At 44.1% G+C, this 143470-nt stretch overlaps 4 protein-coding genes across 8 annotated transcripts in view; all 4 read left to right on the top strand.

Moving 5' to 3' along the window:
* Positions 1 to 40215: 40215 nt before the first annotated feature.
* Positions 40216 to 49755, top strand: LOC134404564 (radial spoke head protein 6 homolog A-like). Its single transcript, XM_063135300.1, has 6 exons — positions 40216 to 40874; positions 42284 to 42518; positions 42889 to 43647; positions 44069 to 44207; positions 47660 to 47777; positions 49440 to 49755. Exons 1-6 carry the CDS (start codon positions 40216 to 40218, stop codon positions 49669 to 49671), a joined length of 2142 nt encoding a protein of 713 aa, XP_062991370.1. The 3' UTR covers positions 49672 to 49755.
* Positions 49756 to 52158: 2403 nt separating this feature from the next.
* On the top strand, positions 52159 to 112274 carry CENPE (centromere protein E). The gene is made up of 42 exons (XM_063136436.1): positions 52159 to 52214; positions 54367 to 54461; positions 56582 to 56671; positions 57791 to 57909; positions 58434 to 58556; positions 59038 to 59119; positions 59809 to 59876; positions 60528 to 60599; positions 61517 to 61568; positions 63007 to 63094; positions 63606 to 63735; positions 65408 to 65527; positions 68353 to 68499; positions 68848 to 68983; positions 69947 to 70044; positions 71075 to 71131; positions 71217 to 71372; positions 73839 to 73913; positions 74095 to 74232; positions 75104 to 75238; positions 75797 to 75974; positions 76851 to 77002; positions 78508 to 78816; positions 80587 to 80644; positions 81383 to 81642; positions 81773 to 81931; positions 85155 to 85457; positions 87057 to 87371; positions 87580 to 87717; positions 88211 to 88363; positions 89635 to 89844; positions 91919 to 91993; positions 93724 to 93936; positions 95269 to 95478; positions 98027 to 98233; positions 101298 to 101519; positions 102764 to 102967; positions 103347 to 103459; positions 104774 to 104871; positions 106582 to 106741; positions 108992 to 109254; positions 112027 to 112274. Exons 1-42 carry the CDS (start codon positions 52159 to 52161, stop codon positions 112122 to 112124), a joined length of 6135 nt encoding a protein of 2044 aa, XP_062992506.1. The 3' UTR covers positions 112125 to 112274.
* Positions 112275 to 115043: 2769 nt separating this feature from the next.
* On the top strand, positions 115044 to 129014 carry BDH2 (3-hydroxybutyrate dehydrogenase 2). Of its 5 annotated transcripts, XM_063136394.1 has the most exons (11): positions 115046 to 115064; positions 115651 to 115713; positions 116449 to 116528; positions 117739 to 117817; positions 118768 to 118864; positions 120643 to 120751; positions 121930 to 121990; positions 122772 to 122885; positions 125505 to 125563; positions 126424 to 126516; positions 128441 to 129014. In XM_063136394.1, the coding sequence occupies exons 3-11, from the start codon at positions 116454 to 116456 to the stop codon at positions 128492 to 128494; spliced, it is 741 nt and encodes a 246-aa protein (XP_062992464.1). In that variant the 5' UTR covers positions 115046 to 115064; positions 115651 to 115713; positions 116449 to 116453; the 3' UTR covers positions 128495 to 129014. The 5 variants fall into 5 exon arrangements, with proteins under 5 accessions (XP_062992462.1, XP_062992464.1, XP_062992466.1 ...); XM_063136392.1 differs by lacking the exon at positions 115651 to 115713 and having other exon boundaries at positions 115044 to 115064; XM_063136396.1 differs by lacking the exons at positions 115046 to 115064; positions 115651 to 115713 and adding an exon at positions 115076 to 115202.
* A 13575-nt stretch (positions 129015 to 142589) lies between these two features.
* LOC134404926 (sodium/hydrogen exchanger 9B2-like) overlaps positions 142590 to 143470 on the top strand; it is an 18056-nt gene continuing 17175 nt past the window's right edge. The window contains exon 1 of the mRNA XM_063135931.1: positions 142590 to 142748. Within this exon, the coding sequence (XP_062992001.1) occupies positions 142665 to 142748 (84 nt within the window). The 5' untranslated portion in view covers positions 142590 to 142664. The remainder of the gene's footprint in view (positions 142749 to 143470) is intronic.

The raw sequence follows: 143470 nt of genomic DNA, 5'->3' as shown, positions 1-143470 counted from the left end.
TGTGCCGTGATTAACACTTCTTGCTGCACATACATAAGCCAGAACTATGGAATAGAAATTTATTAGATAATGCATTTTAGCTAGTTCCCATGGAAAAAATACACACACACTGAGGTTGTTTACTCAGCAATACAAAACGCCTGCCATAGCTATTCTCTGGGCCTTTCCTCTCGGGGTTCAGCCCGCATAGGTGCTCTGTTTTGCTGCCAAAAATAAAGCTGTTGCTAGTGTCTCACTGGTCTCTTTGTCATTTTCTTGGAAAGCCACAACAATATGTATTATTGTGAAGCTGGTAACAAGTGTGAACTAGAAAGAGGGACATACTAAACCAAAGGACACTGAATGGCCGTTGAAATGCATTGGTTTATTCCGAATGGCCATAGGAAATTATTGGAGTTGTTTAGGGATCATCTACAAATCAAAATCCCTAAAGGAGTTAAACATTTCGTTTTCATAGAAAACCACGCAGAATCAAAATGCAAACTAACAGTGGTTTTACGGAACAACTACTATGACCCCCAACACTGTGATTCTAGGGATCACCCCCAAATTCAAGAAGAAATCAGAATGCAATAAAAAGAGGGTAATAGTTTTATACACTGCTTTATAAGCACCAGTTCTAAAACACCCAAATATGAGAAAGGAATTTTGTCGCAACATGCCAAACATTATTTAAATGTTTCTATATGCCCCGCCACAGCGCCCACACCTTACAACAGGCTGGTTTCAAAATGGCCATAGGAAAACATTGGGCTGTCAGGCAGCCCCAGAAAAAAGGGGAGCCCCAAAATTCTCGTGGAGGTTTGTAATAAGGCCCTAAGCATCCTAAGAGTTTTTGCTGGAGGCGTGCACCATTGGAATGGTCCGCACTTTGCGCATGGCCCATTAGGTTCCTTCAGAATGACCACAGGAAGCACTGGGCTGTGGAACCTAATGTGGCCATGCACAAAGTGGGGACAATTCCAATGGAGAACGCCTCCAGCAAAAACTCTTAGGATGCTTACAGTCTTATTACCAACCTCCATTAGAATTTTGGGGCTCCCCCTTTTTTTCTGGGTCTGCCTGACTGCCCAGTGCTTTCCTATGGCCATTCTGAAGAAACCTTATGTACGGGACGTACTAAACCGAAGGACACCGAATGGCCATTGAAATGCATTGTGTCATTCCGAATGGCCATAGGAAATCATTGAAGGAGTTTAGGGATCATCTACAAATTAAAATACCTAAAGGAGTTAAACATTTAGTTTTCATAGAAAACCACACAGAATCAAAATACAAACCAACAAAGTGGTTTTGGGGAACAATTCCTATGACCCCCAACACAGTGGTTTCTAGGGATCATCTCCAAACGTAAAAAGAAAACAGAATACAATAAAGAGAAGGTGACTGCCGTTTCATACAATGCTTCATAGGCACCAGTTTTAAAAGACCAAAATAAGTGGAGGGGGGTTGCCAAAAACTGTCACAGATTATTTCCATGTTTACAAATGCCCCCCCCCCACCGTCACCCTCTCCTCACAATTGGCTTACATTTCAAAGTGGTCATAGGAATACATGGGAATGATACCACAAGCCCCTTAAGAATCAGATGAAGCTGAAAATGCTTACGGAGGTTGAAATTAGAAACCCAAGCATCCTAAGACTCTGTGCTTGATACATGTTGCATTGGACTTGCCCAGAACTTGCGCATAGCCATAATACGGGGTGTCATTCAGAATGGCCATAGGAAAGTATTAGGCTGTCACAAGCAGGCACGCAGAAAAGAGGGGGAGCCCCAAAACGCTCATGGAGATTTGAACTAACCCCCCCCCCAAAAAAACCTAAGAGTTTCTACTGGAGACATGCTCCACCGGAAAGACCCCCACATTGCACATGGGCCCATAAGGTTCCATCAGAATGGCCATAGGAAAGCATGGCGCTTTCTGGCAGCCCCAGAAAATCAGGGGGAGCCCCGAAATTCTCATAGATGTTTGTAATGAGACCCTAAGCATCCTAAGAGTTTTTGCTGCAGACGTGCTCCATTGGAATGGCCTCAAAGCTGCACACGGGCACATGAGGTTTCTTCAGAATGGCCATAGGAAAACAATGGGCCTATCTAGAAGCCCCAGAAAATCAGGGGGAGCCCCAAAATTCTCATAGAGGCTTGTAATGAGACCCTAAGCATCCTAAGAGTTTTTGCTGCAGGCGTGCTCCATTGGAATGGCCTCAAAGCTGCACACGACCACATGAGGTTTCTTCAGAATGGCCATAGGAAAACAATGGGCCTATCTGGAAGCCCCAGAAAATCAGGGGGAGCCCCGAAATTCTCATAGATGTTTGTAATGAGTCCCTACGCATCCTAAGAGTTTTTGCTGCAGAAGTGCTCCATTGGAATGGCCTCTACACTGCGCACGGGCAAATGAGGTTTCTTCGGAATGGCCATAGGAAAACAATGGGCCTATCTAGAAGCCCCAGAAAATCAGGGGGAGCCCCAAAATTCTCATAGATGTTTGTAATGAGAAACTGAGCATCCTAACAGTTTTTGCTGCAGGCGTGCTCCATTGCAATGGCCCCTAAGCTGCGCACGGCCACATGAGGTTTACTCAGAATGGCCATAGGAAAGCATGGTGCTATCTGGCAGGCCCAGAAAATCAGGGGGAGCCCCGAAATTCTCATAGATTTTTGTAATGAGACACTGAGCATCCTAAGAGTTTTTGCTGCATGCGTGCTCCATTGGAATGGCCCCTAAGCTGCGCACGGGCACATGAGTTTTCCTAAGAATGGCCATAAGAAAACAATGGGCTTCTCTGGCAGCCCCAGAAACTCAGGGGGAGCCCCAAAATTCACATAGAGGCTTGTAATAATACACTAAGCATGCTAAGAGTTTTTGCTGCAGTCACGCTCCATTGGAATGGCCCCTAAGCTGCGCACGGCCACATGAGGTTTCTTCAGAATGGTCATAGGAAAACAATGGGCCTATCTGGAAGCCCCAGAAAATCAGGGGGAGCCCCGAAATTCTCATAGATGTTTGTAATGAGTCCCTACGCATCCTAAGAGTTTTTGCTGCAGAAGTGCTCCATTGGAATGGCCTCTACACTGCGCACGGGCAAATGAGGTTTCTTCGGAATGGCCATAGGAAAACAATGGGCCTATCTAGAAGCCCCAGAAAATCAGGGGGAGCCCCAAAATTCTCATAGATGTTTGTAATGAGAAACTGAGCATCCTAACAGTTTTTGCTGCAGGCGTGTTCCATTGCAATGGCCCCTAAGCTGCGCACGGCCACATGAGGTTTACTCAGAATGGCCATAGGAAAGCATGGTGCTATCTGGCAGGCCCAGAAAATCAGGGGGAGCCCCGAAATTCTCATAGATTTTTGTAATGAGACACTGAGCATCCTAAGACTTTCCTCAATTGCTCATTAAAAACATTCTTGATGCAAGCTTAGAAACTCTCTTCTGGTGTGAAGTCATGCGGTTTCTTATTCGGAATTTGCTTGCCGTGACACTCCACATTTAGGAAATTAAAGTCTCATTTTCTTCAAACACTTCTTCAGGAAAAGCTAAACATGCCAACATTCACAGATAATGTATGCATGAGAAATAAAGATGTATCCAAACGGCATGCATTTTTAAAAGAAAATTAAATGAATGATTATTAATTTATTAAACTATTCTTTCTGCCGGATTCTTTTGCAAGCAAACCGTAAACTTTTTTCTCGAGAAAGAATTTGGTGTTGTTTGTCTCCTTTTCTAAGGCTATCCGTTTTTAGGATTAAAGTGAGGAAGGCAGACGAGTGACTTAACTTGGTGTACAAACTCCAACACTACTCCTGTTCAGAATTGCCAAAGTAGGATGAAAATAATAGTAACTGTGCTGCTTTTTTGTTTTTGTTCACATAACTACTACTGTAGAGGACAAATGTGTCTCTGCCCCAAGAATCTAAGCACAAATTTGCCAGTGTGTGAGCCTACCCATATTTTCCAATCTACCTCAGAGCTCCTGTTGTATGTCAGACCACCAAGGGAGGCCAGGCTGGTGAGACCACAAAAACAGGGACTTTTCTGTAGCAGCACCCCAATCCCCGGCTATGGAACTCCCTCCCAAGGGGGTCAAGTTGGCTCCATCCCTATTGGATCTTAGAAAGGCAGTGAAACCCACACTACATATGTATTGCTAAGGTACCCATAGTGCAACTGACACAAACAAAGACCACACCTCAGAGGAAATGGGGAGGGAAGAGTCACTAGCTTCTTTCTGGTCCAAAATATGCCAGTCTACCCAAGGGCAAAATTCACTGAAATGGGGCATGTGGATGTATGATTCATACTCCCACTGTTGCACTACTGAAGGGAAAAGTCAACAGTATCTTCTATGGTGAGTTGACCTTACATCTGATGATCACGAATCTTGCCATGTGTCATGTCTAGCCCTGCTCCCCTTGGGTTGGGAGGAGGTGTTTCAGGTGATCAATCAGAATCAGACTCTAAGGTAGAGGAGATGGCACCAGAAACATGCCAGATTATACCAGTGGGGGAGACAGCTCTCACGGGCTCTTCAACAGCTGGGTATGAACCTCCTCAAGGGTAAACAACACACAGTCAATGGGAAGCCAGTATTCTTCTGAAGGGGAGGGCACAGAGAGGTTAGCTGATCCTAGAGTATGCTGCAGACTGGGTGGAGTTAAAATGGGTGGAATTAAAGGAAGGTGAGAGAAAGTCAGCCCGGGTGGCATCTCGTCAGAAGCTGCCTCGCACCCAGTCTCTCTGAAGTTAACAAGTTTTGGGAAAGGGCTTTCCATTCTTCTTGAAAGGACAATTGTCTCACTTAGTTTGCATAGTTTTGCCCAGAGAAAAGTTCCTAGAGTTTAGACTCTCTTCAAGTGGGAAGAGATGTTTATTGCTTGAATAAAGCTTTGTGGATTACTTAGCAGACCTCGTTATTGTCTCTCAGGAAGGCGGGAAGCTTTGAGAAACATGACACCGTGATAGAGATCTGTGACTTCCATCTTCAGACATTGAAGCCACACTGAGCCACCTAAAAGGTGGCTTTATGAAGTACATCAGGGGTGCAGAACCTCAGATGCAAAGACCAAATCCAGCCCTCTTGGGATCCCAGTTTGGCCCTCTGGGGTCACCAACTATTGTGATTCTAAGCTCTCCTGCTGAGAGTGAGATGATAGAGGTCTGCTGTGCAATCCACAAACTAAAAAATACCTCTTCACATCTGAAAGGAGTGTGAATGCTAAGAGCTACCCTCAACGCTTAATTAACTTAACAAAGCAAGGCAGTTGCCTATCAACTAAATGGACAGTTTCACACCATGCCAAATAGGCTTTTACCAAACCCCTCCTTCAAGGAGGATCTTCAAGTTGTAACTTCTGGCATGTGACTAACCTAGCAGGCTGCCTCCCACCTCCTCTTAACTCTGCCCACTTGACCCTGCAGCAGACTCTGAAATCTGTAAGTTATGCTCCCTCCCACTCTGACAAAGACTGAGTTCCCAGGGGCAGGGAGGATGATCTCTGAGCTTGGACCTCCTGTCTGATGAGCTCTTGGGAAGATTCCTGGAGAGTCTTAGAGAATTTCCTCCCCCGCTTCCTGTCTTAACTAGTCTACTTCTTTTTCAGGCGCCATGTCCGATTTGGGATACACACCAGGGAAGCCAATACTGATCCTGACACCAACCCCCTTCCTCTAACCACAAATAGTTTGATTACATCTTGGCACATGTTCAGGGTTTCCTCCACTGCCACTTTAAAAGGTCAAAATGCCTCTCCTGCAGCTTAGCTGCTGACAGAGCTCAAAAATAAAATTGCTGTATTTTTAACCCAACCCACTTGCTGTCAGCCCCACTGGAATATAACCCCAAGTGTTTCTTTGAAATAGCCCTTGGGCTGAAAGAAGTTTGATATTCCTGAGATAAGGATAGAACACTTCTTTCTGATAGCCTAGAAAAAGGGGGAACATACAAACCAGATGGAGGTGGTACACAGTCACATAGCATCATGGGTTTTTTGTGATTTTGACTGCATAGATAATAGAGATATTTCTGGATTAAAATTCAGTGGGTTTATTAAATACAGTACAATTTTCAGTGAGTCTTCTGTCCTTTTTGAAGGTGATTGTGGATTACCAGAACCCCAGTTTTTTCTTCAAGTTCTGTTTTAAGCAGGTTTTGGTAGTAACTTTACTCTTTATTTCCCTGTCTCAGGCCAGGTATAGTTGAATTCTGCTCATCCGAACTCATCTACCTGGGATCCAGTCCATGGCTAGGAAAACATATTATCGCTTAACTCAAACTAGTGCAGATAAATTAGAGGATAACAAATCGTTGTGCCTACTGCAAAGTATTATAGAAATTATTTAAAATTATGTAATGCTTGTAGCTCTACTTTTTTCCCTCCCTGGAGCACTGTTGATGGCTTGTTTTTACTTTTTATTTCCCTTTTGCACATTCACATGTCTAATTTAATGCTAAATGTGTCTCCTTTAATCATCCTTGGATTTGTCATTAGTGTTTCAGGGCAGTAAAACTCTGACGGTAAGAATGACGAAGTAGACAATTAATCTGCCCTGAGAAATACACACACATGCAAAGGTAACCGGAGAAGACTTGGAAGCTACAATTGTAGAAACCAGCTGCCACTTTGACCTTGAAACATGTACGAAGTGAATCGATGCTCTTTGATGTTGCACTGTTTTGTGGTGGTGAAGAGGCACCAGCATTCAGGGTGATCCTTCTTATAGAAAAATGTATTGTTGTGATCTTACTACTTTCTCAAGCACTGCAAAGTGCCAGAGGGATACTGAATGCTGTAACTTTTGGTTTCCCATGGATGGGAGAGCACTGTGGAGTACAGGGAGGGGTCATAGTTCGTGAGGGGTTGTAGCTCAGTGGGATAGAGCACCTGCTTTGCATGCAGAAGGTCGCAGGTTCAATTCCCAGCATTTCCAGGTTGACCTAGGGAAGAATCCCTCCTGAAACCCTGGAGAGCCGCTGCCAGTCGGTGTCAACATTACTGGTGCTAGATGGACCAATGGGCTGACTCAGTATAAGGCAGCTTATCATGTTTCAATGCAGCCTTTGAAATAATTGATTAATTTGCATACACAAAAGGAGAGCATAAGTTGAGCTGAACAGCAGGTACTCCTACAGAGCAGATCTATTCACCCACATCAAATCCCAGGAGGACTGAACTCCATTGTGCCTTCAGATTCAATCAATCTCTCTGCTCTTTCCTTTTGCCACTATTTCTCTTCTCCAGAGTACAAACGCATACATACCTTACATCTGTTTGACCACTGTGGGAAACAAGATGCTTGGACTAGAGAGTATTTGGTCTGGTCCAGCAAGGCTCTTCTTATGTTCTTACTTTATGTTCATAGCAGGCCTTCGTGGGATCACCACCTCCAAGATCTCATCATCATCTCCAACACATACAAAGAGATTGCCAAATATCTCCCAACCATTAGCTCCAATTGAGGAAGCATCAGCCAACCTTTATGGACTATTCACCAGCAATCTTCCTATTCAGGTGATGGTATGTTTGCCACTCAAAGGTTTCTTTCACTGTTGATGGAGATTGATATAGAAAACAGCTATCACAGAGTTTGCCAAAGATGGGAACAACCATGCAATTGTATTACAATTGTAATCATGTCAAAAGAAATGGCTGCCATTGCCAAAAGCACCAGAGGAGAAAGCTTTGGCATCTGCCACTGAACAAGCCAAAAATTATTATTATTATTATTATTATTATTATTATTATTATTATTATTATTAATTACATTTATATACCGCCCCATAGCTCTCTGGGCAGTTTACGAAAGTTAAAAACAGTGAACATTAAAAAGAAATATACAAAATTTATATAAAATTTATTTAAAAACATGAAATACTGTTCCTATTGGGATTGAGGGCACTGCTTTATCTTTAAGCTTCTCTTTGCCTCACAGGGGTTTAAGTGTTGCTACTATTCTGTAATGTATTTATTTCTTGTCTTCATTTTACTCCTGATAGTCGTTGATGCCCCTCTAAAATTCCTGCACATCTTTCTCCCTGTCCCAATTTAATTCGGGTGCCTTGTTGTTTCTTGGGTTGCCCAGTCTTCTAAATTGCCATTCTGCTGTAGTATCAGCCATACTACTCTATGAGTGTCATCACACAGGGGGAAATCATATTTGCTTACCGTTGCTTCTCTGCCCGCGCATTTGTCCCTCATTACTTCCTCTTTTGAAAGAGGAAGTAAACAACGTACACATGGCCCATTCAGTGGGCCATTTTGATTGCGCTGCTTCTCCTGCACACAGCAGGAGATAGCGGAAAGTTCTGTCTCGAAAAATGAGTCAGGCTGTGTTATTGTCACTGCTAATGGTAAACTCCACCTCTGAAAAATTGCTGTAGAATTTCCCCTACACCTGGAGAAATGCTCCCCACCGTGTAGTGAAAGAGTTCCCCCATTTTCTCTGGCCACAAATAGGGTGGAATCAATGGAGGCCTTTTTCATGGGATCATAGGATGCTGCCTTATACTGAGTCAGGCGACTGGTCCATCTAGCTCAGTATTGTCAATACTGACTAGCAGCAGCTTGCCAGGGTTTCAGGCGGGATTCCTTTCCTCACCCCACCTGGGGAAGCTGGGGATCAAACCTGGGACCTTCTGCATGCAAAGCAGGTGCTCTATCACACTGAGCTATGGCCCCTCGCCCTCCCCATGGCGGATGTCAAATGGAGGGGATGGTGGGGGCATGCTAAAAGCCTCCTCTCCTGGACTGCCACCATCTTGATCTGAATTTGGGCCATGTGCACTCACAGGAGAACAGAGAAAGCTTTGAAGAACATTAAGCTTAGCCCTAAGTGTATCTCTTTTGTACCAGAATCTAGTTAGTAGACCTCACATTCTAGTAAAAAGAAATTGAGTAGATCCTGCAAGGATGAAGGCTGCCTGCTCCTCCTCTTTTGCTTGCTCTGTACTCTTCCATACCCTTCCTCTGCTCCCATTTCGGTGTGATACTGTTTTAATCTCATAACCCCTGAGCATTGGGCATCTCCCTTCTTCCACTATTTTTGTTCTGCATCAGAACTGCATCTCTGGCTCAGTTCTCACTTGCCTACTTCATTCATTATAAATCCATACTTTAATCCCTTTCATCTGCTTCCTTCCATCCCCTGCTAAACAATCTTAATGCTCTCAATTTATTTAGTATTTTTAATTCTCTATTTTTGCTACTTTTAATTCTCTACTTTGTTTTCCTCTGATTGTTTGGTTTTCCTGATAGTTTTGCTCATTGTTATTGATTACATTTCTGTCATTTGTTCATCATTCCTTTCTCCCTTCTTACGACTACTTCAACTGTTTTCCTGTACTGTTCAACACTTTTGCCCCTTCTCTTATGAATTAACATTTTTAACAGAACTGAAACCAGGAAAGGCAGCAGGAGTTGGTGAATCAACTTTAATCTCTTCCCCCCCCCCACATCCTATCCCCAGGAGTAGCAGAGCTCTGCACTTCTTCCTGCCTCTTTGAAATTTTCTTCAAAAGGCACAATCTGATCTACTGTCAACGTTTTTCAAATGATTTAAAAATAAAACAGCACTCTGTTTTGAAAAACTCATCATGGTGAACACTCCAATCTTTATTATTTTCCTATTGTTTGCTGAACTCCACTTCACTGTTAATGATCCCAAGAGATAAGACAGCCTTGTCTCTGCTTCCTAAAATGTTTATTGCCAGACTGCCTGTTGATCAAGGAGACAAATTTTACAGTGGCAGACAGTGCTATCTCCAGGCTTTTGAGAGCCCTTGGCCAAGATGTCCTCAGTGGGATCCCTAACTGAGTCTACTTTCTCAGATGATAGTCACCAGCAATGGAGGTTGGTGGCTCCAATGTCAGTAGGGCTGTGAATCCACTTTGGGTTTCAGTTAAAACTGTTCAGAACTCTAAAGGATCTATCCAAGGTGTTGAATCCATTTGGGGGATAAGGTTTAACACCTTGCCCAGCTCCTTTGGAGTTCTGACTGAAACCCAGAATGAATTCACAGCTCCAGTGACATTGGAGCCACCAGCCTCTACTGGTCATCAGCTGCTAGTGCTCCTCATCCTGTTTCTCATCATTGTTACCACTTGCTCACTTGGGAGGCAAAGAACCAGTGTGCGAGTAGACAGTGGCAACTCCTGCTCCTCCTTCTCACGACCACCCTTGCCTGGGCCAAAGTCAGAGGCAGGTGCACAAACAGATTGCAATGGTGAAGAGGAGCAAATCCAAGGAACTCTTGTCCACAGATCCCTGCTGGGATGTGAGCCCTCGGCAACTGCCCAACCATGCCTACCCTTCATGTTGGCCCTGATGGCAGCAGTGGCATAGAGGAACCAGTTTTCGCATGGGTGCAGCACTGGCACATTTTGATGAACAGGGATGCTCACATCATCTGCCATCACCCTCCCTCAGAATTCACTGTTGCTTCTGAGCATATCTGTGATCCTCACACTACCCGGGTTGGGGGGGGGGGGTGGATTTTCTCAGCAATAATAGTTATGAACTATCCACGTTGCAATGCAAAATGTTTTGGAGTGGCTTGGTTTTGAATAGACAATAAAGACTCAATAACTTTATAAAAGACATCCTCCTGTGTCCTGCATTGGCTGCAACACACCCTGAGTGAAGGAGCTAAGTAAGAAGCAAGGTCATGAACCTGGCAAAGGTTGAAGCACAGGCAAGCAGTCTGATATGTGGGTCCAGGTTAAGAAAGGAGTGGTCAAGATAACAGGAAGAGGTCAAAACAAAGTTAGACAGTCAGATACATTACTCAGTCCAGAAGCACAGTCAAGGAGTCCAAGGATCAGTAGCATGAACCATCAATCACAGGGCAAGGTCCATGAGGCAAGGTAGAAGACAGGAGCTGGAAGAATGGTGTTGTTTCTAGCACTGGCTAGGCAGACACCAAAGCCTGCTAAGCCCCACCCAGAGCTCAGCTGCAGTACATTAGAGCTCCCTGGTCAGAGCCCTACTCTTGAGGAGTTGCTTTTTCTGCAGGAGACCTTTCTTGCAGTCAAGAAATTCTTCTTACAGGAGCACTGCTGATTAGCCTCTTAAGGTGCTGATTTTCTCTGGGACTGGGGAAGGTCATCAGCCTCATGTCTATTCTGGACACATGATCCTCTTCCCTGAGGGGCCAGGCTCCCCCAATTCTCCTGATATAAATTAGGGTGACCATATGAAAAGGAGGACAGGGCTCCTGTATCTTTAACAGTTGCATAGAAAAGGGAATGTCATCAGGTGTCCTTTGTATGCATTGAGCACCTGGTGAAATTCCCTCTTCATCACAACAGTTAAAACTGCAGGAGCCCTGCCCTCTTTTGTATCTGGACACATTAGCTATACTCCTGCATCTTTAACTGTTGTGATGAAAAGAGGATTTCACCAGATGCTCAATGCATACAAATGACACCTTCTAATTCCCTTTTCTATTCAATGTTAAAGATACAGGATCCCTGTCCTCCTTTTCATATGGTCACCCTATATAAATGTTTCAATGGTGTCATCCATCTCTGGGAGCTCTAGTTCCTCAGAGTAACAGTCCTCCAACAGGGGCAATGACATCCTGGTAGAGATCAAAACTACCAGTATTGGCTTGTTGATATGGATAAACAAGCCAATACTTTTTTATCTCTCCTTTTTTCCTCTTCTTGGGGTTTTGGCTATGGGATATGTCATAATGAGTGCCCTTCTAAATTTACCAGTACACCACTGAGTGGCAGCTCCACAGGACATCCCACAAGGAGGAATCAACCATTCACAAAAGAGCATGTTAAAATAGAAATCTACATATATACTATTAGGGGTAAAAAAAAAAAAAATAGACGGACCTAACTCAGTATATAATTTCCAAAAAGCAAGTTTCTGGTCTTCAAATCTGCCTGGAAGTCCATCCAACAGGACTCTAAACCCTGTTCTCCCATGACATTATCAGAATAATTTATGTACTAATTCTTGGGATCTGTTGCAAGCCCAAATACCTTGAAGCAAGTTCATTATTTTGCCCATGCTTTAATTAGATTTGGGGTTCCAACAGTATTATTCTTAGTTTGTTTATAGTGATGTATTTCTAATAGCATCTCTTCTGGGTATTTTCTGGTGCTCCCCTTCCAGCTATAGGCAAAAGGAAGTTATCATCAGAGCAAATGGCAAAATGGCTCCACTGTTGCCAATCTTTAAAGAACAGAATTTCCTGACACTGCCAGAATGCTCGCAGATGATGCAACGAGAAGCACTGCTGAGCAACTCAATACTCAGATGGAGAAGACAAATGTACCCCTTTTAATCTTTCCAAATTAAAAAAAGAAAAATCTGCACAAATGTCCTACTGGTATTTAGCTCAGAGGGAGAAAATGAAAACAGCTTCATAGTAAATAGAATCTCAAAATGAAGAGCCTGAGAAATTTAACTAAGGTAATGAAGCTCCCTGCTGTTGCTTTTAATTGGGATTGATTAATTGTTGCCCAGATAATGAAATAAGAGAATGGAGCTGCTAACAGGCCATTACATGTGCATGCATGTACTGTGCTGTGGGTGAGAAAACAGAAAAGAAAAACTAAAGAAGACATGAAGCTGGGAGTTTTGGTGGGAGCACATTAACTGAGTTTCATGCTCAAAGGCTTCATCGTGGGCTCCCATGAATACCCTGCATCACTTAATAACAACCTATTAAGCAACCTAATTTTGCTTTGCCCTTGCCCTCGGTTGTTCAATAAAAAGGAGGTTGGATCCCAGATAACATAAAAGATGTGAGAACAAGGCACCCAGGGCAGCTTGAATATCTGAGTTCCTTACACTTTAAGTAGGTGTCATATGGAAAGGAGGGCAGGGCTCCTGTATCTTTAGCAGGTGTATAGAAAAGGAAATTTCAGCAGGTATCATTTGTAGGCAAGTAGCACCTGGTGAAATCCCCTCTTCATCACATCAGTTAAAGCTGCAGGAGCTCTGCCCTCTTTTGTATCTGGTCACTCTAGTGTAGCTCATGACCTAAGATTGTTGTACAAGCAGTATTGAGATAATAATCTGGTTCACATGACACAACAGCCCACCATGGGTTAATTCACTTGCTGTGTGGGCTGTTGTATTGTGCCATGCCAGGCCTCAGCTTGTCATGGGTTGTCATCCCATATGAACCCATGGCTTGTTTTAGGGTTATTTGACAGTTGTCTAAGCTCCAAACAACCCCTGCTGCCTGGGTTCACATGACACAATAACCTACAGCAAGCTGAGCACCATGCAAAAATGGCATCCATGGGTACCTGCCGCATCACTACAACCCCCACAATGGGTAAATTAACCCCTGTGGGCTCTCATGTCATGGAAAAGGCCTTCACAAAACTTTCACAATTCATAAAAACCATACAAAACACGTTAAAACAATAAAAATCCAATTTAAAAAACTAAGGTAATAAACACATAATCAAAGTAAAAGCAGCAAAAGGAATCCAGAATATTATTCAAAGAACATTTTTCTTTGAACTTGACATTTCCCCAAAAATTGAGTTCTTAATGGTTAATGCTTCCTTTAATCTCTACATTTGTTTGTCTTTGTTGTGATCTTCTGCTAGTGAGAAAAAGATGCAATCTGGTTGTTTGCATAGTGTTATGATTGCTTTATACAACCTATCCTGTAACAAAATAAAAATGTAATTATTTTTAAAATAGGTTCCTGATAAATGCAGGCTTCTGCCTCCACATTATTCATTCATTTGCAACAATTCTACACACGGCCTTCAGGAAAGAGATGTGCCTTTTGTGTGGTTGAAGTGAAAAAAACAAGTTGCTCAGGCTTTCATCACTCCCAAGTTGAAAATATTCAGAAAGTCCATATACCAGTACTCGTTTGTACTAGGGTGCTGATTCAGTTATTTGTCCAGCAAGGCAGCCAGAAATTGAAATTACAGTTCATTAATTTCTCTCACCAATAGTTAACTGCAATATGTAGTGTACAGAAGTTTGCTTTAAGAAATAAAAGAGGACTTTCCAACTCTGTTACTAGTTAAGAAATCAATGCATTGATTCAAAGAAAGGATAGATAAGAGAGTGCCACATATGAAACTTTCTATTTTCTTTGTAGCCATTCCTACTGCCAAAGAGGCAGGTCATTTTTTAAATTGGGAAGTAGCTAGTTTCTTCAGCAGTGGAACTACTGCAGTGAAAGGAGAAAGCAAAGATCCAAGCGGATACAGTGTATGTAGTTATACATGTGTATAAACCCTCTCAGCCCTAAACTGGAAAATAAAGGTTGACTGTGAGTTGATCAACTCATTAGGTCTTTTTTTTTTTAATTCTAAACTGCTTTACAAGCCAACTGTAGTTGTAAAACTGGATATAAATATAATCAATTAAAGCGGGTCATATCCTACATATGCACTAATGCTTTTTGCTTTTAAACCAATTCTATATGTTAGGGCGCAATCTGATGCATGTTTAGACAGAAAAAAGTCCTACAGCTACCAGGATGCCTCAATCCAGATGTTCCTGCAGAGGCCCCTAGTTGACTGGTATGCACAGAGGAACCTTAAATATTTGGGCTAGCAGCCTGTGTGATCCACCCACACCTACCCACATTTCTCTGGGCTGCATATAACTCAGTAAAGATGCAGTAAAGTCCAGACAGGAACTTTGAGCTTCCCATTTTTAAAACTTACCATGAACTGAGTAGCGTATGTGGGACATACTTGATAATCTGATGGGCACTCTAAACTACCACTCCACATGGATTAGGTTTGGGGCTGAAACTAAAGTGCATCCTCCCATTAGGGGTTGGGATATTGATACAGCGTGCTATGCCTGCAATTTCCTCTCTTTTCTCTAATCTGCACAGCCAACGCAGTGAGACTTCCCTTGAGTGTTAATCAGCTGGTCTCACTAGCAGATGGCCCAACAGCTGCTGGCGTATTCAGAACCCCTTGCATGTGTTGCCAAAAAAAAAAAAAAAAGTTCAGTCTGAAAGCAGAAGCCATCGAGGAAGGGAAGGAGCTGATAATGGAGAGAAAGAGAGATCTGGAGAAAAATTAGTATTGATAGATAGTCTCCATTCTGAAGCGGGTGGACAGTGCAAAGCAAATGACTCAGAAAGATCTTTGTTGCAAATTGGTGCCTCTATTGTTTCTGGCAGAGCTTCCTCAATGTACATGCCATCACATGTATTTAAGGGGGCTTGCCCCCTTTTGTAAGAGATTAGCCTAACAAATGTTTACATGAGATAAAGTACTTTGCAAAACAGCTAATAGCTAACTGTAATCAATTGGGGTATTTTATTATTATTATTATTATTATTATTATTATTATTATTATTATTATTATTATTCCTCAGCTGTGACCACACTGATTAAAAATCTGAACTGCCACCGTCCTTTTGCAATGTGTATTGGGGCTCATATGTTACTCTGGGAGCCTTTTTTTCTTTTTCTGAAGAGCAGAGTAAAATGCTGAATAATAATAGTAGTAGCACCTTCTCTGGAGACTGTATACACAACTATGCATATTAGGGATGTGCTCCGCTCTGATTAGGAGCGTAGAAGCAGTAGCGGATTGGCCTGCTCTGCCTTACCCAGAGGCGGAGTAGGAGCGGACCGCGGACCCCCTAGAAGCAAGGCGAAGAGAAGCGACCATTTTTCGGAGCTCCGAGTTCAGGCGGAGCGCTCCGGTCGCCATCTTGAAAACATTTCGCCATAGGATTGCATTGCGGCAAATAATCGCGCATAACTACGTTGTTTTTGAAGCTATCGCTCTGGAAATTCTTGTGCTCAGAGAGTCGTGGATGGGGGTCATTTTGAGACCACTCTCACCTCTCTGCGTTGTCCGTGTCGCGTGCTATATTTTTTTTAAAATCGGGTCAACCGCGCGGCTCAAACTGCGTTTCGGCTTTTCGCCCATAGGATTGCATTGAGGGAAAGAATCGGGGATAACTGGGGGGGGTTTAAGCTATCGTTCTGAAAATTCTTGTGCACAGAGAGTCGTGGATGGGGGTCATTTTGAGACTACTCTCAACTTTCTGCGTGCTGTGGTTCACGTGCAATATTTTGTTAAAAATCGGGGTTTGGGGGTTTTTTTATTTATTTTTTTGTTTTTTTTGGAAGCGATGACAGGCACATTCAACTCCCAATCCTGATGAGAATTGATCTCCTCAGAAAGCATCCTCCTCCAATCCCAGCGTTGGAGGGGGGACTAAGGCAGACCCACCCTGAGAACTTTCTGTTTTGTGTCTCTTTGTGGGTTGGCGTTCGTGGAGGGAACACTTAGTTAGTTAGTGCTCCTGCTTTGGACTTTGGAGATAGATTAGGATAGGTTTAGTTTGGCGCGTGTGTGTGTTTGTTTGCTTCTTTCTGACTTGTAGCTTAGTTTGCCCTGTGTTTTCCCCTTACTTTGATTTAATATAAACTTTATTTTTGAATTTTGGAGTGTGTGTTTGGGTTGGTTGGGTTGGTTCCCCCCCCCCTTCCCTGTATTAAAGCCTGACTGTTCTGCTTTTGTGAAAGCTTTCTTTTGAAAGCATACACACACTTTTTGTCCCATTTCCCTACATTTATATTCTTAAACATATTTTATTATATTCTTTCACATAGTCTATTAGTATATATTCTCATACATATTATATTAGTAGTATTCATATTTTGTTCTTCTTATAGTAGTGGTTGGTTCTTTTCCCCCCTCCCCTCTCTTAAATCCTGATTGTGTTTCCTTCTATCTTCTATATACCAAATATACCAAAAAAATTAGATTCTCTTTTTCTTCTCTGTGTAACTTGGACGGAGTGGGCTGCTTTTGTCAAGTTCAACAGGCAGCCACAGATTGAGCATTTTGGGGAAAGCATACGCACACCATTTCCCTATTCTTAAACATATTATTATTATATTCTTTTACATAGTCTTAGTAGTCTATTAGTATACATTCTCATACATATTATTATTAGTATTCATATTTTGTTCTTCTTATAGTAGTGGTTGTCCCATTTCTTGTCCCATTTCCCTACATTTATTAGTAATATTCTTAAACATATTATTATATTCTTGTAGATATTCTTAGTAGTATATATATATATATATTAGTATATTCTCATACATATTAGTAGTAGTATATTTTATTGTTCTTGTCCCATTTCCCTACATTTAAACATATTATATTCTTCTTATACATATTCTTAGTAGTACCTTATACATAGTATTAGTAGTATTAATATTTTGTTAGTCATCATGAAAAGAGGAAGCAGGCGTGCTGAAAGCAGCAAGGCTCAGGCTGCCAGCAGTAAGCAGGCTTCCTCTCCTCCTGTGAAACTCAAACGGGCAACTCCTTGGCTGACTGCTCCAAAACAGAAGCAGGACAAGCAGCAGGCAGAGCCACTCTCTTCTGCAACTTGTGCCCGGCGTTCTCTTTTTGAGGGTGGGAATGGGAAAAGTGCCCGTTTGCAAGAGGCACGTGGCAGCAGTGCCATTAGAGGAGGAGGAGTATCCCCAACTCCTTCATTCTCCTTTCAGCCCACGAGCCCGCTGATGGACCTAGACGAGGTCCTCAGCACAGTGGAGGGGGGGGAGGAGGAGGAGGCGGTGGGCCTCCAGGATGTGGGGGCTGAGGAGGAGCAGCAGCAGGCCGAGGCTCTCTCCCCAGTCTCATCCCACACCCCTGTTTCTGTGGCAACACCAGAGAGCTCAGGCGGGCAATTGGTGGTGTCACCACGGAAACGAAAGACAAGCATTGTGTGGGACCACTTTGAGTTGGGAGCGGATCCCCGCTTTGCTGTCTGTCGCCACTGCAAACTCAGCCTAAGCAGGGGTTCATCGACAGGGCATTATGGAACCAGCAGCATGAAGATGCATCTTAAGAGGCAGCACCAGTCGGTCTTGCTGGGGAAAGAGGCGGGCAAGGCGACTGGTTCCAGGGGAAAGCCGAAGGCAGCTGCTGCTGCTGCTGCTGCTGCTGCTGGCACTTCCAGTCTCAGCTCTCCATCTCCCATCCCCACAAGGGTTAGGCAGGCAACCCTGCCGGAAATGGGGTGGGGGAAGTATGGAACCACAAGATGGCGTTTTCCAACGCCCTCGCAGATCACCACGTCAATCGGTGAGATGGTGGCGTTGGACGACCAGCCATTCAGCCTCGTCGACAACGCAGGCTTCAAGAGGCTGATGGCGCTTGTGGTGCCATACTATAAGCTGCCGTGTCGCACCACCCTGAGCAGGCGGGTGGTGCCTTCCCTGTACCGTTCCTGCAGGGAGTTAGTGCTGGGTCGTCTGTGCCAGGCAGAGGCACGGATGGTGCACTTCACCTCGGACATTTGGTCCAGCGAGGGCGGAGTGCACGCTTACCTGTCCCTGACGGCACACTGGTGGGCAGCCGTGGGGCAGGAAGGATCCAGCACTACAGGGACTGGCAAGGAGGGCTACTGCTGGGCCCTCCTCCACACGCAAGTGATGGACCAGTCCCACACGGCAGCGGAGATTACGGAGGCCATGAACCGCATGGTGGATGGGTGGCTAGCTGGGCAGAAGGTCACCCGCGGTTACATGGTCACGGACGGGGGAGCCAACATGGTGAAGGCGGTGCGCGACGGCGGATTCGAGGGCGTCCGCTGCATCGCGCACGTCTTGAACCTGGTGGTGAGGGATGGCCTTGGGATGGGCAGCAGCAAGCCCAACCTCGGTCCCCTGTCCGGGATCCGTAACCTCCTGGAGAGCTGCAGAAAGGTGGCAGGCCATTTCCACCACAGCGTCAAGGGCAGTCGCTTGCTGCGGGAGAAGCAGGAGGAGTTGAATCTCCCGCAGCACAGGCTAGTGCAGGATGTGGTGACATGCTGGAACTCCACCTACCTGATGCTGGAGCAGATGGTGGAGCAACAGCGTGCCATCCACGACTTGTTCAGGGTCAGGGACATGGGCGTCCACCACATGGGCAAGCAGCAGTGGGACGCCATGTCCCAGCTGGTGGCGGTCCTCAAGCCGTTCCTGAACGCCACCGAGACCCTGAGCAAAAGCTCTGCCCTCCTCAGCCAGGTGATCCCTGTATGCAGGCATCTCCAGAAACAGATGGGCGACTTTCTGGAGTACAGGGATCCCGTCACCGGCAGGCGCTTCGAGCCCGAGGTCCGCGAAGCGGTGACTAGGCTGAGGGATGGCGTGACGCGGAGGCTGGAGCCCATCCAAACCGACAGGGTCCACATGTTGGCAGCCATGTGCGACCCTCGTGTGAAGGATGGGCTTTGTGGGCCAAATAGCAGGCAGCACTGGGTGGAAACGCTGGTGGGCGAAGTGCGGGCGGCATGGGCCAAGAGGGTGGGGCAGAGTGAGGCAGAGGAGCAGGCCACCCCTCCCCGCAGCAGCACCAGCAGCACCAGCAGCAGCCTCACGTGCATCCCTCCCAGCAGCAGCACAGGCGAGGGGCATTGGGAAGAGGCTCTGCACACCGTGTTTGGGCAGAGACCCTCCCCAGCCACCAGCCAGGATGACGCTGCAACCACCGTGCAGCGTTACCTGTCAGAGCCCATCGAGGACTCCTCCATGGACCCCCTGGCCTACTGGTCATCCCGTTTTCAGATTTGGCCGGACCTGGCGCGGGTGGCCATGGATCGACTCAGCTGCCCACCCACCAGTGTTCCAAGCGAGAGGGTGTTCTCTATGGCGGGCGACATAGTGACCCCTCACCGCTCTCGCTTGGAGCCGGACTTGGTGGAGCAGCTGGTCTTTCTGAAGGGCAATCTCCCCCTGCTGGGATACCCCACCCTCAAGCCCTCGTGGGAGTGACAGGCAGGCTCCCTTTAATTCCACCCCTCCTTGGGTTGGCAGGCACACTACAGTTCAGGCAGGCTGGTTTTTTCTTTTTATTATTATTTTTATTATATTTTTCTTATTCTTATTCTTATTCTTATTCTTATTATTATTATTTAGTGGCTGTGTTACAGTTCACAACATCAACTCTGAATCATTACATTCGTCTCTGTAGGCACTAGGCAGAGTTTGTCACCGTGCGTGTGTGTGACTGACTGTGAGGGCAAAGCACCGCACTTGAGTTCATTTCATTTCTGTGGCGTCCGGTACAGCTTAGTCAACTCATCCGGATAGTTTTCCACCCAGTTCCAAAAGACTTCATGATTGACTGCACGTGTTTAGGTGAGGTGCAAGCAGGGGGCAAGGCAATGCCTGGCACCACCACCACTAGCCAGGCTGCCTCTCTCCAGCAGTCCACGGGTCGCCCTTTGGAGTGCCCTGGGAGTGGAAGACGTACTCCCTGATCCAGAAGTATGGTTTTTTGAGAAGCAAACAGGCGAGTCCTCGCCTTTGAGAAGCAACCTTTCACTTGAACTCATGGAAGTCATTGACTTCAGCACAGCCACTACATAGAGGCTGTGGTCCTCCAGGATCTGAGTGACTCCATCAGTGTGCTGATTTTGAGAAGCAACCTTTCACTGAAACTCATTCACTTCCCCTATGTGCGGGAGGTACTCCAGCAGTCCACCGATCGCCCGTAGCACAGCCACTAGCAAAGTCACTACAGTGGATGCTCTCTTCTCTCTCTCTCCTCAGTCTCATCCTCTTCCTCTTCCCCTTCTGCTGTAACCCGTCTTTGAGAAGCAAGCTTTCACTTAAACTCATCATTCACTTCCCCAACTGAGGGAGGTAAAGTCCAGCAGTCCACGGGTCGCCCTTTGGAGTGCCCTGGGAGTGGAAGACGTACTCCCTGATCCAGAAGTATGGTTTTGAGAAGTAAGCTGTCACTTGAACTCATGAGCCTCTGTGCAAAAGCTGTCCTTGTGTGTGTGGTTGTGAGTGTTACTGCAGCTGCCTGTCTCGCTGCGAAAATGAAACAGGCAAGTCCTCGCCTTTGAGAAGCAACCTTTCACTTAAACTCATGGAAGTCATTGACTTCAGCACAGCCACTACGTACAGGCTGTGGTCCTCTGGGTGACCCGATCAGTGTGCTGATTTTGAGAAGCAACCTTTCACTGAAACTCATTCACTTCCCCAATTGCGGCTGGTACTCCAACAGTCCACCGAACGCCCATAGCACAGCCACTTCGTGCATAGGGACAGTTTAAGTTTCCTGAGAAGTGAGCTCTCACTTCGACTCATGACAGCCATTGACTTCACCACAGCCACTTCGTGTAGGATGCTGTGTTCCTCCAGGATGTGGGTGAGGAGCCCCTACGGTGGAGGCACAGCTGGCCGTGCCTCTCTCCCCAACCACTGACTGCATAGGGACAGTTTAAGTTTCCTCCTGAGAAGTGAGCTTTCACTTCGACTCATGACAGCCATTGACTTCACCACAGCCACTTCTTGGTGGATGCTTTGTTCCACCAGGATGTGGGTGAGGAGGATTAGTTGCAGCAGCTGGTCCAGCTTCTCTCCCCGGTCTCGTCCCACCCCTCTTCCGCTGAAACCCTGTCTTTGAGAAGCAAGCTGTCACTTCAACTCATGGACTTCCCCTATGTGTGGGAGGTACTCCAGCAGTCGACCGATCGCCCATAGCACAGCCACTGACTGCATAGGGACAGTTTACGTTTCCTCCTGAGAAGTGAGCACTCACTTCGACTCATGACAGCCATTGACTTCACCACAGCCACTTCTTGGTGGATGCTTTGTTCCACCAGGATGTGGGTGAGGATTAGTAGCAGAAGCTGGTCCAGCTTCTCTCCCCGGTCTCATCCCACCCCTCTTCCGCTGAAACCCTGTCTTTGAGAAGCAAGCTGTCACTTCAACTCATGGACTTCCCCTATGTGTGGGAGGTACTCCAGCAGTCGACCGATCGCCCATAGCACAGCCACTGACTGCATAGGGACAGTTTAAGTTTACTCCTGAGAAGTGAGCTTTCACTTCGACTCATGACAGCCATTGACTTCACCACAGCCACTTTGTGTGGGATGCTGTGGTCCTCCAGGATGTGGGGATAAGTAGCAGTCGCTGGTCGAGCTTCTCTCCCCAGTCTCATATGGAGCAATTTTGAGCTCTCACTTCAAGTTCAGACACTTGAGCACAGCCCCTACGGTGGAGGCACAGCTGGCCGTGCCTCTCTCCCCAACCACTGACTGCATAGGGACAGTTTAAGTTTCCTCCTGAGAAGTGAGCACTCACTTCAACTCATGACAGCCATTGACTTCACCACAGCCACTACTGCGGATGCTGTGGTCCTCCAGGATGTGGGTGAGGATTAGTCGCAGAAGCTGGTCCAGCTCCTCTCCCTGGTCTCGTCCCACCCCTCTTCCGCTGTAACCCTGTCTTTGAGAAGCAAGCTGTCACTTCAACTCATGGACTTCCCCTATGTGCGGGTGGTACTCCAGGTGTCCACCGATCGCCCATAGCACAGCCACTTAGTGTGTACGGACAGTTTAATTTTCCTGAGAAGTGAGCACTCACTTCAACTCATGACAGCCATTGACTTCACCACAGCCACTACTGCGGATGCTGTGGTCCTCCAGGATGTGGGTGAGGATTAGTCGCAGAAGCTGGTCCAGCTCCTCTCCCTGGTCTCGTCCCACCCCTCTTCCGCTGTAACGCCCTCTTTGAGAAGCAAGCTGTCACTGAAACTCATGAAAGCCATAGACTTCCAAAGCAACCTTTCACTTCAACTCATTGACTTCCCCTTTGAGAAAAAGCTAAGCTCCAGTAATGCACCGTTTTTCCGTGGGACAGCTCTCTTACGAGAAGCTGCACTGCATATGCAGCAGTGCCATGGCTTTGAGAAGCCGAGACCCATCCCAGCCACTGGGAACCGGAGGAAAACTCCAGCAGTCCACGGGTCGCCCTTTAGATAGCTCGGGGATCAAATGGAGTCCTTGATCTGTGTGCTGATTTTGAGAAGCAACCTTTCACTGAAACTCATTCACTTCCCCTATGTGCGGGAGGTACTCCAGTAGTCCACCGATCGCCCATAGCACAGCCACTTAGTGTGTACGGACAGTTTAATTTTTCTGAGAAGTGAGCACTCACTTCAACTCATGACAGCCATTGACTTCACCACAGCCACTTTGTGTGGGATGCTGTGGTCCTCCAGGATGTGGGTGAGGATTAGTAGCAGAAGCTGGTCCAGCTTCTCTCCCCGGTCTCGTCCCACCCCTCTTCCGCTGTAACCCTGTCTTTGAGAAGCAAGCTGTCACTTCAACTCATGGACTTCCCCTATGTGTGGGAGGTACTCCAACAGTCCACCGATCGCCCATAGCACAGCCACTGACTGCATAGGGACAGTTTAAGTTTCCTCCTGAGAAGTGAGCTTTCACTTCGATTCATGACAGCCATTGACTTCACCACAGCCACTTCTCGGTGGATGCTTTGTTCCACCAGGATGTGGGTGAGGAGGATTAGTTGCAGCAGCTGGTCGAGCGTCTCTCCCCAGTCTCGCAATTAAAGTTATCTGAGAAGTGAGCTCTCGCTTCGACTCCAAGTTCAGACACTTGAGCACAGCCCCTACGGTCGAGGCGCAGCTGGCCGTGCCTCTCTCCCCAACCACTGTCTGCATAGGGACAGTTTACGTTTCCTCCTGAAAAGTGAGCACTCACTTCAACTCATGACAGCCATTGACTTCACCACAGCCACTTTGTGTGGGATGCTGTGGTCCTCCAGGATGTGGGGATTAGTAGTAGTCACTGGTCGAGCTTCTCTCCCCGGTCTCGTCCCACCCCTCTTCCGCTGTAACCCTGTCTTTGAGAAGCAAGCTGTCACTTCAACTCATGGACTTCCCCTATGTGCGGGTGGTACTCCAGTAGTCGACCGATCGCCCATAGCACAGCCACTTAGTGCATAGGGACAGTTTAAGTTTCCTCCTGAGAAGTGAGCACTCACTTCAACTCATGACAGCCATTGACTTCACCACAGCCACTTTGTGTGGGATGCTGTGGTCCTCCAGGATGTGGGTGAGGATTAGTAGCAGAAGCTGGTCCAGCTTCTCTCCCCGGTCTCGTCCCACCCCTCTTCCGCTGTAACCCTGTCTTTGAGAAGCAAGCTGTCACTGAAACTCATGGACTTCCCCTCAGAGAAAAAGCTAAGCTCCAGCAGTCCACCGATCTCCCGTAGCACAGCCACTACGTTTCCTGAGAAGTGAGCTCTCACTTCAACTCGTCTTGTAGTGCGCCCGCCGAGTTGAGCACAGCCACTACAGTGGAGGCGCCTGCCCGCCTGCCTGGGAGCCGTCCTTGTGAGGTAGCTGGATCTGCTGGGACTGACTCCCCCACAGATCTATGGCTTACTTGTGCAAGGTACCAGCTTTTCTGGGCCCGCCAACCCATGCCTGCCTGCCTGTCTGCCCGCCTCCCCCGGGGTGCTGCTGTGGTGGGGCATCTGCCAGGACTGACTCCTCGCCTGCTCTGCCCGCCTGGTGCCTGGGAGATGGGCTTTGCGGTTCGTGCCCAGCACCCTCCGGCACGCTTGCTCCCAGTCGTCCTCCTCTGTGCCCCTCAAGGCGTAACTGCTGGCTTAGAAAGAAACAACCAGCCATCTTTGCCTCACTTGCTCCTTGCGCCCGCTTACGGGTTGGTTTGCTATGCGTTAGTGCTCAAGCCATCCTTGCGGCACTACAATGCATGCTGCCTGCCTGCCTGCCTTCCCTCCCTTCTCCCCTTCCCGCCTTGCAGGGATGGTGGATGTGTCTTGCTTTGACTCAGGGGAGAAGTCCTTCCTGCGCTCACTTAGACTTTATCAAGTTCAATAATCCCTTTTTCAAATGTGCCAGAAGATTTAGGGTTATCTCGTGGCATGTTGGGATTGCCTTGGAACTGGCCCCATTGAGCTGTCTGCAATTGCAACTTTAAATCCCTGACATACTGGAGTGTCCGAATTTCAAAAGTTCCCCTAATATCAGGGGATGATGGGATTGCCTTGAAACTTGGTGTCCATGGGGACACATGGGTAAGCTGTCATGGGACCAAAGGATAGGTTTCTAACGTGCAAATTGACGTAGTTGTAGAATGGGACTTGATTTGGGGTGAGTTAAAAAGTTTAAGCCTTGCCAAAAATCAGGGGATGATGGGATTTGCTTGCAACTTGGCGTGCATGTGGACACATGGATAAGCTCTCATGGTGCCGAGTTTGAGGTTTCTAACATGCAAATTGACGGAGCTATCCCAAGGGGTGTGAATGGGGTGCCCGATTTTCATAAATTCCCCAAAAATCAGGGGATGATGGGATTGCCTTGAAACTTGGCGTGCATGTGGACACATGGATAAGCTATCATGGTGCTGAGTTTGAGGTTTCTAACGTGCAAATTGATGGAGCTATCTAAAGGGGTGTGAATTAGGGTTATGGGTGGTGCGTTAGAGGGTAGAGCCGCGCCAAAATCAGGGGATGATGGGATTTGCTTGCAACTTGGCGTGCATGTGGACACATGGATAAGCTGCCCTGGTGCCGAGTTTGAGGTTTCTAACATGCAAATTGACGGAGCTATCCCAAGGGGTGTGAATGGGGTGCCCGATTTTCAAAAATTCGCCAAAAATCAGGGGATGATGGGATTGCCTTGAAACTTGGCGTGTGTGTGTATACGCCCATGAGGTGTCATGGTGCCAAACGTGAGGTTTCTAACTTCAACGGAAAAAAAGTTGTTTACTTTTTTAGCTTTCAATGCAACCCTATGGGGGGGAAAAAACGGAGCTCCGGATCCGGATCCGGAGCTCCGAGCGGAGTGGAGCGGAAGTGGGCGGAGCGGGGGCGGAGCGGAGCGACCCGCTCCGGAAAATGGCGGATCTGCAAGTGAAGCGGAGCGGGGGGTCCGTGCACACCCCTAATGCATATCATGCGTCTATCCGTGGCTTGCACCTATACAGGCCCTGGTCCATCTTCAGCTATCATTTATTTATTTATTTATTGTCTCACGCTTCCACCAAAAAAAAAAAAAGGCACTCAGGGAAGCCAACAATAAAATACAGGTTAAAAAACAAAATCTTAATTAAAACTTAATATGAAAACAATTATATTAAATATACAATAAAAAAGCACCAACCAATTAAAACTGTGCCCAGAGCCTGGCACAGGGACTTGATTTACTTGTGACCAAGAGAAAAATGTGATGCCAGTCAACCCACCACCATACTGGCAGCAAGCAAAACTACGCTGTCCACAGCAAATGGCTGTTGCTGTGGCAACAGGAGAATTGCTGGCTAAGCCCTGGAGCCCGAGTTCTAAAAGAGCAGCAGTTGCCTGTTTCCTAGGGTTGTAAGACCAACACGGTCTTCCCCAATACCCTGGTGTGCTCTGTAAGAATGTGAGGGGTTTGTAGGGAGGAGAAGGGAGGAAGTTTGAGAAGGGAGCTGGCATATCCCCCTGACACAGTGATGGACAACTTGTGGCCCTCCAAATGTTTTGGCCTAAAATTGCCATCAATCCTAGCCAGCAAAGCCAATATTGAGGGATGATGGGAGTTGTGGGCCAAAACATGTTGACCACCCCTACCCTGACAAGTTGAACAAATTATTTTCAAGGCCTAATTGCATGTGGCAGCCGAGGTCAGATCTTCCATCTTTTTTAGCAAATCACAGCTGTGAAGGAGTTCATGTCAGATTAGGGCCATGGCACTGGGGGAGAAGTATTCAATATTTTTCCCCAACACCACTTTCCCATGAAAACATATGCATACAGCAATCATGGAAAGTAGATTGGGCTAAGAAACAGTGTCTGGCTCAGTGCAGATTTGAATCCAATTTAGTCTCCCCAGTCCTGGCTCCAATCTGTTATCCTGTTTCATCCTCGCTTGAGGCAAGCAGATCCAAGCTGAAGTAAGTTCAATTCTGTCAAGTAAATCAGGTTGAAGTCAGTCTATGACAAGGCAGACTGGGGTAGGTCAAGTTAAGGTTGTCAGACTCATTCAAGTAAGACAGGTCAAAGTCATTCAACTTGAGGTATAGCAAAATATGACATATGAGGGGAAGGTAATTTATTTAACCTGGGTATGATCACAGCAGTTTCCAATAAGCAGCAATCAGGCCCGAGCACACTTTGCTAGCCAGCTACAGAAATATGTTGTCTCAGCAAAGGAGCGAAGTCATTTAAGGCCTTAAGAAGGCTGATGAGACTTCACTTTTAGGTGGCTCCAGCTCCCTTGAAGAGCCATTTACAATACCTAAAGCAGGGTTGGGCGACACACAGCCCTGAATTTAGTAGTTGTGGGGAAATCACTGTTTTTAGTTCTACAAAATGCTCCATAGATGCTGCTGAATTTAACTCTTTTAGCACTCCATAGCTGCTACCAACTGGAGAAGGCTGGTATATGTATGGCATCATTTTTGGTTACTTCAGGTAGGGTGACCATATGAAAAGGAGGACAGGGCTCCTGTATCTTTAACAGTTGTATTGAAAAGGAAATTTCAGCAGGTGTCATTTGTATATATGGGAACCTGGTGAAATTTCCTCTTCATCACAACAGTTAAAACTGCAGGAGCTATACTACAGGTATACTGTGACCAGATTTAAAAGAGGGCAGGGCACCTGCAGCTTTAACTGTTGTGACAAAGAGGAAATTTCCCCAGATTCTCCATATATACAAATGATACTTATTGAAATTCCCTTTTCTATTCAGCTGTTAAAGATACAGGAGCCCTGGGACCGATCTACACCAAGCAGGATATAACACTTTTAAAACCGTATGAAAATGGTATACGTAATGTGTCCTGGGCCTGAACAGTTGTCATAACCCTTATAAACCGTTATAAGCAGTAGTGTAGATCCTGCCCTGTCCTTTTCATATGGTCACCCTACTTTAGGGAACTCTTTTGATAGTCATCAATGATTGCTAATGTGTCACATTTTAGTGCATTACTACAATCTCAGATGGGATGTAAATAATATGTTTCAAGTTGTAATATAAAAAAGCAATGAAGACTGATCTCTTCCGGCAGGCCTACCCAGTCAAATTTTAAGATGTCTGGCTATTATTTAATAATGTATTAGTTTTTCTATGTTTAAATCAGTTTTATTTGTTTTATAATATTTTGTATTCTATGTTGTTCCCTGCCTCGATTCAGGGGGAGAGGCAGGTAATAAATAAATATAGTAGTAGTAGTAGTAGTAGTAGTAGTAAGAACATAAGTATTAGGGATTCTAGCTGATATCTTTATCTTTTGAAAGTGTCAATGAATGTAATTGACGTCTATGAAGTTGCTGTGATAAAGGATGTTGGAGAAATCTACAACAGAACCAACTGAATTTGGATTTTTATGAATCTGAACCATGGGTTCCATGGACCTGTGGAACTTTTAAAAAAAAACTTTGGGATTTTTTTTTTTTTTAAGTTCTTAATAAAAGAATACATCCCGCCGTCATCATCCCCAAAGTGTGCATTTTTCCCCATGGGCCAGAGCATGAAAATGCACATTTTGGGGAAACTTGCACTTTTTTGCACATGCAGACTTGCGCAAATTTGGAAACAGAAAAAAAAATCAATTCCGTCATTGGGCAACAAAACAATATACAACAAAAGGCACCTGGCAAACTGCAAGACACAGACTTTACACGATTGTACATCCCTAGTTGTGATTAACCTCATCCAAATGTGACTTCTGTTAATGAACATCTACATTACCATGATGAGAGACAATGCAACCCCTGATCCTTTGATCACTGCATGAACTTAAATTTCAGGAAAGGCAGAAACACAGCATCAAATAGTAAAGTACGTTGTCTTAGCTTTTTTCTAGTAATTATTATACACTGCAGAAAGGAACCAACTGTTTCCGGAGTGAATGACAGCCTAAACTGATTTTTGGTATCAATTCTCCAGCTCTACAGTTGCATTTATTATGACAGCCCAATTAATTTCTAATTTCTCGCTGAAGTTCTTCTTGGAACGTTGGATTGTGAATTAGCCACCTTGAATGCTACAATTACTAAGCAATGTTGAGAATGGTACAAGAGTAATGAAAGCTGAAATTAATCAGGATTTGTTTTTCAGGGCCATATAAAGCAATGGTGTCTGAATGCATTACATTCAACTACTAGGTTTTTAATGAATAAACAAGTTGAGCAGATTCACAATATTCACAAACGTGAATGTTGCAAATGTTTTTATTTATTTATTTATTAAAACATTTATATCCCACCCTATATCACAGGGATACTACCCAATAGCCAAAGCTCTCTATTGCACCTTTCAAGGTAATATTAGCAACCTAGGCCTAATCTACACCAAGCAGGATATTGCACTATGAAATATATATGAAAGCGTTATATAAAAGGCAGGAGCCACACTACTGCTTTATAGCTGTATTGAAGTGCACTGGTAACTGTTGGGGACCATTGACACATACCGCATACTGCTTTCATAGTGCTATATCCTGCTTGGTGTAGATTAGGGCATAGTCATGTCCGTGCTATCAAGGAGCTTAGAGCAGACAGCTGAGAAATAACAAAGTGGGGAAGGAAGTCAAGGGCAGAGAGAGAGAGAGAGAGAGAGGAATGAATGTAGCTAAATGACATTACACATGCTTAAAGCTTGGTTACAGTTGGGAATGAAGATTAAGCGGCCACAGCCAGCTTGTGAAAATCATATTTGGGACTCAGCAGCCACATTTCACAACAGATGCAAACCATACATTAAAATCATCTTTGCTAAATCAAAGACATGAGTCAAAGATCCCTTTCTGTGTGGTTTTCACTCTCGGGGGGGGGGGGATCTACACTACAGCTTTAAAGCGCTTTATAACAGTTTTGACAACTGTTGGAGCCCAGGACACACTGCATATACAGTTTTCAAAACATTTTCAAAGTGCTTTAAAGCGCTTTAAAAGCAATAGTGTAGATCCCCCCCCCCCAGATGTGTTGCAATAGCTGCTAAACCAGCTAGGGAAGGGGACTAAATTTTAGTAAATAGAGCCTCTAAGTGCTAAAACATAAGAGGTCCAACCAACAGTGTTGTCATGTTGTTTTTACATTAAAGCATGTTTGAAGTTTTGATCAGAGCAACAGCAAAGGGAGTATTTAATCTTCCCTCCCACCCCCAATCTTATTTTCCCAGCCTAAATCTCCCCCTGCCACAGAAACCATTAGACCTACTGGTGGGAAATACAGCAGGACTAATAGCAGCTTGGGGAGGGGATGATTAAAAACACTGCCTTTAAGCACAAAATAAAAGTTCTGTCCATTGCATTATATCTATCATGAAAATGACAGGCTAATAAAGCCCAAGAGCAATAGTGGTTGCTATTGCACAATAGCAAGAGTGTTTAGTTTAATCTTGATGTGGTGGTGCAGAGTATACCTGCATGTGTTTCTATTTAATGTGGATTCCTGCACTGAGCAGAGGGTTGGACTCGATGGCCTTATAGGCCCCTTCCAACTCAACTATTCTATGACTCTATGCCTGGTAGTTTGGAGCCAGTTATTAGTTTCCACAGGAAAGTGCTTAATTGCAAGGGTGATGATACATGTACCTATAGACCTGGCTTGCACATAACATTAATCCATGGTTTATTAAACAGGTAGCAATGACAATAATGGTGAGAAGGTAGATTCACTGACGGAGGACCCCATTGAGAATGCCTGGCCCAAGGGCCCTCCAAAACCTAGAGCCAGCACTGATAAGATGTGCAACTTTCCAGTTAATCTATAATATACAGCAGGGTTGAGCAACATGAAGGCCACATGGAGCCCCTCCTCTCAGCTGTTTTTCACACACACACACACACACACACACACACACACACACACACACCATGTTGCCCTGTTCCTGCCAAATTTGCCAGAGTGGCAACAAACACTGCACCAACTTTACAAGGAAACAAGGGGTGCAGGGAGCATGTGCCTGGTTTGCAAGTAGAGTCACGTTCCTGAGGCCTCCCAGAAGCACGATTCTGCTTGGAAGCAAGGTGCACACTCCCTACTTGCTTTGTTTCCCTTCTAAATTGCTGTGATTTTTTGCTTCTGCCACTGCAGCAATACCTGCAGTGGCAAATTCAACAGCGGGGTAGAGTGACCCCCTGATGGGTTCTGGGAAAGCAATGAAATCCCCTCACCCCCAGATGTTGCTCACCCTTGTGGTGTTATCTGCAACCAAAAGTGACATTACCACAAACTATGACATATGCTCTGCTTATATTTGGCTGCAGTGCGCTGTGGTGTGCCCTACCCCCAACCCCCCCCCAAAATACGTCAAAACTAAGAAATCTTAAGCCAGTAAAAAGATTTTCAACCACCTGGTGAAATCTAGGGATGTGGCAGGCTACAGCTGCCCTCTCATTCACAGTGGAAGGAGACTCTGGCCTCAGGATGTGCCATGCTTCTCTCAGCATGTAAGAGATGGCAGAGATACTGTGCTTGAGAAAGAAACTGAGAGACAGATACACCTTCCACATGAGTGAAGGACCTTATGTGTAATGGCCTAAAGTCATGCTATTTTTCCTATACATGCAGGAATGGGATCCTTCTCTATACAGACTTCCATTTGCAAGACGTATGTCACCCATCTCTTTGTTTGGGCATACGGTGCTAAATCCTGTACCTCCTTACCTGGAAGTAAGCTCCATTGAACTCAGTGAAGCTCACTCCTAAGTAGAAATGTATGCAGTGCCTTGCATAAGTATTCACACACACCCCTTTGACTCATTCACATTTTGTTGTGTAACAACCTGGAATTAAAATAGAGTTAATTGGCATGTTTACCATTTGATTTACACAACATATTTAACACTTTGAAGGGGCAAAATGTGGACAAGTCAAAGGGGCGTGTGGAATATTCATGCACGGTACTGTGAGGTTACACTTTCTTTGAAGGAGCAAGACCCCAGTCTTGCTTTACTTTGCACTCTCAACAAACTGTTTGAGAGTGCAAAGTGCAAACTTGTGATTAGGAATTCCCCTAAAATACTAACAAGTAGTTGGATGGCTAATTTGTCTCTCTGATTTTATTAGGGAACAAAAATAGCTTCTTCATTCAGCTTAAAGAAGAGGTCTGTGAAGCGTTTCTCTATGATTCAAAAGTAAAATGGGTTGCCTTGGGAACAGTCATATGTTGCTAACATCTGTTGACGGCAATTCCTATTGCCTGTGGTGCCCATTCATAATTTCATAAGGAATCTGATGACCACAGAATCTCAATTTTATTCTACATTCTTTTCATCAACATAGGACTGTAGCAGGAAAATTTCCATTTTTATGCAGTCTTTACTAGAAAATAATTTTCCTGTGTGAAAGGTTCACTCAAGCCTCCCCCAACCTGGTGTCTTCCAGATGTTTTGGATTACAATCCCCATCAGCCCCAGCCAGGATGGCCAATGGCAAGGAATTGTGGGAGTTGTAATCCAAAATATCTGGAGGGCGCAAGGTTGGGGAAGGTGGCCCTAATCTATAGCAAAGGGATTTGATTAGGAATTCATATTTAACCAACTTAGGCTAATATTGTTTACAAAGAGAATGTGTGTCCATATAGTTTTATCATGCAAAGGGACTGCAAATTGTATATTAAACCTCTGCTTTTGCATACTTTAAGATGCTTTGTAGTATCTCTGTAAAAGGCATAGAACATCTCAAAATTAACATCTCAGTTTCATTTTCTTTACAATTACTGTGAGAAACATTCATGTTATGTTCGTTGTAAATATCCTTACCTTAGTCCATGCAAATTATTATTTTGTACTTCAGTTCTGTTTGGCGTTGTCAGGATTTATATGAGGCAGATTTTTCAAAGGTCCAATCTGGGAAAATTCTATTCAGTATCAAAGTTCAGCATGGACATTGTGAACTGGACTATAAATGGGTTTGTAGTAATATCTCCTAATAAAGAAGAACATAACTTCAGAGTTCTTGCAATATGGAATAAAACCTGTGTTCTGTCTCAGGGCTGGGCCCAAAGTAGATTGAGATCTACTGGTAGATTTACTGGTGATTTGCAGTAGATCACAAGGAGTTCTGACTCCCATTTGTCTAACAATAGCAACAACTTAAAGCTCTCACCCCCGCCCCATCCCCAATCAATTTTCTGAGAGAAAAAACACTTGGGGTGTGTGGGCGTGGGGGTGGAAGCTTGGTTCTGGAACTGATCACAAATTTCTCGTCTGAGCACGGGTACAGAGACATCCTGTTCCTTAATGTTTAGTGTATGTCTGGCCACCTGAGCTGCTGTCTTGCACCTGGCTCTGGTTGGTGGACCTCAGGGTTTTAGTTTTAAAAACAACAAAACTGAGAATTGTTCCTGCAATCATGAAGTCTGCCCCCATCCACAGTGTATCTTGGCAACACTATTTCCTTTGTGCAGCAGAAACTCTTCAAATTCTCAGGGTGCTTCCTTGTGCAACCAGGTGCACTTTGATAGATGTCATGTTCTCCAGCCTCACTCCTCACACTATCCAAAGAGCAGTGGAGGAGGCATCATCCTGTAACCCATCATCTGCTACTCCAGGACCTTCCAGACCAGAAGATATGGCTCAGGATTCCTCAGACTAAGAGGCTTGTGCAGCTCTTGCCGCCTCCATAGCATCGAAGCCAATGGATGCAAAATCAAGACAATGGCCCTTCAGGTAGTAGGCAGCTCTTCAGAGGGGGTGGAATTCACAGCTGGTCTAGACCTGCCAGCCTTCGAAAGACCTCTGCATGTTGCTGAAACAACTTACCCAAGTTTCAGCCAGTGATCTGTCCAGGGTCCTGACCACACCTTGCCTGCTTTGACTTGCCTTGCCTGCTGGGAACCTGTATTGCCTAACCTGATGATGCCTCATCGGACATTACCTTACTGTGCCAGTCATGACCCAACCTTTCTAGGTAGTACCACTGCAACAACCACTCTCCCTTTGGAGCCTTGTGCTAAGCTAGGAAAAGGACAGATATCACCCTAAACATGACACTTGAAATTGCATGTTATCATGGTTGGGTGTTTGTTTTTTCTGTAAATAGCAGATGCAGGGAAACTCAGATGGAGACTGTGGCACGCAGGGTGGAGGGTAACTGCTTCCTCCCCATGAAAACCACATACACTGAAGAGGCTGTTATTAGGCATAGAAAGGAAACTTCTCTTGGTGCCAGTGGAAGGTCTCCTGCCATTGGGTGCAATGTCTAGTCATTGTCAATAATTTTGCAATAGAGATTGGACACTAATGGCTGGAATGGGTCATGCCTAAGTGTACCCCTGAAACAGAACTAAAACTGAAATGTGTTGGGCTCATATAAAACATACTACTGTGTACCTGACACTAGGGATGTTGGAGAAATTTGAGACAGACTAAAATAAGTCCAGATTTCTAAGAATTTGACCTGTTTCCTTTCCTTTCCTTTCCAAAAATGTATGCAAATTCATTTACAATACGCAAGTTTCTGTTGAGACATCTGCCATGCTGGAATATTTACATGAGGAGAAGTCGACTGACATGGGGGGGCAGTATGCTAAATTTTATGGACTAACATAAATTATGTAAATCGTTGTGTAAATAATTATGTAAATAATTCCTACGGAATTATTTGTGTATTTCTCTGCATAAGTGGGGAGGGGATTGAATCTGTCTGTGAATGGATGGTGGAATGAACAACACAGCACAATCCAAGAAATGCATGCAGAATGGATTTCACAAAATCTGGACATCCCTACCTGGTGCTCACCTCTGTTCTTTCCCTTAATCTGAACATGACATATAAATGTTTGTCCCCAGGTTCAGAAGTTCCTAAAATCTCCCCCATTTTATGCAATCACTGAGACAGGGTTTTGTTTCTTCTGTACAGAGCACGCACAATCTCGTCACTGAGTCACCATCACCTACCTTCACAGATCTGTGTGTAGGAGCAGCAGGGTTTCTAGGCTAAGGAGCATAAATCGATTGGGGAGAATGCCTGATCTGAATGGCTTCTTTCCTGTAGTGAACAGCAGCAAAAAAGGGCCTTGCTATTTACTGTTTTACTCTGTACAGCACCATGTACATTGATGGTGCTATATAAATAAATTAATAATAATAATAATAATAATAATAATAATAATAATAATAATAATTGACTTTTGTCAGTTGATTCCAACTTGCAAATTATTATGGTGCCAGTGTTGCATAATTAGACCATAGCACTATGTTTTCTAACTTTACTAACGACACAATTTTATGTAATGGAAAAGAGCCTTCCAAAAATGTGTACAGTTGCTTTGCCTGAAAATGAATTTAGTTTGACACATTTTGCCTTACACTCATGCCAAAAAGAAGCTTAGCAGAAACGTATTCTCTAATTGTCTTCTCCCCCTTGCTAGGTTGTGAGCACATGGTGAAGCAATCATATGCTGTTTGCTGAATTTTTTATTTATCCAGGTCAGATGCAGGTAGACTGAATGAAACTTGATTGTGTGGATGACAGACATAAGCTAAGTTCAGTTTTGATACCTTACAGGGCTTTCGGAGAGAAGTCAAGTTATGTGTCCAATCCTTGACAGCGGTGTTGGCAGGACAGTTTTACCTACAGTCAAATTCTACCCCTTGAAAAAGCCACATTCTGCGATCAGAACATATGCATTTCGTAAGTGACATAATTTTTGCTGCCATTATTTCATTGGTCTGTTGTGGCAAAATTTGGAATGGAGATCAGCCCTGCATTAGCTATGAGCATCTGCTGTTGACATCAGAATTTACAATGACCCAAATGAAAAAAAAGGCAAGCTGTGCAATCAAAATTGTAACAGTAATCACTGGGCTAACTAACATAGGACACAAACCAACCAAAGTGAAGTCTGTTAATTTCAATGGGAGGAATAGAATTCAGCACGTTTAATTCTTCTGTTGAAATTAATTGGCCACAGTGCTTTTATTTTTGTCTGGGTAGTGCCAGTAGTGTTCTGCAGCCTCTACAACAGCATTTCTATATGCAGGTCATATGCCAGTCCCCAAGCTCAGGTACTGAACTTACATGGAAACAGGGGTATTGACCAAAATGCTATTGGTCTGTTCCAGCATCCTACACTGGTAGCAGAGCTTCCATTTCCTGGCATCAGCTCAGAGTCAGCCGTAGGAATTGTATAAATGCATTATTCTCTTCTAAGCAACAGCTGTGCTGCCAATCAGCCCCCTGCAGAAACAGTGACTTCCTCTTCACTTCTTGATAGCATTTCCACATAGGGAAGAGCCTTTGAGTGCCTGCACTAATCTTTCTGCCTTTGTCCAAAGCAGGATTGTCATTTAGCTTAGTCAGCCACAATCAGAGTGAGGTAGGGATGGGCAAGTTAGTTCATCTCATGCTGGAATATTGTCAAAATTAATGAGTGATGAGTTAATACCATATTACAATTAGCTATAATTCAGTGTTAAGATCCTAATGGTGCATAGAGTGTCTCATCCTCTCTGTTTGACAGAGAGGCTGCATTTCTGAAGTGTTATCCAGATCTGGATCAGGCCTAATTTATCTTTACTTTTGGACAGGAATCCACTGATGCAGAAACACCTGCATAAATAAGCTATTTTTACATGTCGACACATTTGCCCTACAAATGAGAAAACAGAACACAGGGTCATTTTTATTGGTTGTTTAAAAATACTCAGAAGGCTTTCCATTTGTTCCAAGTTCTTCAGCAAGCATTAAGTAGTCAGACAGGGGAAGAAAATTGAGCAGACTGCATTAATTATTTTATATTTGATCCATCCAAGGAAGAATTGGTTTAGGTCTCAGGCTTCGAGTCTTTCAGGAACCATATTGCAAAGAAAATTGAGGGCTCTTTGGATGCTTCCAGACAGATGACTCCTATCACTACCAATCAAAAGGCATTGTGCAGCTATTATTTTATTTTTCATTATTATACACCAAAAAGTTGAAGCTCCCAGAAAGGTTTACAATGAGCTATTCCATCTTTCCCTCCTCAACAGAACTTTTTTTTTTTTTTTTTTTTTTTTTGGTAAGGATGGAAGAAGCAGTGGGAAAATATGGGAGGGTTACAAATTGAAGACAATGACATCTGGACCCCCTGTAAAATTCCATGAACTAGACAAAGAGATTGCATGATAAAAGTCTTGTCTCGAAGTGCCATTTGTGCATCTTAGGCCATAGCTAGACCTAAGGTTTATCCCTGGATCGTCCAGGGGTCAAACCTGTTCATCTAGGTGACACACAGGGGATCCAGTGCTCAGGCAGGGGCGAACCCTGGATGATCCCAGGATAAACCTTAGGTCTAGCTGTGGCCTTAGTTTCATCCATTCCATTGTGGTTGCAGAGAATCCATTTATGGCAGAGAGCAATGGGTCCGACCCAAATCAGCATGTTGCAATGATGAAGAGGAAGAGCAATTCCAGAGGTGCCCGATGCTGGCACTATCTGTGTCCTCTCTTTTGGCAATGCATTTTCTCTTTTTGGTGAAGAGACAGTGGCCACTCTATTGTGATATCTCCCCAAAGGAAAATGTTACTTCCCTTTTAGCGCAAGTCTACCTCACAACATTCCATTTATGTTTGTAGTGAGATTGCTTTCTCTCTTATTTGAACTAAGCAGCAAGCAAGGCTGCCATCTGCTGGGCACTTGCCTTGCTCTGTTTTATTATAGTTTTAATTTTTGTGAACCACCCAGAGAGCTTCGGCTATTGGGCGGTATAAAAATGTAATAAATAAATAAATATGTTCACCATCTTTCTCCAGCCGTAGCCGGTCACAGCAATCCTCTAGAGCTATCTGGCTTCCCCCTCCTCCTGCAGTGGAATATCCTTCCGTTGGGAAATGAAATGGACAGATCACTTCCTTGTGGGCTATAGGGGTGTAGCTTCACCCAGTTGGGCCAGGCAAAACGTGGACAGCTGTGTAACTCTGCTTGAAGGCTTTGTGGTATCAAACTGTTTTTCCAACCCGTGCAATTCCAGGTCTGTTCGCTAGTCAGCAATATTATAGATTTATCCCCTAAGAGATGTCCTGCTAAATTACTTCATTGCAAGGGTATTTTTCTCTTTGAGGTACAGTACCAAATGGTGTTCTGTCATGTCAAGATACAATGGGTAAGCTCCAACACTGATGTTCTGCTGGCAGTGAGCACTAGTTCCTGGTGTGTGAGCTGCTGGCCCCAGCGGCGTGTGTGCGGTCTCTACCTCCTCCTCCACCACCAACAATGTAGCGATTCCAGGGGCAAGCCCCCAAATGATAAAAAAAGTAAGCTTCTAGAAGGGGAAGTCACGCCTTCCGGAAACATGTGTTTACGCGCTTGCTCCCAGAAGTGTTAGATCATTCACATTGGTGTGTGCACACGCTACCACTGTGACCAGCCTCATATGCACCAGGAACCAACAGAGGTTGCCACCAGTGGTTGGATCCTACCCAAAGTACCTGAAGCTAGCAGACTTATTTTGGAGCCAGAGACAGAAAATCCCACAAGCTCCTCCCTCTGGGACTAAAAGTACAATAATACTAATACATTAAGATCGCAATCCTATGCATATTTAAACAGAAAATGCATATTTAGACAGTATGCTGGGAATTGTAGGTCTTTTTTCTGACTAAACATGTGTAGAATTGTCTTAAATAACTAACAATTTGTTGTCCATTCTTGACACCCAAAATCGGCTTGAGGTTTCCATGTAATAGTAAGGCAAGCCATTGGCTTACATATATATCTATTATTAGATATCTATCATCTATCATAATGTAATCTAGAGGGTGTTTTGCCTTGCAGCATTGGGAATGGGAGGCTGTTACTGTTCTTTAAGTCTAAAAACCCCTTGTAGGCCTTTTTGGACTTGTAGGTCCACTCCCAACTTCCCCTTTACTAGGATGATTTTCTGCAAAACCAACAACAATCCTTGCAGCACCTTAAACCTTAAGAGTTTTAAGGATTTTTTTTCAGCCCCAAAAGACATTTAGGGCACAATCCTAAGCATGTTTAGATGGGGGAAAGTCCTACAATTCCCAGATGGGGCATGCTGGGATTGTAGGACTTTTTTCTGTCTAAACATACATTTATTTGTTTATTTATTTAAAATATTCCTTGGCCACCTTTCAGAGCTGTAGTTCTCCCAAGCTTACATACAGCAATAAAACACACACACAAAACAGTACATTAGGAGAGATAAAAACACAAACAGTAAGAACACAGCAAAAACAATAAAAAGCAATTAAGACAAACAATAAAAACAGCATAGGATTGTGCCCCTATTCTGGCTGTAGCCAAGCAATCATTTGCCAGGATAAACTTGTTCCTTTTTAAGGCACCACAAGATCCTTTGTCACTTATTATATTCCTTGTTTCTTACATGTTATAAGGCAAGAACTAGAATGGATTTTGGGGCAACAGGAGGGGGGAAAGGGGGAGCGAGGACGATTCTTTCCCGCCTCCCCAAATCACAAGCAGCTATGATTTGAAGAGCCTGCTTCAGTTGGACCCCCACCCCCACCCCACAGGGCTAACATCTTCACCTTGTGGGGAAGAAGGAGCTATTGGTTTACCCCTCCATTGGGAGATGAGAGGACGGAGCAGGGCCTTCTCACCAGCCTAAACAGTCTCCTTAATTTCTTTTTATTTTCTCCCTCTTCCCTCCCCATCCACTTTTCCTTGTGTGTCATGTCTTTTTTTAGAATGTAAGCCTGAGGGTAGGGACTGTTATTGATACATTGTAAGCCGCTCCCAGAGCCTTTTGGCTGAGGTGCGGGATAAAAATACTCTTAAATAAAAATAAATAAATAAATAAATAAATAAAAGAGCTCCAGGCTTGTAGCCAGGATGGGTTGGGGGGGGGGGGAAGCTCCCCCTTATTTATTTATTTTTACAAACAATTAAAAAAGTTTACAGTTTTGTCTTCAAAAGGCTTGCAAACCGGATTAACAGTCTCCCAACTGTTTTGGTAGCTCCTCTAAATTTTGTCTGCCCCCCTTTTTTTCTTTTCTTTTTACAAACTTTTTTTTTATTAAAAAAAAAAGTTTACAATTCTGTTTCTAAAAGGCCTGTAAACCAGATAAACTGCTCCCCTACTTTTGGGGCAGTCCGCCCTCGCCCCCCCCCCAAAAAAAAACCCCAATCCTGTTTAGCCTGGCTACTATGGGCTTGCTCTGCGCTGCGATGCTGGAAATGCGGAGAGAAGGAGAGCGAGCGAGAGAGAGAGCGAGCGGGAAGGAGGCGTCCTCCTTCTAGGGTTACGTTATTCCCCCCCTCCTCATCCGCGGCCACAGTTGGGCTCTTTCCTGCTCTACTCCCAGTTTGCCTCCTCCTAGTCTGGGCAGAAGCCAGGCGCGTCGCAACCAATCCGCTCCCCCTAGCAACGGTCTTCAGGTTTACCTTAGCAACGCCCCCGCTGTTGCTAGAGCCAGCCGTGCCTGCAGAGAGAGAGAGAGAGGCGACTCGAAGGAGAACTACAGGCTCACCCCCCCCTCTGCGGCCCCATGGCAGAGCCCCCCGGAGAGCAGCCTACCCCCGAGAGTGGGGAGAACCCGGAGCAGCCCAGCCAGGGGCCCCCCAGGCAGCCCAGCCAGATCACTCCCGGTGGCCAGGATCCAGGGGCAGGCCAACATGAACCCCAGGGAGGAGGCCTGCCCCCTGAACAACCCAGCCACCTTCCCTATCCAGGCCAGCCGCCAGACCAGCCGTCCCGTGACAAATTCTACCAGCCCGAGCAGCCCAAGTTGAACGTCTACGATCAGCTGGAGGGAAGAGGGGCCTCGTATCAACCCCAGCAGGCCCGAGGCGGCCTTTTCCAAGCGAGGGATGGCCCCCAGGACCCGAAGGCAGTCGGCGTTTCTTGGCAACCACCCACGGGAAGGGGGAGCTTTCATCAACACCAAGCAGGAGGTGGATTTCAGCCGCCAGATCCAATGCCACCCGTGGTGTCAAAAAGCAGCCTGCACACCAGAAGCAGCCATGTTCTGCAACCTGAAACGGGAGGACACGGCCCGTATCAAACCCACGAACCTGGATACGGCCTTTATCAGATGGGGGTCAACTTGTACGAAGATCAAATCCCAGATCCGGGACCCAGGGCATTGGCAATGAAGAACGCAAAAGCCTACCTGTTGAAAACCAGCATCAAAACTGGTGTGAGCTTGTGAGTAGGTGTAGAAATAAAACTAGCGGGATGAGAAGAAAGATGAAAGAGAAAGTGGCACTTGTGTGGTTTCTGCCAAAATTGAATAACGGTGTAGAATGGGATATCATTTTATAGCCTTCTTAGGATGCTTCCAGATGAGGCTTTTATTGTGCTATCCCCCTGGTTTTATTAAATTAATATCCTGCCTACATACTGAATACCCTAGGCGGTGTACAGAGTTATAAACAATGTAAACAAGATAAAACAATACGACAAATATATCAGTCAGCAATAAGATTCTAAAAAGGGAACACCTCCTGGAATAATACAGTCTTTAATGCTTTAAAGACATTCAAAGGAATCAGCAGGTGCCTTTCAATGCGCAGATCATTCTACAGCTGAGGGGCGGGCAAAGGAAAAGCGTGGCTGCCAGTCTCACATTAGGCAGCCTCAGCAGATGGCATTCAGAGAACCTGAACTGCTTCTTCCATCTTTTTTCTTACAGAAAATCCGTTAAAGGAAGGAAGGATGGAAGAGCGATACTATGTGTTTTGATGGCTAGCACTAGGAGCTGTCAACCTGCTAGCACCCTCATTAAAAATATGCCCCAATTAAGTTTTAGCCTTTACAGGATGCCCTTGTGAGTGGCAGAAAGTGATATATAGTTTCTTGTATGTAGTGGATTGTGGATCGGGAACCATCTTATCACAGGTCATATGGACTTGCTGCTGAACAAGTGGAGCTTATAGACTGCGATCCTATGCACGCTTGCTTGGGAGTAAGCCCCTTTAAACACAGCAGGACTTATTTTCAAGTAGGCATGCATAGATTTGTGTCATTCACTTTTAAAGGATCTAGAACTGTTTCGGGGACAGGTGGCAAAGAACAAGAAACCAATAAAATACAAAGGTTCCCAAAATGTCAGGAGAGGTTGACTTAGTTCATACGCACAACTTCATTTTTAATGGAGACAATAGCACTCCACACAATGGTCTTACAGCAAGGAAGCACAAGAGCTTTTAAAGAAACTTAGCAATAACTGAAAAACTTTAAAACTAGTTGGCACATGGGATCAGGGTACAAAACGTGTGCAATTTGCCAATGGTGATGGCATGGACACCATCCAATACATACCTGCAAGACCAGCACCAACCACATTCTACAAAGCACCAACTAGATGAAGAGAAACAGTAGCGGGGGTGGGAAAATGCCTTTTCCAAGCAATCAAATAATACTGAGTTTTCAGGACTGGGACTGTGATTTCCCTACAACAGCAGGATAAAACCTAGATCCCCCCACAACTGCTGAGAATCCACTCAATAGCACAAAAATATTATTGTGAGCAGCCAGTTCCATTGAAAATATATTGCTGCAAGCCAATAACCTGTCTCCTTTGGGGAGGGGGTTCTTTCCCCCTAATTTCATAGGTATGATCATCTTGCTGAAATGTTGTCTAAGATTCTGGATGAGCGACCTAAAAATCCAGCTGATATAATTGAGAACATCAGTAAGGATGTGAAGTGTGCTCGGTTCCAGAAGAAACTGGACACTCTCCGGGATGAATATGAAAAACATCCAACATTTGAGCTGGCTGAAATGTACAAGACACTGTTCCAGAAGGGTGGCGGAGAGGGAACAGACCAAGAACTAGAAGAGGAAATGGTGAGTCAATGCAACACCTGTAAACTGGAAAACATTACCATAGCATGCAGATGCCCAATCCTACTCTCCCCGCCCCCTTTCAGATCACTAACTGTAAGACATGGGTGGGGAACTTGTGGCCCTCCAGATATTGTCAGACTACAGCTCCCATTAGCCCAGCCAGCATTGACAATGGTCACGGGTGATGAGAGTTATAGTCCAAAAACCTTAGGAGATTCCCCACCCCCACTAATCCTATGCATACTTACTTGGGAATAAATTCCATTAAGCTTGATGCATCAAACTAAACTGTGATTAAGATTAAATTATTATTTATCATGAAACACTCTTTTATAAATACACTTGTCTAATTCAGTCATTTTTTTCCCAGCCAGACACTCCTCTACCCAACGTAATGGAGACAGCCTTTTATTTTGAACAGGCTGGAATTGGTCTGAGCTTGGAAGAATACTACCACATATTCCTTGCCCTCAAACAGCTGGTCACCACACATCCAATCCAGACCTGTCGCTTCTGGGGCAAAATCCTCGGCATTGAGGCCAACTATATTGTAGCCGAAGTCGAGTTCCGTGAAGGAGAGGAGGAAGAAGAGGCAGAGGAGGAAGAAATGCTCGAGGAGGGATTAAAAGAAGGGAGCGAAATGCGGGAGGATGAAGAAGATGAGGATGAAGAAAAAGACGAGCCGCCAAAGCCCAACTACAAGCCGCCACCGGTAATACCGAAAGAAGGAAACCGGAGCGGCACCAATAAATTCACCTATTTTGTTTGCAATGAACCAGGCAAACCCTGGGTGAAATTACCCCCAGTGACCCCTGCGCAGATAGTGAATGCCAGGAAAATCAAGAAGTTCTTCATCGGAAGACTGGATGCGGCCATCGTGAGCTACCCGCCTTTTCCAGGCACGGAGGCCAATTACCTGCGGGCACAGATCGCCCGCATTTCAGGAGCAACCCAGATCAGTCCTCTGGGGTTTTATCAATTTGGGGAAGAAGAAGGAGATGAGGAGGAGGAGGGAGGAGCTGGAAGAGAGTCATATGAAGAAAATCCTGATTTTGAACCGATTTCCGTGCTAGAGATGGTGGAGTCTCTTTCCAACTGGGTGCACCATGTGCAGAATATTCTGATGCAGGTATGCTTATGGAAGTTTGTGTCGATTTCTCTTTGATACTCTCTCGCATGGCCACCAAACGCCTGAAGGCAGTGGTACCGATAGAATGGCCCACCCCAAAGATCTTAAAACCCGAGGAAGCCTTTCGAAGCCATATCAAGCTTTAAAGATCCTATCCAGCACTTGGAATTGTGCTTGGAAACAGACCAGTAGCCAGGGAAGCTGTCCAGAACACTTCAGCAGGCTGGGGGGTGCAAAAGCAGAGGGTGGGGAAAGAAACAGCAATGTCCAAAAGTTTAGCCAGGTGTAGCCATGAAGTCTGCAGTGTAGATAAACCCCTTCTCTCTTATTCCCTCAAATATGGTTTCACGTTAGCAAAGGAATATTGCCAACTGATTTCTCACGAAATCTTGATTTGTAAACTTTGATCCCTTGGATGCAGGGACGCTGTACCTGGATTAATCCCTCTCAAAAATCGGAGGAGGAGGAAGAAGAGGATGAGGAAGAGGAGAAACCTGATGAGGCAGAGGAGTCACAAGAAGTAGGACCCCCACTTCTCACACCACTCTCTGAAGATGCAGGTACAAGAGCACAATGTGTTTGATCCTATTTTCATTACAGGTGTCATAAATATGGAGGTTTAAGCCAGTGGGGGAAATAGGTGCTTGCTTGGGATGACCATATTAAAAGGAGGAGTCGAGTTGTATAGAACAGGGATTTCCAGCAGGTATCATTTGTATGCATGCAGCACCTGGTGAAATTCCCTCTTCATCACAACAGTTAAAGGTGCAGGAGTTCTACCCTCTTGACCAGTTACAAAAGATGGTGGGACTCCTGCAGCTTTAACCGTTGTGCTGAAGAGGGACTTCACCAGGTGCAACACAAATAAAAATGATACCTGTTGAAATTCTCTTTTCTATTCAACTGTTAAAGATAACTGTTAAAGATTTGTGAACCGCCCAGAGAGCTTTTTGTGAACCGCCCAGAGAGCTTCGGCTATTGGGCGGTATAAAAAAGTAATGAATAAATTAATAATAAATAAATAAATAGGAGCCTTGTCCTCCTTTTCATATGGTCACCCTAGGATTGTAGATCATTAAGGTTGCAATCTTATACACAATTTCCTGGAAATAAGTGCAATTGAACTCAGTGGGGCTTACTTCTGAGTAGACGTACATAGGGTTGCACAGAAGGTAAGCAGTTTTGCTAAAATGAAATAACTCACCATATTGATTTCGAATAGTACTGTTAAGTTCAGTGGAACAAATGGGAATATTTTTCACCACTCTGGGCTAATGTTTCCAGTTTTTCCATTTAATTTGTGTTTGTTAAACTTTACTCCATTTTCTGTTCAGCTGTCAGAGAAGTTTCGAACTATTGTTTTTTCATATTTGGGATCTTACCATTTTATTGTGGCTTCCAAATCATTAAAAAGCAAAGAGAATCTTGCAGCCTTAATGTAATGGTCATCTTGCAGAAGACCATTACATTCATTTCTGCGTTAGAATGGAAGCATGAAAACATTTTAATATGTAGTTTTGGTGCAAGACTATACATATACTGTAAATATAAAACCAATGGTAGAACTCCCATGAAGAGTTGCAGATTTTGCCGTTGAACCAAGTATCTCATTCAGATAGTCGAGCAGAAGTTCCAAAGAAATGACAGATTGGGAGTGTCATCACACGGGGGGAAATTTGCATTTCCTTACCGTCACTTCTCCGCCCTCACGTTTATCCTCCATTACTTCCTCTTTCAAAAAAGGAAGTAAACAACGTGCACGTGGCCCATTCAGGGGGCCATTTTGATCCCGCTGCTTCTCCTGCACACAGTAGGAGACAGCGGCAAGTTCCGTCTCAAAAAATAAGTCGGACTTACTGGGGTGTTTTTTTGTCGCATGAAGAAGGCTAGAAGGGGCGGGAGGTGTACAGCCCTCAGGAGGAAAAGGTTCACCACTCCTACTTTAAACCAGTTTCCCTTTACATCTGAACTGGAAAACTGTGCAGATATTCCACTATGAAGTTGGTATGAAAGCGGCATATAAAATGCTGGAGCCACACTGCTGCTTTATAGTGGTATTGAAGTGTACTGACAACTGTTTGAGCCCATTGACACACACCATATACTACTTTCATACCGCTTTCATTGTGCTATATTCTGCTTGGTGTAGATGTGTCATGGGCCCCAACAGTTGTCAGTGCACTTCATTACCACTATAAAGCAGTAGTGTGGATCCTGCAGTGCACTTCAATATCGCTATAAAGCAGTAGTGTGGCTCCTGCCTTTTATATACCACTTTCATACCACTTTCATAGTGGAATATCCTGCTTGGTGTAGATGAGCCCATGATCTCTGCCTAGGTTAGCAAACTGAGCTTAAACTGCAATTTCAGTTCCAAATGGTAAACCATGACAGAAGTGCCTCAGCTTCTGAGGGGAGGGGAAAGTCCACAGTCAGAGGGGAAAGGAGAGGGAAAGTCCACAGCTATAATATTTTTTCTCTGCTTAATAAACCATGGTTCATTAAGCCAAGATGGTTACATTTCAACTGGACCAGACTCGTGTTAACTTTTGATATAACAGGTTGGGATGATTATTCATTGGTTGATCTGCCGGTAAACAGCCTTCCCCAACCTGGGGACCTCCAGATGTGTTGGAATGTAACTCTTACAACTCGGCTGGAGCATCTGGAGGGCACGAGGTTGTAGAAGGCTTATCTAATGGGTTTTCAGTATAACCTCTCTTTCACATAATACAAATTACAAAGCTTTTACAGTGCTTAATCCTCCCATGTCCTGCTTCATTCCCCTGAAGATCACTCAACATTGGAAATCAGGATCAAACTCCCCATTACGCTATTCGCACTTTGAGTACTTTAACTGTGCTTCAGCTGGCCAATTTTATGTTGAAGAAAAAGTAGCTGTAAAGCCTGGATCCAAAAACTGCTTCCAACCCAGAAAGGAGTCTTCTGCCAATTTTCTTCTGAAAGCTGCCCCCCTCCTCCTGGCTGCTATTTGCTTCTGATAGTAAACGAAAAGAAGGAAGAAACAAGTTTTCAAGATGCTGAACTTTTTATCCTTAAATTGAAAAGCCCGATGCGTTTTGGCCTATGACTCTTCAAGGCCTTCTTCAGGGGGCTGTAAATATTATTATTATTATTATTATTATTATTATTATTATTATTATTTGCATTTTTATACCCGATAGCCGAAGCTTAAAATACATATTGTAAAACATTGTGGGAACAACACATAATAAAAATACATTCTTATTATAAAATAAATTAACATATTGCCACAGAGGCTTCTGTACATATCTGAGTTGTTTAAAACTTTTTTTTATTATTATATAGGTCAAAATACTCTATATATTGATATTTTAATACCTACATACCAACATTTTTTACAAAAGAATATATAGCATAACTTACTTATGGGAAGATGTCTGCAGAGTTCTTATAAACAAAATGTCTTTCCCTAATTGTTAATGGCGACTGAAGAGATTGACCTTCACAGCCAAAAGATATTATCTTTTGTCAGATATTATCTTAGTATAATGACCTTGGCATTTGCCCAAAAAAGATAATATCTGCCAAAAGCAAAAAGTGCACAAGTATATAACAGTGGCACCGAAGGTCAATCTTTTCAGTCGCCATTAACAATTAGGGAAAGACATTTTGTGCTTTTCAATTTAAGAATAAAAAGTTCAGCATCCTGAGAACCTGTTTCTCCCTTCTTTTCGCCTCTGAGAGTAAATAACACCTTTGGGAGCAAATAGCAATGGGATGGAGAGTTGGGGGAGACTTTTCAGCAGGAAATTGTAACAGGTTCCCAATCCAGATCAGGACCACACTCTCAGTCAGGACTGGGTGGTTGCTTTTTCTTCAAAATAAAATTGGCCAGTTTAAGCCTGATTTTTAAAAGTAATGTGTAGTTTGTCCCTCAGAGAAAAGTTTTACACATACAAACTGTCTTATTATACTTGTCAGCCAAATATTTCTCAGGTAACCAAGAATCAGCTTGTTTCTTAAACAGACATTCAGAACATCCCTCCTTGGTCAGCTGAGATATCAACAAACTTAATTCCTCAATATGCCCTTGCAGTTCTTCTAGCCAACTTGTGGCCTGGGGCATACTCCTTTGCTGTTGGAAGGTAGGTAACAGAGAACAATTTGTTTTCTTCATCATCTGTTTCTTCTTTTTGTTATAAAATCCCCTTCAGGGAGTTTTCCAAAGTAATTTTTAAAAGCATTTTGGGGTTCATATTCATTTGCAGAGATCCCAAAAAGGTACTAATGCTGTGTACATTTACCAAGGAGTAAATCCCATAGAAGTCAATGGGACTTACTTCTGAGTAAACACACACACAGCCATCTAGTATACAAACTATTTTGGCTCAAGCAGGCTCATGTCACATACATTGACGTAGTACAATACAAGCTCTTTCTCCACCCATAATTAGCAGCAGCACATGCATCAGCAGTGATGGGCAGCAGCAAAAGTGTCACCTAGTGGCAAGGGTGGTCCTGGATGATGCTTGTAACACCCAGAAATGGCAGCAGGTAAACTCAGACTGAACTGCACATATGTATTTGGGAGCCACCAAATGAAATTACAGCATTCTAATAAACCCTTAATATGATTGATTGGTTTTTTACAATGCTGTATATGCCAAAGAAAAACATAGTTGTTTTTTTAAAAGTGTGAAATCATATAATAAACCAAAGCACCCTTCAGTGCCTACATCTCTAAAGCAACAATCATCATTGACGAGGATGCTGTCATCCATAGCCCTTTGGAGTAACACAGGTCTTTTCCAGGACTTCCAATTCCGCAAAACAGGAAGCCTTTTGATATATCAAGTCAGCCAGAGCTACCTAAAACCACCTCCCTTTTAAATTAGCACTTCTCTAGCCCATTTAGTAGATCCAGATGGTGAGAAGAGGATCTTGTGCCACACCTTTTATTGTGCAGTCACCCCTGCCGCCCCCACCGCCCCCAACATAATGAAACTGAAATATAGTTCTTTATTCCTTTAAGCTTCCTTACCAGGGCTTTCTGCTTTCAGTTTCTTCGGGGGATTATGATTTGCTCCTTTACACATGGGTCAGATCTACACCAAGCAGGATATAACACTTTGAAAGCAGTTTGAAAATGGTATATAGAATGTGCCATGGGCCCAACACTTGTCAATACTATTATAAACTATTATAAAGCAATAATGTAGATCCTGCCATGGTTTGAATTGAGGAAAGTCCTTCCTCTACAAGTTCTATGTTTGTGTGTTTCAATTTATAGTCACTAGATGGCACTTTCATTATAAGTGCTATGTGGGCATTTTATACACCCAATAGACCAGAATAACATCCCATTTTGCGTTATCTCCAATCTTTTTAAAAGAGGGATAAGGGGGGGGGGAAGCACGGGCGACATCTTGGAGGTTGATGGTGTTGTATAAAGCACCTGCTAACTTCCGTGGGTGACCAGTAATGAGTGTGCAGTAAATCACTCGTGTAGAAAAGCCCTTTGTCACCCTGGTCTCCAGTCGCCTCCGCCCTTGCCCACTCGAAGATACGATGTGTTGCAATCTTATATCCTCTTTCCTAGGAGTAAGCCCTGTTGAACTCAAGGGGGCTTACTTAACCTTTGGGGTGGAGCAGGGGGAAGAGGAGAAGGAAACCTGGCAGTTCAGCTTTTGGAAGCAGCCACACTTCATGCATAGAGTGTTGATCCAGCCTCAAGCCTGGGAAAAAGAGCAAGATAACTGGATTTCCCCCTTTCAATTAATGTTCTGTTCTTTCATTTTTTCCTTCAGGAGATTTGATAATATTTACATTGGCTGGGGCCACAAATATAGTTCAGAGAATTTTAGCCCTTCATTGCCACCACCAGTGCAGACTGAGTACGTTAGTGGACCAGAAATCACAGAAGCTATCGATCCAACTGTGGAAGAAGAACTTGCACTCAAGGCTGCACAAGAGGAGGCCCTGGCAGCTGAAGAGATGGAAGAGATGGAAGAGGAAGAGGATGAAGATGAGGATGATTAAACTCCTAAGTAGTAGTAGTAGTATTTTTCTAAGACTGTACAAAAATTTTCTACAAATGCATTAGAGTAAGCATAGTGTGTGTGTGTGTGTGTGTGTGTGTGTGTGTGTGTGTGTATAAATAAATTTCATATAGGTGTTTTTGTTCTGGACTTATGCTTTGACTACAGACAAACATTTGTGGCTTCTGTTCTGAAGGATTATACCTGATGAAATATGGATAGGGCTGTCATAATCCTTCTTATGCTGTGCCTCATCATAGTTTTTTCTCTCTATAAAACATCGGGGCCCATAAAGGCTGAAAGGTTTTCCTTCTCTCCCTACCTTGCCATGGCTCAGTGTGATAGAGCACCTGCTTTGCATGTAGAAGGTTCCAGGTTCAATCACCAGCATCTCCAGGTAGGACAGGAAAACCTCCTGCCTGAAACTCTGCAGAGCTGCTGCCAGTCAGTGTCGACAATACTGGGCTAGATGAACCAAAGTTCTGATTCAGTGTAAGTTACCATAACTCACTGAAATTGCCATGATACACATTAAAATGTAAATTGTATTGATGCTTTACCAAGAAGAAGATTCTTTCATCCCTTTCTCCAAATATTGCCCATTTATGATTAAAACATTCCATATAGTTATTCCAGAGAGACACTGCAAGAACTAAAGGAGCTTTTGCACAAAAAGAAGCACCCAACATTTCTCGATTCCCCCTTCTTGCTGCAGCCCACACTGCATCCCATAATCTTCCAGAGCTCCAGCCTATGTCTTTCCCTACCAGCCTTACTCTGATTCAGTTTCAATCCATTTCCCCTCATCTTTAGACACAAAACTGGTTCAGAACAAAGATAGCTTCTCATGGATGCTTACACACATGGGGCTTTGACAGTAACCCTAAATACGCCACCTTCTTCAAAACACTGATTCCGCTCCATTGACCTGTGTAATGCTGTAGCACAGTGTTGTCATAAACCACTCTCTGTGTCAGCTCTACCTCCAACCAGAGAGATTAACATTGAACTGTGAACAATTTAAAGGGTTTTGGAAACTCAGAAGGATAGCTGTGCCAGCAAAAACAACAAAATGTCTTGTGGCATCTTAAAGACTAATGAATTTATTGCAGTGCAAGCTTTCCTGTGTTCTTATCTTCAATTGGTTACATGGAGGTAGGGAAGAGTCAAAAGGAAATGAAATATAAATAAGCACAGTCTACAGCAAAGTACATAAGCAAAATGTATGCCAACCATTCACAACAGCAGCAGCATTAAGGCTGACACTGGGACTTCTGAGAAGTCATGCATAGAATTGCATCATAAGCCCCTACCTCTCAGCCTCCTCCCCACCATCAGCAACGTAGGGACAGCAATTCCAAGTTGGCGCTCTCCAGATGGGACTATAGTTCCCATCATCCCTGCCCATTGATCTCAGCTGACTGGGGGATGCTGGGAGTTGTACTCCAATTCATCTGGAGACCACTAGGTTGTGGAAACCTGCAATAAGCTATATTTGCATTGATAGCAATTTTTAATGATTTTTTAAAAATCCCCAAAATCACATCCACCCTTCAAAATAAGTGCTGAGCTAGTAAGCACACGCCTTTGATCTACTTATTTATTTATGTTTATCAAAACATTTGTATCCCTCTCTATATCTGGGAATCTCAGAGCGGTGTACAAATAAAATTAGAACAATGTAAAGTGAAGGGGGGAAGACACACGCACACACATGGGCCCCGTTCAGACAACACGCTAAACCAGCAACATGGTTTCGCGTGTTGTCTGAATAGACACACACACTTCTGGCCAATCACAACCTTGCTAAATTTCTGGATTTCTCCCATCAGTTCCTAAGTGCAACTATTACTTCTAACCACCAAAAAGAGTCCTTTCTGCAGACTATGGGCATGTCACTCTACATTGTTTCAAAGTCTGTGGTTACAAATGATCTCAACGCAAAGAGCCCCTCGCAACTTTGAAAAGGACACATTCAAGCAACGCGCCTGCGGATCAAGCCGGCCGCGAGTCCAATTTAGCCAATCAGCGTGTGCGTCTGTTTGCCCGCCTAGTCCTCTAAGAAAAGACAAGAGGAGGAAAGACCCGCCTTTTTAACTGTATCGCTCCCGGGGACCATAAACCGAGCCAATAAACGGAAAGCGTGCGTAGGTGTATATGTGTGTGTGTGGGGGGGTGATAACCTTTGCCTGCTCCTCGCCTTTCACACGTTTGGCAAAAGAGAGCAAAGACAATGGAATCAGTACCGATGTGCCTCTGATAGTTTAGATAGAGTTGTATACTGTTTTCTTTATCCCCGCTTTTAATGCCTTGATCGATACGCCTACTGCTCTATCCCCCCTCTACACGCAAGAGATAGTATGGCCCATCGGTGGGCGGGACGGAGCGCCTACGTCACCAACGGGCCAATGGGAAGAGGCTTTGGTGGAAATTTAAATTCTGGAGCCGAAGCAAGCGGGGAAAGGGAGGCGTAGAGAGGAGAAGCGATATGGTGGAAGAAGGCGGCGTCACGGTCTGCGTGAGGGTGCGCCCGCTTATTGCGAGGTGGGTTTCTCGTCGTGGGAAAGCGGCGCTTGTTTGTTGCGTGTCTTTTCCATTCATTCTTCCGTGGGGAAGTAGCCTCGCAGCCTGATCGTATGCATGTTTTACTCAGGAGTAAATCCTAGGGTGTCCAGTGGGGCTGCTCTCATGTGCATCCTCCCAAGACTACATTTCCACTTAAAGTAAGCTATTATGGGAAAGGAGGCTGGACTCCAGCTAAAGCCCTACCTAAAGAAAACCCATTGAAATGAATGGGAGTTGAGTTAGTCATGACTCTAGGTAGGACTTCAGCTGGATTCTCTCCGGAATGCACAACTGTGGCTCTTATAGCTTAAAGAAAGAAACAAATAGGGGGAAAGGGGCAACTAAAATGATCAAGGTGCCGGTGAGGAAAGGTTACAATGTCTGGGGCTGTTTAGCTTAGAAAAAAAAGATGAATTACAAGCTTAGAGGTGTCTGTGAAGATCGGGCCAAGATGGCTCCGGTCTTGTTCATACTGTTGAGGCTGTTTCAAAGCTTGTCACACAGTCTAGCTCCTTCCTATCTTTCTTCCCTCATCTCACATTATTGCTTCGCCCATCGAATGCCCTGTTCCTTACCCGCCCGAGGGTCTCTGCTTCTCTTGCTCGGCTTTGTCCATTTTCTCTTGCTGCCCCTTTTGCCTGGAATTCTCTTCCAGCGCATTTGCGGATCACGAATCCAGTTACTGTTTTTAAAGCTCAGTTGAAGACTTTTATTTTTTTCTACAGCTTTTAGAACTTGACTTTGTTCTTATTTTCACATTGTTAGTTTTATTGTCCCCTGTGCCTATTTGGTGCGTTCTCTTACCTCTCTTATTGTTTTATTATGGTTTTATTAGAATGCAAGCCTATGTGGCAGGGTGTTGCTGTCTTATTCTTTTACTGTGTACTGCACCAAGTACATTGATAGTGCTATATAAATAAATAATAATGGGGGGGAGTTTGGGAGAACAGCTCTCAAGGTCCACCTCCGAGAAAACAGCTGTGAAGTTATCAGATTAGCCCAAGGTTGGGCTAATTCAGCTGGGAGGGGGGGAGGACCTGGCGGGAGGGGGAGCTTCGCAAGGGAGGGGGAGCCAGAGGCCTGAGTGAGGCTTGAGATTGGTTGACGTGGGTCATGGTACTGCCCGACCCAAAAAGGGATAAAAGAGTTAGTAACCAGGGGCCAGCCATCTTCCCTGGAACTACATGTGTGTGGCGAGCTGGGTTACAGCTTGCTTTTAGATGGGGTTTTTTGTGTGTGTTTTAAGTGCCTGGACACTCCAGGGAAGGCCGGATGCCTTTGAGGCATGATTTATGGTGGTTTAATGCTTTAAGTGGTTGGTGTTAGATTGCTGCTAACTTCTACCTCTTCCCCCCTTCCCTCGCCTTCCTTTCCTGCTTGTGCTTCTGACTGGGGCCTTACATGTAAGAGTTAGTGTGTGTAAATAAACTGCTTCAGTCCTTAGCTTGTGGTGTGTGTGGTTATTCTCCGAAGGGCTTGGTATGGGGTTAGGGAGGTGAGGATCTGGGTTACCTGGTGTCTGGTCCAGAGCCTACCTTGCAGGGAGGTTGGGTGGACCCCAGCCGTCCTTCACAGCGTACAAAATTATGTATGGTGTAGAGGAAGTGAATAGGGTGGTGTTTTTTCCTCCCTCTCTCCTGATACTAGAACCTGGGGTCATCCAATGAAGCTGGTTGGTGGGAGATTCAGGACAGATAAAAGGATGCTCTTCTTCACACAGCACATAGTTAAACTATGGAATTCACTATTAGATATAGTGATGGCCATCAATTTGGATGGCTTTAAAACGGGGTTGGTTAAACTTGTGGAGGAGAAGGCTATCAATGGCTACTACTCCTGATGGATATGTGCTGCTTCCGGTATCAGAGGCAGTAAGCCTAAATACTCCAGTTGCTGGGGAACATGGGTAGGAGGGTGCTGTTGCACTCATGTGCTGCTTGTGGGCTTCCCATGGACAACTGGTTGAGGAAAGAATGGGGTGGTGATTGCGTTCTTCCGATTAGATGGACGTGTGCACAACTGGCCCATCTCACAAGGCCGTTGTAGCACAGCGGAAGCATTCCATGGTGGCTAAGCTGTCATTTTCACCAAAAAGATTGAATGACCAGGCAACCTTGTCTTGTTCCTTAAGAGAAAATGAAGACCTTGAAGACAAAGTGCAGGTTTCATGGAAAAGTGAAGGCTGTACTATATCGCAAATAGATGGGACCAAGTCTTTTATCTTTGGTAAGTTCTTGATACACACAGATACTACTTCTATCGCATGGCTTTCAGCGTAGGCATTTGGGGAGTAGGGAGGGAAGGCACAAAAGGCTTTTAACCATTGCTCAGTGGTAGAACACATGCATTGTATTCAGAAAGCCCCAGGTTCAATCCCCAGTGTCTCCAGGAAATAATCCTACCTGAAATCCTGAAGAACTGCTGCCAGTCACTGTCGGCAGCACTGGACTAGTATTGTCTTAGTTGTGCTGCCAGTGCTTTACTCCTCTCTCGATACCGCTATGCACATAGCATTCAGTTTTGTTTTTTGCTTCTAGTTCCAAAGGCAAAGCAGTTGTTTAAAGTAACACTGTCCTCTGTAATGCAGTTGGCTGCCAAGTTAGTTTTGAAGGGTTGCCCACCTCCAGATCTGGTTGTCTGACTATCCCATGCTCCCCATCTCAGATCCTAGAAGGCATGGAGGAGTAAAGAGCAGCCGCTGCCTTCAGCATTCCTCTGCTTTCTTTTCTGACTCCCAGACGTGACGCTCAAGGCTTTCTGCTTGGATTGTTGAGGGGAAAACTCAATCCATAGTATTGACATGGAAATTCTTGCTCCTGTATGAGTCTTTCCATCCGTTAAAATACAGGCCCTGCTCTCTGTCCTATCCTTACATAATGCTATATTTGTAGGTACATGTGAAAGGATCTTCTCAGTGGTGGCACCACAGTTATGGAATTTCTGCCCTAGTGAAGATTCACCAGGCTCCTTCTATCTCTTGTCTTTTTCTTTTTTTTTTTTACTAGCTTGTGAAAACTTTTTTCAGCTCGCTTTTAAGATGTGAACTCTGACATTCTCTTCTGCCGCCTTTCTTCATTTTTTAAAAAATTACTGTGATTATTTTTGTGTTTTAACAGATTTTGCTTGTTTAGATCTTATGGTATTTTGAGTTTTGATTATTTTTAGTAGAAAGGTGGGTATAACTATTACACTAAAGATGAGCTTGGCATTTTTAATAGTTTCCTAGTGTCCCTTGGCCACTTCTATTCAACTGCAGAGAACATGGGCTGTCTGCCCTGATGCCCTCTCCCCCTAGCAAAGGGAAAGATGCAGCAGAGCTAGATGATACTTTTTTCCCTGTGCTAGCATGGTTCTTGCTTTGGTTTCTTCTTCTGGTACGGACAGATTGAAAGTCAGCCCTGCCAGCTGAGACACATCCTTTCAGATGGAGCTTTGTAATAGAAAGGGGGTGGATTTACTGTCCAGGTTGGACTGTAAATGCACGCTGCCATTCCTCCCTCCCCCCCCCCCCCCCCGTACTCCCTGGGGTGGTATCATGCATACAAGTGGAATTTTGGTTAAGTGTCTTGCATCTGCTGGGATATAGCTCAAGCCAGAGGTATACCGGGCAATGTGGCTTGAGCCGTGTATCGGAAGCCATGGCTCAGCGGCCATCCGCGTGCTCCACATGTTGAAAGGCCCCGTATATTCCTCAGATAAACAGTTTTAAATGGCCGTTCTGGGCAAGGCCTTGAACAGAGACCACCTTGGGAAGGAGCTGCCTGTCATAGGCAACAGTGCTGTGTTAGAAGAACCAGTTGTTTGGCTCCATGTAAGGCAGCTTCACACATACAAGTTGCAACTCACTATGAACAGATGTTAAAATAACGTCTCTGGTTTTTGCCCTTATAGCAGCTTTTCACAACCAGGCAGCTAGATGGGGATACTGAGAGTTGTAGTCCAACACATCTGGAGGGAAACAGGTTGGGGGAGAGTGCCTTATTGCATCCTAGATCTTTCCAGTTAGCTACAAATTATTTAGTTGTCAGAAATTCTTACTAGATGAGAGATTAACTGCCCAATTCTATGCATATTTAAATAGGAAAAAGTCCTAGAACACCCAGCATCCCCCAACCAGCCATGCTGGGAGTTGTAGGACTTTTTTCTCTCTAAACATGCTTAGGATTTCACCCTAAACCGTTTTTCTGTGAAAATGTGAACAAACCAAGATTGCCTTAATATAAAATCAAAGGGGCTGATTTTGCTGGGATCATCCAGTCTAGTTCACAAACCGGCAACTTGCCAAATCGTGGAGGAAGAGCTCCATTTCTGTGACCTGAACCTTTCTCTCCACCCCTCTCTTGAAGATCGAGTGTTTCATTCTCAGGACGGTACCATGGAAGTCTACCAGGGGGTGGCTGCTCCGATTATAAAGTCTGCCGTTCAGGGATACAATGGTACAGTAAATATCAGTTTATTTGAATGCTTGAACTATGTTTGCTATATTTATTTTTAAATATTTATGAATCGCTTCCGATTAAAAATAATAATCCTGGAGTGGTTTCTAACAAATTGTAAAACAATACATCATTATAGAAGCACAGCAGTATTAAGGGTGCAGTCCTGTGGATGTTTAAATGGGGGGGGGAACGCCTACAACTCCCAGCATGCCCCAGCCACCCATGCTGGTTGGGGCATGCTGGGAGTTTCGGACATTTTCCGTCTAAACATGCATCACATTGTGCCCTAACATATACAATTGGTTTAGAAGCAAAAAGCATTAGCCCATTAGTAAGATGGGTCCCACTTTAATTAATTGTAATTATGCCCAGCCTTACAACCAAGGTTTGCTCGTAAAGCAACTTGGAGTTCAAAAACAAAAAAGACCGAATGAATTGATCAACTCCGTCAACATTTATTTACCAGTTTAGAGCTGAGGGTCAGAGTTTTTATACACATGTAGGAGTTCACTGTACACAGTTGGAACTTCACTTTTTCCTTTCACTGCAGTAGTTCCACTGCTGAAGAAACTAGCTACTTCCCAATTTAAAAAATGACCTGCCTCTTTGGCAGTAGGAATGGCTGCAAAGACAATAGAAAATTTCACGTGTAGCACTCTCTTGCCCTTTCTTTGAATCAATGCATTGATTTCTTAACTCGTAACAGAGATGGAAAGTCCTTTCTTTTATTTCTTAAAGCAAAAAAAGCTGTACGCTACATGCTGCAGTTAAGCATTGGTGAGAGAAATTAATGAACCGTGATTTCAACTTCAGGCTGTCTTGCTGGACAAATAGCTGAATCAGCACCTCAAGACAAGTTAATGGTTAGGAAAAATCTGGGTAAACAAATATTTTTGCAATAATCGTTGAAAGCACATGGTCATTGGTGCCTGAGGTATCACAGAGGGGAGGTTGTTCCAGAGGGAAGGTGCCCTCACAGCGAAAACCTGTTGCTTCCAGATCGGACTCGATAGGATATAGCATGAAGAACAAAGCCTCCCCTGAAGATCATAGTAGTCTTAATATATATCTATATGTGGGTATCAGTCAGAACTAACCATTGTGCTTCCTTCTTAGGCACAATTTTTGCTTATGGCCAGACTGCTTCAGGCAAAACATATACTATGTTGGGCACACAAGATCATCCGGGTATCTTACCTATGGCAATCAATGATGTATTCAATACCATCTGCCGAGTAAGTCAGTCTACTGAACTTTCTCTTTCAAAGTACTGTTGCAAAAGTTAGATAAGGCTAGTATTGAATCTGCTGTCAAAATTCCTAGTTTCACTTAAGAGGTTCTACCTGCCTTTTCTCCTAGAAAGTAAGATTGGAAAGTTGCTACATTGTGCCTTTTTGTTTTCCTTCTTTCTTTTGTGGGCCAGTGAACACTGCCACCATCTTGTTTGCCTGAAAGAAATTCCTTTGGTTTCACTCCTTGCGCCTATGCAGAGATCAACCTTGGGTTCCCAGATATTGTTGGATTATAACTCCCAACATCCCTGGCCATTAGGCATGTTGGATTAGGATGATTGGAACTAGAGTCCAAACAATTTAGGACCTACTGTTGGGAAAGGCTGGTATAGATCCTAAGGTAGGGTGGGAAATGTTTTTTTAATGATGGCATTGGTGTTAGAATTCTGCATTTGTGAGAGAAGTCATCTTTATGTCACTTATTAATCTTTAGGCATAGTGATGCATGCATGCTGTTTAATTTTTAGATTCCAGACAGGGAGTTTCTGCTCCGTATATCCTATATGGAGATCCACAACGAGAGTATACAAGACCTACTGTGCAGTAACATCAGGAAAAAGAAGCCCTTAGTTGTTCGTGAAGACATCAATGTAAGTAACAGGAGGCCAGAAAATCTCCTCTGTTATGTGAAAAAGTGACCTTGAAAGTTGGGAGGGTAAAATGCTGGATTTTTGATGCAACCATGCTTCCGTATTTATAAAAATCTCCCCTTTTCAAAATTGGCAGGATTGTGCCTTGGGCTAGAATTCAGTAAAGTCCTTTTGCTGATGGAACTGCTTCAGCCATATGCCCCCCACATATGCCCTCAAAATCTGCTCTCAAGTGTTTGAAGTCTTTTGAGCAAATTTTGGGAGGGCAGCAGCGGGGGTGGGGGGGGCAGCAGGTTGGAGGTGAAAGTCCCATCACGTGAAGAGAAGCCCACTTGCACGAACTTAGATTCTGCCCTTAAATTAAGCTCCCTTAGCCAACTGTCTTAGACAATTTAGCTTAACCTTATATTGCTTACTTGCAAGACATAATGCTCAGAATCAAGCTGTGAAATGCAAAAATACCCCTTTAAATCTCTTGCAGAGGACAATTTATGTTGAAGACCTGAGTGAAGAGGTGGTGATTTCTCCAGAGCAAGTTCTGAGCTGGCTACAAAAAGGCGAAAGTAAGACTCAAATATCTGGTGTGACGTAACACATACGCAGCTTCCTATGAAATTCTGGGGCTTAAAAAAAAAAAGAAACCTTCTGTTAAGGCACATGGCTGGCAGGCGGGCTATCTAACTGGGGAATGCTGCCTGAGAAAACAAGGCCGTACGCCTTGATATACCTGCTCTGTATGTAGGCCTCTATATGTAGTTTGGCACTTGCAAGTGAACTGCATGATGGGATTGGAATAATGTATGTGCCTGAATGTGCTGCATTGCTAAAACTGCTATATCAGCAAGGAAACGCTTAATTAGAATTCCTAACTGTCAAAACCCCTTGATATAGTAGAAGACAAATAAGCCATTGTTGATAAGGAGGAATGACTATCCAGTTTAATCTGACATTGCCAAAAAAGAGTTATGGGCCATCTGTTGATAAAGTATAATGAAGTTTTAGAATTTTGCTAATTGCTTAAGATGCTGTATAAATATACCTGCCAGATGAGAAGTTCTTTGTCTGTAGGACTCTTTCCATACAGCTGTATTACGCTCAATAAAACAAGAGTTGCCTTACAACCAAAGTGGATTTTTATCTTTGACAGAGTAGTAGGACTTTTTTCTGTCTAAACATGCATAGGATTGTGCCCTTGGTGTATAGGCAATGAGAATAATCAACTCAACTGCAGTGTTGTTTTTCTTCTAAACAGAAAACAGGCACTATGGTGAAACAAAAATGAATGAAAGAAGCAGCCGTTCTCATACAATTTTCAGAATGGTGAGTGATCATGATCTCTATTGATTCTTAGTTCATGGCTAAGTGTTCTTTAGCGGTAATGTGCTGGATGTTGAATATTTGCATGTACAAAACATAAAATGGTAGTTCTCTTAAATTCTATTGCACACTTGCACCAGGTGGAAGAACCTAGGCTGTTGACATATAAATTGCTAGTTCTTAGTGCCCTTGTCAGCCAGAGCAAAGGGGCCTAGAGAGAAGAGATGGAGGAAGAACTCAACCCTCATCCCAGGCCTGCAAGGACTAATTTAGCTCCTGTCCTGGGCAAGCTGCAGTTAGGAACTAAACTTTATATTAGTTTTTGTTTATTGGTTTTAATGTATTTGACAGTCATGATCTTCCTTGGGCTTTTTCTTTTAACAGAAAGGTGGGATAGAAATAAAGCAATGATCCCTTATGGGAAAGTATATAAGTGATTGCTGCTCACTCATGCTAGGGGACTTGGTGTTCACAGAGCATGTCCCAGGCGTGACTAACAAGGAATTAGTGGTGGTGGAAATGTGCTAACTGTTATATTGTGCAGACCCTCCCTCCCCAATCTTTGACAAAAGTGGGGTGGTATTCTTGCCAGTCTGTAGTATGTGTGACGATGGTGCTCAAACTGGCTCTCGGCTTTGCTTGCTCTTTTTGAAGATCATTGAAAGCAAAGAAAAGACGGATACTACCAGCTCGAGCTACGAAGGAGCCGTAATGGTCTCTCACTTGGTGAGTTCTTTGAAATATAGCCTCAGGGTTGAAAGTGGAGTTTGGGAGGGCAATGTCTGGACATTTTAAGTACCACAGTGTGGCACTGTAGTTTGCATTGCGGATGGAAGAACCAATCTATAGATGGTCCAGTCAATTTTGCATGTATTCAGTCATAAGCCACTTCTTCATCACTCTACAACTTAAAAACACAAAAATGACACACACCCATTTTCATATTTTATTTATTTGTTGCATTTCTATAGTGCCCAATAGCCAAAGATTTCTGGGTGGTTCATAAAAATCAAAACCATAAGGTACAATTTAAAGTATAAAACCTAAACCACAATGTAAAAACACAATATAAAAGTGCAACAAGAATAAAACCAAGCAGCAATACAGAGATTTAAAATACAGGTTTAAAACAGGAAAGTTAAAGGACTAAGATGGTAAAATACTGGAAAAATAAAAAGGTCTTCACCCAGCATCGAAAAGCGTGTAATGTAGGTGCCAGGCGAACCTCTTGGATGAAGCTCTCCCTAATATACTCCTGTTTTGTATGCCAAGTCCTCTTGTCCCATTCCATTTTTGGTACAGCTTTTCAACTGAGAACTGCTTTGCAAATTTCTGAGCAATTGCACAATCCAAAGGATTGCTATGTTCCAGTCCACATGGTTAGTCCGGGAAGTGTGAATTAGGACAGTTTGCTTAAAAATGCTGACCAAACAAAATTCTTGCCTATCCCTACTTTGTGTGCATCATGTTTTGAGCTTGTTGAGCTGGCCAGGGGACTCCTTTAGTTGTATCTGCGAGCATGTGGTCTGTAGTGCTGTTTCCCGAATCTTTAGATGTCATTGTTTGACATCCATTGGAAATTGGTCATTTAAAGAGAGGTTGTGTAAGAACTGAACCTAATAGAGCTTGTCTTGAATTTTCAGAATTTAGTGGATCTGGCAGGCAGTGAAAGAGTGAGCCAAACAGGCGCTGAAGGTATGTTGCTGTTGCTTAATGAGATTGTTTGGAAGCCTGCTGTACCCCATTCTTTATTTTCTGCATCCTGACTGGATGGTTGTGCTCGTATCCAACTATTCCTCAAAGGTGCTCAGGATAGTGTCTTCCCCACTGTTTTCGTAATAGCCCTGTGAAGTAGGTAGGGCTGAGAACGTGGCTGGCCCAAAGTCCTTCCCAGGAGGTTCCTCATTTGAACTGGGGGCAGACAGGTGGGGAGAAGGGGGTTATGCACGCATCTGTTCCTAAATGAATGGCTACTGCTGAGCAGGTATGACGTACCTTCCCTTCTGCATCAGGCCTAACTGGGATTGGTTAGAACTCTATTTATTTATTTATTTATTTATTACATTTTTATACCGCCCAATAGCCGAAGCTCTCTGGGCAGTTCACAAAAACTCTAATCTCTCTATAGAGGGATTATTCAATAATAAGCCACTCTAGATCAGGAGGTGGGCAGAAGGTAGACCTGGATCTTCTGGTAGATCTCTGATTTGCAGTAGATCAAGTTTTATGACTCACAGTTGTTTGAATAGCAACAGCAGAAGTACTTTTGGGGGTTCCTAAATTAGGCTGTGGAAACCTTATAAAGCTGGGTGGAGGAACTAGGAATGGATTTTTATGTGAAGGAACTGTGAGCTCATTTCTGGTGGTAAAATAATTTCCTGTTCTCAGAGGACCCTTGTTCCTTCATTCTAAGTATATGAGTGCGCCCTACCCTCCACTATGTGCACCTGGCTTTGGCTGGGCTTAGTAAAAACAGAAATGAAGTAATCCCAGAAGACTAACTTCTGGCCACCCCAGTCTAGATTGTCTTCCTCCTGGCTGTAATCATTCACACAGTTTTAGTTTTAAGTGTCCTAATCCATCATGCCATTGACATATTGAAAACGAGCGATGGCACCAAATTGGATCGCTTTCAAAAGGGATTAAGCAGATTCATGGAGGTCAAGTCCATCAATGGCTACTAGTCCTGATGGATTAGATTACCTCCAGTATCAGAGATAGAATGCTTCTCTTTACCAGTTACTGGGAAAACGTGAGTACTCTCATATCCTGCTTGTGGGGTTCACATGGGCACCTGGCTGGCTGGCCTTAGTGGGAACAAAATGCTAGACTACATAGGCCTTTGGTCTGATCCAGCACGGCTCTTTGGAGGGCTCATAGCTCAGTGGTAAAGCACCTGCTTTGAATGCAGAGGATCCTAGGTTACCCCCCTCGCATCTCCAGGTAGGGCTAGGAAAGAATCCTGCCTGAAAGCCTGGAGAGTCACTGCCAGTAAGTGTCAACAGTATTGAGCTTTACATGGACCAGCACAGCTTCCTACTTACCGTACGTTAAGGCTTGATTTATGTTGCTTGACTCCAGCACAGGAGCTGCACTGCCACATTAAAATGGTATTCATTGTGTTCATGCCTAGGGATTCGATTTAAAGAAGGCTGCAATATAAACCGGAGCCTTTTCATCTTGGGCCAGGTTATCAAGAAACTGTGCGATGATCAATCTGGGTAAGGACTGCCCAGTTACTGAAAGCATGTTTTGAATTGTAGTGACAAATGCTCTCCTTTTCTTCTAGATGGAATAGGTTGGCTCTTAGACCAGCTTTGCCTCTGTTAGGGTGCAATCCTATCGGGGTGCCCATAGCCTCCAAATATTTTTGCTAGATGGGTTTTTTCTTTTGTTTTTTGCCTGTCTAGCTGGGGCTCTGCGGAGCAGGAGGGAAGGAGGCAGGGGAGATGGGAAGTTTCCTCATAAGATGGCCTCCCGCGCCCATAGAGCCGCCTCCTTTCCGAGGTCTTTTTGCGACTTGAGAGAGGCAGCCAGTGTAGTTCCCTCTGCCCCAGCTGCAATGGGGTAGCAAGCTCAGACTCTTTGGTCCAAGGTCAGGGCACTGCCACCAGTCTTGGATCCAGGAATTTGAAAAATCCTATGCCCCCACCCCCTCTGACACTGACTAGGAGCCATGGGGTTGCTCCTTCCATGAGTAAACTTTCCTCTTCTGTCATTTCTCTTTACCAGCGGCTACATCAGTTACCGAGACAGCAAGCTGACACGAATTCTGCAGAATTCACTGGGTGGAAACGCTAAGACTGTTATCATCTGCACGGTTACTCCAGTATCACTGGAAGAAACTCTTAGCACTCTTCAGGTAAAATCAGAATGTTTTTCCCCACAGTGGGTTCTCTACATGCATAATCTCAACCAGAAAAGTGGTAACAGTGACTTGTTCGAGACGGAATGCATTTTCATACACGCTATAAAGTTTATCCTGCAATGTATTCTCCTATTGTGCTGCCTAGAAAATTATAAGAATGTCTTCTACTTGGGTTTGCTATGCTGGCTTGTATTTTTCTCGCCTGGCATTCTGACTTCAGTATCGCTGTAGGCTAAGGTATGCCATTTTTGTCTGACAAGAGATTACATGCCACTGATTTGAAACTCTAAATGGGGGCATTGAGAGGATCTAAATGTGCCCTGGCACTCACGCTGTTGACGTTGCACACTACCATAACCCAACACTTTCACAATGCAAGTAACACTTCCTAGGACAATGGGGAAAAGTGGTTATTTGCTGGCGTTTTGCCCCAGCAAGCGCTCGTTGTGTTGTGCAACTGTTGGTTTGCATTAGTGCAACAGCGCTAGGGTTTGGGGGAGGGGGAAAGTTGTATCCTACCCTCTGTGATTCCAAGTAGATAGGTGGAAGTTTCTATTTGTGGCATCTATGCAGCTCCACATAAGAAATTTGTTCATGCGCAGGTCTAAACATCTTAAAACATGAGAGACTCTTTCTAGGATATGCAGCACTTGCTTAATTTGTAGAGTAAGGGCTTCCTTCAGAGCTAAAGCATTCTACCACTTCCTTGAACTTCATCTTGACTCAGTTCAGGGCACTCCTGTGGGGAGAGTGACCCTCTGTCTTCCTCAGGAGTTGTATGGTGCAGGAGAGAGACTAGGTCAGAAGCACAAAAGTAGCTCAGTTTTAAAAACTTCAAGATATGATTGCTCTTCTGGAATATGTCAGCCTTGTGATGGTTAGCATGGCACTATATATTTAAAGTTCTGTGCTGTGAAGAGCAAGAATAATGTCAAAAGTGTTTGCATGTAAACACTTTTTGGGGGATGGATGAGTGATTCTTTCCAAAGGAGTGCAGAAACAACTTTGTTTGGAATAATCCAAAAGTTCTTCAAATTGGCCTGTTTTTGCTATGAGAAATTACACTTTCTATTTTTATAATGTGTTTTATACTTTGAATGGTTTTAGTTTTTGTGAACCGCCCAGGGAGCTTCAGCTGTTGGGTGGTATAAAAATGCAACAACAACAATAATAATAATCTACATCAGCAGCATCAGTCCCTTTAATAGCAAACTCAGGTGGTGAGTGCTAATGGAGGTTGAGCCAAAACGCTGCCACTGAAAAATGCAAAGGGAGGCATTGGTGGCTTGCTTATGTGCAGAAGTACAAAGAAAATCTCAAGGGGCAGAATACAAGTGAGGATCGAGCAGGCTCAATGACCCCGGGATGCTGAGTATCAGTTGCAAAACGGGGATGGGGAAGGGATGGTTGAGTCCCTTAAAGCTTATAGTATCTCAGAGGAGGGCACTGCTGGCTGGCAGGAAGATCGAATAAGATCAGTTCCACTTGGAGGTGCAGCGTTTTGTTTCAGGTCCCACTTGTAGTTACTGCAATAGCGAATACTCATCTTATGATTTCCTATTTTTCTCGGAGAATAAAAAGAGCTTTGGATGCAGAATGATTTCTTCTGGCTTCTGCTAGATGTAAAGACTCACTGATCTTGACTCCACCTGCTGGTCTCTTTTAGTTTGCCAGTACAGCTAAAAAGATGAAAAATACACCCAAAGTAAACGAAGTTCTCGATGATGAGGCCCTCCTGAAGAGGTATCGAAAAGAAATAGAAGACTTGAAACGGCGCCTGGAAGAGGTAAGTCCCCTGTGTCGTTAGAAGTCAGTTTAAGCTTACAAGAATGTGAAAAGCAGGCCGGGAATGAGATGCCGCCTGCTCTAAAACATACTCCTATTGTTTGCATGGAACTCTTCCTCTTCTAATTTGTTACATATCATTATTTACACTTATCTCACCCTGTCACAATTGGTGAAGGTAAGTTTCGGTATTGTGTGGACTCAAAAGAATTCCTGTTCCAAATGCTCAGATTTTTTTTTCCATTTTAAAGTCTTTTATTGAAGAAATTTAAGGCAACAATTATATAGCAACGAAAACATCAACAAAAAGGCTGTTTTTGCATTATTCATCGCAGATGTTATGCATACTTTAGAATTCTTGTCTCTGAACTCATATATATATATATATATATATATATATATACACACACATACATACACACACACACACACACACACACAGAGCCAATTTTCTTGGTTGGTGCGATCATTGTACTACTCAGCTTTGACTGGGGAATGTTGGAAGCCGTCAAAATCTGTCGGAAGCTGACATAGTTCTTCTCCTTGATAAAGGATAGGTAGCTGCCTATGCCAAGCGAGCAAACCACAATCTTCAGTCCCACTGAAATGCCAGGACAGCCTCATAAAAGCCCAATCCGCTCAGCTATCTTTGCAAACTTGACTATAGAATTGACCAAGAAGTTGGGTAGAACAATCCTATGGGGGTGGGAGAAAAGCCGCAGGAAAAGAACCACCAAATCCAAAGGGTTGCTGGATTTGTGTTGGGGAGGCACTTTCTTAATGGTTTTACCTTTTTGTCAGCAGCGGCCAACATTTGTTTAAAATCTTTCCTCCCATTGATTCCCATGAGAGGGGGAACAGCTACTCCTGCTCCAGGGCTGATGTACTTTCTCCCCTTTGTTGGGAGAACTGTAGATCCAAGGCTTTCTCAGGTTGGTAGCGCAATTGCTCTGCCTGTGGAAGGCCCCGGGTTCAGATCCTGGCATCTCCAGGTAAGGCTGGGAGGGAGCCCTGCCCGGAACCCTGGAGAGCCAGGCAGAGCAGACAGTAGTGAACTAAATGGGCGAATGTTTAACTCAGCATAAGATGGTTGGCTCAGGGCTTGCTTTGCTTTGGCCAATTCTTTTTATTAAAGGCCATGGTAAGTCCTGAGGGGAGGGGGAGTTAGAATGTTGAGCTGTTCAAATGTTGTTGTCTGATCGGTTGTTTGATTTGGAGTGGAGCGTGAAGAGGATAAAGGAGAGAGAGTTGAGAGGGAGGCGGGGAAACGCGGGCTTTCACCAGGGTAGGGTTAGGGAATTGGGGGTATAGTTTTTGGGGGTACCGTATTTCTTCGATTGTAAGACGCCATCGAATCTAAGGCGCACACTAATTTCAGTGCCACCAACAGGGAAAAAAAGCTTTGATTTGAAGAAAAAATAAATTTCTCCAATCAGCCAGCAAAGCAATTTTACGGTACATACACGCAGCGGAGGGGGAGAGGAACAGGGAGGGAGCGAGACACAGACACACGTGCGCGCACCCACACCCACACGCATGGAGGCAGGTTACATGAATGGGAAGCAGGAACCAATCGTCCCCTGCCTGGGAACGGACAGCCACACATGCATTCAAAAGCTGGTCTGCACCATTCACACAGACGGGAGGGGGTGGGCAGGCGGGCGAGCCCAACCAGCGCTGCTCAGGTAATTCTTCCGCTTCCCATCTCCTTAACAGAGGCGAGGCCGAGCTCTTTGGAAGCTCGCTGGCCTGCCAGAGCTGGGGTCCCTCCCAGCTGGCTCCCGGCGGCAACGTTTGAGATGCTCCGAGACGTTGCCCCTCTCCCCCCCCGCTTCTCTCTCCACTCCCTTCTCTCTCGCTCGCTCTTCACCCCCTACCCTCTTTCCCCGCCTGTCCCGCTGCAGACTCGACAAATGTAATTACCGTATTTCTTCGAATCTAAGGCGCACCCAATTTTTAGAGCTGTTACTTTAGGGGGAAAAGTGCATCTTAGAATCGAAGAAATACGGTAGTTAGTTTTCCCTGGGAGGTGGAGGGAGGTATATTTATTTTAATAACATTGAATACAAGGTGTATTTAAATATCTTTTTCTTTATAGATAACGTTTTCAATAGTGTTTTGTTGTTTTAACCACACTTTCTCGGCCTTAGTCGTTGCCATAGATTGGTGACATACGCTCATGCTTGCACACAAAAAATAAAAAAGGTTTAAATTTCCCTCATTCACTTTAAAAAATAAAGAAGAGGGTGGTGGCAGCGAAAGAGAAGTTGTGGATAGTGTCACCGAAGGTAGTGACGCCACTCAACTCCCGCTGCTGCCAGAGCTGCAGTGGATCTTTCAGCCTCCCAAATGAGGAGGCTTCCAATAGCAGACCTCCGTCTTTTATGGAGGACTTTCCTGTAATATCCTTTGGCCTCTGGCACCCACAGGATTGCGTCCTAAACGCTTTCATAAATGCTGACATTTAAGTTAATTAAAGCTGACTTATCTCACTTGGGAACTCAGGTACACCTTACTGTGGGTTTGATGCAGCCCTCACTTGAGCGGAAATCCACTCAGACAATGGGACTTCTGCTTAAGAAATCAAACTTCCCCATCCTCTCCTCCCCCATGTACTCCCCCCCCCTTTCCGCATGTCCCATATCTGCTCCTGGGTGGGGTCCCCTGAACCAGCAGAGCAGATTTGGGGCTGGGAGGGGGGCTGCAGGAGTGAAGAGCACATCTGTTTCACCAGCCATCTCCCTCCCACCGGCCCAACACCACCATTGGGTGCAACCCCATGAAAGTCTGGACTTTGAGCGTTGACACAGATGTGTTCGTGTTTAGGTTTCCTCCCACTCTCACACCAAAGATCAGCTGGCGCAGCTCTTGGAGGAGAAGAATTCTCTTCAAAAGCAGCAGCAAGACAGGATACGATCGCTAACGGAGATGCTTGTGACAGCATCGTCTTTCTTGCAAGAACGAGAGTTAAAAGTGAGTTGGAAAACTAGATGTCGTTAAAACTGGTTTTACTGTCTCTATAGTAGTGGCTGGGTTCTTAGTTATCAAAGTTTTGTATTTGTAGTCCTGCTTTTTTCTTTTTTTAAAAGAAACAAACACAATCCTATTTAGATTGTGAGGGAAGTATTATATTGAGCAAACTCTAAGGCAAAGCTGTTGACAATTCTAACAGAAACTAGGTTCATCTCTGTACCGTGAAAAAAATCCAGATCAGCAGCAAATACTACTACGAATCAAATTAGATATAAGAAGATCTGGCTTGCTTTAATTCTCTGACATGCTTTGACTTTGTGTGTTGTGTGTCTGTATTTTCATTTTAAGGCTAGAAGGAAGAGGAGAGTCACCTGGGCTCCAGGAGCACTAAGCCAAGATGGGGCAATATGTTTCCGAGAAGACTTCCCCAGTAGAGCCAAACATTTTAAAGCCTCTGTGTCTTCTATAGCAGAAATGGAAGAATGTAAGTTACTTTCCTGGGAAAAGTTTTTAAATGGTATCCTAAAGGAACAAGCAAGTAATTGTAGGTTGGGCTAATTTAGGATTTGTTGAATATGTTGTCTGTCCAGCATCCCTCTGATGGTGTGCAAATAGTTAAACTGATACCAATATGCCTATTTGGAAGGTGGCGTTCACACTTACTTTAATAAACTGCTACTGAATGCTTCTGTTAGATCTGAAGGGAACAGAAGTACACTTAGCTTAACCTGTCAAGCTCAGTGTCTGTCCTGTTTGCGCCAGAGGTCTGAACCTGGCACCAGTCTCCAGGCAGTCCCAAGTTAATCAGTTGTCATGATGCTAAGCCCTCCCACCAAAATGTGAGACAACAAAGAGATTCGCTGTGCTATCTACGAAGTCTTGATTCAGCAAAAAGACCCCTCTTCACATATGAATGGCTGTGAAAGCTAGGAGATATCCTCTGAGCCTAATTCGCCAAATAAAGCAAGGCAGTGCCCATCAACTAAATGGATGGTTCCCCACTGTGCTTGACAAGCTTTTACTGGACTCCTTTAAAGAGGGTCCTCTTGACCCAACTGCTGACATGCAGCTATTCCAATAGACTACCTCCTCTCAACTCTGCCCACTTAATTCTGCTGCAGATTCTGGGAGCTGTTAATACTGGTGCTCCCTGCCACTCCGACAAAGATTGAGTTCCTGGTGGGGAGGGGAGATGATCACTGAGCCTGGGTCTCCTGTTCGATAAGGGAAGATTCCTCCCTGACTCCTGGAGCGTCTTGGGGAATTTCTTGACTGAGCTTTTTCTAGTTCTGCGTCCGAGTTTGACTCAGAGGCAGAACTAAACCAAAGAGCTCAAGCCCCACGTTAACATCAGTGCTGCTCAGCCGCCTTCTGTCTCTGAGTTCTTTTGGATGTGCCTCCAGACCTTCCCTTGGCCTCTTGAGTTTGTGAAATGTTTAATTTTCAGCGGTATCTTCAGAGTTCTCAGAATATGACGATCAGAGTGTGACAGCCCGCGTTTCAGTAACTGAAGAAGAGTGGATTCCAGCATCTGAAATCAATTTTGTGAGTGGTACAAATGGGCCAGGAGACAAAATAGGAGCTCTGAGGGTCAGGGAGGTTTGTTCTTCGCCCCTGGAGTGTCTTTTTCTGTGATGGCAAGGAAAAGGTGCTTTATGGGCAAAAATCCAAAGGGTTTCGGGGTGAGGCCACTCTTCATGGTGGATGGCTGGGTTTTTTTATCTCCTCAGCATCTTTGCCTCCCCCAGTACAAACTAACACCCTTCAGGGTCAAAAACAGGGTGGCCGCACCCCTGCAAGTCCTCCACAGGGAGATGAACATCCTCCCATTCTCAGTTTAGCCTACTGCAGGTTCTTAATTTCTTCATAATGAATGTCCATAATCAATGTGTTTCCATTACGTTTAAACAGGGAGAAACTGACCCAGTCATCTTTCTTCCCCCTCAGATTTTAATCCAAGGGCGCAGAACAGTGGTGTGACGGGTGGCTACTAAGGAAAGAGCCTTCCCTGTAGTACCCCCCCCACCCCGCATCTGTGGAAATGCCTTACCCAGGGAGCTCTTCCTGCTGTCACCATTGTATATGTTTAGATGCCAAGTTAAGCAGGCATTTAATCTGTTGCTCCGATTATTAATTTTACTGCTGGCTTATGCAATGTTTTTTTTAAAAGTTTTTAATGTTTTAATATTATATCAGTTTGATACTACTTGTGTTGTTGTCGTTCGGTTGTATGGTTATCAACAACCCCAAGGGCATTTGCCAATTGGGCAGTATACAAATCTAAATCTGACAACAAAAGAAGGAGAAAAAGCCCAGAATTTGTAAAGCTTCCCTCTTCTTTTGAGACAGGCTTTTAACAAGGCCCCCATCCTCACCCCGCAAGTTCTTTTCAGAGCCAGACTCCGGAGAACTTTGCCTGCGCCTTTACTAAGTAGCTGAAACCAAACTATTTCAGTGACATCCAGCTCTTCCCCCCCCCCCCCCATATCATGATGACTTCAGGCTAGTAAAAGAAAGTTTTAACTAGGCACAGAGAAGGAATTTGGTAGCTGACTCTTCAGTCTTTTTGTTCTAGTGTCAAAAGGACTTTGCGGAGTCGGTCCAGCTTTGTGAAACCCTTGTAGAAGAGAGGGTAAGTGAGTTCAGTATTCTCTAGGGAATTTAATCTAAAGTGCAGGTAAAACCTCTTAATCTCGTCTTCTTTTTTTCCTTCCTAGGATAATGCTGTTACTGAACAGCAGGCAGCAAAAGCCAAGCTGGAAAGCCTGCAGTTGGAGAAAGAACAGCTGGTTTGTGAGCTCAGCGAGCTGAGAGATAAAATGTCAACGTATGAATTTGTGGCTCTTGAAAAAGAGACTGCAAAAGAGCAGGAGGTGAGAAAAGAGAGCGGTGTGTGTGTGTGTGTGTGTGTGTGTGTGTGTGTGTGTGTGTAAGTAAATACAACACTTATGTCACCTTTCAGCTTCCACAGTGGCTGACAAGATCATTTGAACAGCAAAAGGTGTAAAATTAATCTAAAACAGTAAGCCGGCAGGGTTTGTAGAATTTTGTCAATAAGACTGAAACCAGCTTAGGTGAGATGCTGGAAGGCCTGGGTGACTAAAAAGGATGGAAAAAAGAGGACAGCAAAGCTCTGGTGCTATAAATCTATATTTTTATTCTAAAAATAGTTCTTCAATATACTCAATGCATTTCGGATATTGTCCTTCGTCAGGAGCTACCTATGAAACAAATAAAACTGCCAATTAAAAACACATTAAATTGAAAATGGATAAATGTTTTGTTTCTAATCGTGGGATGGCAGCAAAGGTTTTGTACGAAATTGATTCACTATTTCATGTGTTTGTTGTCCATCGTTTAATCTAAAACTATCTAATGTTTTATTTTTTAAAAAAACAAATGTGTATGTAATTGACAGTTATACTTTTATACATTTAATCCTGAACTGTTTTATTTTCAGTTTAACGTGTTTCTAATTGGCAGTTTTATTCGTTTCATATGTAGTTCCTGACGAAGGACAATGTCCGAAACGCGTTGAGTACATTGAAGAACTATTTTAAGAATAAAAATATAGATTTATGGCACCTGGGCTTTGCTCTCTCTCTCTCTCTCTCTTTTTTTTTTTCCCTTTGGTTTGGTGGTGCTTCTTTCCCTCACTTCTGCACCTGAATAAAAAAGGATTCCACTACAGAGAATGCTCCCTCTCCTCTCACTCCCCACCTCACCTCAGAAAGTGAGAGGGGGGGTGGGATGAAATAACCTGATGACAAAGAAGTGGTTTGATGATGACAAAGCTATGAAGCAGGTTCATGTGGGAGGAGTTCCAGGGGCTGCCCATCCATATAGGCAAACTAGGACACCAAATATGAGGGGAAACAATACAAATTTTGAAATAAAATAACAAAGATGTCATTACTTCAGTTCCTGTGCACGTACAGAGGAACTATGACCAAAGCTGTGGAGATGAGCAAGGGACCATGCCAGCCAGCCCGCCTTTGGGAGCCGGTCCCCCACCCTCAGACCTCACTGGATATTTTCCTGCTCTGCTGCTGTTCCCAGTTGGAGGCAGGGAGTGGGAGGCTCCCCGAAAGCAGCTGCTTCCTTTGCTCTGGGAGGGCTGAGCTTCCCTTGTGCGTTGTGGATGGTACTTCTGTTTTTTCGTAGTGCGGACGGTTGTGATCCTCTCCTTTGTTGTTTATATCAGAGCCTCTGTGCTGATAATAGTGCTTAGTAGAAACAAAAACCATTTGGGGCACAGTTTACTATAAATGATATTTCTGCTTCCAAAGATGTGGAGGTGGGGGGCAGGTTGCCTCTTCATTAAACATAAAATAGGGACAAATGTTTCCCAGTTTACCAAAAGCCTCAGATCTGCGTTTGAGGTTTGGGGGTGGAGGTGCTGATTGTACAATTCATCTAGGGTGCCAGTTGCTGGCAGCTAGTGTAGGGACCGCCCCTGAGGAGGTCTGTTTTGAGATGGTCTGGCTTCCAAGCGGTGATAAGAGGGAAGAGGATATTTCAAAGCAATTAACCTTTAAAAACCCTGCAAAGAATCAAGCTGTTGCAAAGCTTTTGAGCTGTGCATTGAACAGGCAGGAGAGCTGCTTACTTGTGCTTACATGCCGAGGCTTAGTATTTGGGATGCTATTTGAAAGTGCTGATGAAGGATTCAGTCCGGCTTGCTTCTGAGTAGACACGCAGAAGCCTTCTGTTTACGGCTGAGTAGGCTAAAAATGGGGGCAGTTGCATTTGACTTCACCTCCTCGGCCTTTGGCCCTGCTGTTGAGATCTTTTCCATTTTGCAATTTAGCCTTCGGGATAAAAAACACCTTCTGTGCCTCTTTTCTGAAGGCGTGTGATGTGGCAACCTTGCTGAAGATAAGCAGGTCTACATCTAACCATGACCTGGATAGCGGGACACCCAGGCATCGTCCGATGTTTATTTCCTTGAATTGAATCATGGAAGAAAAGTGGGATATAAATGTATTAAAACAATACGCCCACAATTCATGCATATTAGAAGAGTTATGGAACTGCTCTTGTGAGCAACACCTATCCTATATTCACACTACATCCTGCCCTTGCTGTTCTTGAAATGTTGAGTAGTAGTAAAGCCGGTTAGTAATCAGACGTTGAGAGTTTATTTTCTAGGATCTTTCTGCAGCGTAACGCATGAATAATCAGATTATTTTCTATAGTATCTACTTGGTTATTACCAAAGATTCGGTGGTTCTGAAACTTGAATGCAAAGCTTGCTTGCCTTTGTGTTGGCTGATGGCGGGGAAACGAAACGGGGCTTCCTAACTTGCCTGTGCAATTTTGCTTCGATTGCTCCACAGATGCAACTAATACATGAAATTTCCAGCTTAAAGGCTCTAATTGCAAATGCTGAAGTTTACAATCAAGATCTTCAGGTGAGCTGCTCCTGGTGGTGGTGGCTTTGCATGCAACTGGCATGGATTGAGATGGGTGTTTACTTTCAGCCAGTCACTGATGCTTGGGTCAGTTCTTCCATTGTCACGTAAACTGAGGTAGTGTTTCTAATCCCTTAACAAACGTCACCCTACACTTTTATTTCTTCTCCTCGCTTTATAGGAGGAAATAAATTCAAAAGACATGCAGATGAAGGAGCAAGAGAATAAAATTCAGATGTTGGAAAACCGAGTCAGTGAGCTACAAAACCTCGTTGAAGAGTTAAAGACGGAAAGTGGGAAAAGAGATATGTCTTTCTCAGTAGTAAGTGTCAGGATGGGGCCCAGGCTCCCTGATTTTGTTTCAGATGCTAAGTCAGACTCAGAGGCAGAGCTAGAAGAAGCTCAGTAAAGACAGAGAGGAGGGGAGGAATCTTCTCATGAGCTTATCAAACAAGAGGCCCAGGTTCAGAGATTGTCTTCCCTCTCCCCTTGAGAACTCAGCCTTTGTCGGAGGGGGAGGGAGCACAGGAATTGACATATCACAAAGTCCACCGCAGGGTTAAGCAGGGAGAGTTGAGAGGAGATGTGCAGGCGGTCTGCCAGACTGCCTGCACATCAGATGTTGCATCTAGAGGACTCTCCCTGCAGGAGGAGTCCAGTAAAAGTCTGTCAGGCATGGAGGGAAACTGTGCTTTTAGATAATAACCTGGCTTTATATGGCTAATTAGGCTTAAAGGATAGCTCCAAGCCTTCACAGACACTACAGAGCTGAACCGCTTTTATTTTATTTTTAATAAAGACTCTGTAGATTGTACAGCGAATCTCTGTTGCCTCACATTTTGGTTGGAGGCTTGGAATCCTGAGTGTTAAACTTGAATAATTGTTATTAGTTGAGTGAACTTGAAAAAAGTTTGCATTTGTATTGGGAATTTAGCTCCATTACTTACAATGAGTTTGTCTGAGACCTAATCTACACCAAGCAGGATGTTGCACTATGAATGCGGTACATAAAAAGTGTAGCGATTATCTTGGAAGTAAAGTTTAAAAGAATACAATGGTTCTCCCAGCCTATGTGCGTAGGTCGGAAGTTTGCCAGGTTCACAGAAGCATAATTACCCAGTCTTATTTGTCCTTTGATTCCTGAAGTTGTTCTCGATAAAAATACCTTGTTTTTCTCTTTGTTCTCCCAGCAAACTTCAAGTAAAGGGCTGGATGAAATGCGGCGAATGAAACAGTCTCTCGATGATGCTGAAGTTGTAGCACTGGATGCCAAGAAAGAATCTTCGTTCCTCAGAAGTGAAAATCTAGCACTGAAAGAGAAAATGGTCAGTTTTATTTCCAGTAGCATTTGTTGAATGTGCATAGAGCAGTACTGACCGATACCGTAAGACCTCGCTTTGTGTCAAGAAAACAAGCCTTGGAAGTCTAGGGCTGGGGAAGAAGTGGGCATTTAGTTCTCTTGGGAGATCTCCAGGCAAGGTCTGTGTGAGCAGATACAACTTTTGTGGCCTTCTTCCATAAATCACAGAGATATGCAAAACATAACAGGCATGTTAGGCCCTTGTCTTGTGAATTCTGCTGGTTTCCTATTAGGATTTCAATGACAGCTCTGGGGAGGGTGCTGTTGCACTCATGTCTCACTTGTGGGCTTCCCATGGGCAGCTGGTTGGCCACTGTTTGAACAGAAGACTGGACTAGATGAAGCTTTGGCCTGGTCCAGCAGGGTTCTCCTTCTGGTCTTAACGGTGCTAATACAAGCTTGAAGAGGGAGAAGATGGTACTACTTTGGCACTTGCTCTTGCATACAAGCTTCCTCTCTCTTGTGCATTGCTCTGTCGGGTTAGACAGATAGAGTAACAGTATGTTGACTTGCTCCCGTGTAGAGCCAGCTGTCGGAGACTTACAGCCAAATGGAGAAAGACGTTGAGTGCTACAGGAGCCAGTTAGAAGCTGGGAAAGCCATCTACAAAAAAATGCAGTCTGACCTGCAGAAAGAATTGCAGTACTACTTCCAGGAAAATGCAAAGCTGACATCACTCTTGGAGGGCAAAGCTCCAAAAGGTACTGGTGAATAAAGGGGCCTCTTCGCGCATCGCGACAGCACTTAGAGACACATTGTGGGATAATTAACCCTTAATTTGTGGGGATGCATGCAAGCTACTTCTATTTTCTGTAAACAGTCTCCGATTGGCACGATTAGGGGTTGTCAGCGTAATGTGCGAATCTGCACCGATGGGTTGTAAAGGAGCTAAACAAGGCACTGATCAAAGGTTGTTTACAGAAACCAGAAGTGGCTCACAGGTGGCATGCATCCCCACGAACCATGGGTTAAATAACCCACGATTTGCTGCCGTGACATGTGAACTGGGTCAAGAAGTGCTTGTGCAATTCTTTGTTTAGCCTGGTGTTTTCCTAAATTTCTGATTGCTTAAGAATGTTGTTCCTGAGAGCTTCTCTGAAATTGAATTTGGCGCTAAGGCTGAAAGAGATGCAGCTCTCCTGCTTTAAATAGAGATGCCGTCGCTGCATGGGAAAATCCCCAGAGGAGGACTCTGGCACTCTGTGGTTGTATAAAGTGTTGCCTGGAATTCATAAAAAGGAGAGAACTTTCTGCTTTGGGGCATCAGGAAATGTAAAGAGGGCAGGAGAATGATAACTCTTAGAGGTAGAATGGAACTGAGATGTTAAAGGAGAGCTGAGAGAGGAGGTGTGGATGGCTGTAAGCTGAGCCCCATGAGTAGCAGAAATTAAGCTTCAAGGATTCAGAAGAGGGGCTAGTCCTGTTGAAGTAGTTCACTTGTCAGAAACCAGGGTTAAACTGATGGAAAAGGATTTGATACATATAAAGAACAAGAATTGTAAAAGCTTGTGGCACAATCATTGCAAATCTTTTTGGTCAGTTCTACCCACTGAAATCTAACTTTTTTTTTTAACTAGACCTGTTGTCGTGTATGGAATTGGAAAAAAAGGTAGAAGGTTTTAAAAATGACCTGAATAAATCTCTGGAAGAGAATGCAGCATTAAGGAAAGAAGTGGAGGCATTATCAGAAGCTGCCTCGCGACATGACCTTGAAATCATCCAGAAGGAGGTAAACACGCAATCTGGATTATTTGACGCTGTCTGAGACCATGGCTTTCCAGAGCAGGGGTGTTGAACCTCAGGCCGTGGGCCAAATCTGGCCCACCCAGAGTCCCACTTTACCCCAACTGCCAATAGCTCAATGGTTTCCTGGCTTTTGTGTGTTTTTCCCCCATTCTAAAAGGAGATGCCTACTCCTGGGGCTTATTTGCTGGCAGTAAGAGCTTTAAGCTAAAATCTGATGGTATTTTTTGTATTTTGGCCCCACCTTTATTTCCTTGGCCCCACCCCTTTTTTCCTTCACCCCCGCCCACCACTGGAATGTAGCCCCTGTGAGCTTCCCTGAAAATTAAACTTGGCCCTCTGGCTGAAAGAGGTTTGGCACTCCTTTTCTAGGTCATGGTTCATTTTCTCAAAGAAGTTTTTGTTTTTCAGGAGATAGTTAATGACCTTTGGTTTCTCTGTTGTTTTGGGAAACAGCTGGTCAGTGAGGGTGCTTGAGTTACAGTGGGCCCGTTCAGATAACACGCTAAGCCATGGTTAGGCCACTAACCCTTTTGCAGCAAATGGTTAGTGAGCGTGTTTAAACCGTGGTTATGTAGCCACCAGGGTTAGGAATGGTTCACACAACACACTTAAGTAATTGTTCACACGACATGCAAAGCCATAATGATTAGCTCAAAATGCTTAACCACCGTGGCTTAGCATGTTGTCAGAACAGGGTTAGTATAGTAAGCGGCTCTGGCTTAGGCAGCACAAGCAGTCGGCTCCCTGTCGTTTTAAGAGAACTTGCATTTCTGAATAACTTGTTCCTACGCTGTGATCTGTGTATTGGGCATAACGTTATCGTTCCTGGGTTGGTGGGAGTTCCAGGACAAATAGAAGGAAGTACTTCTTCACACAGCGCATAGTTAAATTATGGAACTCAGTACCACAGGATGTAGTGATGGCCACCAATTTGGATGGCTTTAAAAGGGGGTTGGATAAATTCCTGGAGGCAATGGCTACTAGCCCTGATGGTTGTGTGGTATCTGCAGTATTCGAGGCAGTAAGCCTGTGTGCACCATTTACTGGGGAACATGGGTGGGGGGGTGCTGTTGCACCATGTCCTGCTTGTTCATCCCTGGCCGATGGCTGGTTGGCCACTGTGTGAACAGAGTGCTGGACTAGATGGGCCCTTGGTCTGATCCAGCATGGCACTTCTTATGTTCTTATGGACTACAACTCTCATCCTGGGGGTGATAGGAGTTGTAGTTCAATGCAGCTGGAAGGCCTAGACTTCAGGAACACTGCCCTGATTTCTTTTGAAGAAGGACGGGATAAGAATGCGATGGAATGCGACGATCTTTGGTTTTCCACTCCCAGTGCACAGGAGAAAAGCAGGTCTGAAAATTGAAGCCAGTAGCCCTCATCCATCTTTCCCCTGGAGAACATCTCATAAAACACAGCTGACATGATAATCACTTTCCCTCCTGCTCATAGTTTTAAATGCATAACATTTGTTCCATTTAACAGCTCCTTGAAAAATCTGAGACGATCGCTTCGCTGACCTCCGAAAGGGAGCGTTTGCTTTCTCAAGTCGCTGAGAAGGAGAGAATGCTGCATGAAGCGACGGATGTGCTAAAATCCAAAGAGGATCTTGCAAATGCTGGAGCGGTGAGTGAGAACGCAGCGGCTTTTCAAGAGCTGAAGCATCAGTGCGACGAACTGACACAGAAGTTCTTGACTGCGACAGAAGAAAGCGACTGGATGAAAGGCCAAGTAGATTTTCTGTCTGGCGAAAATCTCAAGCTCAATGCAACCATTAGCGACATGACCCAAGAGGTGAATCCTTTGTTCTTTTTAAGGCGGCAGCTGGCACAGTGGACCCACCTGCAGATTTTTCTCTCTGCAAAAGTTCTGCACTTTAATCGAGGTCTAGTGTTGGAAACCCTTCCAAGAACGTCTTAGATCTCCTGGTAGAGCCCACATGCTCCTATTTGCTTATATGCAAGACCTGATGCTTGATGTGCTGTGATAGAAACTGCTTAAAAAGTGGGCATAGCAACTTGCCAAGTAGATGCGGAGTTCGGCACCTGTGCAAGAGCTCCAGAGTGAGGTAGAGTGGGGTCTTTGAACCTCTGGCCCATAGACTGAGTCTGGTCACCTGGTGTTCCAATCTGCCCCACCCTCACCTCCAATAGTTTGGTGGGTTCCCAGCTTTCATACAGTTTTATTAACTCCTTTCTTGACTAGGCAAGGCCAAAACGTCATTTGTATGCATGCAGCACCTGGTGAAATTCCCTCTTCATCACCACAGTTAAAACTGCAGGAGCCCTACTCTCTGTTGTATCTGGTCATTTTACTATAGCTTCTGCAGCTTTAACTGTTGTGATGAAGAGGGAATTTCACCAGGTGCTGCATGCATACGAATAACACCTGCTGAAATTCCCTTTTCTTTGCAACTGTTAAAGATACAGGAGCCCTGTCCTCCTTTCCATATGGTCACCCTAGCTAAATGGTCTATGGCTAAAAACCGATGCTCTATCAGGCCTGGACAATAGGTGATTGCCCCCACCCCCGCCCAGCTAATGCAACTCTCCTGCCTTAGGTTGTCAAGAACGTGGTAGCACACAACCACTGTGTTTCTCATTTTAACATGGCTCCTGTAAAAAAGTAACAAAACAAGAGTCATCAAGGTTGCAGTGAGCTGAGATCTGGGTTGTTTAAAGTAAGTGCATGGGTCCCTGATCTGGATCATGATCACTGCACACAGGTGGTTTAATACTTTTATCCCCAAATGTTTTTCTCCCCCAAATTTTCCTCCAATGAAAATTTGGGAGCCAATGGAGGCCTTGTTTAACCAGGATACTTGAGAGATCGCCCTCTCCTTTATCAACCTGCCTGGCCACCGAGGTCATCAGATGAGATGCTCCTGGTGGTTCTGTATGGACCCATGGCCCAATTAGAATCCACCGAGAGTAGAGACTTAGGTGTGGTGGCTCCCTTTCTGTGGAACTCTCTGCCCTTGAAAGGCAGGCAGGGACCAATATTGTGTTGCATATGGCACCTACTGAAGACAACTTTATTTCAAGAAGACTTTCTTGATTGACCAGCCACGGTTTTTGTTGTACTTTGTTTTTTTTAAAAAAGTTTTAATATATTGTTTTATTCTTTATATATTTTAATGTGTTTTTATTCTTTTTATCTTTTATTGCTCACAGTTCTGGAATCTCTAGATGTGGAGCAGTATACAAATGTTGTAAATAAATAAGGAAGGGGGAGCACACTTCATAATTAACCGAATGTCTGGCTTGACCCAGAATTCTATTTCCAAGCAGAATTCTTTGTATTACAGTATAGTGGGGAATGACATTTGCAAAGACTACATAACTTTATTGCAGATGCGTACTCATCTGCCAGTGGTCTGGTAACGCAGGCTTTGTGGGAGAAAATGGGGGAGTCAGCTTGGTGGTTTCCAAACAGCCCATTTCTAGGACTGCCACAGAAACTGTAGGGATTAGGAGGTCTCAAAACCTTATATTTCTAAGTTGGTCTTAAATGGCATTTTTACTCATGCTGAATGTTATTTGCTCACTTCCTTAAAAATCAAAGGTTTCCGGCAAGATCAAAGAGCTGCAAGAGAAGGACTTGGAGCAAGAGACGTTTCACTGTTTAAAAGAACAACTTGATGAAGCCCATCAGAAGCTAAGTGAAATGGAGCCACTCAAAGACCAGCTGAAAGCTTGGGAGTCTAAACTGGAGGCTGCAGAGTCAGAGAAGCTGGCTCTTGCTCAGAGACTTCAAGAAGGCCAAGAAGAAATAAGAGCATTGACCCAGGAGCAAGATAAAGTTCTCAGTCTGAAAGAACAACTTGACGAAGCCCATCAGAAGCTGAGTGAAATGGAGCCATTCAGTGACCAGCTGAAAGCTTGGGAGTCTAAACTGGAGGCTGCAGAGTCAGAGAAGCTGGCTCTTGCTCAGAGACTTCAAGAAGGCCAAGAAGAAATAAGAGCATTGACCCAGGAGCAAGATAAAGTTCTCAGTCTGAAAGAACAACTTGACGAAGCCCATCAGAAGCTGAGTGAAATGGAGCCATTCAGTGACCAGCTGAAAGCTTGGGAGTCTAAACTGGAGGCTGCAGAGTCAGAGAAGCTGGCTCTCGCTCAGAGACTTCAAGAAGGCCAAGAAGAAATAAGAGCATTGACCCAGGAGCAAGATAAAGTTCTCGGTCTGAAAGAACAACTTGACGAAGCCCATCAGAAGCTGAGTGAAATGGAGCCACTCAAAGACCAGCTGAAAGCTTGGGAGTCTAAACTGGAGGCTGCAGAGTCAGAGAAGCTGGCTCTCGCTCAGAGACTTCAAGAAGGCCAAGAAGAAATAAGAGCATTGACCCAGGAGCAAGATAAAGTTCTCGGTCTGAAAGAACAACTTGACGAAGCCCATCAAAAGCTGAATGAAATGGAGCCACTCAAAGACCAGCTGAAAGCTTGGGAGTCTAAACTGGAGGCTGCAGAGTCAGAGAAGCTGGCTCTCGCTCAGAGACTTCAAGAAGGCCAAGAAGAAATCGGAACGCTGACCCAGGAAAGAGATGACGTGAAGCAGAAGCAGGAGGCTCTTGAGCAGGAGAGAGATCAGATCAAAGAAGATATCCAAGAGACTGTGTCAATGGTAAGCTGAACCAGGCAGTGTAAAACTGGAGAGTAGCAAAATAGGGCATAAAATATCATAGCACTGCTGTGACAAAGCTGTACGTTAACTCTAATGTATGGATTTCCTTCTCTTTCTCTCAATGTAAAAGAACATTGAAGCACAGGAAGAACTGAGAAATGCTCATGATTCTCTCAAGCAGTGCCAGAATCATATTAAAGAACTGGAGGACGCCCTTGCAGAGAGAGACTCACAGATTGTAGGTGTTAGAGAATCTCTGGGGATCACCATAGATGAACAGAAGCAGCAGGTGAGATATCTGTAACCGACTCTCATTTGGCTAGGCTTATTGGTCTAGGGCAGCCTTTCCCAGCCTGGTACACTCCAGATGTGTTACACTCCCATCATTCCCAGCCAATCTCTGACCAATGGCCAAGTTGACTAGGGCTGATGGGTATTGTAGTCCAAATAATCTGGAGAGCACTTGGTTGGGGAAAGCTGCTGTAGAGCAAAGTTGGAGAACCAGAAGTTGGAATACAACTTCCATTAGTTCCTAGCTAGCATGGACAGTGGTCAGGGATAATGAGGTCTTGGGGAAGAGGCACACAAAATGTATTAGTAGCCCTGGATAATCCTCCTTTGTAGGAGTAAAACAGCAAGACCCCTGCTTGGGACAGGTTGCACACATTTCTACTTACATACGAACCATGCCCTGGAAAAGAAACCAAATGCACAGTTACAAGATGGGGGGATACTTGGCTCAGCAATACTACAAGCAAGAAGGATCTTGGAATTGTTGTAAATCACAAGCTGAATATGAGCCAACAGTACGATGTGGCTGCAAAAAGAAGCAAATGCTACTTTGGGTTGCATTAATGGTTCCCCTCTATTCAGCACTGGTTAGGCCTGATCTTGAGTTCAGTTCTGGGCACCACACTTCAAGAAGGATGCAGACAAGCTGGAGGGGGTTTAGAGGAGGGCAATGAGGATGATCAGGGTTCTGGAGACAAAGCCCTATGAGGAGAGACTGAAAGAACTGGGCATGTTTAGACTTGAGAAGAGAAGACTGAGGGGAGAACTGATAGCACTCTTCAAATACTTGAAAGGTTGTCACCCAGAGGAGGGCCAGGACCTCTTCCTGATCATCCCAGTGTGCAGGCCATGGAATAATGGACTCAAGTTACAGAAAGCCAGATTGCTACTGGTCATCAGGGAAACCTCCTGACTGTTAAAGCAGTACGACAATGGGAACCAGTGACCTAGGGAGGTTGTGGGCTCTCCCACGCTAGAGGCATTCAAGAGGCAGCTGGACAGCCATCTGTCAGGGATGCTTTAAGGTGGATTCCTGCATTAAGCAGGGGGTTGGACTTGATGGCCTTATAGGCCCCTTCCAACTCTACTATTCTATGATTCTATGAGCCTTCCCCTACCTGGGGCCCTCCCAGTTGTGTTGGACTGCACCTTCCATAATTCCCAGCCGGCATGGCCATATACATATGAGAATGCACCAAATTGGGGGAAGCTGCCCTAAAAAATGAGTGTGAATTTGTATTCTTGAACATGGTCAGATCTTTTTCCTGAAACAAAGTCGTCTCGGTATTTCTGGGGAAGCAAAATGTGTTGTCTTCCGTCCTGCAGATACTGAAATTAATGGAAGACTTGGAGCACTTCAGTGTTGAACAAAATCTTACTAAAGTAGATGCAAGAGAGACCATTCCGGAAGAAAACCATGAGCTCCAGTCGATGTCGGAGCAAATTGCATCTCTTGAGCAAGAGAAGACGGTGCTACAGCAACAACTGGAGGCTCTGCGACAGGAGAAGACTCGGTGCCTGGAAAGCCATCAGATGGTAACTAGCATGTTATTGACGGATGGATCTACTGCAGTGAGTTTCAGTCTGTCTTTGAGAAACTGATTGGCTGAACTGTCCTTGGGTATTTATTTAAAAGCATGTAAACAAGAGTCATTCAATATATTTTTGAGAAGGTGTTAAAAACAGTTGCATGGTGATACAAACTTATTTCCTAGCAGATTTTAAATTAATTCAATGACTTAGCAACACAAAGAGCAAGAGAATCTCGTAACATTTTTAGGATAAATTAGAATATTGATGCTTACGGTACGTCACTGATATTATGTCCAATTTCCTTTTTTTCTTTCTTTTTTTTAATATAGTTTCCCAGCCAGGTCCAAGAGCTGCAGACAGAGATTACAGAACTTGAAATGAAAGAACAGCTCTGTCAAGCTACGGGGAAACTTAGTGAAATGGAACAACTAAGAGAACAATTAAAAGCCAGCGAGTCTAGAATTGAAGCAGAGACTACGGACAAGGTGGCAGCAGCTCAGAAGCTTCAGCAGAACGAAGAAGCAATAAGAGTTCTAATCCAGGAAAGAGATGATCTGAGGGAAAGACAGGGTCTCCTCGAAACAGAGAGGGATCAAATCAGTGACGAAATGCAAGCAACCCGAGCGACGGTAAAATGGGATCCATTTCTTCAAAACAGAATTAGGGTGTTTTAGAGATGTACGGATTGCATAAAATAAATTCACAGATAGCCAGGCTTATTGATGGAATCCTTTTTATTAAAATAAAAATCTGAATTTGTGCAAATTTGCGCAAATTCGCACTTGCAAAAAATGTGCAACCCCACCCCCAAAATGCACATTTTTGGGCTTTAGCCTATGGGGGGATGTACATTTTCAGCATTTTAAAATTATTTTTCACATTTTTCTATTACTAAAGAAGCAACCCTGTGCCCCCTTAACAGTGCCGGGTGGGGATATAGGATTGCGGAGGGAGGGGTTAACTCTGAGATTGTAGCCAGGGTTCCGAGCTGGGAGCCAGGAAACTGCACTCCCCACCCATTGCCCTTTGTGGCCGGCCACTGCTCTGTGCTTGCAGAATGGAGCATGGAGACACGGAAAAGGTGGCATTCCTGGGGGCATGGAGGGGAGGAGACTGGGGCAGCAGCCAGATGACAAATCCTGTGGCCACCCCCAGCCTTCTTCTCTCCTTGAAGCCTCCACTAGATGGGAGAAGCTGTCCATCTAGCTTAAATACAGAGAGGGAGGCACAAGGTGCCTCCCACTCGGCATGGGATACTTGTGAGCCTCTGAGTAGCCAGGGCACATCTCATAGGATGGCGCCCTAAATTTGTGCAAAATGGCACGCAAGTGTATGGGTCCACCCAGGGGGGGGAAAGCTGGTCTGCTGCAGAATCCACAGGTCAGATCCATAAAATCTGAACTCATTTGGTTCCATTGCAGATTCCTCTGTCACCCCTTAGTTTTTCTTAACTATTTAAACTCTTGATTTTGTTTGTTTGTTTTGGAAAGTTGCAAACAACTCATATTGACCAGCCCTCTATCCCCCGTTGCTTTCCAATCTTTTGGTCCATGTTGTAGCCAGGCATGTGAAAGAACTTTACAGCTATGAGCAGTCCAGGTAATCCTCACTTGCAAACTATCACTGTGAAGCTCTTGTGTTTCAGTGGTTGGTTCCTAAACGGGGTTTTTTTTTTACCTTATTTAAAGCTGACTCTTAAGATGCAAGAGCTGCAAGACAAGGAGAGTGAGCTGGAGGAGCTGCTTGGAATGAAGGAACAGCTCCGTGAAGCCCAGTGGAAACGGAGTGTGGCACAACAACTGGAGGAAGAACTGAAGGCTAGAGAATCTAAACTTGAGGCTGAAAAGGCAGAGAAGCTGGAAATGGCCCAAAGACTCCGTGACAGTGAAGAAGAGAGGAAAGGCCTGGCCCAGGAAAGGGACGCCCTGAAGGCAAAGTGGGAAGCCCAGACGGAGACGCTCAAAGGACTTGAGGAAGAGACCACCTCAAAAGTAAGCAGGGCAGGCCTGAGGCAGAGCAATAAATGGTGCCCCTTCCTTTGCAAGTCAAGGTGCATCATGCCCAAGGCTGGCCAAGTTAGTTTTGGCTACTGAGGCCAAAAATCCCACAAACGCCTCCATGGCAATGTCAAATGCAATAACAGCAACCATAAAACACTAACTGTTTGCTGCCCTTTCATGACACCCCAAATCATCTGCCTGAGTCAACTGCCCAACTCCACCTAATGGTAGGGCCGGCCCTAAGCAGGAGTTGAGCCACAAAGTGGGGCGTTTCCTTTTCCTTTCCCAGCATGCTGCTGCTTCTCCTGCCCCACCTGCCTTTAGAAATCGAGTTTGTTTCAGAGAGAGTAACAATTGCGGGAATGGAAGCTTGTCAGGAGTCAAGTGGGCCTTAATCTGGGAACAGGGGGAGTTGTAAGCACTTGTGTTTCGGTGGTGGTGGGGGCTCTCAATTTGAATCCAGTGGCAGACGAAGGTCCTGTGTGCTCCAGCATATGAACGCCCTAGCAACAAGCATCCTGAACGAGGGTTTGGATATGAGGAAAAGAATTGCATCGCTCTTTCTCGCCACTCTTTTAAAAGCAGGGGTTGAGAACTGTGGCGTCACCTGCCTCTGTGACGTCTGTTACTAAACCTCTCCTTTGCTGCCACCACCCTATTCTTTATCTTCTAAAAGAATGAGGGAATAATAAGCGTTTGGGTGTGAGTGTGCGTGTGTACTGTCCACCTGAAGTGACGCATATGACTGAGGAGACGTGGCTGTAAAACAACATAAGAATAAAGGTTATTAATATAGATAAAGATTTTAAAGGACACTTTAAGATTACTCTACTTGATCCACATACATCTCCCTTCCTCAACCTTCCAGGGAATACTAACCACCCCCAAATCCTATAACCCAACTTTCCTAATACTATCCTAAAACAAGCCTCTACTAAACCCCACTCACTCCTACCCTCACTAACTCCCTAACCCTGACTCTCTCGAACTGCCTAAAAACTCCTTAACTGTCTCTCACTCCCCCTCCCCTCTCTCCATTCAAATCAACCAACCAATCAGACGACACTATTCACACTGCTCACCATTCTAACTCCCCCCTCCCACTTACTTACCATTTCCCAAAAATAAAAGAATTGGCCACAGCAAACCCAAACCTGAACCAAACACTTAAATATGCACATATAAACAATAATACAAATTATCATTTTGTCACAAGAAGCCCATATCTGACCCAACTGGGGTCCCAGTCCAACCCTCCAGGGCTTCCCAGAGGGCTGTGCTCCTTTTCCCTCACCTCTGAGTGTTTGGTGGCTACCCAGCTCTTGTGAATTCCCCCCCCCCATTCTCGAAATGCCTCTCCTAAGGCATAATTATCCTGGCAGTAAGAGCTTTAAGCTACAATATGCTGGTGTTTGGGGCCCCACCCATCACTGAAACGCAGCCCCCGAGAACGTCTTTAAGTGCAGCCCTCTCGCTAGAAGACATTCTGCACCCTTGTTTTGAGGGAAACTCTTTCTAACAACTGAGTAAGAAAGGAGGCATAAGCGCAGAACTGTCTGCTCATTCCTCTTCAAATAAAACCTTTCTCAGATCCAGCAGCTAGAAGAAAAGGCTTTTGACCTGCTGCAGCGGCTTGAGTTGAGAGAAGAACAGAGTCAGCAGGATGCGATAAGGCTGAATGAAATGGAGCAGCAAAAGGTCACCTTTGAGTCCAAAATGGCAGCCATGCAGAGGGAGCAAGCAGACATGGTTGGGAAGCTTCACAACACTGAGGAGGACTTCAGATCTGTAAGCCAAGAAAATGAGCATCTTAAAACCTTGCTAGATGCTCTTCAGGCTGAGAAGGATAACATGATCCAATCCATCCATCGTCTGAGCGAAACCGTAGAGAGGACAGTTGCCGCTGTAAGCGTCTTAATTTTTACAACCTCTACATCAGAGGTTGGAAGAAAGGGGGGCTGAGGAAGGGGGGTGTAAGTATTGGGAAATCCCAGAGGGACAGATTTGGGTTCCCCACCTCTGCTCTGGATAAATGGCTTTTTATATTACCGTTTAATGTTAATATAATCTTTATTGGTGGCTTAACTGTACATGGTTCTTTCTTCCCTAAAAGAATTTGGAACTGCAAGAACAACTCAGACATGCTAATCGTTCTGTTAAAGAACATAAAGAAATGGTAGAAGAATTGAAAGAACAAATTGAAAGTAAGGATTCTTCGACTTCAGAAGTTCAGGAGGCGTTGATGCAGAAGGTAAAAAATAACCCTTAGCATTCAAAGAGCACTTGAATATTTAAAGTGCTCCACCTTCATTCTCCATAACCTTTATTTAAAATGAAAGCTCACAGCGGGAGAGTGAGTTTTCTTAAGAATAATTCCCCACTTTTGTTTTGTAGTTATTTTTATGATTATGTCTCTAAACTGTTATGTCTGGTCAGTTGCAAGGTATTGTCTTATCTGTATGAATTGTTCTGTCTCAGTATATTTTATGATCTGCATTTTCCAAGATTGTTTCAGGTGGTGTAGGTTGTTTGATGAGGTTAAATTTGATAACCAGTTGTTGGTGAATTATTTTTGCAGCTGAATTGTGTGTGTCCATGTAGTCCATTACTGCCAGAATTTTACATCCTCCTGGTCTATTATGATTATTATCCTGGCAGCTATAAATTCAGCTGATGTGCCATGTAATGTTTCATGGGGAGTTTCCAATTGTTAACCTCAACATTATTATATTTTTAAGGTTGAGGATACTAAAGCAGAAATGGAAAAGTTGCTAGAACGAGTGAAAGATCTTGAAGAGCAAGTTGAAATAAAGATGAACTTGGTTGTTGAGAAAGACCAGCTATTTGAGCAATTGAAAGAAAAACATGTAGAAGAAATAGAACAGCTAAAAGAGGAGGTAAGAAAATGTAGACCGGTTTCGAATGCCTGCGTACATTGGACTTCATGTCTGTGTATAGATGGACTAATCTGCATTTTTAAAATGTTTAGATGGAGGAGTGAAAACATTAAGGATTGGCTATTGATTTAATCTCAAGTGGAATTTGCCAAAAAGTGGAAGGATTTTGCAGATTTTGTTTAGAGTATCGGTTAAAGAAATTGGCATCTACATTATATTCTTTTAGGTGCCAGGTGAAGACCTTTTTATTCTCCCAGTATTTTAATAGTCTATAAATTAATTTTAACTTTGCTGTTTTAAATTTGTATTTTAAATTTGTATTTTTGCATTGCTGCTGTTTTTATCTTGGTTGTGCTTTCATACTGTATTTTATATTATGGTTTTATACTATTGTTTTACACTGTGAATTGTCTTAATTTTGGAAACTGCCCAGAGAGCTTCAGCTATTGGGCAGTATAGAAATGCAATAAATAAATAAATAAATAAAGCAGTCTAAACTTAAACACCCTGGAAATGAGCTGATAACAGAGAGGCATATTTATTATGAACTTTGGAATTTGTTCTTAATATACTGGAACAGCTATTACAATCAAAGCATACTCATGGAGCTATTCATATTTTGAAGACAGGTGGATTTATAGATGTAGCAGGCTGCCTTGACCTAAACATTTCAATTTTACATGTTTTATGTGTTAGGCCTACTTTAGGGTGACCATATGAAAAGGAGGACAGGGCTCCTGTATCTTTAACAGTTGTATTGAAAAGGGAATTTCAGTAGGTGTCATTTGTATATATGGAGAACCTGGTGAATTTTCCTCTTCATCACAACAGTTAAAGCTGCAGGTGCCCTGCCCTCTTTTAAATCTGGTCATTCTAGTAGAGCTCCTGCACTTTAACTGTTGTGATGAAGAGGGAATTTCACCAGGTGCTGCATGCATATAAATGACTCCTGCTGAAGTTCCCTTTTCTATGCAACTGTTAAAGATACAGGAGCCCTGTACTCCTTTTCAAATGGTCACCCTAGCCTACTTTAAATATCTACCGAAGAGAGGAAAGGTTAAGAAGAATATAATATAGTGATATTGTAAGACTTTAAAATCTTTTGAAATGTTTAAAAAGAGAAGAGGATGGAATTTAGCTGTTTAAGGAAACCTATTTCAGTCTTTTTACTATATTGTCCTCCGTGGCTACAAATTACCAGAAAGTCAGATGGTACAAACTTTGGAAGGTTTAGTCATGATCATCTTCTGTGTATCTTTTTTTCTTGCTAGTCCAAAAAGTCGTCTGAAGAATTAAACTTACAAATTGGTGAAAGGAATCGGTTGCTAGCTGAACAAAGAGGCCAGATAGAGAACATGAAACAGCTGGCAAAGGAGAACTCTTTGCTGCAACAAGAGAGAGACGACCTCCAGCAGGCTATGCAGAATACTACAACAGAAAATGACCAACTCCGGAAGAACTTGCTGGAAAACTCTATGAAGGTATAGGGAGGTTTTCCAGGACCCTGAAACCAAATGATGTGTTATCTTGTTGCATGAAACCTTTTGGTGGCAGATGTTTGGACCCAGCACCTGACTTCTAGGCCTGTGAGACTTTACTGGAATTCTGGATATTGTTAACATGATACTCTTATGGAACTTTAAAAAAGTACCATAATCCAGTGATGGGACTTGACTTCTTCTTTTTCTTTTTTCTTTTTTTTTAATATGGATGAAATATGTTGGTCCAGGCCTCTTGAGATTTTGCCTGCATTAATAGTATTTCAAATTAAACAGGAAATTGAGGAAGTTGATCTTCCTAAACTTTCTAGAGTGGAATGCATTATATGGAACGAATCTTATCATGCTAGAGCCAGGCTAGGAGAAACGAAGATTTGTAATCCTTGGCTTGTAGATTTTGTTGTTGTTGAAAGCACTGAGCCTGTACAGACAACATGCTAAGCCATGGTTAGGCCGCTAACTCTTTTGCAGCAAATGGTTAGTGAGTGTGTTTAAACCATGGTTATGTAGCCTCCATGGTTAGGCATGGTTCACATGACCTGCTAAGTCATGGTTCAAATGACACGCTAAGACATAATGTTTAACTCAAAATGCTTTGCCACTGTGTTGAGCGTGTTGAGCAGGGCCAACGTGTTTTAGTTTTTAAAACTATAAAGAGAAGGGAGGATTTAAAATGTTTGGAAATCCTCCTTTGATTCTGAGGTCCACTTTGTTTGCCGATAACCTACCAGGAGGCATCTCTCATCATTCCTCACCATTGGCTATGCTGGCTGGGGCTGATGGGAAATGTGGTCCTCTGAATGTTTTCTCCTACAAGTCCTCCTCCCCCAACTAGGGAGTAAGACACAGTGCAATGTAGTCAGGTTTCATTAAGGCCAACAGTTAGGGTCTAACTGAAAGAAACCGTTTTGGGGACTCTTGAAACAATAAGTAGGACCTGCAGCATCAACAAAATGTTGCAGTGCGGAGTGTTTCTGTTCAGGGTCCCAAGCCAGCCATGCTCTCTTCCAGGATACTCCATTCCGCAGTCACTTACTCCAAACCAATTTTCCGTTCCCCCCCTCCCAGTAGCCAGTTAGCATTCCATGCCTACTGATTATGCTCACTTTCCATTGGGTTATTTTTGACTTTCCCCCTCTTCCTAAACATTTTCTGTACTTCTGCAAACTTTTGGTTTTCCCCCATTCCTGCTGACTCCTCCCTCTTGTGTGTGGATGGTGTGGTTTTAGCTGCATCAGGGTCTGCACTCAGGTAATGCTATGAATATATAGGATAATTTATAGCAGGGACTAACGAAGTCCACATAAATCTCAGTTCATTTTGTCATTCAGGCTTGGGCTGATTTGGCTAATCTTCTGTAGTTTCATGCAGTAAATTGTACTGTCTTCTGCTTTGTCATGTTAGAAACAACCAGGGTATAAACTAAATTGTGGAGTGAAAAGGCCAGGGGCAGCCAATCGTGTTAAGCAAGGCCTAACTTCGGAAGCTGCCTGCACTTTTTTCAGTTTCATTATCTGCTTGAAGCACATTTTCTTTTAATAGGTTCACTTTTTAGGCAGCATTCTGAACTTAACTACCTCTGGAGGTGAAGGATGGGGAGAGATAGAGACCTAAAAATGAATTGGTCTCAGCTCTCTCAAGTTACTTAGTTCTTTTTCTAACTAGTATTTGAAGATGTGTCTAGTAATGATAGGAACCCTCCCCACATAAACCTGGCTCATGTCTGATTTTGCCTTCGCAAACATGTTAAAATTGTGTCTGGACTGGAAAGAAGTTGGCTCAGGCTTTTGTTCACAGAAGATCATGACTTGAGCACTTTTGATTATCTTAGATCAGGGTGGAACCAGTTACCTAGGGAGGTTGTGGGCTCTCCTACACTAGAGGCATTCAAGAGGCTGCTGGACAACCACCTGTCAGGGATGCTTTAAGGTGGATTCCTGCATTGAGCAGGGGGTTGGACTCAATGGCCTCATAGGCCCCTTCCAACTCTACTATTCTATGTTTCTATTGATCTTGAGATAACATTGTCCATCTAATCCATATTCTGCCTTTTCAGCGCTCAGAAACAAATGCCAAAGTGGAGCAACAAGACCTCACTGGAAGCTTGGAAGCGAAAGTGTTAAGAATAACGGTACATCAGTATTATTTACTATATTTATTTGATTTATACCCTGCCTTTCTATCAAAAATTGGCACTCAAGGCAGCTTGCATAAATTAGTATTGCGTAACCATTTTATGTCTAAAATAAGTTTATTGATAGATTTTCCAGAGGAATATTTATTTGCAATATTTATATACCACTCCCCATCCAAAAGATTTCGGAGTTGTCAACAACAAATAGAATAAAAGAATGAAAACTACTATTACTATTTTTAATTACTATTTTTAAAAGAACAAAGTTCTGGTAAAACCCAACTTCTGGTAACTCCATGGCTGATCATTCAAGGAAAGCTTCCTGAAACAACATTTTCAGGAGGTGCCAGAAGCAATACAATGTTGGCGCCTGCCTGCCTGCCTGCCTGACCTCTAAAGGCAGCTGGACTGGTACTAGTGTACAAAGTCCTAAACAACTTGGGCCCAGGATACCTGAGAGAGCACCTTCTCCACTATCAACCTGCCTGTTCACTGAGGTACTGTTCCTGGTGGTTCCACATGAACCTATGGTCCGATTGGAGTCCACCAGGAGAATTTATTTATTATTTATTTATTTCACTTATATTCCGCCCCACAGCCGAAGCTCTCTAGGCAGTTCACTGAAGGACCTTCAGTGTGGTAGCCTTGTTCCTATGGAATTCAGTAACCGGGCAGGTTGATAGGAGAAAAGGTGATCTCTCAGGTATCCTGGGCCCAAGTTGTTCAGGGCTTTGTACACTAGACTAGAACCTTCAACCTGGCCTGGTAGTGAATAGGCAGCCAGTGCGATTCTCTCACCAAAGGAATTGTCACTATGGCCAATCTATCCTTGCCCAGGAGAGACTGGAACCAAGTGAATCTGGTAAAAGGCACTCTGAGCCTCCACAGCAACTTGGGCCTCCAGAAACAGTGATGGATCTAGGAGAACCCTTAAACTACAGTACTGCTGGAAGTTGAGCAGACTTTGTTCTTCAGGGAGCTCTAATTGATAGCTTCCTTGGGGATCCCATCGGTCAAGCACTATTGTCTCTAGCATGGAAACATCCTAAACCAAATCCTGTGCAATAGGCAATGATGACATTTTGCTCCACAAAATCCATTCTGTGACTGGTCTAGTCATTCAAGTCCATTGCTAACCAATACCATCAGGTGTGTGTGTGTGTGTGTGTGTGTGTTTTCAAACATATCCCCAAAGTCTTCATCAACAAAGTTTTATTGATTGTTTTCTTGTTCACTCCCCTATGGCTTGAGCAGCCTTCAACAATCTGGTGCCTACTAGATAGTTTGGACATCAACTCCCATCAGCCCCAGCCAATATGGCCAATGGTTAGGAATGCTGGGAGTCATATTGGGGGAAGCCTTTACCCCAAACCAGCCTCTTAACTGCAGTGTGGTATCTGAACCAACATCTCTGATACTTATTCATTCCACTGAGTTTTGTGATTGGATACTAATTTAACACTTTCAGAGTGGCTGGATTCACAAATAGCACTAAGCCATGATGGGTTGCTAACCACGATACATTGTAGATTATGCAAACAGCCCACTGTGCCCATTCTGGGTTCGACTGATTAGTATATTTTTGGTGCTTTCTTGAAGAACATTGCTTTTGAAAGACAGAAACTTCAATCAGGAGCTGACCTCCAGGCTATTAAAAAGTATATTTGTAAATGCATCATTGCATTTTATTTCACAGCTTGATCTTAACCAGCTTTTGTTTATTTCAGGAAGCTCTGGAGAAATTTCCGGTGCTGGAAAAGAGATCTGAACATTTTAAAAATATGGCACTTCAGATTAAGAGTGATCTCGACAGTCAGAAAGTGATAGTAGCCAAAGGACTTGCTGGTCTTCCTCCTCAGCAAGCAAGCAATGTCAAAAGGCTTCAAATGGAACATGAGCTCATAAGTAACGGTGTCCACAGCTTGTTGAACAAAGTTCAGGTACGGCTTTTGAACAGTGTGTTCCTTCTGGTGGCATACTTCAGCATAGTATTTTGTTGCGGTTCAACGCTTTTTGTATTGCACTGTTTTTGGTTATGTTTTTACAGGGCTGACTTTTATTCATATGATTATGCTTATTACGGTTTATATTGATTTGGGGATTTTTACGTTACATTACTTTTGGATTTCTGTATTTGTGTAAATTGCTTTGAGGCTGCTTTTTGGGGTGGGAAGCAAAGCCATAGATGTAATTGCTGCTGTTGTTGTTGTGCTGTTACTTTTAACTGTACAGTTGGTTAGATTAGGGGTGTGGAACCTCCGGCCCGGGGGCCAAATCCAGCCTCTAGCTGTCTCCAGAAGACCACTCCCCTTTCCCCCAACCATTGATTGTGTAGTTTTCCCCCCACTCCAAAAGGCTGAAATCTCTCCTAAGGCCTAGTTACTGACAGTAAGTTAAAATATGCTGTTATTTGGGGGGTTTTAGTCCTACCCCTTCTGCCCTTCCCCCTTTCCCTTTGGCCACGCCCACCACTGGAACACAGCCCCCAAGAACTTCTCCGAAATGGGCTTTGACCTCGAGCTGAAAGAAGTGAGTCACCCCTGGCTTAGATGAAGTATTTATGAACCTAGGAAGAGCCCTGCTGGCTCAAGCCAAAGGCCTATTTTAATCCAGCATCCTATCTCCCACCCAGGTTCCTCTAGGATGCCCACAAGCAGGACATTATAAGGCACTAGCATTGTCCTGCTCAGGTTCCTCTGAAACTGGTACTGAGAGGTATGCTGTCTTGGATGCTGGAGGTAGCCTATAGCCATCGTAACTGGTAGTTTATCTTCCACGATGGGGTGGGCAGAAGGTAGATGTGGATCCTACCAGTAGATCTCGCAGTGATTTGCGATAGGTTGGTAAGAATCCCTGATTCTCAACTGCCTAACAGTGGTAATGTCTAAAAAGCTCTCTCCCCGCACCCCTCCGCACACAATAATTAGGTGGAATAAGTTTGCTGGAGGAGGGACAGAAGTGGACTTCTTGCTGGAAGGTACCGATCACCAACTCCTCAGCTGAGCATATATATGCTCAGAAGCACCCTGTTCCTTATTTCTTAGCATATGCCTGCCTACCCCACAGCCACTATTCTGCACCTTCCTCCAGTTAGTGGACCTCGTGGTTCTATTAAGAACAAACACAAGGTAGATCCTGCAAGCCTGAAATCTGTTCCAGCCCACGCAAGTTTATGCCTTAATAAATTGTTGAAGCCTTGGGTTCATTGCCGAGCAGTGCCTGACGAGATCCACAGTGAGCATTTAGTTAAATTATCCTTTCAATCTCCACAGTTCCTTTTTTCCCGCTTGTGCAAGAAAGAGGGTGAATTCTTCACCAGCGTCACCAACTACACAAGGGAGCTGCTTCAGGAGGGGAGAAAACAACATGAGCTGCTAACTCAGATTCAGCATCTCAAAAGGCGTCCTTTGGAACAACATGGAGATGGAGCCCACCTGCTCAACCTCCCTGGACTGAGCCAAAACTTGGACGTCTGCATTGAGGTAACACTCTGCCGAAAAGGTCCCTGTCTCGAGCCAGCTGGACTTAGGCTGTCCTGATATATTTGAGATGTTCCTGCTTCTTAGTTTGGAATTGACTCCCAAGTTTGCTAATCTAAAGGGAAACAAATGGGGAACCTGCAACGAAGCGTCGCAGTGTTTCCTTACCCTCTCACAAAAGGACTTCAGGGAAATTTTGTACTTTGGCACCTCCCTCTTCATTCTTGGTAGACCTGCTCTGGCTCCAATCCTGTTGACCCTCAGCCACCGCCATTCGGTATTAGAGAGCATGAAAGTGGGGCATTGCCACTTCGATGCACCAGACCTTGGTAAAGTTTTTACCCTCCAGGCTCCTCTGGAATGAAATAAAATCTCTAATAAGTAGAACAGATTGAAGAGTGCAGATTACAGAAAGAGAAACCCAGGAGGGAGAGCCATTAAAAGTACCATTCACTCACCTTTCTATGTAAACCATCAACATGTTAGGAAGTATATTACTAACATGAGGAAACACATTTATTTATTTAAAGTATTTTTTATCCTGCTCCTCAGCCAAAAGTGCTCCTTGAACTGCTTGCATACAATCAATAAAACAAGACAGTCCCTGCCTGTAGACTTACATTACAAAAGACATGATGCTCACGAAGCAAAACAAATGGGAAGGGAAAACCAAAAGATGGAAGAATTATTTCATTATTTATTATTTATTATTACATTTCTATCCTGCCCAATAGGCCAAGCTCTCTGAGCTGTTCAGAAAAATTTAAAACAAAAATACAGCATGAAATAAGACCTTAAAACAACAGTATAAAAGTACAGCCACAATAAAACCTAGCAGAAATGCAGAGATTTAAAACAGCAGAGCTAAACCACTAGAATGCTAAAATGCCTGGGAGAATAAACAGGTCTTCACCGAATACGGAAAAAAGCACAGGTGAACCTCCCTAGGGAGCTCATTCCACAATCAGGGTGCCACAGCAGAAAAGGCCCTCCTCTTGGTAGCCACTGGCTTCACTTCCCTTGGCTGGGGCTCCTGGAGAGGGACCCCTGAAAATGACCTTAAGATCCGAGCAGGTACATATGGAAGGAGGCGAGCCTTCTGCTAACCTGGCCCAGCTTTTCATCTCATCTTCCTCTGTACATTTCTACCCTGTCCATGTTCCCCAGTAAGTCCTGTGACACATTTGAAAGCACGAGGGGACAGTTCAGCAGCATATGAGGATGGAATGGAGGTCTGCTACTCAATTGGGGAAATTAAAAATCCCTTTGGGTCTGCCCATGCCACGTACCACAGTATTAGTTCTCTAGGAAGTTGAAAGTAGTTATTGGAAACTACTTTTATATCTGGTCTCCTACCTATCTGTCAGCCATTCCATCAGGCTGTAGAGCAGAAAGAGAAGAGAAGCAGGTGATTCCATCTCTGAGAGATCAGCTACATTTGGTTCTCCCCTACTGTCATATGGCTGACAACCATTCCATCCCAGCTGGCTGTGATAAGAACTGTAACTGTTTCCAGCTCAGCTGGTTGTGATGGGAACTGGTGACCCGAGTTCAGCATTTTCCACTTCCATCCCCATCCCATTTTCCTTGTCTGTCATATCTTTTAGATAGTTCCTGCCCTCCAGCTTACAATTGTACTACTGATATTTGTAAGCAACTCAAGGAAACTGAATCAGAAGCTTATCTAGCCCGGCTTTCTGTTGCTACAGTGACCATCCCATGTAGGACTTGAGCGCAGTGGCGCCCTCCTGCTCATGCTCCCCATCAACTGGCAATTGATAGCCTTATCCTGTTACGAATTTGTCCAATCGCCCTTTAAAGCTGCCCGAAGTCGGTGACCATCGCTACATCTTGCAGTAGCAAGTTCCACGGTTTATGCACCGTGTGAAGAAGTACTTGGCTGTACTCTGAATTTCAAGAAAAGAAAACCTAATTCCCTCCACAGATAGCGGGGAAACTTGTATAACCTTTTGCAGTAGGTTGCTTTGATAAGAACTAAGGAGATGGAGAGTAAGCAAGGTGACGTGTAGATATTGAAGGGACTAGGGACAAATATCTGGAGATGGAGGAATGGAGGGCTAAGCTGGAACAAATATCCATCAGTGCCTTTGCTAGGTGCTAGTCGTTTTCAGACTTTCAAACGAAAAGGACTAAAAACCTGAATCTCGGGAAGGTGGGGGGATTTGGACTGGGTAGGAAGGAAGACGCGAGTTCCTATGTCTCAATGGGTGTGCTGCCAAATGTCCCTCGGATGGTGCACCCTGACGATAACTTTTGCCAAAGTTGAGGGGACGGATTATAGTTCAGAACGTCCCATTTACAATCCCTGTCATCTCCTGGTAGGGCAGGGGAAGCCCTGAGAGCCGCTGCCAGTCCGTACAGTCAATGTTGAGCTAGATGGACCAATATTGTGACTTGGTTATAAGAGGTATTCCTATGTAAATTCTTCCCCCGGATTCCATGCCGCAAAGCATGCAAATAATATGCAAGGCGCATGTGTTCACAAACTGGCTCGGGAGTGTAACCTCTGCCCATGTCTCTTTCGATGCAGCACATTCTGAAAGATGTTTCAAATATGGAAGAAGAGCTCCTGAGTATAGAAGAGAAATTACAACAATTGGGCAGTGATGCTGAAGAGGCGAGACGTTATTTGGAACGGTGTTCAGTTCACTTTGATGAGCAAGACTTTGAGGCCGGCATCAAGCAAGATAACGAAAGGCTTTTGCCTGTGGGTCGGTTTCTGAAACCTAAAGCTCAGGTACAAAGGATGCTTTGGTATACAGCTGTAAAAGAATGTGCATCTACAAGGGATGGGGGCGGGGTGGGATGCCATATGCATGGGTCAGTGTGTTTGCTATGGGTTAATAATCCAAAGTAACTGCCTATTAAGCAGGGGGTCTAGGGACTATTTTAGCCCTCCCTGCACTCCTGCAGTGCCCCGAGGAATTTTCCTCAGCAATAAACCATGGGTTCTCAAGGTGGCTTGTTTGAAAGAGAGAGAAAAGTCCTGCTGCATGGTTAACAAGCCATACTGCCTGCATTCAGACAACACGCTAACCCACAGTTCAATGAACAACCCATGGTTCAAAACAACCCACACGCAACCACTCAGTGTGGGTTAGGATGTTGTATGAACAGCTCCTGTGTCAGATTGCTGCTGTGGTGATCCACATGGTATCGGGGAGCAATAGTAGCTGAGCTATTGTGGATGGAAGATATAGCTGGGAGAGAGATGGAACACAAATGGAGAAAGCAGAGAGCCGGTTCAGAAATATACGAGAGGAAGGTGGCGGTACCATAGGGAGTAGGCAGAAGGGGCGGTCTCACCAGTTGCATTCAGAATTGAATGCAGAGGCTTTGCGGGAGCAAAGACTGCCTGTGAGGAGCCTATTTGAGGATCTATCAGTAGCTGGCTATTGGAGTCTGTAGAGATGAGAAATGGTGGATTTGGGGCATGAGTGACCTTGAGTGTAGAGAAGGGGAAAGAAACAAGTAGTTGGAAGACTTCAAGACTGAGTGCCTAGAAGGACTGGCCTGCGAGCTCTTAAGGCAATGACTGGAAGTATTGGATGGTAGTTGAGTAGAAAGATCGTAGGAGCTGTCGTTCCTATTCAATTTTGAGATGTCTCAGACCACGGCCCCCTTCTCACATATTTCTTAAGCCATTTGTTCCATTCATAGGTTCCTACTTACAGAACACGATGCATTTTCTGCAGCTTATAAATTATATTGATTTTAAAAACAACCGTTTTTGCTTGTTACCATGCATGTGGTGTCTCTGCATGGAAACATCCCACAAACGCAAGTGTTAGAGGTCATTGAATGCACCTTGAACAAGGGATGGATGGATCGTCTCCCTCTACGGGGTTTATTTGCTCCTTAGCTGAATTGGCGCTTAAATTATTATTTTTCAATTTGAAAGAACATTTTATTTGAAAATATCTGGTACGCCCATGGGATACCAGAGCTAGCCAACCTGCCTATGGATCAGTGGGAACGTGAACATATTTTATCAGTTAATAATAAAGAATTAGAATGTATCTAGTTCTGTATAAGAGATTCCTGGATGATATTTTTATTATCTGGAGAGGTTCAGAAGAAAAATATAAGGAAGTTGGAAAATATGTTAACAGCATCATAGAATTATAGAATCATAGATCCGTAGAGTTGGAAGGGGCCTATAAGGCCATCGAGTCAAATCCCCTGCTCAATGCAGGAATCCACCCTAAAGCATACCTGACAGATGGTTGTCTAGCTGCCTCTTGAATGCCTCTAGTGTGGGAGAGCCCACAACCTCCCTAGGTAACTGATTCCATTGTCGTACTGCTCTAACAGTCAGGAAGTTTTTCCTGATGTCTAGCTGGAATCTGGCTTCCTTTAACTTGAGCCCGTTATTCCGTGTCCTGCACTCTGGGAGGATCGAGAAGAGATCCTGGCCCTCCTCTGTGTGACAACCTTTTAAGTATTTGAAGAGTGCTATCATGTCTCCCTTCAGTCTTCTCTTCTTCAGGCTAAACATGCCCAGTTCTTTCAGTCTCTCCTTAATGGAGACAATTAATGGATGATTTGTGGTTGATCATCATCATTGCAAAATGAACTCCCTCTCACACATGCCAAGGAGCATGTGGCTGCTGAGGGCATGTTTGGGAGCCTGTGACCATGCTGGTGGATATGACTTTTGAGTAGACCACTAGATCAACTCCACCCATGTTCATGCACACCCACACCCCAGTGTACATGTGCATGGAGGGCAAAAGACAGGAGGAGATTCCTCAGCTTAAAGCTCTCTCTGAGTTTAAGACAGCCGCAAAGACTAGTCTCTTCCATCAGGCCTACCCAGATGAACTTTAAACTTAAGAATTTTAAGGTGCTGTGATGGTTATTTTAATATTGTATTGGATTGTTGTTGTTGTTGTTGTTATTATTATTACATTTATATACCGCCCCATAGCCAAGGCTCTCTGGGCGGTTTACATAGGATAAAAACACTTAAAAACAATATACAAAAATTTCAAACCACAAAAACATACATTTATATGTTCTTTTAACTAATTTTATGTATTATATTGTGTTTGGTGTTGTTCCCCACCTCAATCCAGAGAGAGGGAAGAGGAAGGAAGGAAGGATTTCACAAGTTAGAGGTTGGGGTGGATCTAAGGCAGCTTTCCCTCCAGATGTCCTGAACTTCCACTCCCAGAATCTTGACCATTGACCATGCTGGCAGGGACTGATGGGAGTTGAGGGTCCCAAACATCTGGAGGCCACAAGGTGGGAAACGGCTGATCAAAGGTGTCGATCAAGTTGGTAGTGATCATTTGCCTTCAAGGCTGAAACAAGCAGAATGAAGCCATAGCTCAGTGTGACAGAGCACATGCTTTGCATGCAGAAGGCCCCAGGTTCAACCCCAGTGATCTCTAGGTAGGGCTAGGAAAGAGTCCTGCCTGAAACCCTGGAGAGCCGCTGCCAGTCAGTGTCGACAATACTGGGCTAGACGGACCCATGGTCTGGCTCGGCTGAAGGCAGCTTCTTACGCTCATAAGTTAGAGAAAGAGGGGAAGTTTTTCATGGGGAAAACAGAATAAAAGGACGTTGTTTTCACCCCTTTCCCTTGGTGAAGACTTTATGCTGTACCTTATGCTGTACTGACCGCCTTGAGGCCCAGTATTGGGCAAAAGGCGGGATGATGATGATGATGATGATGATAATAATAATAATAATAATAATAATAATAATAATAATATGTGATGCTTAGATGCAGGCAGTCCTATTGCTGCCTTTTCCCAGCGTGTGTCTTGGCTGCATGAATGATGTGTTTCCTGCAGGTCTATATTCAAGCTAGATCAGAGCTAGAAACCAGGAATGCTGAATACTGCAGAGAGACTGAAGCTGCCCTGGAAGCGTGCAGAGAACAGACGAAGGAGCTGCTTCTGGAATTGAATACACTTGAGGAAAAGCAAAAACCTTGTGGCCTTGCTAACCTTGCGCTGGAAGAAGAAAACTATCAACTGGGGAATAAATTAAAAGCAACAGAGCAAGATAGGCAGGTATGCCATCACTAAAGCCTTAATTGATGCCTTATTCTGATCTCTCAGACAATTCAAAAGGATGACATGAGGAAATGTAAGTCATGTAGTTCATTGACTCCCTGTGAGGATTTGTGGAGCTGACTTTATGTGTGAAAAAACAAAATCCTGTTAAAGCTGTTGATAGACAAATTCTAGAACCAAATGGTATGGAGGATGGAGGACTGCTGCTGAAAACGGCAGCCCTGCAACTCAACTCCTCCCTGACGATACAGCGTGCTTGGTACAAGAACTTCCCACTCCGTTTCTGTGCGCTACAGTAACTCTCCCATCATCTGTCCATCTAGTTCTGGCCTGTGATTTCTTACAAGATTGGTGCACATTGCTCCCTGCATGTTACTAAATCTATACCATTGAGTTCCAGTTCCCCTTGATTGGGGGTATAGAGCTGATTACATAGGGCAACTTCATCTGTTGCATATTTAGCTGTTGTATGTTAACAGTGGAATGAAACAAACACCCTCACTTACATGCAATAATAGGGACATGTTACAAGGAAACACTTAAGTTGAAAGGGTTCCGCTCTTAAAGGAGGCCTAGAAATAATTTTAGATAGATAGAACTGGTTGCAGCTCCCTGCCAGATATAGAAAAAGGGTGATTTCACAACAGAATGTATGAAATGGGCTGCCTTCTAATTAAGGAGTGTACTGATGTAAATAGGTTGCTCTTAAATCCATTCTCTGACTTGATTTTGCAATGTTTACTATTCCTGTTGAGAGGCCTGAGCAACCTGTGGTCTTTAGCCGGATTTCATAAGCTCTCTGCATCCAATTAGTTCAGACTTCTGACAAGAGTGATCTGCCCCTTTCCTGCAGCCCACTATGTGGGAAGGAAGAGCAGGGGAGAGAGAAAAGGGATGCCCAGTCATTTTGGGCTCTGGTCCTGCCCATGGCTAACATGTGGCCCCTGACAGATTACCCACAAGGAAATTGGCCCTCAACAGAAAAAAGAAAAAAGGCTGACCACCGCTGGCTAGAGGGTCAAATAGTCTGGTTTTCTGAGCACCTGGGCACACTTCCTTCAAGCCCATCATTCTGAAAAATCTTTGCGTTGATGTGATTGTCTTCCAGACTCTAAATAGAATAAGTGACTTTGTCCCCAACAGCAAGGTGACAAGTCTAGTCAATTGCCATCAAATATGTCCGATCTTCTAAAGTGTAAACTGCTATTCAACGTTCAAAACTTTGGTGTGTTTCCCCCAAGAATCTGAAGCTGAGAATCCAAGAGCTGGAAAATGTATCCAACGAAGCGGGGAGAAATCTCCAGGAAAAGGAGAAAAGAATAGCCATTTTAGAAATGGAACTTAAAGTGAGATCTTCTAGAAGTGAGGTGGCCAAACTTCAGGCTGCATTAGATGAAAAAGAGAACTGCCTAAGACAGGCATTATCGGAAAGGCAAACGCTCAAGGTATGTGCTAACTTGTCCATGCAGTGTTTTCCTGCATTTAATGCTTCCCGTTTACAGATGGCAGTGAAACATCCTTGAGGAACCTAATATTCACATATCCATAGGGCACACAAGAATGTGCCATAACGAGTGTTTTTAGCTGTAAGTAGATGTAATGCCTTTTTAACAAAAGGCTCTTTAACTTTACTTAATCCTTAATCTTTGAGACTGGGAGGAAGATGGTGCTACAGTACAATTTTAATAGCATATTCTCATCTGGCACACAAAATACTACTAACTTCTAACCATTCTCTGTAACCCTTGGAATAATCTGTATTCAGAAATATATACACCCCACCCCACGCCACTTACTAGATATGTTGTCTCCATCTCAATTTAGGCCCAGCTGGATAAGGGCGCTGCATTGTATAAGGAAGAAATTGAGGACCTCAAAACTCAGATTGCTAAAACAGATATGGCAAGAATGAAGCAGTCCAAATTCTTTGACCAAGAGTAAGTCCTGGTTCATCCACAGCAGTTCTGTGTAGTCTCGATGTATTTCAGTATTCAGCTATTCAAGAGCACAAAAACAAGTGTACAGAGAACAAGTTTAAGCAAAACATTGTCTTAATATTAAAGTTTCCCCCAAATACTTATCCCACGCTGCCCCCACCCCATGGCTATTCCTTATACCAGAGGAAGACAACACTCCTGAGGCTGTCAGGTTATTTCTTCTCTATCCATTTGCATCTCAAAATATGGATGGATAAAGTTAGCTAGGCGTTGCTTGGACCTGGATTCTTCTTTGGAGAGGGGAACCAAATGCCTCCATTCTGAGAATGGAGGTAGTGCAAGTGGAGTACCGCATACTCCACTTAGCAAACAGAAGGGAAATCTTGCTCTAGAGAGACACAAAGTTGTGCTGCATCTGTGCAGCGTTTCAAAGCTAATGTCTGAATATGACTTAGACAGCATTGGACAAAATAAGCTGAGCCTGTTGTTGAACCTCATGCCTGGAGAAAACTCCCAAATTACTTGCTAGTAGAATCTATGAGTTAAGAATACTTTGACCCTGTTCAGATGACTTGCTAGGCTGCAATGGTGAAGCATTTTGAGCTAAACATTATGGCATAGCCTGTTGTGTGAACCATTCCTAACCATGGTGGCTACATAACCATGGTTTAAACACACTCACATTAACCATTTGTTGCGAAAGGGTCAGCGGCCTAACCATGGCTTAGTGTGTCGTCTGAACACATTCTTTATTTCCAGTGGACTTTTTCTAGCTATGAATTATAACCTGGGCTCTAGTTTTAACAATAAATGCTGTGCAGTCACCTGTGCCACCGTGACGACTAAAAAAAGTATGGTGGCATAAGCTTTCAAGGTAGAGCCTAATTTTTCAAGTGCACATCATGTATCTGAAGAAATGGACTCCAGCCCAGAGAAGCTAATTATGCCACAATAAATTAGCTAGATTTTATGGTTCCACACAATACACTCTGTGCTGGCTGCCACATACTAACTTGGCTGGTCCTCTTGTATGTTCGGCTTCTGCTTGTTAGTATATAATGTGTTCATTTTATATTGTTAATACTTCCCCACAGTGGAAAGAGGAAGCTGTAGATAAGACTTCTAATCTAAGCCACCAGTGTTCTTATGTACTTACAAAGTTTTACGACACAACCCTATGCAACACTACTCAGATGTAAGTGTTAAATGGTGATTTTCTCCTGGATAAGTCTGTATAGGATTGCCGCCTTTATTGCTTTTCTATGCAGAATGGCAGTATTAGTAAATGGCCTAAAATTGTGGCGATCTTCTTAGGATGGCAACTGCAAAAGCTCTTGCAGAATATAGGGATGAACAATTAAGAAAACTAAAGGAAGAACTTCGCAAAGTGCAACAAGAACAAGATGTAACTGGTAAGTCTCGTCTTGACTTGCGCATAGCATCTGCATGCTTTATTTACTTATTTATTTATTTATTACATTTTTATACCGCCCAATAGCCGAAGCTCTCTGGGCGGTTCACAAAAATTAAAACCACAAAAAACATCCAACAGGTTAAAAACACAATTACGAAATACAGTATAAAAAGCGCAACCAGGATAAAACCACACAACAAAGTTGATTATAAGATTAAAATACAGAGTTAAAACAGTAAAATTTAAATTTAAGTTAAAATTAAGTGTTAAAATACTGAGTGAATAAAAAGGTCTTCAGCTGGCGACGAAAGCAGTACAGTGTAGGCGCCAGGCGGACCTCTCTGGGGAGCTCGTTCCACAACCGGGGTGCCACAGCCGAGAAAGCCTTCCTCCTAGTAGCCACCTGCCTCACTTCCTTTGGCAGGGGCTCACGGAGAAGGGCCCCTGTAGATGATCTTAAGGTCCGGGTAGGTACATATGGGAGGAGGCGTTCCTTCAAATAACCTGGCCCCAAACCGTTTAGGGCTTTAAATGTCAATACCAGCACTTTGAATTGGGCCCGGACCTGGACTGGCAGCCAATGAAGCTGGAAAAGGACTGGCGTAATGTGATCTCGCCGGCCAGTCCCTGTTAGTAAACGGGGTAGTAAGCACCACATGCTAGTACTTTTATTGCTTGTTTGTTCCCTTCCAGCCACTCCCCCCCCCCACATTTTTCCAAGCTGGTGCTCTCCCCCCCCCCCCTTTTGCCTACCCGCTGACCCACAGGACTTGCCTCCGGGGATCATTGGCAGGGCATTGGGCTGAGTAGGCTGAAGCAGTTCAACTGCTTCAGCAATGATGCCAGCTGTATCTTTGCTTATATGCCCTGTTGCTTAGCAACACTAAGTTCTTCTCATGGAACCTCCAGTGTGCCACGCTGCACATATTGCCTTAGCATTTTATAGAGAGAGATATTTTAAAGTGTGGTTTTCCTCATAGAACAAGATATGGAAGTCAAGCAGGCAATCTTGGAGTTTATTGAAAAATGAAGGGGTTTTTTGAATTCTAGAGTACAATAAATTACAAAATGTTTTCAAAAGAAACACATGTTTTCCATTTTCCAAATTGTCAAGAAATATTTTTGTAAGCCGCCGTGAGAGCCTTTTTTGGCTGAAGGGCGGCATAAAAATGCTTAAATAAATAAATAAATAAAAAATATTTGTAAGGCCAGAGTTCACAAATCCTTTCATGTGTCCCCAGAATGCTAATAAGCATTTTTAAAACCATATTGATAAAAGTGAACTTGAAATACTTACCTTGGTTAGATTATATCATTGGAGTTGATTAGATTATATCATTGATGGTAAGGTCTGATGCTGCCATTAAAAATTACAGTTGCTTTATAAAGCTCTGTGATTTTGGCAGTTTAGAATTCTATGCTAAACTCTCCAACCTGAACCAATATGCCTTGTGAGTTTGTTTCCAAATTATATTGGGGGATAATATCTCAAATGCTGAAGATAAACCCTTTTCAAAGCCAGCAGATCGAAGAAAAACATTTATATTCGGTGTTTGGGATATTATCCTCACTTACTAAGCCGTTTTTGCAGGTTTGGGAGACTGTGCTGTTAGATAGTATGATTACTGTCTGCTGTTCATCCAGAGGTAATAGTTGTGGTGCATTGATTTTTTAGTTTTAAATTGCCTTCTTGTGAACACTTTTTCAGTGATATCAGGCAGAGGCCTTCCTCAGACCTCCCTGCCGATTACTTGTGGCGGTGGAAGTGGAATCGTACAGAATACTCAGGTGCTTGTACTGAAATCTGAGCATGCAAAACTGGAAACAAATTACAAGCAGCTCAAGAAAGACCATGAACTTCTGTTGGCGTAAGTCTTAAGAATGTATCCTGGATTTTGTTTCTAGATACCGTTGTCTGTCTGTCCACTGAGCTTTGAATTTGTTGCTCCTATTAGATTAGTTGGTTTCAAGAAAAAAATAACTCTTCGCAAGTTTGGTGAGCCATGAAGGTGCTGGATTGCCTGGGGCTACAGAAAGCCACAATGCGTGGCTAGTGGGTTGATTTAGCTTGGTCACAGGTGGTGTAGACTGGCTTGTCACAAATTACGATGGTTTAGCATTTATTCTTTTCAAAACCAATTGACTGCTTTTGGGGAGTTCACACGACACGACAACACACTCTGGCAAACAAACTACGTAATGAGGGTTGTTCATGGAACAACCCAGGGTTAGCTTGACATGATCGGACTTACCGTGGGTTGTTCTTACTCTCGGTCCTCCAGCTGGCTCTGGCACATATCCCAGGGGACTGTGCAGCAGAACCTGTCTTGCATTCCCATCCCAACCTGCTCATGACCCCGTTTCGTTCCCCAGGGAGTTCGAGGGAGATCCAGGCCCTGACATTTGCAGAGACGGGGACCTTTTTTCTGCTGCTCCCAGTTTGTGGAATGGCTTGCCGGGAGAGATTCGTCAACTTAACAGTCTTCCAGAATTTAAGAAAGCTGTAAAGACTGATCTCTTTCGGCAAGCCTACTCAGTTGAATTTTAAGATGCCTTTTTTATAATATATTAGTTTTAAATGTTTTAATTAGTTTTATGTATTTTATGGTGTTTGCATTTGTGTTGTACCCTGCTTCGATCCAGAGGGAGAGGCAGGTAACTATTATTATTATTATTATTATTATTATTATTATTATTATTATTATTATCCTATGTGTGTGCATATGAGTGTAATTTTGGCCCCAGGAATTATGTAAATGTCTTCGTATTTTTTAATTTGATTGTCATTGTTTGGTTTTTCGCAGCTGCGCAAGTATGCACTTGTGGCTGTCAAAAATATATATAGTCTTGTCTATTGCCTTGTGTGTTTCAGCTGTCAAAATGAACTAACTGTAGTATAAAACATATAAGATAACTGACAAGAGGAGACTGCATATAGGCTGATTTGACAGCTGTTGACAGTGATGGGTAGGGAAAGGGTCAAGATCACCAATTACTATTTCTTGGCCTAACTTGCCTTGTAGAGCTGTTCTGAGGATAACGTGCTGGTGGGCAGTCACATATGCTGTCTTGGGGAGTTGTGGAGAGAAAAAGGCGAGATATAAATTAAATGTGTCCTATTTACAGAGCTTGTAGTTTACAGTATCACTTCATGATGTGCCCATTTTAATTGAAAAAATCCCAGACACCAGCAGAACATAAACTGCTGGCAGATCAAGTTCCCAACCCCCAAATTTGGTCCAGAAGGTTTTGGACGGCCGAGAGCAGATTTGGATGTGTTGGGTAATTTATTTAAACTATTTATATACCTCTCAATATTATAAGATCTGTAAGCCGTTTACATAAGACATACATAAAATACCATATAAAAGCCAATATAAAAACAGTATAAAATAATAAATGCGTCACAATATTACAGAAACAGTAAAGCAGAGCAGTACAATTGCATAGCAGGGCAAGCCTGAGCAAACCAGTGTGTCTTCAAGAGGTGTCTAAAGTTTGTCACAGTTTCCACCTCTCGGACCACACATGGGTGAGCATTCCAGAGGGTAGGTGCCGCTACTGAGAAGGCCCCGCTTCCATGCTGTTACTTCTCCTATAATGTTGGGTTTTGCCCACAGCTTTCATTATTTTGAACGGAGGCATACCAGAAGTTTTTCTCTTCCTCTTTTATTTATCAATGATGGTGCCAAAATTCAGAACAGGGAGTTCAAAGTAATTCTGGGGAAAGAGAAAGCAAAGCAAGTAGAATCCAAACTCTCCCCAAATTAGGACTTAACTCATAATGTCTCAGGTGGGCACAGGACTTCCTCCTGCCTGCTCACCTCCTTTTTCAAAGTAGTAAGAAATAGTCGAAATTATAGACTCAAATATATGGTTTACAAGAGGACAGATCTCATCTTGGCTCTAGCAGTGCAGATCTCTGCAAAGTGCCATGAGAAACAATCCATGGAAGCAGAATCTAGCTGATAGAAGACGTTGAGGCATCGCCACCAGTCTTCTCGTTCTAAACACCAAGACTTCCCCCTGCTTGTAAGAAGTGTGTTTTCTGGGCCAACAGCCTTGAGTTGAACACCAAGTGCCTGCATCTTTTCAACCTGACTTGTTCATGTTTTAAGGAATGAGCTTGTCTTAAAAGAAGAGCTTAAGAAATGGAAGGAGCGAGCTTTGAAGAGGAGGGACAAATCCTCAAGAGACATTGGCGAGGAACAAAGACTCAGGTCTCCAAGGAAGACGGCTCCTCCTTCGTTCTCGGACGTACCATGTTCTCCCTACAAGGAAAGCGCTCTGAAGCCAGTTTTGCCTTTGGACACTCCCCCTCCTCTGCCACTGAACTGTCCTACAAGTTTCTTTGATAACTCACGCTTAGGAACCTTTGCAGGTAAGTGATGCCATAATAAGCTGTTCTCTAAGGAAAATGTATAGATTCTTGTCCCCTAACTAAATCATATGAGATCTGTTGCCATACAATCTATATAAAAGCCCATAATGCCTCCAGGTTTTGGAGGGTGAAGCACCTTCAATGGGCGCTTCCCTCATTGAGTCTACCTTCTCACCACCATGGTCACCATCTGCTGTTGCTCGTGATCCTCTTTCTCCTACCCACTTGCTTGCTTGACAGGCAGAGAGTGAGTGAGCAAGCAGACAGTGGCATTTACCACTCCTCCTTATCACCCCCACCATTGTCTGGACCAAAGCAAGAGGCAGGTGAACAGTCAGGTTGCAAAGGTGAAAAGGAGGCGCAATTCTTCGGGCGGGAGGAAGCGTGCTGTTGCCAATGGGCCCCTGCTAGAGTGTAGGCCGTCAACAGGTGCCCAGGCATGCCAGAACAAACAAATAAAACTTGACTGTAGAATACATGAACCCTTTAGGTTATTTAGGGCTCGGATCCAAGGCAGTAGCGGTGATACGTTCCTTGTGTCAATGTTCACTTAGCCTTTTGGCCCATCCTTTCCCATTCGTTGGTGGATTCACATGATAGCCTAACTGCTACAGGTGGAAGCAGGAAAGACTTGTGCAAGAAGACTGCCAGAGGAGATTCATCAGCTTAAAGCTCTCTCTGAATTTAAGACAGCCGTAAAGACTAGTCTCTTCTGGCAGCCTACCCAGATGAATTTTAAGCCTAAGAATTTTAAGATGCTGTGGTTGTTTTTTCAATATTGTATTGGTTTTATATGCTCTTGTAACTAATTCTATGTATTATATTGTGTTTGGTGTTGTTCCCCTCCTTGATCCAGAGGGAGAGGTGGCTAATAAATAAATAGACGATGATGATGATGATGATGATGATGATGTCTGTAGCACAATAGGAAGAGCACAGTGTCGTGCTTGCTGGGAATGCTCAAGAGTCTTCATAAATACAGCCTCTGGTTCTTGAACTGATACCTTAAGTATTTATTTATTACATTTTTATACCGCCCAATAGCCGAAGCTCTCTGGGCGGTTCACAAAAATTAAAAATCATGAAGAGCCTAAAAACAGCCAACAATCTAAAAACACAAATACAATACAAAAAGCACAACCAGGATAACACTTGGTGCCAACATGCAGAGTTAGCATGGTGTTCTCTAAAGCAGGGGTGGGCAGTTTGTGGGGTCCATGCACGCCCCCCCTGGTCTTAAGTGTGGCCCCCACCTTCCCCCCAAATTGTCTCCTGTGGTGACAACGGCAAAACAATAGCAGTTTGCCCCCGCGTTTCAGCAGCAAAGTACGATGTATCTTTAAAACAAGGCATACGAAATTTGACAGTGAACTGCCAATTTGTTTTGCTTCTGCTAAAGTTCAGCAGCACGCAGCAGCAGCGCAGCTTCTGAGGGGTTGAAATGGGACCCTAGAGACTCTGAATTCCCTCTCCCACTCTAAAGCAAGCTGTAGGTTTTCTGAGTAGATGGCCTGCTGATGTGCCCTGTGAATTGCCTAAAGCAGCTCCCATTTTCTTCTTTTAGAAAGCGTTTTTCTAAAATGCCTCTCTGAGATCTTGTACAGATTGACCTCTAGGCTTTGCTTTCTTGAATCATTTCCCTGCTCCAGCGTGATGTCACAGCTTTCCTGCTTCATCGCAGTTTTGCTGTTTATTGGCATCTTGGTTCAACTTGGAATTATACTAGTGAGCTGGTGACAAATTATCTCTGTCTGTGCCCTTTTAATCTCAAAGCGTGTGGGTGTACTAAATTAGCCTAGTTGGAATCAAAAAAATCTCAAATCCTAGAAAACAACATTTTTCGAGAGAGGCATTTTAACCTGTCTTGCAATATAGTTGGAACACACCTCATCCATTATTGTCTGCTAGTTTTGGCAATTTAATTCCGTAACCATCACTTCTTCTAATACGTTTCTGAATCTTCTCCTCCCCTCCACCCTCCTCCAGGAAAATAATGCACACTGCCCTGTGATTCGATAATGAATGGCAGTATATAGTTTTATGTTTTCAGCTGCACCAGAGTCAGTTTAATTGCAAAACAACTACCGTACAATGCACTGCCACTTTATTTTAAACCAACAGTGTGCAAAGTTTTTGGCCTCAAGGGCCACATCAGGTATCTGCTGGGCAAATACATGGCTGCAGCCTGCTCCCCACCCAACCCAATTGCTGCTTCAAATGCAAAATGCTATTTCCTGGAATCTTCTAGGCAGGACTCAGCCTTACCTCCAGGCTGTAGGAATGGATCTCTATGGCTCCTGCCATAGTAGCGCCATTCCTAGAGTGTCCCCAGAGCATCCTGAGAATTAGGCAGGAGCTTTTGACCGCAGCTTCCTACAGAATTCTCTAGGAATGTGATTTCTATTGGAGAAACTATGAAGCTTGTTACAAGAGCCTTTTTCCCTTTTTGTTTTTAGTGCCACCACAATTTTTGGGGTATAGCAAATGGGGGTGGGGGGTGGACACACCAGAGAGGGCATGGGGGGGCTGCCTGCAGCCTAGGGGCCACACATTTTGCACCCCTGCTTTAAATTATCAAGTTCAATTCATTGTCGTTTTCTGTTAAGGCTTATGAACAGGAAGATAATCCTGTGTTTTTCTAAGGACCAAGAGGCAGGGTCCCCGTCCCCGCAACATTGGTTGTGTCTAGTATTTACAGATGCTTTGAAAACATGTACTCGATAACAGGTTTTTCAAATTAAAGCAACTTCTAAACATTCTTGTCTTGAACAGACACAAGATCTACAGTAGCAGAATCCACAGAAAACGATCTTAAGCATTGGATGGCGACAGCAAACAAAGGTGATGTCCCTAACTGCAAGACACAATAAGACCCTGGTTCTTCTGTGGATTCCAAAGATGCTTTCTGGATAAGACCACTAGATTCTGCTCAGTTTTGTCTGTACTGAGAAAACAGACTGCCTTGTCTTTGACCTTATATATGTTCTTTTTTTCTTCTTCTTCTTTGGTAGTTTTATCTTTTATAGTTCCATTTTGTATTACACTTTTAAAATGTATAAATAAAGAGTTTTGCACAAAGTTTTCTATTGTTCTGACTGAAGTCATTTTTCTACAGTGCAGTGCAATGCATTTCTTGTGAATTTAACACACATGCATAGTTGCAGTCATTACTCAATAAATCCTTTTAAAGCCCCATTCATGATAAGTATTGTGTTAAATTTAGTAAATTGGGTATTCTGAACCTCCATTACTCAATAAACCTTTTTAAAGCCCCATTCATGATAAGTATTGTGTTAAATTTAGTAAATTGGGTATTCCGAACATCCATTGCAGGTTATGAATCTAGATTATTCTCCTCAGATCTTCATAACAACAGGCTTTTTATCTTTCAGATGGTAAAAGAATTTCACAAAGCCTCTTGTGCAGGGAATGAGTACTGCTTTGTTCACATTTATTTATTTATTACATTTATATCCCGCCTTTTTGCCTCCAAGGAACCCGTGATCTTCCTCTCCATGATCTTCCTCTCCATTTTATCCTCACAGCAGCAACCCTTGGCCGCCTTGAGAAGCAGTATTGGGCAAAAGAAGTGTGGCAAAGGAAAACTAACACGTCTAAAAGCATTTAACAACGCTAAGTTTGTTTTTTAACGGACCCCAGAACTGTTGTTTAAATGGATACTGTGGTTTTTGGTTTTGATTATTATTATTATTTATTTATATAGCACCATCAATGTACATGGTGCTGTACAGAGTAAAACAGTAAATAGCAGGACCCTGCCGCATAGGCTTACAATGGTTTTAAATTTTGTATATTTTTAATGTTTACTGTTTTTAACTTTTGTAAACTGCCCAGAGAGCTTCGGCGGTATATAAATGTAATAAATAAACAAATAAATAAATTGTGGGATACAAATAAACATAATAATAATAATATTAACAACCCTGTGAGGTAGGTTGAGCTGAGAGTCCATGACTGTCCAAGGTCACCCAGTGAGCTTCATGGCCAAGTAGAGACTATAACCCAGATCTCCTGACTCCCAGTCCAACACTCTAGCCACTACACCACACTGGCTCTCATTAATCTCTGGCAGAAAGCTATTGTTCTGAGTGTACAGCTTGGATGATTTGTGTGTATGTGTGGAATTACAGCTCAATTGGTTTGGTTCGTCAAGCTTCTAAAGAAGAAAAAGGTATGTGAGGTCTTTAATCCTAGATGAGACAGGCAAAATTATATAGTCTGAGGCAAAACCATCTGACTCAATATCAACAAAGGAACTCAAGGAAATTGCTGCTAAAATATCAGAAGCCAGAGTTAAGGAAAAGCCTAAGTAGGATTTTCAGTTAATGTGGGGAAGTGGTTTGGCAAATACAAACGTTTGCTATAGTTACATAAGTTTGCAGGATCTTTTTCTCTGTCTCTTCTGAAATGAATGGGTTAATCTTTGTTCAGGACTGACTTTTTTCTTTCCCTGGAACTTAGCCTGCATCAGGGTTTAAGATTTAAAACAATTTAGACAGCTAAAAACAGTTTCAATAGAATACTAGATTTGTTTAGATGGCTGCCATAAATGCCACATCATATGTCATTAACTGAGAGTAGATGAAGTCTTAACCTGACGCCGAAAAGATGACAGTGTTGGCACTAGGCAGACCTGAACGAGGAACTCATTCCAGAATTGAGGAGCCGCCACTGAAAAGGTCCTCTCCCTTGTTACCACCTTCTGGGACCCAGATGTTGGTCATAGTGTCCGGGTATGTTCAGGTTGTAAATGCATTGGTATGCACGTTTTTGTAATAAAAGCATTTTTAATGCAACATACACTTTTGGGGGTGGGGCAAACTGCATCACAACATGGATTTCAGCAGCAAACTACACGCTGGTTTGCATTTTAGGTCCAGGAGGCGTGAATTTCATGTGACCCAGGCAAGAGGTCAGGCAGTCTCTCCACTTTACTGGAGGGGCTGAGGCCAGGGGCAGGCACAGAACATCAGACCCACTGAGGAGGATGTACCTGCTGACACTAGTCACCGTGCAACACCAAATGTCATAGCAAAAGGTAGCACTGCTCCATAGTGGGTGGGAGACTGACAGTGACAACCACCCAACCAGTTGGTTGACCAGTGAGATGTGGCTACAGTAGCAATGCAAACAGGGTGGGAGGGTGGTAGAGATCCCGGCATTGATGAGCTAAACAGCTGGGACCCCTGATCTCAATCCATCACTCTTCCTCAATCTGCTATTTTAAACAAGGCTGTCCATTTGTTAGAAGGATAACCAAGGCTCTTTGCATTTTGCTACCCTTAACTGTACAAATTAATCAGGGCAGAGTCCAACCTAGGACCAGCCCTCTCATGTGGCAGGATGAGATCCTCTTACTGTTAAAAGCACCCTACTACATACTGCTTAACATGCCAGTTATTAGGGAGATTTCTATTCCCAGTGCATCCATGAACATTATTATATAAATGCAGCCATGGCCATAGTGTCACAGTGACCCTGTTCAGATGACATGCTAAGCCACGGTGGTTAAGTAGGGGAGGGGGGGGGATTTGGAGAAAACATTCAAAGGGCCACATTTCCCATGAGTCTCAGCCAGCATAGCCAATGGTGAGGATTGTTGCCATAATCTAGTTTTAATACAGACTCTCGCTAGATGGCAGTATATAAACTGCTGCAGCTGTAATGAATTCTCTTAACTCAGAGGTATTTGCCAGTTCACTTTACTACAAATCCCAGCATGCTGTCAGGAAAACATGAAACCGCCTCCTGGGCAAAGGTCTCTGAACAGTCATAATTGAGTTCCTGTGGTGAGTTTTTCTGTTGTTGCTTTTGTTCTTGGTTTTAAGTAATAATCGTCTCTCAAATGCAACTGGGCATGAATTGTGGTTTACAAGCGTGATAATTCATATGCAGATTTCAGTGTCTTTAGCCTAATGAAGGAGCTTGTAAGTATCTCTCCGTGTGAGACATAAAGAACCGAAGCAAGCTATTTTTCATTAAATCTGTTACAGAAGGTATCTCCATAGAGTTGGTGCATGTTGCATCTTATCTCATGCAATCTTCTTGAATAGGCATCTGTTTCCAGGTTTGTCGTGGAAAAGTTACTATCTAAAGAAGAAGTCAAACTAGCCCTTGTAGACATTCTGAAAGCAAGTGCAGCCAACTTGTGAAGGAGTGGGGTTGGATCATAGCCACTGGCCCTGAACCGACCAGATTGCTATGTTTTGGTTGGACTTTTACACAGAGGTTCCCCATATAGAAACTGTATTCCAGTCTTTAGGTGTTATTCACTGGTAAAAATATAAATGGGGATAAAACTGAATGGGTACAAAATAGAATTTGGTATGCTGAACCAAAGTGTAAGTTGTAACACACTTTCAACTTGTCATAAAGTGATTCTATAGGGGTAACCTAAAAGTGAAGAAATGAGCAGATCTGTTTGATGCATTGAAAACAGTAAGTTGTACAATTATACTTACATATCATCTATTCTACTTAATAATAGAATTCAATTGAAGTTATGTGTAGCAGCGAAGACCTGAAAAATAGACAATAGTTACAGGAGAAGCAGACTTGCCAATTTAACCCTTTGAATAATTGGCATTATAAATTATCTATGAACATCAACTGGTCATCTCTATAAATATTAGGCATATCAAATGCTAAGCAAATGTATTGAAATGCTTTATAGAAATGGTTTTCTAATCAATTTAAAAACAACAACATGGGTTTCCTACAACTGTTCCTTCCAGTGATGCAGCTGGATTTAATGGTCTTATGGGTCCCCCATTTAGATGTTTGTCTGAATTAGTTCAGTTGTGGACCATACAACTGACCTTTCTCCTGAGGGGGGGCTTCAACTACCATCCATGCTTTAAAACTGCTTCTGTATTTGTGTTATATTAGAGCAAAAACGGGGGGTGGAATCCTTTTAGTCAATCCTGATTTTTTAAAAAAAAATATATATTCTGAGTAAATTCCAGTTTTGTTTCTCTAAACTCACTTAAGTCCTAGCACTATCATGACTACCGGAATAAAATGGAGTTTGCTTCTGCATCTGCTACTCTCTGGGTGGTCATTTGGGGGCTCTGGACTTGAGCCCCAAAGGTCCAGCCCTAGCTGTACCACCAGTTCCTTCTGTAAACAACAACCGTTAATAAGATGCTACCATCTGTTTGAACCCACCTACAGGGTGCATGATGGGGCGGCTTGATGGGAAAGTAATACTGCTGTCTGCTGCAGCCCAAGGAATTGGCCGAGCTGTAGCCCTAGTAAGTCTGGAAATAATTCACTGGATTCCCTCTTAGGGGATGGGGAGGTTGTGCAATTTTCTACCTAATGCAACAGTTACAAAAGTACTTCTGCTTTCATGTGTTGGAGCAAAAGGCTGAATATTGAGGGAGGGGCGAAAATCAAAAGGGGGAAAGAACTTAGAACAATAGCAGTTCTTTTGATTTTAAACCAATTCTGAGTTCTACACGAAATCGCATAGCATAGAGTAACATCTTTGAAAATCTGCTCCAATTATACTGAATGCAAACTTAGTGCAAACTTGTTTTGTGGATAATACAAGTGTGGTTGGTGCACAGCCAACTCTTTTTAAAAAAAGGCATTAAAAGCTCAGTGTTGAAATGTACAGAATCAACAAAGCTGAAAGTCTGTCTTAAATTTTAAAATCAGGACAGGTTACATATAATCTTGGATTGTTGTGCCAATAGGCATTCTATTCCCATCTCTAGGAAGAGACCTATGCAGATGGCATTGGGAGGGATGGTGGCTCAGTAGTAGAGCACATGTTTTGCATAGAGAAAATCCCAGGTTCAATCTATGCCATCGTCAGGTATGGCTTGAAAAAAATCCTGCCTGAAACCCTGGAGAGCTGCTGACAGTCAGTGTCAACAATACTGGGCTAGATGTAGATGGACCCATGGTCTGACTCAGTAGATGGCAGCTTCCTTGATTCATTGAAGTGAATCCTGCTTGAAATGAGCAATATCACTTCCAAGAGTATAGTTTCTCCTGGAAATTAACGTAGCTGCTTTTCTGAAGATGTCACAATTCTGTCTTGGAACACAAACCATTCGCATAAGAATTTCTCACTGGGAGCGTTTGCAAATCACGATAAGCCAGGATTTTTCCTTTTCCCATGGCTTATTTAGCGTGGTATGCAAACCTGAACCCCTGGCTTGCCTCTCCCCCAATTAGAGGGGGGGGGAACAGCAAACCAAGGTCCATGGTTTATTTAACCACTAACACTTGGAGCAGGAGTGATCGTGCGGCATGCAGCATGCCACGAAGAAACCTGGCTTGTCATGATGTCAGCAATTGTAAAGACGTCAACATAGTATAGTTCTTTTGGCAGTAACTCTCCTTTTGCCAAAATAGAAAAACAGCAAACCAGCCAAGTCTTAATGGCAAGTAAGAGGCAGCCCATGAGTTAATCTGCCTCGGTATTAATCACTGAGAGTTTTGTTTTCAAAGGCATTTGCCAAGGAAGGCGCCGAGGTCATTGCTACAGACATCAATGAGTCCAAACTCCAAGAACTGGAAGGCCATCCAGGTACTCCTTGAGTTATTTGGAACTAGAGCTTTTTGCGGGAGGAAGGGATTCAGCAAGAGGCCTTCCGCAAGCTCCTTCCCCACAGCTCTACTTGCTTGCCCATAGAAAGAGGGCAGGTCGCTGCTTTTCCTGTCCCTGCTGCTTGCCCACCCACCTGGCTCAGGTGAGTAAAGGAACAGTGGTAGTGGTGGCAATTTCTCATGCATCTGTCTTTTCCCTCTGGGTAGCAGATTGGCCAAAGCAATGAGTGGGTGGACACGGAAAGCAAGTCTCTGCCATTGCCTGCTCACTCACTTCTCTCTCTCTCTCTGATAGGCTGTGGGGATTGGGCCTGGGGGAGAGGGCAGGCAAGCAAGCAGGCAGCAGTGTCAGCAGCTCCTTGTCATTGTGACTGCTTGCTCTCCCAGGAGGGTAAGCGAGTGTGACAGAAAGCAAAAGTAGCAACAGGTTAAGAGCAGTGGAGGCTGGTGGCTCTGAATCCATGGAGCTGTGAATCCATTCTGGGTTTTAGTCAGAACCAGCCTGAACTCTAAAGGAACTATCTAAGGTGTTGAAACCTATCTTCAAACTAGATTCAGCACCTTAGATAGCTCCGTTAGAGTTCTGGCTGGTTTTAACTAAAACCCAGAATGGATTCACAGTCCCACCAAAATCGGGGCCACCAGCATCTACTGGTCAAGGAGACACCAGCCTGTTAAGACCCGTTCATTTCAATGGGTCTACTTTACATAGGACTAACATTGGATACTACCCTCTGTCTCTGTCTGTCTGTCTCTTTCTCACATACTTACACATAGAGGAAACTTGTTAAAGGGGCTTAAGTGTTCTACCAATCAAGGCCCAATGTTTCATGTGGCTGTTCATATTCATGACATGGAAGCTAATCTTCCTTTAGTGTGAGAATACAGCAATTAATGCCACAGCATATTTTATATAAATATCTTTCACAGGAATTCAGGTTCGGGTGCTGGATGTCACAAACAAAGAACAAATTGAAAATCTGGCCAAGGAGGTGAAGAGAATTGATGTCCTGTGTAATATTGCAGGGTAAGATATTACTGCCATGCTTTTAACTGCATTTCCTACCTTTTCCCCTACTTTTTTGTGTGTAGAAAGCTGGGGTGTGAGTCAAATAAATAATATGCTTTCTAAAAATTAAACTGGTTTTGCTTTTTGCTTTTAACAGACATTATTAATAATCCCAGACTGTACCCCATTACGTTATGTTCTTAACCACTCTGAGAGCCACACTTCAATATGATGTTAAATCACATTTAATTTGTCAAGGTTTTTCTTCTTCAAAATTATAACCACAGTGATCGTTTGAGCCCATGGTGCATGCAGGGGAGCATTTTAAACTTTTTTCTGACTGTGAAAGACATTAAGGGTGTATGCTCCGTCCCAAAAATCTGAAGCTCCAAGGTTTCAGAGCGGAGAACGGACAGTTTCAAAACCATCCAATACTCATGGAGCAGAGCTGTGCCTCATCAGAGCTCCGTTCCATTTAAGAATTATTATTTTTTTGACAGCTCAGCTGTTAAACTTTTTTTAAAAATCCAAAAAATCAAAGGATGTTTTAAACTTGGCATGGCTAAAGCCCTACTTAAGAGCTGTCATAGTGCCAAGTTTCATCTCTTTATCTTTAAAAATGACGGAGATGTAAGCATTTTTGTTAATTCCCATAGGCTATAATAGAGTGGCTATCCAAAAACAGAACAGAGCTCTGACAGGTAATCCGATGGTGCGGAGAGACAGCTGTTACGAAAATCGGAGCAGAGAAACACCTCATCGGAGCTCTGCTCTGAATTTCGGAGTGGAGCAGACTCGCTCTGCACGTCCCTAATAGACATAATCCCTCCCTTAAAGCAAAGCTCCCATTCTGGGGCTGATAGCAGCTTGGACAGGGGGAACCACCTTAGGAGAAAAATGGTAAAAAAAACAAAAACCATTGCAATCCCAATCTTGCTTGCTCCCAGTCCTTCCTTGCATCTCTTTCTCACTCAAACACAGACACACGCACGGCTATTAACATAGAAGGGGGAACTTGACATATTTAACATACGTCTAATTTGTCCTTTACTACCTGCATTATAATCTTTTTGCTTTATTTTATTATTTTCTGTTACTTCTAAAGGAGAGTCTGCTTCGCATAATTTATACAAACAAAGGAAAATACCTTCATTGTAAATTTAAGCTTTTTAAACAGAAGGAATTGTTGGTACAAAAATAAAGAAATGTTATGGCACATCTTTGATGAAGCATTAGGCTACAGTCCTATGCACACTTACCAGGAGTAAGCTCCACTGGGCTAAATGGAGCTTTCTTCTGAGTAGATATGCATAAAATGGCACTGTTAAGCTGATTTTTAATTATTCCCTCCTACTCGAGACTGAGAAGGGAGCTAGGGATCTCTCTCTATAGCAGAATTCTCAGCATCCTTACCGAACTACAATTCCCAAGATTCTTTGAGTCAAGCCCAAACGATAGCATTGCCATGAAAGCTATGTAGGTTTATAGCACATATAATCTTTGCTGATAAAAAAAGTAGCAATGACTCATAAAGGGATGCTAATTCCTGCCATTGAAGGGGTGCCTAAGGCTTTAGTACAGGGTTGGGGAAACTGTGGCTCTCCAGATGATGCTGGACTCTAATTCCCATCTGCCACAACCAGTGGCCAGAGATTCTGGGAGTTGTAGTACAGAATCATCTGCAGCTTTAATAGCTGCAAAGCCCAAAGTATTTCAGCCAGTGTGGCTAGTATGTGCTTGTCACCCTATATACCAAAACTCAGGATGATCATCTTTTCATGTGTCTTTTTTACCAGATTTGTCCATCATGGGACCATTTTGGACTGTGAGGAAAAGGACTGGGACTTCACAATGAATGTCAACGTTCGCAGCATGTATCTGATGATCAAAACGTTCCTGCCTAAGGTAAGGCCAACCTTCCTCTTCAACTTTTAGATGGGCAGTTAGAAGGATGGTTTAAGCGATGAGGGGAAAGGGGGAGGCAGGCAGAAATCATACTTAGCATTTGTCTGAGCTTCCCAGTATTCAAAGTGCTTCACCTGCATTATTTATAGCAATGCATTGCAATCCTTGCCACAGCCCTACAAGGGAAGTCAGTATTAATGTCCTTATAATGCAGATGGGAAGGCTGAGAAGAAAATGGCTTGCCTGAGGCTGCCTCATGAGTTCATGTCAGAGGAGAGATTCAAGCTCAGACTTACCAATTCAGTCAGTCTCTTAGTAGCCAGGACAGTAAACCATCTTGTGCACAAAAGGGGAAGTAAAACACTTTACTCATGTGTCCGAATCAAAATGAAGGCAACCATTTATTTTAAAAAAACTTTGGTCTTTGGTCCCATGGATGCTCTGTGAAGTCTATTGCAAATTGTACATCTCTGAAGTATAATTCATTTATTAATTTGGTTGCTACATTCATCCCCAGATACATTCAAAAGTCAAGTAATGTCATTAAGTCTGACCTCTCGACTAATAGCAATTTAAATTCTTTTAGTTATTTATTCCATCAGGTCCGCTAATATATTTTCTGAAGCAAGTGGTTTAGAGAACCACTTTATCCGGATACAATTTAATATGCCTCACATTGGGAAGGTGCATGGCTCAGTGGTAGAGCACTGCCTTTGCATTCAGAAGGTGCCTAGTTCAAGCCTTGGCATCCCCAGGTAGAGCTGGAAAAATTCCTTCCTGAAACCCTGTGGAGCGGCTGCCAGTTAGTGTTGACAATACTGGGGTAGATGAACCAATGGCCTGACTTAGGATGAGGCAGCTTCCTATGTTCCTGTGCTGTCGCTTTAAATGTAATACTATTGCCATAGCAAAGCAAAGAATCATACTAAGTGCCTGACTGCTGGCACAGAGGCTTATGGGATCAGATTAATTGCCTACAGGCTTCTCCTTATACATCAAATATTTGTTAATCCCGCCATTATCCTCCTGTGGAAACCGTTCCAGGTGTCTGAAAACACCAGATTCTTCATACTCAACAGCATCTTTTAATCTGTATTGTGAAGTAATCATTTTGGTTCTGAGACACCATTGACTCTTCTGGCATCATAATTTATCTTTTCTTTTCTTTTTTTTTTAAGATGCTTGAGCAAAAATCTGGTAACATTATCAACATGTCTTCTGTGGTATCCAGCATCAAAGGTCAGTAATTTCTCATGACTGGGTCCAGCATGACAGTGGTCATGTATTTTTTACTATATTTACATATTTGCATGCGTGTATGTTCAAATGGATCAGTGCTTTTCATGTAGTCTGTATCCTCTGATTATTCTCCTGCAATTATAGTCAAGTACCAAATTAAGGGCCATTTCATGTAGGGTGACCATATGAAAAGGAGGACAGGGCTCCTATATCTTTAACAGTTGCATAAAAATGGGGATTTCAGCAGGTGTCATTTGTATGCATGCAGCGCCTGGTGAAATTCCCTCTTCATCACAACAGTTAAAACTGCAGGAGCCCTGCCCTCTTTTATATCTGGTCACTCTAGTATAGCTATACTAGTGACCAGATACAAAAGAGGCTCCTGCAGTTTTAACTGTTGTGATGAAGAAGGAATTTGCTTCTGTAAACAGGATAATCAGAGTGTGAGGAGGCTCCGCTCCGTTGTTGCCCTGCACCTAGGGGGCGTCTTTGTGAAGAGAAGAGCATCCTCCATCCGTGAGGGCTCTCCACACAATCCAGAATGCTGATTTTCCAGTGGTCCAGATGGCTTGGAGAACCCCCACGGATACAGGAGGCTCTCCTCTCCACAAAGTCTGTCCCCAGGTGTAGAGGTGATGAATGCACTGAGAAGGAGTTAGTGTGTGTGTGTGTCCTCCACATGTGTTGATTATCTTCGGTTCTAGAATGCCTGAATAGGGCTCCGGCCTTCTTTTTCTTTAGCATAATTCAGTTCCTGATAGATGTTCCTGCTTTCTCTCAGGGGCTGTTAACCGGTGTGTCTACAGTACCTCCAAGGCAGCGGTTATTGGGCTCACCAAGTCTATAGCTGTCGACTTCGTTGAAAAAGGAATTCGCTGCAACTGTATTTGTCCTGGTAAGTAGCGTTCCACATTCTCTGTCCCATCTGTCCTTTGGGATAGTGCAAAGAAGTAAAGACCGGTCTATTCTGGAAGGCCTATCCAGTGGGATTTTATAATGTTTTAAGGATGTTTTAATCATGTATACTATTTATTTATTTATTGCATTTCTAAACCGCCCAATAGCCGAAGCTCTCTGGGCAGTTTACAAAATTAAGACAATTCAGAGTATAAAACTATAATATAAAATACAATATAAAAGCACAACCAAGATTAAAAAAACAGCAGCAATGCAAAAATACAAATTTAAAACAGCAAAGTTAAAATTAAGTTATAGACTGTTAAAATACTGGGAGAATAAAAAGGTCTTAAAACTATGTTTTTAATCAGTTTGTATGTGTTTTATATTCGCTGTTGTTCCTTGCCTCGATCCAAGTGGAGAGGCGTGTAAGAAATAAATTAGTAGTAGTAGTAGCATCTTTGCAATTCAAGGGTAAAGGTCCCCCCACAGCCTATTTTATTTTAATCTCTTAACCCAGGAGTAGACAAAAGTGCAGCCCATGCGCTACATGTAGCCTGCCAAGCCTTTTCTGGTGGCTTTCCAGACCTCCCTGTATCTGTCAACAGTGGAGGCCCTATCTACCCCTTCCCTCAGCTTTGATTTCTGATGAGAAATTGGAGATTAGCAAGGGGATTCTCTTGTGGTAGCAACTGAAATCCCAGAGATTCTGTTGCTCTTGCTAGAACCAGCAAGGCAATCCCGTCACTTATATTTGTTGAGAGAATAGAGAAAAGCAAAGGGGATTCCGTTGCTCACGGGAACACTGGCAAAGGAATGCCTGGGGTTTCTTTTGCTAGCACTAGCAAGGGAATCCCCAGATGTGCACGTGTGTGTGTGTGTGTGTGTGTGTGTGTGTGTGTGTGTGTGTACATATGCACTCCCTCGGGGCCAAAAAAAACCTTCTACACCCCTGTGACTTAAGCGTAGCTTAAGAAGCTAAGATTCGGATAATTCATTCAATAGAGATGCTTGGCTGCTTTCACAGAAGCAAATCTAGAGAGAAGCTGCTCTACAGGCAGGGATTGACAACCTACATGAAGTTTCCTATATAATTGAAAGCATATGTGGAAAAGGGAATTTCAGCATGTATGACTTGGGTAAGAGTGCTGCAGTGGCTCATACTTACATTTACACAACTATAAAAGATACTGGCGCCCTAATTTTGAAAGACTGGCCATCTTTGCCTTCAGGTTACCTCTACCAGTCAAGCAAATGCTACCTTTTGACCTTCTCAGTAGCCATTCCCAGACTCTGGAACTCCCTGCTGAGGGAGGCTAGGTTGGCCCTTTCTTCATTGCCCTTTACATGGTGGACAAAGGCCATTTTATTCAGGCAGGTCTCTAGCTTATAAGCTGTTCTGTTGCTGAAGGGGTTTTAATTGGTCTCACACTATATATTTCTTTTATTGAGTTTTTAATTTATTTGTTTTTATGTAATGTTTTAATTAAGCTTTTGTTTTTAATCTGTATGTTATTGTTAGATGCCTTGGGCACCATTTTGTGGGGGAGAGGAAGGATATAAAATAAATGGATAAACAAATACTTTTTGGGTGGCCTCTGTAGAGTAGGGTGACCCATAGGCATGCGCAAGGGGTGTGCTGGGTGTGCCCAGGCACACCCTAATATCTCAAGCAATAAGTACTGAATTGAGAGGGCCATTGAGTAGGGATCCAGAGGGGGATCCAGACAAAGCGGTTACACTCCTCCAGCTGCTCCACTGCCACTTCTCCTGACAGTCCACCATTGCTCTCAGCAGCAGGAGCAAAAAGGAATCAGTCTGCTGGAAGCCTCTTTGCTGGGCGCCATGCTTCAAAGAGGTCAGTGCTGAGGCTTAAGGAGTGTATCCTCATTCACACCCACACACACCTGCAATGTCCCTGCCACGGTCAGGCAAACCAAACGTTTATTTATGAAACAGTGTTTAATAAATAAATGAATTTAAAATGTCCTTTATGATTGAGTATATGATTGCTTTTTTTTAAAAAAAAAATCCCTGGGTGCACACCCTAATGAAGTGTGCTGTGCACGCCTATGGGGTGACCATATGGAAAGGAGGACAGGGCTCCTGTGTCTTTAACAGTTGTTTAGAAAAGGGAATTTCAACGTGTCATTTGTATACATGCAGCACCTGGTGAAATTCCTTCTTCATCACAACAGTTAAAGCTGCAAAAGCCCTGCCCTCTTTTGTATCTGGTCATGACTTATATACAGAACCTTCTAGAAAACTCAGACCAAGCACAGCAGAGTCTCAACTGCAAAAGGATGTGTTAAATTTCTATTCAGTGACGTGAATTCTTAAACTGAGAGTATTGAAACAAATCGTCCATGCTTTCTCTGAGTTGTTCCTGGGACACATGGGGGAATAGTATGAGTGGAAGGCTGCGGTGGGATAACAACGAACTTGGGTTGGGAGAGGATCCCCTGAGGAAATAGGGTGGGCCTCTGCCATCAGGCTAAAGTAATCAGAGGCTGCATGCCTTTCACTATCAGTTGCTGGGGAATATAAGTAGGAGCTACGTCAGAGGATCTGGATACGTTCATGGTGGCATTTAATTAACATTCAGACATATTTTTAGGCACTGTTGACACTCCTTCTCTGCGGGAGAGGATCCAGGCCAGCCCTAATCCAGAACAGGTGGGTCACCTATTTTATTATTACTCAAAAGCACACACTGAGGGAACACCTTAGGACCTAGGGGCTGTCTTGACATCGCCTTTGCCCTGGGGTGGCTCCGAATCCACACTGTGTCAGTTAGATGACACAGCCACCATTTTGAAGCCACCCTGGGGCAAAGAGGCAAAGATGAGCGGCTGAAAAGTAGGGGACTTACCCCAACTTTTCAAGCCTGAGCGAGGTCAGCCTGGCTCTTTTGCTGGTCTGTCCTCGCTCGGAGCCACTCTGGGTGTGTTCCCGGGTGGGAGGCGACCTCCTATTGGTTACCAGAAGCCACAGGAAGGCGAGGAGGCAGGACGGAAAGCCTAATGGCTGCCGGAAAGCCAGCACTGCCTCTCCTCATTGGAACAACATGCCGCCACCATGCCCCAGCAGGAATGCGTGGTTTGGCGGCAGAATGGTGCCAACCTAATGCCAAGAAGACAGTCCCCTAGTTCCCAAAAATCTGCTTCAAAATCTGCCTTCTCTCCATGAAAAGTGCTTTTGTATGGAGAGAAAAATGTTTAAACTGCCACTACGCAGACCATCATTAATTTGCTGCATCTCCTTTACTGGATGTCCATATAGAGATGTTCCTTTGTGTGTATCTGTGAGAATAATATATTCATCGACACACGATTTGGTGGAGAAGCTTTCTTTTTCCTGTTGGTGGCTGCTTCTTTTGCAATGTGGTCTAGCTTCATTAAAGACCATAGAGCCGGCCCTACTGTTAGGCCCAGTGAGGCTGCCACTTCAGGTAGCTGATTTAGGGGTGTCTTGAAAGGTCAGCCAATGGTTAGTTTTTAAATTATTATTATTATTGGCTTGCTTTTCATTTCCAGGCACTGAACGACTTTCTGGCCAGGCAAAAGATGGGTAGGATGGGTAGTGCTGAAGAAATCGCCCAGCTCTTTGTATATCTGGCTTCTGAAGAAGTAAGTTCCTTGGATCTGCCACCATGTTGTTTGAACCGGTACCTCTCTAACAACTGGGTTGCTGCTGCTGCTATAGAACGCTTTTAATTTGTAGTAACCAATATGTGAGAATTGAGGGAGTCTTTCATACAAAATTGTAATTCCACACTCATTACTTAAGGTCCCATCTCATATTTGTGGTAACACAACTTTCTTTAAACTCTTCCTTCCCTCAGCTGCCCTGCTCCCTCGATTTGGGGCCTAGCTTAAGGTGACATCGTTCACACGATTGGCAATTTTGTGAATAGTTTTTAAGGGTTAAACTGAAGGCACGGGGAGACCGCAGCTCAAATCTGGCCGGTAGCAGGATGGTTTGGGAACGGTTGGTCCCATGCCTGCTATTTGTATTAGAAGGAAAAGCCCTTTAGGGAACAGGCATAGCCACACAATAAGCCATCTAGAAAACCTGAAAAAGGACCACATATTGGCCTCCCATCAGAAGGTGAAGTGTTTGTGGTGTGAAAATGACTCCTGGCTCTGTATTAAGAGAAAAACCATATGAGCCAATAATGATGTTGTGGACATAATGTGATTCGACCCTTATTTCCCTTTGCAAACCTGCAGCATAAATCAAACAGCATGTGGCGAATGTGTCAGCACACAAGGAAACATATCATGCGGAATTTATACATTCACTACCCTAATGAATACAATGGAAATGGTTTAACTTGTGCTCTTAGATCATACAGTAGTGCAGCCTCCCCTTCAGATATTTTTGTCTCCAACTCCCATCAGCCCAGAGAGTACGGCCAATGATCGGGAATGTTGGGAGTTGTCATCCAAAAGATCTGGAGGTTGGGGAAGGCTTGAAGAGTCTGTATTCTCCAATGGAAACTGCATTATGTGTTTGAAAGGGGAAGAATAGGGCACTAGCTATCTGAAGTGCAAAAATATTCATCTATAACCTATCTGTTGCTTGCAAGTTTTACCTTCTCTGTTCTTCTTGATGAAGAATCTCACTGCCATTCTCCCCAATGAGTCTGACATATACAAAAACTCTGCCCATGTTCAGAGACCTCTTAGTCATCTATGTAGTTCCTGGATCACAGCCCTTGTATGTTTGCTTGTATGTCTTCTGTTTTTAATGTTCTGTCCTACCTTACAGAAAAAAAATAAGATGGCTAACAACACGTCATTAAAATAAAACACAATTCAATTGAAATAAAAGAAGTTCCCCTCCCACAAAAAGAACAGGAAAAATCCAACATAAAACTAGCCTTAAAACCAAAATTCAGCAGGAATTAACAGCAAGCACTAAAAATCCAAAAGCAATCAACCAAGTCAGAAACAAAGGCCTGTCTAGCAGTAATTACTCCTGCAGCTTTAACTGTTGTGATAGAGAGAATTTCACCAGGTGCTGCATGCATACAAATGACATCTGCTGAAATCCCCTTTTCTATGCAACTATTAAAGATACAGAAGCCCTGTCCTCCTTTCCATATGGTCACCCTAATACTGGACAAGGTAGTCATTTAGATACTCTGGTCCCAAATGAATTACTCAAAGAAGTTAATCCACTTAAAATATCTCCCACTGAGGTATTCAGGATGCTTCCGGTTGAATTTTTTGTGTGCAATCGCACTGCCTCATTCACAGAATTTTACAGGGCTCCAGGTGACATTTTCAATTTGTACCCCACCAATGTTTCCCCACTGCATCTTTCGCCTTTTCCTTGTCAGAAAAAAAATCCATTAGACAGAATAGCTGCATACCTTTTATTAGCGATAGGAACCCTCCATTTGAAAAACACCCATAGAATAAACTAATTTATGAAATATTGGTTGCTGTTACTACTATTATTAGCAAACTCTTTCTATTCTTTGCACTTATGACTTGAATGCTGCATTCTCTCACTTGGCCCTTTTTTTCTTTATGCTTATTTCAGTCGGCCTACATGACAGGCAATGAATGCATCATAGATGGCGGCTGGAGCATGTGACTTGGTGCCTGCCCAGAGACTCCACTCGCAAATCAAAAGTCTTCTCTGGATTCTGGAAGACAGGAAGGAAAACCTGCTTGTGCTCTTTAGCTGTCAGAGCCTGCTTCACTCTTGATGACTAAAATGTGACATATGGGGGTGACGGACGATTAACTATCTCAGCCTTCCCCATCCAGATGCCTTCTAGATAGGCAGTAAACCTATATACACTAGTTGCTGGGGAATATGGGCGGGAGTGTGCTGTTGCACCGTATCCTGCTTGTTCATCCCTGACCAATGGCTGGTTGGCCACTGTGGGAACAGAGTGCTGGACTAGATGGACCCTTGGTCTGATCCAACATGGCTCTTCTTATGTTCTTAGATGTCTTAGGCTCCCATAATTCCCAACCAATGTGGCAAATGGTCTTCTGGCTGGGAATTATGGGAGGTGCAGTCCAACCCGGAGGGCACCTGGTTGAGGAAGACTGTGAACTATCTGATAAGTGCTAATCTTTCTTTTCCTATAAAGCTTTTATGTGCAATGGTTCTTCTTCGTGGTCTCTATGCATCACACATATGGGCTTTGCGCCTGCGCAGAGACCAGACCGGAACCTACTATAGCTGAGTGGAACGTTTTTGGCGGGAACCCCTCCCCCCACGCTACCGCGCATGTCCATGGGGTTCCCGCCCTTACCTCAGTTCTTCGTCGTCCGCCGTTGTGCATAGACCAGCTTAACCGAACCTCTAGCGTTTTTCTAGTTAACTTACTTATTCTTTTCTTTAAACCTGTTCATTCTTCAATCTTTCCTAATTCTTCTTACTTCTTTCTTATCTATATATAAAAAAAAAAAAAAAAAAATTTAATTGTAGATAGTTTTTCCCTCAGCGACTTCGGTCGCCTGAGGCCCGTATGGCAACGAAAGCCCCATTTAGGAAGTGTGTAAGGTGTGGGGCGAAACTTCCGCCGACGGACGGACACTCTCTTTGTCTCGTTTGTTTGGGAGAAGGACACGTTGTGGAGGCCTGCCACCACTGTATGTCGTTTACGAAACAAACAAGGAAACATAGAGCCGATAGACTTCGCTCTATATTGTGGGAAAAAGCTCTCAAGGCTACTGAGGCTCCCAGTATGGAAAAAACGGCAGTTGGTAAGTCCGTTACTGAAAAGACGGCAATCCGTAAGCCCGTTATCGACAAACCAGCAGACCGCGGCACTGAGGTGCAAGCCAGAGCTCATAGGGCACAGATACCCCTCACGCCTGGCCGGTCTTTGACGAGTTCTATGGCTAAGAAGATTTCAAAGAAAGCCAGAACTCCTAAACCTTCTTCGGAGCTGGAGAAGAAGAAGAAGAAGAAGAAAAAAAGGGACGCTGAAAAATCCACCTTAGCGTCACCTCGAGCGGCGGAGCCGGTTAGGAGTCATTCCACTCCTCCCATTGCTCCGACCGCGTCGATGTCGAGGCCTCCCTCGGCATCGAGATCTCAGTCGGTACCGATGGCCACGGTACCGACACGCCCACTCAGCCTTTCGGAGGGCGAACTAAGAGATTCCGCGTCAGCGGCTTCTTTCCAACAGCCTACAAGGCCTCAAACGTTGCAGGGATTAATCCCACTACAACCATCTCCAAGACTTACACCTCGTCGTGAATGGGACGGAGCTTCTAGATACTCCGATCCTCAGCCAAGATATGAAGACTATGAATGGGACCGATATCGTCCCCAGCGCTACTTTCCGGATCGACAGAGTCCCCGGGAAGGTTACTATGCGCAACCACCACCTATGACAAGGATGTGCCGATTGCCATTACCTGCATCGCCTGACCATCAGACATCGAGGGTGTCTACTCCTCGACACCGTATGCAACCTTCGGCATCGACCGAGGCAGTTCCCACGGTACCAACAGACCAACTTCAGTTACAAGTGGTTACGGTGTCTTCTCCTGAGCAAGACTACCCGTCAGACTCGGAATCGAGGGTGTCTGCAACTCCAACGATGCCCTCGCCGGAGGATGAGGTTCACGAGAACGACCCTTCCTCTCCGTCGGACGATATGGTCAGGTTCTCTGACCATATGCTTAGGATGTCACAGGCATTAGGACTAGATATCCATCAAACGGATGAATCGGTTGTGGATCCCATTTATGATGTGTTCCAAACTACTACCAATCAAAGACTGGCTATCCCCATTCCACATGCATTAAAGCAAACTGCCCAAGAGTCTTGGAAGACACCTGCTGTGACTCAGGCTACATCTAAGAGATTAGAGACTCTTTATCGAGTCCAGGAGGAAGGCGCAAAATTTTTGGTTCAACATCCAAAGCCTAACTCCATAGTGGTTGAGTCAGCCCAAGGACAATCTCAAAAGGCACATTCGGCGCCGGTGGATAGGGAAGGGAGGAAATTAGACCAGACTGGCAGAAGGATTTATTCCTCTTCTTCCCTAGGCATTAGAGCGTCATCATACGAAGCAACGATGGCGAGGTACCAGCTTTTCTTATGGGAAAAGATGGGTTCATTATGCGAACACCTTCCGGAGGACAAGAAGGAACTGGCGAGGGTGTTTCAAAATGAGGCTTCAGCCATCGCCAGGCAGCAGTTATCCACGGCTCGACACCAAGTGGACTGCCATTCGAAGTCCATGATGGGCGCAATATCTCTAAGGAGACACGCGTGGCTCAGATCGGCTAATCTGAGCCATGAGACCAAGTGGAGGATAGAAAGTATGCCATTCGATGGCGAGGGACTTTTTCATTCTAACACCGATGAAACACTGGATTCCATCTACAAAGCCAGAACAACGGCTAAGAAGATGGGATTCACTGCTCCTCCACCTCAGTACAAGCCAAAGAGATGGATGAGACCGTCATTGCAACAGCACCAGCAGTACCGGCCTCAGTACCAGCCTCAACCTCGGCAGCAGCAACAGCAGTTGCAAAGGAAGAGGCCATACCAGGGCCGATATCAACAAGACAAGAGGCAACCTGACTTTTCTAAAAAGCAGCGTGTTTGACTCTTCGGCCCCAGATCCACCCCCTTTTGCGAACCGCCTAGCACCCCGTTACCATCTATGGGAGTCAATTACAACAGACTCCTGGGTGCTCACTATCATCAACTCGGGCTATGCCATCGAGCTCGATGCCCTTCCTCCTTTTTCCGGCGTGAAAGTAACGACTCCATCCTCTCCTCTGCTGCTCGAGGTACAGACCTTGCTATCGAAGGGAGCCATCTCTCCTGTACCCGCAAAGGAACTCAATCAAGGATTTTTTTCTCGTTACTTCACGGTCCCGAAAAAAGATGGAGGTCTTCGACCGATCATGGACTTAAGACAACTGAACAAGTTCATCACCCCGAGGAAGTTCCGTATGACAACGGTCGCTTCAATTCTACAGCTTCTACAAAAAGGCGTTTGGTTCGCAGTGGTGGATCTGAAGGATGCGTACTTCCATATCTCCATCAGGAAGTCGCATCAAGCTTACCTTCGGTTTTCGATCGGTACATCCCAGTACCAATTCACCGTTCTTCCGTTCGGGTTGGCCACGGCGCCGAGGGTCTTCACCAAAGTCATGGCGGTGGTATGCGCCCACCTAAGGCAGAAAGGCATTTACGTTTATCCATACCTGGACGATTGGCTCCTCGTAGCAGACAACAGCGAGGCGCTCCAGTCGGATATACTAACCACCCTCAACCTATTGGACTCGTTGGGGCTTTGGGTGAACCACGAAAAGTCCATTTTGACCCCACAGCAGAGGTTGGACTTCATAGGAGTAACCCTATCCTCTCGAGACGGAAGAGCATACTTACCTTCAACCAGGGCGAACACTTTGCAGCAGTTAGCCATCGACATCGAGAGCCGGCGGAAGGTATCGGCTTGGACAGTTCAGAGACTATTAGGCCTGATGGCAGCCACTACGGCGGTCATCAGGTTTGCAAGACTCAGAATGAGGGTATTGCAGGCCTGGTTTTTAAGAACTTTCGATCTCAGGCTCAATGCTCGACGAACTTACCTTTCGTTACCGAAGCAAGTCAGGGCATCGCTGAAATGGTGGTTCTCGATGTCGACTCTTCTCGAAGGCGTTCCATTCCAACAACAGGCGCCTTCGGTAACGATCACGACGGATGCATCTTTAGAAGGATGGGGAGCTCATTGCAACTCCCTTACTGCTCAAGGTCGTTGGCCTCGAGCCCAGAGAGAACAGCACATCAATCACCTCGAACTCATGGCTGTAGAAAATGCAATAAGAGCATTTGCACAGTTGATCGAGGGCAAGAATGTCTTGATCGCGACGGACAATACTACCGTGGTGGCATACATCAACAGGCAGGGTGGAACAAGATCACACCCTCTGAACCGGTCTGCACTCAGGATATGGAACTGGTGCATAAAGAGAAGGACTTACCTGACGGCGATTCATGTAGCCGGCAAGGACAACGTTATTGCGGACTCCCTCAGCAGGTCCTTCCCTGTCGACCACGAGTGGGAACTCGACGCCGAGGTGCGGGAAAGCCTTTTTCTATACTGGGGCCACCCTTCTGTCGATGTCTTCGCTACCGAAGACAACGCAATTTGCGCCAAGTATTGCAGCAGGGCAGGAAGAGGAAAGCACTCTCTAGGAGACGCCTTCACAAGGACTTGGAGAAGAAATCTCCTGTACATGTTTCCTCCCTTCCCACTATTGACAAGGGTGCTAGCCAAGATCCAGAGGGACAACTCCAACTGCATCCTGATCACGCCGTGGTGGCCTCGACAGACGTGGTTCTCTCACGCTCTTCGGTTATCGAAGGGGAATTACATCAGGCTCCCGTCGACACCGAAGCTCCTGTCTCGACACCAGGGCAAGGTTCGACACGCAGATCTGTCGACCCTCAAGTTGACTGCATGGAGGATAACAGCCACTCCTCCTCTGGGATCAGAGTTTTGACTGTGGACCACATTATATTAGCAGCACTAAAGCCTTCCACAAGAAAGGCTTATGCGGCAAAGTGGCAAAGATTTCAGAACTTTGCTTCAAAAGATGGTCAAATACCAGAATCTTGCCATTTGTCTTTCATCCTCAATTATTTATTGACACTCTTCCAGCAAGGACTTAAGCTCGAATCCATCAGGGTTCACCTTGCTGCGATTACATCTTTTCACCAAGGTATAGATGGGTTTACACCTTTTACCCATCCAACAACCAAGAAATTTCTGAAAGGTCTGAAGAACACGATACCGACTGTGAAGAGTATCGTGCCACCATGGAGCCTGTCAGTTGTGCTGCAAGCACTGACACGCAAACCCTTCGAGCCTATGGCGTCGACAGACCTTAGGCTACTTACTTTAAAGACTGTCTTTCTAGTAGCCATTACATCGGCAAGACGGGCAAGTGAGCTTAGAGCTCTTAGGATAGATGTCCCGTACACTATCTTTCATAAGGATAAGGTTGTGCTACGCACAGATCCAGCCTTCCTACCTAAGGTAGTGTCTACTTTTCATCTGTCCCAGCATATTACTTTGCCTGCCTTCTTCCCTAATCCAACTACACCTCTTGAGTCTTCCTTGCACACTCTCGATGTAAGAAGGGCTCTTGCTTTTTACAAAGACAGGACAGAGACATTTAGAAAAACAAAGCAATTGTTTATTTGTTATGGTGAGCCTTCTAAGGGACTCCCTGTCTCTTGCCAGCGGTTGTCACGCTGGATAGTGGAGACGATTGAATTGGCCTACTCTATCTCTAAATTAGAGTTAGTGAAACCTGTGACAGCTCATTCCACCAGAGCTGTTTCAACATCGGTGGCTTTCACCAGAGGTGTTCCACTGACTGAAGTCTGTAAAGCCGCAACGTGGTCCACTCCATCCACGTTTGTCAAGCACTACAGTTTGGACACCCGTGCGAGGCAGGACTGCTCATTTGGGAGGACAGTGCTTTCGGAGATCTTCAGATGATGCACCAACCCACCTCCAAAGGTATGTCAGCTTGCTACTCGCCCATATGTGTGATGCATAGAGACCACGAAGAAGAAATGCAGGTTGCTTACCTGTAACTGTAGTTCTTCGAGTGGTCATCTATGCATTCACACAACCCACCCACCATCCCCACTTGGTGGTGCGAGACTTATAAATGACACTGTTTTATTGTGGAATGTACTTTACTTTATTTACACTCATGTTTATGGGGGCACAACGTCGGACTCCTGTAAACTGAGGTAAGGGCGGGAACCCCATGGACATGCGCGGTAGCGTGGGGGGAGGGGTTCCCGCCAAAAACGTTCCACTCAGCTATAGTAGGTTCCGGTCTGGTCTCTGCGCAGGCGCAAAGCCCATATGTGTGAATGCATAGATGACCACTCGAAGAACTACAGTTACAGGTAAGCAACCTGCATTTTCGATTCTGACTTAATCATAGAGTAGACCCATTGAAATAAATGGGACAAGTAAGTAATAACTAACTTAACCCCCATTGACATCAGTGGGTATGCTCTAAGCACGACTAAGTCGGGATCTAACCCCACAGATATATTGCTCATTTGTTTCATATTTGTTGTGCCAAATCTGCACACATCTTCTCTCAAGCCTGATTTTCTGTTGCAGGAATATCGTACTTTCTAAGCAGTCAAAGCAAAATATTTTGACCTTGAGGGGAGAAGAGGGTGAAATACTTCACCCAGTTAGTGCATTCATTTTGCTGAGTGCAATATAGTAATATGACCATCCTTGTTGCCTAAGTATTCAGGTAACTGAACTCTTCCATCACCATATCCATCCCAAACATGAGCTTGTGTGGCTCATGACCCAATGTCATAAGAATATATCTGCAAAAGAATATATATGTGAGTAATAGCAATAACAAGCTCTTACTGTGTACACAACCCTACATAGAGTGATGGCCCATCATTTTGAGGAGTATTTTATAGTTTCTTTTTTCTCTTTGTTCCTTGGAAGATACATACTTCCTCTTTCCTGGTCCTGGACGATTCATGTAACCAAAATTTAAGCAAAGCTTGTTAAAGTGGATGAACAATGGCACAGCTTTTTCTAATCCATAAGAAGGAACTTTTGGAAATATTATACAAGGGCTTTAAATCTAACTACTTTTCTAGAGTACTCAGTTATACATATGGAATGCTACCAATAAAACACAATTCTTCTCTGGTTAGCGTACAGGTTGTCACCAAAGTAGATGATGACTCCTGCTAGACCAGTGAGAAAATGTGGCTTAGTGATGAAGACTGAGAGTTCCTTCACATGGAGCTTATGTAGTGCAATCAAGATTGGTTACTTACTGAAGTTTGTGTGTCCTTTTCATGACATCCTCCTCCTCCAGTGCCTCTCACCTTGTTTTTTAGCTATATTCAGCCATGATTTAACTTGCCAAAAATGCAGTAATAAATGGGATAGCAGAATACTGTTGTAATGTTACAGCGCCATCTATTGGCTGTATAAATTGTATATAGGGAACTTCTCCACAAAGGAAATAGCCCCAAAAGTGGTGGGGAGGAAAGAGAGAGGCACATGTATTGTGCCCATTGTAATCCCAGAAAGTCTCTACAAGAAGAGATTGCAGTAAGTCAACACCTCTTAATTCAACATCAGCTACACTATGGGCAGGTAGCACCTAGCATGCTACTGTCAGGCTGCTTTCAGCCTTTTCTTTTGCCCATGCAGCCTTTCGGGGGGGGGGGGGGCACACACCATACTGAATAAGGTGCTAGTGATGCCGAAGGCACAATAAAAGCTTTGTGAGAAACCGCACCAAGTAAACAATGTCTAGCAGATCACCCTTAGCAGCACGTCCGAAGAACTCTAAAGGGTGAGTGACACAGGACTGGCGAGGGACCCTTTAAATAGCACATTTTCCCCCACCCAGTCTGAAGTGGTACAACCCACTAGGCTTCTACCGCCCCTGGCGCTGCCTATGTAGACTAGGCCCTGGGCGACTTGCACACCGGCGGCTCCTAGAAATAGAGGCCTCCTCCTTCCCCTCCTCTCAACAGCATTTTCCTAAGGGAGCGCAATTTCCCCCGAGCGGCGGGCGCTGCCGTTTGGTTTCGAGCAACTCATCTTTTCCTTGCTACCGGCCCTTTCCAGCTGCCGCTCCCCCGCACGGCGGGCAGAAGGGAGGGAGGGGATGCTTATTTATACCGCGCCGCGATTTCAGCTTGGGGGGGAAAGGGAGGAGGAGGAGGAGGAGCGAGGAAGGGTCCAGAGCGAAAAGGGCGCCTCCGAGCCGGCTCTGCGTGTTGCTGCAGCGCCGTGACTGGGTTGGCAGGAGGGACGTTTCGTCTCCCATCTCCAGCGGCAACAACACAAGGCCGCGTTAGCCTGGGGATCCGCCGCCGCCACTTCATCGCAATCTCTCCGGAAGGATCCTGCGCGGAGGGATCAGCCGTGTCTGAGGCGCTCCGTTTGCTCGGTAAGCTGTTCCGTGGTGCCCCTTCTTTCCTTCCCGTATTCTTGTGCCTCGGTTGAAAGCCAGACACGTGCGCTTTCATGCGCGCACGACGGAACCAGCCCACTTTTCTCTCCCTCCCCCCCCCCAGTACTTGGAATGTAAATCGATTTAGTGCCATTTAACAAAACTGAACTGGGAGTCGTGGTGGAGTAATTCCCTCCTTCCCTCTCTCTGATGAATGGGGACGGCAGCTCTGCCCATTATCGCTGTGAGTGGGGATGGAGCACGTTAGTTCCTTCTTTTTACGCAAGCAAGAGAATGGCTTGGCAACAACAGGATTGTTCCGACTTGTTGCCGCTTGTATTTGTAGCCTTTAAAAACGTTCTTTGTGAATTTTATTTGTGGAGAGGCGGTTGGCAGCGACCAGATTAATAGTAGTACTACTACTAAGTTCATGGTTCCGTGGTCTGGCACCTGACCCTGGCCGGGTCAGGCATTTCTAAGAAGCCCCCTCCGGCCGGAGCAATGTTATGTCTCAGGCACAGGGGCGTTTGGAATGGTCAGTGATGCAGATGCGTGCAGGTTCATACTGGGTGGCAATAATTATAGTAATATAATATCAATTCGAGATTTTTTTAAAAAAAAGATATGGTGAGCTGTATCTAATATAAATTTATTTAATAACATTATAATAGTAAAAATTTCTGATATATTCCTATGCTTCTTAATTCAGAGCATTTAGTGACAAACTAAGCTAGCCTTCCCCAACCAGAGGTGTTGGAGAACAACTCCCATCATCCCCAGCCAACACAGCCATTGGTGATGTTGGCAGTGGGAATGGGAGTTGTAGTCCAACACCTGGAGAGCGCTAGGTTGGGGAATGCTGAGCAGAGTGAAGGCAGATTGATCCTTGTACTGCCCTGTAGGTGTGGATCATGTCCAGGAGAGACTCCTGCCCATGCCAGTGCAAATAGAGCCTCTACGATGGTCTCATTCTTACCATTGTTCAAAAGTAAAAGTTCAGATATTAGGTGCAGTACAATCCTGTACTTGTCTACTTTGAAGTAAGCGTGATTGAGTTCAGTGAGCATTTACTTCCAGGTAAGTGGGTACAGGATTGCAATCAGATAGCATTATGAGGCATGTACATTCTGACTACTAGTTGAGTAGCGTATTGCTTATTGCCGAATGTATAGATTCAAGATGGAATAACTTTAGAATAACGCATGGCCGAGCTATCCCAGGTCTGTTTCATTTCTGTGCTATGTAAAAGCTCTGCGAATCAACATTTTCAGCACCTTTGGTGACAGTATGTGATTCCAGTATAAGGAAACCAATGCAATTGTACTAGGTTAACTCACATGACAACCAAGATACATCTTTTCTTGGCTTTCTGGTAGATGGATAGCTCAATAGACATTAAGTTTCCAAAACATAATTTGCCTCCTGTAGGGTTCATTCCCAAAATACCACACAAAGGCATGAAGAACTATTTAGTTGTGCTTGCTTGGTGAAACCGTGACAATGCAAATACAATTCCACCACATGGCCTTTGCCCAAACAGAAAGACTGTGCCCATCAGTTGGTAGCAATTTGCTTCTGCAATCTATACACTTACGGAAGGGGCCCCAAAGGGCCATAAAACAGAAAAGAAATGCAGAAGCAGCAAACAGGCTCACAAAATAAAAAGTTTTTTAAAAAGTGCTTTAGAACAAAAGAAAGAGAAACAAGAATTAGGATGAATAAAATTGAAGGAAAACACAGCTCAGTCGCCAAAGCGGAGATTTAGTACAGAAAGCTCTCAAGGGGTGGTGGAAGAGAAATGGAGGGGGCAATGCCGGAGCACCGCCCTCCAGGCATGTGTGTGTGTGTGGGAGAGCATTTCCCCTCCCCCCAAAAAAAATCTCAGCTCGAGAAAGTTCCAAGAGATGCTCTGCATAGTCACAGAACTGAAATTTGTGATGCGCAGAGACCTTGAAGTACCATCCAGTTCCTCTTCTCTGCCACTCAGATGTTTTGCTTTTGTCTGCACTTAATGTCATTGTTCCTCCTTTGTTCAGGTAAAGGAGGAGGGGGCAGTTTCTTCCTATATCTGCAGCCTGCCCTTTGCTGTTCCAAGGATACCCCAGGCTTTAGGAACAGATTTACAACGTGGACACCTCTAAGAACCTAAGGAACTGGTGTCTAGGTTTTGGCTTGTTTGTTTTTCTTTCTCCCTCACAATTCATTTAACTTTTGTGTCATGTCTTTCAGAGTGTAAGCCTCAGTCTGCCACTAAGCTGTGGCCCCCTCCCATCTCCAGCAAAAAAAAATTAAAAAATTTTTTGCCTCACATTGGTTCCAAATTGTTCCAAAATATCTACTCCAGCCTGAGTCTGGTGTAGTCAAAAGTTCTTATCCTAGGGCCTCAAGGGGGAAAGGAGGGTTCTCATATCCAGGAAATCCGAGGCCTCCCTCTCTTGAGCCCTGGAACAGCCTGGTTTGGGGGCTCTGGACTGATTGGCAGTAGTGGTGGGTGGCAGGTTGGACAGCCCTCCGCCCCCAGAGCTTTTTTCTGCTGGCTGAGAGGCACCTCAGCATCGTCCGATCCCCCTTCATCCAGCAGTTCTGGGGGCTAGAATTGCACTGTAAGTTGTTGTATTATTATTATTATTATTATTATTATTATTATTATTATTACATTTATATCCCACCTTTTTTCCTCCAAGGAACCCAAGGCAGCGATCTTAATCCATCTCTCCATTTTCTCCTCACAACAACAACCCTGTGAGGTAAGTTGGACTGAGAGTCTGTGACTGGCCCAAAATCACCCCGTGGGTTTCCATGGCCAAGTAGGGACTAGAACCCAGATCTCCCGACTCCCAGTCCAACACTTTAGCCACTACACCACACTATTTGTGCTGCACATCATGAGCTAGAAAGAAAGGGAGAAGGGGCTCTCTTACAGGTAAAAATGTCCTTGCATGATTGGCTGCAGCTTACTCATCACAGGTGAGTGGGCAGGTGACTATTTTTAAGAGTCAACAAGTGGCTGATATGCTGGTCCTCACATGTCTTTTCATATTACATCATTTTAAGGGGTGTATACACTATGTTTTACATGTACCCTTAAATCTGTAGTATGTGCATGCAGCTGCATGAGTCAAACAAGGGGCATGCTCTGTGAGACGGATTGGCCAAGGTCCCTGGCATGTACACAAAGGTAACAAGCATGTCTTTAATACCCCATGGTATGGGAAACAGCATGAAGTGACTAATGCCTTCTTCTCCGTGTGCTTTTACACCTGTTTCAGTCACTTGCTTTCCATAAAGCAAACATAATTATCAGCACAACTCAACAAAGCCACCTTGTTCTTTATTAAGGAGTAGAACAATCTTTTCCTTGTACAAATGGGAGGAACAAACTTGAGGCTCCGAAAAGGCACTGCTTCAGCCCTGTCTAAGGTCTATGGCAAGCATTTTAGCAAACTAACTTGCCAAGTTATTGCATTCATTTGTGGGAAAGGCCTTTTGAACCAAAATGAAATCAGCAGAGATACAGACATTATCAGTTAAGAGAATTCCATTCTAAGGTAATACAAATACTAAACTGCATGTTCCATGCCACACCCTCAGATACGCATGTAGATGCATGTTCTGGCATTGATAAAAGTGTTGGTGATAGAAAAATACATTGTAAACCTTTTCAAACTTTGTTTAGAAAGGGTTATTTTAAATTGGAGGAAGGTGGAAACATTTTTTCCCCTTCTGGCAATTCATTTTGAGTCAGCCTGAAGTGTCTGGTCATGTGAATATACTCACTGCTCCAGAATGCCTGTGATGGTTTCATAGTTTTGCACCCGGTCACTCACAGATATTCTGGCACCTGGATCCGGAATGTGTTCATGAGACTGGTCATCACACAATGATTCAGACTGGGCTAGTTCAGGGGGGAAAGATCAGCCCAGGGGGCTTCCCAGATGAGGTTTTTATGGTGCCATCAATGTACAACATCTTCCACTGGTAACCTTCCTGTGTTTTCCCACCACTTCTTCCATCCTTTTTCTTAACTCAGAACTGTTAAGGGAAAAAAGACAGGATTGTTGCACGATGCTTTCTGATTGGAAGTTCTAGGAGTCCGCTGTCTGGAAGCACACCCAATTTCACTTAATCCCCACCTGCCACCAGCAGCTGTGCTGAATTGACCCTGATAAGAGTTTTGAGGCAGGTGGGATCAGATAGTCTCATTCAGTGCATCTGGACCTTATAAGTAGGGTGACGATATGAAAAGGAGGACAGGGCTTCTGTATTTTTAACAGTTGTATTGAAAAACAAATTTCAGCAGTTGTCATTTGTATGCATGCAGCACCTGGTGAAATTCCATCACAGCAGTTAAAGCTGCAGGAGGCCTGCCGTCTTTTGTGTCTGGTCTCTCTAGTAAAGCTCCTGCACCTTTAACTGTTGTGATGAAGAGGGAATTTCACCAGGTGCTGCATGCATAACAAATGACACCTTCTGAAATTCCCTTTTCAATTCAACTGTTAAAGATACAGAAGCCCTGTCCTCCTTTTCATATCGTCACCCTACTTATAAGTCATGTATGAAGCACTTTGAGTCTGCTGTGGTACTTCATCCACCCACACAGCAGACACGGGCTTGTGTAGCCCACGACCCAATTTCAAAACAGGTTTGTTTCTATGCTGTCACTGCACATCATGGGTAGAATCATGTGAACAGGGGAAGTTGCTCTTTAGATATATTCTTAGGATTGATTTGCACATGCTTATGTATAATTCTGCTTCCGTTTCTTCTTATTTGAGGAGTCTCAACTGAACATCTGAATTTCATCTATTGAAAATTGTTATCTTTGGGGTTGATGTCAGTGACGTGAAAGTCTTTCCCGAGGTCTTTGATTTGTGCTGGTTGCTTCACACCCACAAGGCATCAGTGATTTGAGTGACGATGACCATGCATGTTTGAACCCACCCTTATTTAGCCTATCAGTGCTGTTGCACTCCTATTTAGCAACAGTGGCAGGAACAGCAGCATGACTATACCATTGGCTATACTGGCTGGGTGTGCTGGGAGTTGTAGTCCAAAAAAATGTTTAGGGCACCAGGTTACTTACCCCTGCATTAGAGAGACACATGCCCTCAGGTCAGATGTGCATTAGCTGCACAGCTTTCACCTGGAAAATGTACAACACAGATAATTCCCCATTTGGGTTTATGGCTGCTTGCTTTTACAATTGTGTGGCATATTCACTGTTTTTATGGAACAGTTGTCAGATTGCAGTTGAGTTATCTTTTTGTTCTGTTACACATCACAGTTTTCAAAATACAGACATGACCAAGCTAAAGTGAACCTTGATGAATATCTTGACCCTGTTCAGATGTCATGCTAAGCCATGGCGATTATACATTTCAAGCTAAACATTATGGCCTAGTGTGTCATGTGAACCATGACTTAGCATGGCATGTGAACCATTCCTAACCATGGTGGCTACATAACTATGATTTAGACATGAGCACTAACATTTGCTGCAAATGTGTTAGTGGCCAAACCATGGCTTAGCATGTTGTCTGAACAGGCCCGTGTGTTTCCATGGTTCAGATTGAATAGCTCATAGATTTGCCTTCCCGTATGATCTAAACATTGATAAAAATTACTGCAGACAGCTACTGCTGAAGCTCAAGCAAGAAAGTTCCAAACCCTTTAAAAATTATGCATGCCAAAAAGTTCCTAATGCTGCTGAAAAATATATGAAACTGGTTAAGAAAGGAGAAAAAGGGGTCCGAAAAAGTTCATTTTCTTTCATTTTTTTTACTCTTAGGTTGGTCAGAATGGGAGAAGACCTAGTGGCAGACAGTGAGGACACAGCACCATCTGCAAACAATGACAGTAGTCCAATGCCTCAAGGAACTCAGGTATTTGTTATTATAGGGCTGGGCAGACTTCAAGCTTGCAGGATCCGCTTCATTTTTTACTAGAACCCTGAGATCCACCAACTGGAGCTAGGTGCAAAATAGTATCTCATGGAAGGCAAAATTAAGGAACAAGGTGCCTCTGAGCATATGCACAGGCCTGGAACTTAGGTTCAGGACCAAAACCGAGATTGCATGTCCTTTCGCACAAATGTCCACTCCAGGTTTTCCGTCAACGTTCTTTTCAGCAACCTAACCTGAGGAGCGTAAAGCCTGCTGCTATCGTTAAAGACCTGGGTGTCAGAAACCTTTGCTAATGTAATGCAAATCACACAGAGATCTACCAGTAGATCCTGATCTACCTTTGGTCCATCCTTGTGTTATTAAGAACTTTTAACTATATTGATGATTTGGGCTAGGGATGGAGACCTTTGGGGGTGCCCATGGGGTCTGTGCACTTCTCCCTAGGCCCTGCTTCATTTCCCCAAGACTGAAAAATCTCTTATCTTCAAACAACAGCTGATTCCGGAGATAAGAGGTTTTCCCTGCTCCATACCAAGCAGCTTCCACCTCCCTCCAGTGCTGCATTTAGGCATTTAAAAAAGCCTCCATTGAGGAGGGGTCATAGCAGGGAAGGGAATGACTTAACCCTCCACTGTCATGCAACGCCTATCTCAAAAAATCCCCTATGCTGCAAGCAGGCTTTCAGAACTTACAGAACTCAG

The sequence above is a fragment of the Elgaria multicarinata genome, chromosome 10, assembly GCF_023053635.1.
Source record: "Elgaria multicarinata webbii isolate HBS135686 ecotype San Diego chromosome 10, rElgMul1.1.pri, whole genome shotgun sequence".
In the NCBI taxonomy this organism is placed as follows: Eukaryota; Metazoa; Chordata; class Lepidosauria; order Squamata; family Anguidae; genus Elgaria; species Elgaria multicarinata.
Note: the sequence above shows the minus strand (reverse complement) of the source record. Positions and strands in the feature narration are given on the sequence as shown.

Excerpts from the sequence above, each read along its gene's own strand:
- LOC134404564 (XM_063135300.1), top strand. The coding sequence starts at position 40,216 with ATGGCAGAGCCCCCCGGAGAGCAGCCTACCCCCGAGAGTGGGGAGAAC. Across the intron at positions 40,875-42,283 it reads ATCAAAACTGGTGTGAGCTT|GTATGATCATCTTGCTGAAA; the intron begins GTGAGTAGGTGT and ends CTAATTTCATAG. Across the intron at positions 44,208-47,659 it reads ACCACTCTCTGAAGATGCAG|ACATTCAGAACATCCCTCCT; the intron begins GTACAAGAGCAC and ends TTTCTTAAACAG.
- CENPE (XM_063136436.1), top strand. The coding sequence starts at position 52,159 with ATGGTGGAAGAAGGCGGCGTCACGGTCTGCGTGAGGGTGCGCCCGCTT. Across the intron at positions 59,120-59,808 it reads CTGGCTACAAAAAGGCGAAA|AAAACAGGCACTATGGTGAA; the intron begins GTAAGACTCAAA and ends TCTTCTAAACAG. Across the intron at positions 71,373-73,838 it reads AGACTGCAAAAGAGCAGGAG|ATGCAACTAATACATGAAAT; the intron begins GTGAGAAAAGAG and ends ATTGCTCCACAG.
- BDH2 (XM_063136392.1), top strand. The coding sequence starts at position 116,454 with ATGATGGGGCGGCTTGATGGGAAAGTAATACTGCTGTCTGCTGCAGCC. Across the intron at positions 117,818-118,767 it reads AGAACTGGAAGGCCATCCAG|GAATTCAGGTTCGGGTGCTG; the intron begins GTACTCCTTGAG and ends TATCTTTCACAG. Across the intron at positions 120,752-121,929 it reads TCAAAACGTTCCTGCCTAAG|ATGCTTGAGCAAAAATCTGG; the intron begins GTAAGGCCAACC and ends TTTTTTTTTAAG.